The sequence below is a fragment of the Carex rostrata genome, chromosome 8 (assembly GCF_964058835.1).
Source record: "Carex rostrata chromosome 8, lpCarRost1.2, whole genome shotgun sequence".
Taxonomy (NCBI): Eukaryota; Viridiplantae; Streptophyta; class Magnoliopsida; order Poales; family Cyperaceae; genus Carex; species Carex rostrata.
The window spans coordinates 5460560-5604738 of NC_135925.1; the positions used below are offsets into that span (position 1 = coordinate 5460560).

At 34.7% G+C, this 144179-nt stretch overlaps 10 protein-coding genes, 2 long non-coding RNA genes and 1 pseudogene across 23 annotated transcripts; 7 read left to right on the forward strand and 6 right to left on the reverse strand.

The window, feature by feature from the left end:
* Window positions 1-20982: 20982 nt before the first annotated feature.
* LOC144557891 (syntaxin-22-like) lies at window positions 20983-25690 on the forward strand. The gene is made up of 7 exons (XM_078306525.1): window positions 20983-21498; window positions 22089-22182; window positions 22257-22396; window positions 22479-22553; window positions 22652-22809; window positions 22911-23011; window positions 25259-25690. Exons 1-7 carry the CDS (start codon window positions 21299-21301, stop codon window positions 25322-25324), a joined length of 834 nt encoding a protein of 277 aa, XP_078162651.1. The 5' UTR covers window positions 20983-21298; the 3' UTR covers window positions 25325-25690.
* A 4278-nt stretch (window positions 25691-29968) lies between these two features.
* On the forward strand, window positions 29969-30916 carry LOC144558012 (uncharacterized). Its single transcript, XR_013512833.1, has 2 exons — window positions 29969-30413; window positions 30530-30916. It is a non-coding gene; the product is annotated as an uncharacterized LOC144558012 (long non-coding RNA).
* A 2738-nt stretch (window positions 30917-33654) lies between these two features.
* LOC144558011 (benzyl alcohol O-benzoyltransferase-like) lies at window positions 33655-36175 on the reverse strand. Its single transcript, XM_078306705.1, has 2 exons — window positions 35319-36175; window positions 33655-34714 (listed from the first exon to the last, which is right to left on the reverse strand). Exons 1-2 carry the CDS (start codon window positions 35766-35768, stop codon window positions 33770-33772), a joined length of 1395 nt encoding a protein of 464 aa, XP_078162831.1. The 5' UTR covers window positions 35769-36175; the 3' UTR covers window positions 33655-33769.
* Window positions 36176-42415: 6240 nt separating this feature from the next.
* Window positions 42416-44428, reverse strand: LOC144558045 (benzyl alcohol O-benzoyltransferase pseudogene; annotated as a pseudogene). The gene is made up of 2 exons (XR_013512836.1): window positions 43979-44428; window positions 42416-43351 (listed from the first exon to the last, which is right to left on the reverse strand). The product of XR_013512836.1 is annotated as a benzyl alcohol O-benzoyltransferase pseudogene (transcript).
* Window positions 44429-47168: 2740 nt separating this feature from the next.
* On the reverse strand, window positions 47169-49547 carry LOC144558010 (benzyl alcohol O-benzoyltransferase-like). Its single transcript, XM_078306704.1, has 2 exons — window positions 48934-49547; window positions 47169-48369 (listed from the first exon to the last, which is right to left on the reverse strand). The coding sequence occupies exons 1-2, from the start codon at window positions 49381-49383 to the stop codon at window positions 47425-47427; spliced, it is 1395 nt and encodes a 464-aa protein (XP_078162830.1). The 5' UTR covers window positions 49384-49547; the 3' UTR covers window positions 47169-47424.
* Window positions 49548-71521: 21974 nt separating this feature from the next.
* On the forward strand, window positions 71522-77846 carry ROPGEF14 (RHO guanyl-nucleotide exchange factor 14). Of its 3 annotated transcripts, XM_078306981.1 has the most exons (8): window positions 71522-71974; window positions 72529-72603; window positions 73776-74225; window positions 74302-74456; window positions 75178-75252; window positions 75892-76155; window positions 76641-76988; window positions 77379-77846. In XM_078306981.1, the coding sequence occupies exons 2-8, from the start codon at window positions 72537-72539 to the stop codon at window positions 77655-77657; spliced, it is 1638 nt and encodes a 545-aa protein (XP_078163107.1). In that variant the 5' UTR covers window positions 71522-71974; window positions 72529-72536; the 3' UTR covers window positions 77658-77846. The 3 variants fall into 3 exon arrangements, with proteins under 3 accessions (XP_078163107.1, XP_078163108.1, XP_078163109.1); XM_078306982.1 differs by lacking the exons at window positions 71522-71974; window positions 72529-72603 and adding an exon at window positions 73001-73022; XM_078306983.1 differs by lacking the exons at window positions 71522-71974; window positions 72529-72603 and adding an exon at window positions 73328-73346.
* Window positions 77847-86730: 8884 nt separating this feature from the next.
* Window positions 86731-106496, forward strand: LOC144558046 (dual specificity protein kinase YAK1 homolog). Its single transcript, XM_078306753.1, has 25 exons — window positions 86731-87354; window positions 87765-87964; window positions 88589-88742; window positions 89290-89399; window positions 89768-89864; window positions 89951-90033; window positions 90440-90518; window positions 90663-90703; window positions 90955-91077; window positions 91449-91578; window positions 91710-91824; window positions 92758-92840; window positions 93137-93211; window positions 93310-93384; window positions 93601-94448; window positions 95892-96071; window positions 96372-96673; window positions 96754-96820; window positions 100722-101058; window positions 101820-101921; window positions 102105-102191; window positions 102572-102697; window positions 103632-103925; window positions 104102-104167; window positions 106164-106496. The coding sequence occupies exons 1-25, from the start codon at window positions 87148-87150 to the stop codon at window positions 106260-106262; spliced, it is 4080 nt and encodes a 1359-aa protein (XP_078162879.1). The 5' UTR covers window positions 86731-87147; the 3' UTR covers window positions 106263-106496.
* Window positions 106497-107948: 1452 nt separating this feature from the next.
* On the reverse strand, window positions 107949-110708 carry LOC144557904 (Tetratricopeptide repeat (TPR)-like superfamily protein). The gene has a single exon (XM_078306551.1). It carries the CDS (start codon window positions 110670-110672, stop codon window positions 108327-108329), a length of 2346 nt encoding a protein of 781 aa, XP_078162677.1. The 5' UTR covers window positions 110673-110708; the 3' UTR covers window positions 107949-108326.
* A 1130-nt stretch (window positions 110709-111838) lies between these two features.
* On the reverse strand, window positions 111839-116959 carry LOC144557905 (pectin acetylesterase 8-like). Of its 5 annotated transcripts, none has more exons than XM_078306554.1 (13): window positions 116715-116959; window positions 116173-116317; window positions 115784-115866; window positions 115324-115450; window positions 115114-115193; window positions 114944-115030; window positions 114343-114467; window positions 113872-113932; window positions 113655-113708; window positions 113487-113564; window positions 112852-112957; window positions 112607-112752; window positions 111839-112164 (listed from the first exon to the last, which is right to left on the reverse strand). In XM_078306554.1, exons 2-13 carry the CDS (start codon window positions 116303-116305, stop codon window positions 112045-112047), a joined length of 1200 nt encoding a protein of 399 aa, XP_078162680.1. In that variant the 5' UTR covers window positions 116306-116317; window positions 116715-116959; the 3' UTR covers window positions 111839-112044. The 5 variants fall into 5 exon arrangements, with proteins under 5 accessions (XP_078162680.1, XP_078162681.1, XP_078162679.1 ...); XM_078306555.1 differs by having other exon boundaries at window positions 116711-116948; XM_078306553.1 differs by lacking the exon at window positions 114944-115030 and having other exon boundaries at window positions 116709-116852.
* A 6057-nt stretch (window positions 116960-123016) lies between these two features.
* LOC144557755 (uncharacterized) lies at window positions 123017-124418 on the forward strand. Of its 2 annotated transcripts, XR_013512781.1 has the most exons (4): window positions 123017-123163; window positions 123298-123423; window positions 124076-124141; window positions 124282-124418. It is a non-coding gene; the product is annotated as an uncharacterized LOC144557755 (long non-coding RNA). The 2 variants fall into 2 exon arrangements; XR_013512780.1 differs by having other exon boundaries at window positions 123017-123423.
* A 6484-nt stretch (window positions 124419-130902) lies between these two features.
* On the reverse strand, window positions 130903-132305 carry LOC144558663 (Nucleotide/sugar transporter family protein). The gene has a single exon (XM_078307513.1). The coding sequence runs from the start codon at window positions 132195-132197 to the stop codon at window positions 131022-131024; it is 1176 nt and encodes a 391-aa protein (XP_078163639.1). The 5' UTR covers window positions 132198-132305; the 3' UTR covers window positions 130903-131021.
* A 2413-nt stretch (window positions 132306-134718) lies between these two features.
* LOC144558421 (maltose excess protein 1-like, chloroplastic) lies at window positions 134719-138027 on the forward strand. 4 transcript variants are annotated; one of them, XR_013512902.1, is made up of 10 exons: window positions 134719-135024; window positions 135115-135258; window positions 135364-135654; window positions 135732-135821; window positions 135905-136006; window positions 136446-136564; window positions 136733-136795; window positions 136888-136949; window positions 137668-137892; window positions 137953-138027. XR_013512902.1 is itself a non-coding variant. In XM_078307274.1 (9 exons), the coding sequence occupies exons 1-9, from the start codon at window positions 134764-134766 to the stop codon at window positions 137772-137774; spliced, it is 1239 nt and encodes a 412-aa protein (XP_078163400.1). In that variant the 5' UTR covers window positions 134719-134763; the 3' UTR covers window positions 137775-138027. The 4 variants fall into 4 exon arrangements, 2 of the variants coding, with proteins under 2 accessions (XP_078163400.1, XP_078163399.1); XR_013512901.1 differs by lacking the exon at window positions 136888-136949; XM_078307274.1 differs by having other exon boundaries at window positions 137668-138027.
* Window positions 138028-140938: 2911 nt separating this feature from the next.
* Window positions 140939-142246, forward strand: LOC144558047 (aspartic proteinase CDR1-like). The gene has a single exon (XM_078306755.1). It carries the CDS (start codon window positions 140939-140941, stop codon window positions 142244-142246), a length of 1308 nt encoding a protein of 435 aa, XP_078162881.1.
* The last annotated feature ends 1933 nt before the right edge of the window (window positions 142247-144179 follow it).

The window sequence follows — 144179 nt, forward strand, 5'->3', positions numbered from 1 at the left end:
TTGCGTTCAAATAAAAAAATTAAAGCTGCAACTACCTAGTTTATTTTGAGATTTTTAAATGACCAACTGCATTTCTGGTTACAAAGGTGTCAAGCAGCAAGAGTACGACTTCGATTTGTTTGTGATCGGTGCTGGAAGCGGTGGCATTCGTGCTTCAAGGACTTCTGCTGGCTTTGGAGCAAAGGTTTCTGTTTTTCATCTCCCTTCCCTAGTATTTCTGCTCAAGGTGTTAAATCAAACTCTTTTTAATTCTTAGAATTTGATTTTGTTGTGATTCCGAAATAGGTGGCTATTTGTGAGCTTCCTTTCCATCCTATTAGCTCGGAGGTCATCAGCGGAGTTGGTGGGACGTAAGTTCTATTTTCTCTTAACTTGTTGTTGTTCAAAATTGTACCTCATGCTACTTGTTTCACTTACCATAAAACAAAGTGTTTGTATCTATTTTCTCTTAACTTGTTAAGTTCAATTATTATGGTCCAGGGAATGTTTGGTAGTTGTATTGGTTGAGGCTGTGCTGGAATAAGGCCAGACAGCTATTCTCATTCTATAATGGAATCAATTTAATGAGTTGGTCAAATCCCTGCCCAATCTACACTATTTGTTCTGATTTGCTGGATTTATTATTTGTAAATCCTTACAGCACTGGAATGTAATTCTCTTGAGTTACATCAAAATCCTTACAGCACTGGTAATTGTTAAATGTTATACCAGTACCAGTACCACTGGAATCGTCTTTCCAACTCCCCAAGCCCGAATCAGAAAACAAACATTTTACTTATATTTTGTTGATGTATTAAGTATAATTTAACATGTACTGTAGCAAGTTTTGATTTTTGTTTGTTGCTATCTCATAGGAAAATAAGGAAAGAGGCTCAAAGAGAGGTACGGAGAAACTAATTAATTTTTATATCAGGCTAATATTTTTATATTTGTTTCTTTTTCAATTCGCATGAGTGAAACTAATTAATTTTTATCATCTCAACTTTAGATATGGCACCGAGTCGAAAAGGGAAGGGAAAGGCACCGGCAGAAGAGGAAGGAGAGGCTAGTCAGAAAAATGGTCGCGGTCCAAATGCTTATATTGCGCCGGCGGGAGATCCGACTTTGCGACCAGTGCTTCGGATAGGGGGTTACAAGTAATATTCATTTTTTGTTTATTTTGTAATTATGCATTAATTGTAGTGGTTGTAATAATTATTCCTATTTGCAGGACTTTTGATGCAGGGCATCCGGAGAAGACAAAGCAAGTCGCGAAAGTTATTTCGCAGACAGTACGTCAGAATTATCCTGGCCCGTACTACAGATACACGGATTTCCCCAAGGATAATAAGGATGTTATCCAGGAAGAGTTTTTAGTAAGTAAATCTTTCTGAAACAAAACCTCTAATAATTACTTCTTCTTTTTTTGAAGCTAACAAACAATATTAATTCTTAACTATACATTGCAGAAGCACTACCAGTTTCATCCGGATATACCTTTGACAGATGCATGGAGTGTATTTAGAAAGATAGCTGATGTACGGCTTCAGGATATGCTGAATAAATGCAAGGCGACAGCAAAAAAGTCGTACGGAGAGTCAATGCTCGAGTGGAAAGAGCGTGGGGCTGCTCCTCGCCCCTACGACGCCTGGATCCAGCCAGCGTACTGGCCCGGACTCGTCGATCACTGGTGCAGCGACGCTTTTGTGAGTCGGAGCCAGCGGAATGCAGAAAATAGGGCCAATGTTGAAGGTGCAGGGGCTTCGACAGGCTCTGTGAACATGCTTGTTCACAAACAGCGCTTCGTAAGTTGTTTTTCATTAAATTAATATATTTTCATTCTTATTGAATAAAATCGAACTAACCTTGATAATCTTTTTTTAAATGAAATTGTCTTTCAAATTCTTAACAGGAGCAAACACAAGGGCGCGAACCCAGATGGAGCGATGAGCTGTTTCAGCCTACCCATATGAACAAGCAGACGGGGGAATACGTTAGTACTAAGGCTAAAAATGCACAGGTAATAGTACTTTCAAATCGTTGTATAAAATATCATGGTTCATATTGTACGTAACATTATTGTTATATTTTACAAAATTTGCAGCTAAAATATGAGAAAGCTATGAAGGACAAGTATGGAGAGGATAAAGAGAAATGGCCCAGATATGACGGCGATCTCTGGTTCACTACGGGCGTTGATGATCAGAATGCCCACGGCGATAACTATGGTCTCGGTGCTCTAGGTAAAATAAACATTCTTTGAAATTTGAAATTTATTTTTAGTTTTGTCAGATAATTCTAATTGTCTTACTTTTCATGTTTCAGGCACTTCGAGAGGCATGTTTCGCTCTGGTGGGTCTAGCAGTGCTCGGTCGCACTCGTCACAGTCATATTCTTCTATGCCGCCATCGACGCATCTCACAGAAGAAGATGTTGAGAGGATATCTTCCCGGTTACTTGATAAGATGGAGGCTCGCATCGAGGCTCAGGTGGAGGCTCGGTTGGAGGCTCGGTTCAGAGCTTCTTCGGTACGAAATTTGATATTTCAGTATGTTTTTTTAATTGTGAACTCTAAATCCTAAATCATAATTACCTAAAACACTTTCTTAAAACCTCACAGGGAGGTTCGGGTACGCAGCCGGCCTCGATGCCCGCTCAGGATGATGAGGATGATGACGAGGGGCATTACTCAAATGTCGCTGGCGATGGTACTGCTTAGGTCTTTTTATATATTTATATCTTGTTAGATGATACTGTTTATTGTTTATGGTATTGTTTACTGCTTGAGTTATTCGGATATTTATGTTTGATGAGATGATATACAGTTTCTTGATTTTTATGTTATATGCGATGTTTCTGTTGTATGCAATTGTTATGTTGTTTTTGTATCGATTTTTATGTTCATGTTATGATGTATGTTATATGCGATGTTTCTGTTGTATGCGATTGTTACGATGTTTCTGTCGGTACGTGTAGTACCAATTAATTAAATGGTGCAAATATAAATAACAAAAACAAATATCAAAAACCTAAAATAAGGTATCTGCGACCGTTTTTAGTTTCAGCGACCGTTTTCTGTCATCGCAGAAACTTTTTCATGACGTCAGCAAGAAAAACAGCGACGAAAAAAAATGGTCGCAGAAAAATTATCAGCGACCGGCTGACGTCTTTCAGCGACCGTTGACGTCAGCAGAAAAGTAACTGCGACGATGCTTACAGCGACCGGGATTTCAGCGACCGTAATACTATATCAGCGACCGTTTTCCCTATCTGAGACCGGCGACCCAACTTTCTGCGACCGGAATTCCGGTCGCAGAAAGTCCTTTCTGCCGTAGTGATCAGAACATCCAATCTCCACTAAAATTCAAAATCAAGAGGGGACAATGACGCAAAGCGGTCCCGATACGATCTTGCCCGTTAAGCTCACGTAGTCAGTTTAATGGTAGTAGAGAAGAGTTTTACCAATTGACACAAAATGGTCCCGATACTATCTTGCCCGATAAGCTCAAGAACTCGGTTTATTGGTAATAAAAAAAGAACACAGAACTCACACAAACAAACACAATTTCATATATAACTTCACTGCCTTACAACTTTCATATCCCAATCTATTTATAGCCTACACGTTACTTAACCCTTAAGAGAAAATTTAAATGCTAGTTAATTAAAAAAAAAAAACCAAAAACCCAAAATAATTAAATACTAATTTTAGTAAACCAACAAAAGTTTTTATTCTCTTCAGAACCTATGCGTGCATGGTCAAAATAATTTAATTGCTTCATGACTCTTGAAGACCACCCATGCATGCATCCAATTGAATTATGGAGACTCCTAGTTTCAAGATTCTTTCAAGACCGGCCATCCAAATATCCATTCAGTCAACATAATTGTAACTCAACAAAAGTATTAAATTTAATAAAACCCCTTTATGTGGATCAAATTTCAAGTTGCACATAATTTCTTGATCAGCTTGGTTTTGGTCTGACCATCATCTGTATCCGAGTCTGAATCGGAAACCATCTCGGAACACAACCGGAATACCATATCGGGTTGGTAACTTGGGTACCATCTTGGGACCCAGCTCGGATACCATCTCGGAATGGCAACTCGGACTTGTCTTAGAGACGCACTGCGTCAAACTCCTCGGGTAGATGAAAGCTTGACCTCAAGCTTGTATTTTCGCCTCGATTTTGGGTTTTCTTCTTCTTATCTTTATAGACTTCTTTGTAGTTGTACACAAAAACACTTTCGGGTTCAACCCTTGTGACAACAAGTAACACTACTCGGATTCGTATACTGTTGGAAACTTGTATTGTTACTATTTGTGTGGTCTGTGAACAACTCTTCCAACTAACTGAATAGTCACCGTTGAATTTTTGAATATCGTCATAACCTGCAGATTTTTTTTGGAAGAACTTACTCGGGAAGAACATCGAGAAGAATTTTCGGGTACTAGAATAACCCGCTGACTCTGCTATGGAACCCGACTGCAAGAATGGATCATTGTAGTTGGACCTTATGACATCATCGTTGGTCGAACACAAAAGTTTAGATGGCAACAATAGATCAGCTTTGACCTCCAATTTTGTCTCGAAATTCTTTGTCAAAGTGTTTACGTCGTCTTCTTCATCGGGCTCATAACTTTCTTCAACCATGACAAGCCTATCAACAAGCTCTTCCGATTGTTCTAGGCGCTCTTCCATTGGAGTGGTTGTCATTTGGTTTGGGGGTGGGTTGTTGCGATTAAGGGTCGGACTGTTATGTTGTTGGTGGTTTTGATTGGAACTGAGGTTATCAAAAAGCTCATCCGGCTGTTCCGGGCGCTCTTCCATTGGAGTGGTTGCTTTTTTGTCTGTGACCTTCTTGGAACATGTGCTCGGTGGGATGTGGTGCTGGTGTCGAGCATCTTCATCACATGAGACCAATGATTTGCTGCCGTGAAAGGGGTTGATCTCTTCATCTACTCCGTTGAAATTTTCTTCTTTTGAACCATAAGGCAAATGATTGAGGATTTTGGAATAGTTATCTCTCTGTTGGAGGTGAGGAGAAGGAGAAATAATATTAGTGGAGATATTGTATCGGTGTTGAGGAGAAATGTTGTTGTAGCTCAGTGGTGAGGAGAAATGTTGGTGGTTGTTTTGATTGTTGGTGGGAGCAAGGCGTTCAACAAGATTAATGATTAGTTGCATGGTTTTGGCATGGTTTTGGCATGGTTTTGGCATGGTTTTGTTGCATATGATCGAGAATAGCGAGAACGTTAGGATCGGCCATGGTGTTGGCGATAGGTGGGAATAACGTGAGGTTTTGTTGATGGAAGTGGTTGTCGAATTTGGTGGTTGGTGGTGATATAACTTCATGCAAGCATGAAGGTGGTTGTCAAATTTGACGGTTGGTGGTGATACAACTTCACGTAAGCGTAAAGGTGGTTGTCGAACCTCGCTCTGATACCAATTGACGCAAAGCGGTCCCGATACGATCTTGCCCGTTAAGCTCACGTAGTCAGTTTAATGGTAGTAGAGAAGAGTTTTACCAATTGACACAAAATGGTCCCGATACTATCTTGCCTGATAAGCTCAAGAACTCAGTTTATTGGTAATAAAAAAAAAAGACAGAGAACTCACACAAACAAACACAATTTCATATATAACTTCACTGCCTTACAACTTTCATATCCCAATCTATTTATAGCCTACACGTTACTTAACCCTTAAGAGAAAATTTAAATGCTAGTTAATTAAAAAAAAAACCAAAAACCAAAAACCCAAAATAATTAAATACTAATTTTAGTAAACCAACAAAAGTTTTTATTCTCTTCAGAACCTATGCGTGCATGGTCAAAATAATTTAATTGCTTCATGACTCTTGAAGACCACCCATGCATGCATCCAATTGAATTATGGAGACTCCTAGTTTCAAGACTCTTTCAAGACCGGCCATCCAAATATCCATTCAGTCAACATAATTGTAACTCAACAAAAGTATTAAATTTAATAAAACCCCTTTATGTGGATCAAATTTCAAGTTGCACATAATTTCTTGATCAGCTTGGTTTTGGTGTGACCATCATCTGTATCCGAGTCTGAATCGGAAACCATCTCGGAACACAACCGGAATACCATATCGGGTTGGTAACTTGGGTACCATCTTGGGACGCAGCTCGGATACCATCTCGGAATGGCAACTCGGACTTGTCTTCGAGACGCACTGCGTCAGACAACTGCCTCTCTCTGGGACCATGTGGGTCCGCCCCTCGATTAGCGGTTCTAATCTTTTGCCGCACTGGAATTTTTCAGCACAGATCTGATTTACCAAAAAAAATCTAGATTCATACTCGCACACATCTTCAGAAACTGGTACAGAATACTGAGGTGATATAGCTTTAAGTTTTTAATTCTCCGTTGAACTTTCTGGTCGACATCCTCTAGTAAATTGTTATTGGTCTATGTTTGTAGCATGATTTTTCTTTCTCTTCCAGGGGTATATGCGTTATATTGGAACTTGTACGATGAAGAATATTAAAAAAATAGCAGTATATATACATAGTGGAGGGGTCTTTAGAGTGTTCATTTCAGAAAAAGCAAACACCCGTGATTGCTGGATGGGTTTCAGGTCCGGTCCTAAAGATTTTGGGCCCGAAACGGAAGAAAATTTGGAACTCTTTATATATACAAAAATTTTATGAGACCGGCCAATACATTTCAATAAGTACTTCAACACTATATGCTTTCAGTCATTTTTGTATTTTTAAAATTCAAATAGTCGATCCGAACCGTTCAATATGATATCCATATTAAAACGTGCTTGGAGACCAAATTTTACATTTTTTTTGGATCTTTTTTACTTTTTTTAAGGTAGGTAGAAAATCCATTAATTTAGAAGATTATGAGTCATAAAAAAAATTCTACTTACCTTAAAAAATAATAAAAATTTTAAAAAAAAATGTAAAATTAGGTCTCCAAGCACGTTTTAATATGGATATTAGGTTGAATGTTTTGGATCGACTATTTGAACTTTTAAAACACAAAAACTACTTATAAACATATGGTGTTGAAGTACTTATGGAAGCAATTAGGGGTGTTCATCGGTTCGATTCGGTTTCAATTGAACCAAACTAGGCAAACCAAAGTTATAATTTGGTTTTAAAAATAGAACCGAACTGAACCGAACCGAACCGAACTAAAGTTTTATTTCGGTTTCTTCAGTTTCTTCGGTTCAAATCGAAAGATATTAATTTTTTTATTTAAAGCAATTGATTTATAATAAACCGAAGTATATTAAGAAATAAACCAAAGTATTTAAAGCAATTGATTAAGAAATAAACTGCAGGGTGGACTCGAATTTTCGCTAAAAGGGCAAAAAAATATCGAATCGGATTTAAATAGTTAAACGAATTTAAACTCATTAACTAATTAGATACTCGATAAAAAAAACAATGTTTTAACTTATACTTTTAAATACTCTGATTTGTAATTTCTGATTCTCTAACCTATAATTCTAATTACCAATCATAATTTAAAAAATTTAGTTTAATTTTAACTCAAAATTTAAACCGAATTAAAAATTAAACATCCAAAGGGGGAGCAAAAAAGTTTTTAGAGAGGATAAAGTCCATCAGAACATCCCGATTTCCATTAAAATTCAACAAGAGGGGACAGCTGTTCCTCTCTGGGACCATATGGGTCCGCCCCTCGATCAGCGGTTCTAATTTTTTGCTGCACTGGAATTTTTCAGCACACAGATCTGATTTACAAAAAAAGATCTAGATACATACTCGCACACTTCAGAAACTGGTACAGAACGCTACTGAGGTGATCATATAGCTTTAATTAAGTTTTTAATTCTCCATTGAACTTTCTGGTCGACATCATCTAGTAAATTCTTATTGGTCTATGTTTGTAGCATGATTTTTCTTTCTCTTCCAGGGGTATATGCGTTATATTGGAACTTGTACGATGAAGAATATTAAAAAAATAGCAGTATACATAGTGGAGGGGTCTTTAGAGTGTTCGTTTCAGAAAAAGCAAACACCCGTACGTGATTGCTGGATGGGTTTCAAGTGATATAATATAGTGCAACCTAGCCAATGGTGGGAGTTCATTTGTTTTTTTCATATGTGGGCATGGCTTTAATAAGTTTCCAAAACTGGCCAAAAACAGAGGAATTCCTTGAGCAAGTTGTTGTCTGGAATATATCTCCTGGCCGTCCGCTTTTAGGGAGCCCTTATTCTCTGCAACAATTTATCTACAGCATTAACGTGTAATGAATAATTAAATTGGTACACACTTGAAGGAGCTGAAACATAAAATGTATGTGTGAAAAATGGAATCCATTTTTCTATAATTACAAAGTAAAATTCTAACGATAATTTTATAAGCACACATTTAATTGGTAAAACTAGGGTGTGATGTGCTCATCAAGAGAATTTGATGAGCACAACTCCAAAAGTATATCGGATCGGTTTTAAACGACGAATCTAAACCGTTGAAATCCTTGTATTTCATAAGTAATGCATGTACATGTAAAATTTTGAAAGTTTGGAATTCATTGTTACAAGATCAAGTGGTCAAAAAAATAAACTTTTTTGTAAGTTATATTATAAGTTGTTTTACATATTCATTTTTCATCATTTTTTGACTGCTTGACATTGTAGCAAATAGATTCGAAACTTTCAAAATTTTACATGTACATGCATCACTCATGAAGTACACGAACTTCAACGTTTGAATTCACCGTTTGAAGCTGATCCGATATGGTTTTGGAGTTGTGTTCACCAAACTTTCTTAGTGAGCACATCACACCTAGCTTTGCTCCACATTTAATATTTTATAAGAGGATTGGAATATTTCTTTTAAAAATTTAGTAAATCTAATATATATGATTAAAAATTCAAATTATGAAGATAACTTATAAGCACTTTCTAGCTAACTTGATTGTAGATCGATCTATCCATACATACTGCTGTTACTTGCATATTGAATCTCTTCAAGTGTCTCAATGAGAAAGAGAAATCTCTGTGGTAGAAGTGAGTTATAGAAACATACAGGAACTTTGACTTGGAGCGATATTTTACCAACTAACTTATTATTTTAAATTTTAATAATCAATAAAATATAATCTAAAATTATAAAACAATGAATGGAGTGAAATACGTCCTCAAGTCTTCATCAATATATATATATAAAAGTTACAATTGCAAATTGCCACATAAAATAATAAATAACAATAAATTGTCACATAAAATTACAATAGCAATTTTTTTTTATCTTAACCGTTTAAAATCCAACAAATTAAATCACTGTCGTTGGCAGATTAGGACATTTACATGTAGGGGTGTTCATCGGTTCGGTAAGCAAACTAAAGTTATAATTCAGCTTTATATATTTATTTCAGTTTGTTCGGTTTAGACCGAAATATATTAATTTTTTATTTAAAGCAAATGATTTATAATTAACCGAAGTATATTAAGAAATAAACCGAAGTATATAAAACAATTGATTAAGAAATAAACCGGGGCAGTCCAGACCAAATTCATAATATATAAAAGTTCAATCGGTTCGATTATTTCGATTTTGAACATTTTCAAACTGAAGTTATATATAATTTGATTTTAAAAAGCAAACCGAACTGAACAATTAAACCGAAATAACCAAACCATTTGATCCAAACTAATTCAATTCGATTTAAAACCGACTAAACCGGACCCAATGAACACCCCTATCTACATACGTACTTAATATAAGAGGAGAGATGTGTGTAGATGCAAAATTCATTTAGTACAAAGTCAAGCGGTAAAAAAAATAAAGGTTTATGAGTTATCTTAATGCAGTTATTTTTCATCATTTTTTTACCACTTGACTTTCTACTAAATAAATTTGAAATTTTGAAAATTTTGTATGTACACATCATTCGTGGACTAGATCCATTTCATCAATTTGAATTCGTCATTTGAAATTAATTTAATAGATTTTGAAATTATACTCACCAAACTTTCTTAATAAGTATAGTGCACACTAGCTTTACTCTCATTACAATTAAAATTTGCAGCTATAATGTATATGAGGTTTTCTTTTAAGAGTTGTAGTATAACTTAATATATCAAGCACATATTCTTTTAAATGAGAAGAGAGAAATATACTCCATAAGTCATCCATCAAAATATATGAGAAGAGAGAAAACACACTAGAGATTGAGATTAAGAGCAAAGGTAATGTGTATAGTTAAACAAAAATGAAGACTAAATTAATCATCTTTATATACTATAAATTTATAGAATATATATATAATACTTGAGGATGATTCAAATATCTTTATTTTTTAAACATTAGTAACTTAATATTTAAAATATAAATATTAAAAATAAAACCATTAGGTTTGGTCTATATAATTTTTTATATGTAAATATAAAGTTATGACATCTCAATTTTGTTTTAGTTAATATCAAGAATTTACAAATATATATTGAGATGATAAATTATGGACGTTAATTTTTAAATTTATTATTGATTAATATAAAAACTAAACCAAAGTGATAATTTTTTTTATGTGGATATACGTAGAGAAAATAATATAGATCACATTTAATGATTTTATTTTAATATATAATTAAATTTTAAAATATTTATTATAAAAAATAAAAAATAAAGATATGGTGGAAGGCATTAGAACCCTCCTCGTAAAACTTAATAATGCACATTAGAATTGGCGAAGCCCACTTGATTAGTTTAAAAGTACAATTAAGCAAATGGAGAAAAGATCTATTACATAATTTTAATCCATGCCATCACTTGTGAGGGCTGCTAATTAACATCACAATTAACTGATGCATGGTACAATTAATGGTTTCTTCAATTATAATGTGGTTGTTCCTGAATTAATTTTAGGCTATCATTTTAATTAATTTATGAAATGGATTACATTTTCATGGTATCAATAGCTCATCTTGTCGTATGCATGTATAGATAGACTTCTTTAAGTAAAATATGTGGAAGTGCCATGAAGTATTTGTTGCTATAGTTAATGTGCACTATTTTTCTTAATTAATAAATGCTACAATTCCGTGTTTTGGAGGGCCATTACTTCCAACAAGAACATACATTTAATTAAGTAGGACCACCCATTGACTGGCTGATCATGAACTTAATTTCAGTCTTGTTGGAATATTGCTTTTTTCTAGCTAGCTAGGCACATCACATCACTTATTTTTTCTTTTAACTGACTCAGATGATTCCTTCTGTTAAGTAGTCATCAAAGCTCTACAACTATCTTGGTTTTTATGGAGCAGACAGAATATTATTCATCTGCTAATTATAATGCATATCATATGCATTATTTGTGAGCGAGACCAAAAGCTCATCCTCTTATTCCAGATTTGATAATAGGATCCACTTATTGCAGCATCTATTTCCTGTTTTAAGGTAGAGTAGCTAGAAGTGCAGAACAATATCTTGGATTATTATATTATATCTTCAATTAAATAAAAGCATTTTCGAATATTTTTGCATGCCAGTACACTTTTTTTGGTGTCTTACTAAAAAACAAAAAGAAATATCTTAAACTAAATTAGTAGATCAAATTTAATTTCTGTGTGCCATTAGTTTTAGCATTAACATGAAGTAATGCAAATTTTCTAATCTAATGCAGACATTGATTACAGCTCTTGACCGCATAAACCATTCTAGTCCAATGTTCCTTTTTGTTCGTACAAATGATAAGCTTTTCAAATACTTGTTTCCGGGAGCACTAATCTATGTCTCCTTCCAGAAAGCATCTTATATGAAACCTTTTTTTTTTTTTTTTTTTTGCATTCACTCCTAAGATATATATCTCACATCAGTTGGTGGGTTTTGAAGGCAAGACTTATTATTCTATAATTAACCGACCAATATTATATTGTATAAACTAGTGAAGCTAAATAAATTAATATTTAACAAAATTCCTTGAGTAGGTGTTCACCTACTGATCTCTCGTTATTTGATCTATTATTCCGATCAATTTATGTACCAAAATCTGTATTTTAAACCACCAAATCGTGTCTATTACATTGAATATCTATAGAATGTGGTACTGCTACGCTTTTATTCTCATTTTGCAAAAAACAGGCAAAATCAAGGAAGTTGTTGAATTCTGAAGCTCTACACATGGGCCGCATCACATCTGAGGCGGGCCGCATCATACCCTAACGCGACCACTCATCACTCACGCGAGAGACACAGACACGCGGGTCGCGTCAGCCTTTTCCAGAAACAGAACAGAATAGGAAACAGAGGCTCAATGAAGGAAGGTCGGCCAGAATAGCTATAATACGGGATTCCTTGCTACAGATCATTCATTCTACATCATTCTGGAGCTAAGGAACATTTTCTAGGGTTTGGGAAAGACGACTTGGCTTGGAGAAGAAAAAAAGAGGAGGAAAACGTGAGTTTTGCGACGATTCTTTTTCGTTCTTTGAGATTTGCCATGAACTCTCTTATTTTTACTTGTTTTATTTGTTTTTTTATCATGTATGAGTAGTTTATTTAGTTTCTAGGGTTACGATGTACCGGATACTCTGTTTTATATGCATGTTGTTTGAATCTGTGTTGATGTTTGTATTTATTTGTTTGAGTATTATTTTAATTGCTTTGTTGAAATTATTTGAATGATTCTTGGTTTACTGTTAGATGATCTATAGCATCTTTCTGGTACTTTGGCCTTAATGTTTCTTTCAACCAGACTAAGTATCTGAGGTAGGTTTTCAATCTGTGAGGCTAGACCCAATAGTAACTGAGAGGTGAACTAAATTTAAGTAGAATCAACCAGACTAAGCAATTTGGTAACGTGAAAAAGTTCCTTTTAGGCCAGCCATTAGGACATGTAAAAGGGGCCCCCAGAAAAGATTGGGGTCACGAGGACCGCTTAGACTCAATCTTTCCTAGACAGAACCATCTCTTTTACGATGTGGAAATGACAGTTCCTACTAAGGTACTTTATTGCTTCATCACATTCTTCGATGAACTTTATTTTTCCGAAGGTTTTCGAAAAGGCGAAAGATTTACACTAAATTTTTCCATTTCAAAAGCGTTAAAGCAATTTGGTAATGTGACAAAGTTCATTTTCGGCCAGCCATTAGGACGTGTAAAAGGGGCTCCCAGGAAAGATCGGGGTCACAAGGACCGCTTAGACTCAATCTTTCCTAGACAGAACCATCTCTTTTACGGTGTGGAAATGACAGCTCTTACTAAGGTACTTTATTGATTCATCACATTCTTCGATGAACTTTAATGCAATCAAAAGTTTTGAAAACGAAAATATAAAGAAAGCATAAAGAAAGCGTAAATCTAATTTAACTTTCTTAGTCGGTAAAACCGAACCAAGAAAATCTCATTTCTAATCGGTTTTGGACTAGAGCTGCAAATGTAAGAATTTAAACCGATACGCGGTATATGCAGCTTATTTGCATAAGTTATAACTTTTAGAAAATCAATCAGCGGGAGAGCCTTGAGCTCTGATACCACTGTTGGGTTTTTGACGATTCAAACCCATTGATTTAGCTTAAGGTGCGGAAAGAGTAAAACAAAAATTTTTACATCTACCTTAAGCTACGGATTAAATGAATCAAGAAGATCCATTTAATCCTATTTACAGATCTACTCCATAATTGATTTTCTAAAGCTTTAAATCTATTTATCAATTAAATAGATTAATATAACATGTTTATACCTTGTTTCCAAATCACAGTTGGAATGCAGACCGAGCGAGAAGAGCTACACTAGGGAAGGAATCGACTCGGAGTATCACACGTGTGATACCTCTATCGGTTATCCACCAGGACTAACCGGAGAGCAGTTTATTTCTTCTGCCAGAAATACCGTAAACCGCGGAATTCTGCAGAAACACTATTTACCGAAAAAGGGACAGATTAAATATATTTAAGACTCCAAGTTATTCCGTTTCACTTAAAAGCAAAACAAGAAATACCGCAGAGTTTGCAAAAATATATTTTTCTGAATCTCGTAATAAACGAAACCGGGGAAGAGAGAAAAACCGATTAACAAAGTAATCAGATTAACACGTGAATTAGTAAGTTTTCTCTCTACCCTCACCCCTCTATTTATAGTGTTTTGAGGAGGTTCGCAAAAGACCGAAATACCCCTCAAAACAAATCTATTTACCAAAATACCTTGACACCTCATGCTTTAATATGTGAAATGACCAAAATACCCATTCCACACTCTTCTCCATGCTTCTACACCCTAAGGTGTCATGCAAGGTTGCATAGGTGTGAAATGACCATTTTGCCCTTGGCCCATTAAGGCATGAATAGTAAAAGGCTTTGATTTTGGGCTTTGACTTTGGGCTTTTAATTTTAATTAAGGCTTTGATTATTTTTGGGCTTTTAAACCCATAATTCAAATCCATAATTAACAAATTAAAATCCAAATCAAATATATATAATTGTCATATACAATTATATTTCTTTTCGGTTGTTGTTCGGTAACTTTTATACAACGTAACGTGTACGTTTATAAATTAACCGTTGTTTCTGCTTGTCATTCTAAATGGCATTTATAATTTAATTATATTACGTATAATTAATTATAACCATCTTAATATTAATTATAATCTATTTATAATTAATCAGTAAGATTCTCCGAGTAGCTCCTATCTGGCAACACATCATGACCATCCAATTACACAGATGATGCTGTACTGTACAATATCACGATCCAGTAAACTATTTACTTGTGTCTATTCTTCTGTCTCATAGCTATCAGATCAGTTTCAAGGTAGATGTGTGTCATCCTTGCTAACTGAATTTTTTCTTGATCTTGAGTAGATTATCAAATATAATTACTCTTGTAATTATACCGCATGCAGATAATCTAACTCTACCAAGGGGCCCAGTGATGCTATAGCTCGTATAGAGATACGATGGACAAATAGTATTCTTGGCAGACTATCACTTCCTCAGCTAAGCTATACATATGGAAATGCTACCGTTATGACTGCTTTTTACGGACAGCGGTGGATAACAATCACACATACACATTTTCTCAGTGGGAACGATAAATACCTCATACTGTAGAACGTGACACTGAATGAAAACATAAATGACACGAACACAATTCTATTTAATGTCTCATTCGGGGTCTGTCAAATACCATGTTCCTAGAACATGTATCTATGTGATTAAAATGACATCTCGTGTCAAGTGGTTTGTAAAACTTAACCATCTTTTAATCCACATACTAACCTTATAGCGGTAATTAGTGGAGTTTCACTGAACTTTTAAGAGTATATATCATCTATATTGTGGAGTTTCACAATTTCAGTCATGAACTCGAAATGATCCATAAATGCAATAATACTCAAGGCAACAAAATGATATAAACATTCAATTCATGAACAAAGCTTTATGATAATTTATCGTATTATTGACTTCTAGATTATTACAAACTAACACATATAACCAGCCCGTCACTGGATCTGGGCCTTCAAATATGGGGGCAGGTGGCATCGGCTTCGTTCCCAAAGGATAAGAATCGTTAGATGGAATTTTCTCCCAGTTTGGTAGAACCCCCCGCATCCTCTAGCATGGCAATAGCACGGTCTCCATAACCATTATCTCTGCAGAGGCACAAACCTAGTCTCATTTTGCCCTTGCCAATTGCACGGAGACCCTTCGTGAAAAATGCTCGTGTGCCATGTGCCAACTCTCCTATCCCACGCAAATCCTGTACGTATATTCGGAGTATAATAAATGATATATACTGAACCAATTATAAATTTCAGAGTTAGAAATATTTACATTTCGAACAAATGTCTGTTTGCTGGGAATGTATCCAGACTTGGAGTGCTCATCTCTTGTCACCGGAACATTACGATCCATCCCCTCCACGTGCTGGCCAAACAGGTAGACGGATGCCATGCAGTTCTCCTGGTACCATTTTCGATATCTTAGGAGGTCATTTATATCCCACGGACGACCTACTTCGTACACACGCTCTGCATTTACAAGGTTAGTAGAATAAATATGTAAATAAGTACTTTAAAATAAATAAACCACATATGATTTGCGAATATTACTTGTGCAGCTCTTGGTGCTCGAGCATATCCTGGGGAAGCAGTGGCTCTATCTGTTGCCATCTCCCAAACTGTCGCATGCAACGATCGGGATTGTGATGCTCAACAATCCAATAAAAAATAAGAGGACCGCGGTACAAGTAGTACGGCTGATAAATTTAGAGTTGCAATGTTAGGTATAAATTATAATTGTGATGACATGAATAAAAGAAAGAATACGACTTTATTGGATTGTACCTGGTCCGCCCGGGTTCTTCTTGAAAGGTCGTGGTAAACAGATGCATATGGCTGCCAATTCACCATGTTATCCGTCAGTTGCTGAAACTGGTTGCGGGGGATACTTAGACCGGAGGTTCCACCATGGGACGAGTTTTCCCAATTATGTGGGCCTTTCCACATGTCAGCAAATGATGGACATGTATCTTCTGTTTCTGCGTCCCAATTCGGTTGAGATCCTGGTAACGGCCGGTGAATTTCAAATCGGGTCCACAACCAGTGTTGCAGAAGCATGGTGGGACCATGCATGAAGTGGCATGAAGGACTGGATGCGAGGCATAGATTTCTATATAAATAAGCGAGAACAGCTCCGCCCCAGTTGTAATTTCTCGGCTCGTCCAAGTTTTCAATCATGCCGATATCTCACAATCTATTTTGATATTTTGTATGAAACTTCACATTCTTATTCTATGAAGTCAAGAGTGCATGTCGGTAAATTTTCATGATTTTTGAAGGTGTTTTGATATGTTAACCAGAGGTGCAAATTTGGGCTCAGAAGCACTCCTTCAGCAGTTCAGGCAATTTTTGAGAGCCGATATCTCACGATTTGTTTTGATATTTTGTATGAAACTTTACAGTCTTATTCTATGAAATCAATAATGCATGTCGGTAAATTTTCATGATTTTTTAAGGTGGTTTTATATGTTAATCAGAGGTGCAAAGTTGGGCTCAGAAGCACTCTTTCAGCAGTTCGGGCAATATTTGAGAGCCGATATCTCACGATCTGTTTTGAGATTTTGTATGAAACTTCACAGTCTTATTCTATGAAGTCAAGAATACATGTCGGTAAATTTTTATAATTTTTGAAAGTGTTTTGATATGTTAACCAGAGGTGCAAATTTGAACAAAAAATTCCAAAAAAAACATTATTATCCAAACTCCAAACTCAAAAAAAAAAAAAAAAAAAACCCGGCCGCGGAAAATATCCGTGCTCGGAATAAAAAATTAAAAATAAATAAATAAATAATTTTTTCGGGGCGCGGAAAAAATCCGCGATTCGACTATTTTTAAAAATTTAGCTAGAATCTGGTTATTTTTAATAAAATATTTTTTTTGAGGGTATTTTTAAAAAAATTGGCACATAGGTATAAAATCGTATTTTAAAATATTAGTTCATGACGTCAAGTCGAAAATATCGAGAGAAGTGATTGGCGCCGTTTGCAATATTTTTCCAGATCCAACCGAGTTTTCATTTCGATTTTATAGTTATTTGGTTCTACTACTTCAGCTTGGCAGCAATTTTCAAAAGCTATGTTGGATTCATGTTCCTGTAACCGATTATATCATATCCAATACAGACACAAAGTAGGTACGATAAGATCCAATTTGAGTAAAAGTTAGGTGATTTATAAATTAAAGGTGAAGTAATTTAATCATTTAAATTTATAAAGAATTGTTATTTTTATTTTAAATCTGCAATAAATATTATTTTTCCACTAAATCAAATGTTAGTTCTCACATATAACTCAATTTAATATGTACTATCTAATAATTAATATACTTGATTACTTTTCAGAAAAATAATTAATATATTGAGTTTGACTTGAGTGGTATCAGTAGCATCGACATGTTTGTGTTATTTGGAGGTGGAGGCATATATAATAGATGGAATCAATTGATCTCTATTTTTTTTAATTATATATAATTTGATATATAATTTGAAGTAAAATATCATAAATATTATAAACATATTATAATATATTATACAAGCTTCATACAATGAATGCAAACTCTTCAATGTATTGATTTATTTCATGAGTGATATATTTAAAACGAATTCAAACTCTTAAAAGTATTAATTTACTTCACGAGTGATAAATTTATGTACAAAATTTTAAAAATTCAAATTTATTTAGTTAAAATCAACTAATCAAAAAATTATAAAAAAATACATTGAAAATAACTTATAAATCTTTTTTATTTTTACTGCTTGATTTAAAACTGATTAAATTTTAAATTAACACATTGTTTACAAATTACAATAAATTTTTACAATCAGAATTCATCATTTGAAAAGTATATTTAATATGAAGCAAAAAAAAAAGTATATTTAATAGGTTCTTTAGACAATAATATTGCATGTCTTATATTAACGACGTCACGCTAGCCATACTCTTAATATATTCAACTTGGGACTAATTCGGATCATATATATAAGTCTCTGATTCACAGGGGCGGACTCAGTGTAGTTCATGGGGGGCAGCTGCCCTCTCCTGATTTTTGAAAGTAGTGGAAAAAATAGGTTGATTTCGGTTTTGCCCCCCTCTGAAAATTAAGTTGCCCCTCTCTGGAGAAAAAGGGTCAAGTTCTCTCTCTTGATTACTGGTGAGAATAAGCCATGGGATTTTCTCTTTCCTTTGAATTTTGTAGTTTTAAAAATTATCTTCTTTAACCTAATTTTCATATAACAAAGGAGGAAAAAGAATCTTACAAAGAGATTCCACATGTCATTGACCCAATAAAATGCTTCTTGTTTTATTTTAATTTTTGGATATGCTTAGTTTATGGTGAGCCAATGACTTTTTCATATTTTTCATGTGTTGGTCTATGTGTTATGGATGTACCCAAAATGAAAGGGCCACATTAATTGAGGAGTTCAAATTAATTTAAATGGTGGCTCTATGACAGTGGGTCCCACTGGTCGGATTGTCATCTAACACACCCAAATATGCATTAAATCTTGTAAAGTCCATATAAAATCAACCATTTGGAGGTTTTTCGCGTTCTTCATATCGAAATTCTCGATTTAACATGTAGAACGTACATTTGTATGGATTTTATTTTCAATAAATCCAAATCTTATTTTTGTGAATTTATAAAAAAAAAATATTTTAAGGCATTGATTCGACTCGATAAGCTAATGAGCTTGAAGTCGATAAAATGTTTGAATCTGATTCCTGCCCCGTCCCGACAAAAATCGGGTCCACCCCTGCTGATTCGTGCAAGATTCCGTATGCCAGGTTCATTTATACGTTCGCATGCAAGCTCAGGGGACGTCAGCTGATTATATATCGGCGAGGAACAGATGATGGTGCGGTGGTCCAAAATAAATTAAAGCAGACTTTTCACTTCATAAAATTATTTATTTTTCCGATGGTTTACTTTTATACGTGCTCCAATTGAAACAAATAAAGATGACTTTTCACTTCGTGGGATTATTTTTCTTCTGTATTTCAATGTTATCTGTGCTCCAAGACAAACAATGCTGACTTCTCACTTCGTGGAATTAATTATTCTATATATTTTAATTCTATCGGACGTATGTTTTATCTATACTTTTTGAAAAGTAAATATATTGGAGAGGGGTCAAATGTTCATTAATTTAGTGTCTTAATTATATCTTACATTTTTGTTTTTGTTTTCAAAATTCAAATAGAGAATTCAAACTGCTCAAAATGATATTCATATTAAAATGTGATTGGAAATCAAATTTTCTATTTTCTGAAAACAAAATTACGATTTATTTTAAATGAGTACAAAATTATTGTATTTTGAATGGTTCGAATCATCTATTTAGACATGAAAATTTTCATGAAAATGAAAATAAAAATGTGTAGCATAATTAGACACAAAAACAAAGGAACAGTTTGAACCCTCATATATATTTTAATTTTTTTTTTTGCATGCATCGTTTTGAGATGATAATTAGAGTTGCGTTAAGGTGCTTAATGAAGTAAAAAAAAAAGTAATTACTTCGGCTCCACACTTAATTTTTAAAATTTGAACAGTGAATCTGGATCACTCAATTCATTATGTATATCGAAATAATGTAATAGAAATTATTTTTAGAAGTATATCAAAAAATCTGTAAAATAATCTACACAATTGTATGTAGCATATACAAAATCTACACAATGACTTGTAAACAATTCATTGTTCATGTAAACACATTGTTTACAATATAAAGTAAATCCATTTTTACCATACAAATTATTTTTAGAATTATATCAATTCATTATGTATATTGAAATATTGTAATTTTTTGAAGGCATCTTTTCGAAAAATCTAAAAAATTTAAAATAATAAAATATGATATCCTACAATATTTAAATATGTAGATTATATTAAGCGACTCTCATCGACCATTCTAACTTGAAAAAATTATATACTTTTTTTTCTATATACCTACTGAGTTTTAAACTTGAGGGTTTGGAATGTACCATGTCTATATGATATCCGTTCTTAATCTTCTCCATTCAGCCCAACAATTATGTCTCCATCTTTTGAAAAATAAAAAAAATAGACTTCCTAAGTTGGACTTGCGGAGTATAAGATTTAGGCTTAAGAGCCCAAGAGCTGGTAAAATATAAGCCTGGCCTGTTCAATAAAAGGCAGCTCCGTGCGCAGCATGCCATTCAAACATTGACCCGAATCCGTATCACCCCAGGTACCTGAGGTGCAAGTGGTGAATCTGGACTGTCTATTTTACTTGGAAAGAATCTCAAAGCAGATCTCTACAGATTCAACACACTGGATTAAGTTTGATATGGATGAAATTGATCTGGCCCGTTCATTTTTTTCAATTGCACCTCCGGTACCTGAGGGGACACGAACGACTCACATTGACCCCAGCCGTCTCTTATTCTTTCTCTACCTTTCCAAATTCCAACTAGACACCCTTATTAAATAAATTTATTTATTATTTCTCAACTACCATATCCTCGATAAATAATAAAACAAATTTTCCCTAGAGAAAAAAGAAAACTAAAATTAAAAAAAAAAACGAACGAAGAAAGAGAACAAGAAAAGGTAAAACATAGGAATTAATAAACGAAAAGACATCAAGACAACTCGGAAACAGCGGAGTTGCGGACCCCCTCCACCCCCCGGATCACCATCGAAGAGCGAAATTGAGATCGTTGAATCAATCAATCAATTCCTTGTTGGTTTAGCTTGCATTACGCGCATCATCAAATCAAATTCAATCCAATAAAATTCTACTAATCTAGGGTTAGGAGGAAAGGAGGGAATTGAGGAAAAGATGAGCTTCGAGGATTTGGAATCGGGGAGGTTGGTGGCGAGGGGAGGGAGATCGACGTCGTCGTCGAATGGAAAGCAGCAGGATCCGACGAGGGCGCTTGCGTCGGGGGTTTTTCAGATTACGACGCACGTCGGCGCCTTTCAGCGTCTCGTCAACACCCTCGGCACCCCCAAGGACACCCCTGAGCTCCGCGATAAGCTGTTTGTCTCGCTTTCTCTCTCTTTATCTTTCGTTTGCAATTGATAACATTTAGTCGATGAGAATTTGAGAATTTGATATATAATTTGGTTTGTGACCAGGGTTCATATTGTCTCAGTTGACTTTTATGTTTGACCCAATTTTTGGGCTCCCGGAATTTAGATTTCTCAAGCTTTATTGGCGTTTAGAATGAATGATTCTGGAAAATTGGTAGAACATGTATTGTGATATTGACAGTATAATTTTATTTTACCTTTTTGTTAATGTTGTTGTGTACAAAGGGAGCATTATCTGCATTAATTTAGTTGTAAATGGTACTTATAAATTATGGATTGAGGGGGGTTGAGTTCCTTTCAGGGGAATGTGTTTTATAAATGAATTGCTTGAAGTGTTCGGTCTTGTGAATAGTCACTTTTGACATGTAAATTTGTTTTCATTTGGCATGAAGAAAGGATAGACATGTTCTGTGAGTAGCATGCAAATTAGTAAATTTCTACAAATTCATTTATTGTTACCGGCATATACTTAGATCTTATAATTTTCTTGAAGTTATTTTGGTGTGGTTTGCCTTATTAGCTTGTTGTGTTGGCAGGCACAAGACGAGGCTTCAAATTCTTCAGCTAATAAAAAATACAACAGAAAAGCTCAAGTTAGCCAGTGAAGCTGATAAGAACAGTGAAATTAGTGTAAGCACCCCATTTTTATTTTTTATTTTCAATCCTTACATTTAGATTCAAATTTATTTAATTATGCAATGCAGGCAAGTAAGAAGATAGCAGATGCAAAGCTGGCAAAAGATTTCAAAGCAATTATGCAGGAGTTTCAGAAGGCTCAGAATCTTGCTGTTCAGAGAGAAACAGCATATGCTCCATTTGTTCCCCACGCTGTTCTTCCCTCTAGGTTTCATATTAATCTTCTTTGTGTGTGGAACTATTTTAAGTCTGCTGTGCCAAACGGCTAAGTCTCCTTTGTCTTGGTGCAGTTATACAGCAGGTGAGATCAATGTAGGTTCAGACAGGACGCCGGAACAGCGTGCTGCACTTGTAGAATCAAGGAGGTAAATAGAGCTGCATTTTATTGACGCTATATTGCTCGATTATTGTATTATAGTAAAAGGCAGACAAATAGGGAAGTATAATTTAAGATGCTATGCAGGCAGGAGGTTCTGTTGCTTGACAATGAGATAGCATTTAATGAGGCGATAATAGAGGAGAGGGATCAAGGTATTCAGGAGATACAAAACCAAATTGGTGAAGTCAATGAAATCTTCAAGGACCTCGCTGTACTTGTTCATGAACAAGGCGCTGTCATTGGTTTGTGTTCTTTTAATCACTTAATACTTTTACTTTTCTATTTTTGATTTTGTTCACTTTCTTATTCTCCCTTTTGGGGGTAATTGCTCATTCTTTTGCAGATGATATAGACTCCAACATAGAGAATGCAGCAGCAGCAACTACTCAGGCGAAGACTCAGCTTGCCAAGGCCTCCAAAACCCAGAAGTCTAATTCATCTCTGGTAATTCATTTCTCACCACTCCTGAATTTTTCATACTTGTCACTTTATATTGGTGTCACTCCTGAAGTTTTCATTTCTCACCTAGAAGTCTGCCAGTTCGTATGATTCATATGCAACCTTGTGTGTGTTCACTTAATTTTCCAGCTTTTGGCTTATTATATCTACAAAGAATAATTTTGCTTTAAATTGGGTTAACTTGAGGTTTAATTTAGGGAAAATTTCTGCTGTGCCCATATAAACTTTTAAAATAGCCAATTTACCCATCAAAACAACATAATATCCAATATCCCCATACAAACTTTATATTATTTATTTTATTCCCTTTTATCTATTAAATTTATTTAATTATTTTAAATATTATTTGGACAAATACACCCTTCCCTTTCACTGTCTGTCTAAGTTAGTCGGTACTCTTTCTCCAACTAAACACCCCAGCAAAAACAATGGCGCACCCTGTACATCTCCCTGACGTCTCTCCCGCCCTCTCCTCTCACTGAACCTAGATAGTCAAGCCTCTCCCGCTCTTTCCTCTCGTTTTCACTGGCATGCCCTCTCTTGTCTCCCCTTTTCATTTCCAGCACTAGTCGCATGTCTCAGTTTATTCAAAATTTCAGCTGAATACGAAAATCCTTTTATCTTTTTATCCACTACCCAGAAAAATACACAAATTGAGAATAATGTGTATCTAAGTGTCCTTCATCTATAAAAAAAATTGGCAAGTTCAAATTCACAACCAATAAATACTTGCAAAAATCAAAGTGAAAATATAAATGTTATTTATACTGGTACCAACAGAGTTTCTTTTTGTTTTCCATTATTATTTTTTCTGGTATAGTGGTATCAGAAGCTGGTATTAGGTTGCAGTAACATACCCAAACATCGAAAGGTGAAAAGATGCAACATAAAGTAAAAGGGCATAAGAAGGAGATGGTATGACAACTCTTTATGTGAAAACCCTGGTCCTTATGTTCATTAATGCAAAGTTTTTTTAGAAAAAGAGGAAGAGATCAGAAAAAGAAGAAGAGTATTCAGATGTCATTTACAAGCTATGACAGAAAAAAAATCTAGAAGGAAAAGCCTCACTTCATCAATAATATTATATTAACATTGATAAACTTTAAGCATTAAAGCAAGCTCCATTATGAAGTGAATCTGAGATAGATGAGAAATATAAAAAAATAAAAGAAATGCAAGGAAATCCTTGGAGATACTTATTTTATACATCAAAGATACCAAGTCATTTTTTTATAAACTTTGTAAAACCCTTTTTTCTGATAAGATCATAATATTTTTTTTAGGCGTAAAAAATACTTTGTTAATAAAAAGTATCATCAAAAGATCAAAAGAAAAAAGTAAAAAAAACATCCAAAAGATTGAAGGGTTAATCTGAACTTAATGAAGACATTCATTTCATTATCGAACTTAAAAAAATTGAAATGCATAGATCCTACTGCTAATCAGGCTCCTATCACGTTCAAACACATGTCCAGATGGATTAGAATGTGTTGGAGATGCTGGTAGCCGGATACAATACTCTTGTTGGCACGGCTTTGGGACCTAATCTGATACAACGCCCTCTTATGTGTTTCACAGCTTATCAACATGCCAGCCCGTCAAGTTCATGTTGCACTTACATGTTCAACTTGTTTTCTAACTCCTCCCATCCTAATTTAGTTAATTGATCTGGTCTAGGTCCTGCCGAGGTACACCATGGTTTGACCAATTGACAGCATCATGCATGTCAGCGCTGTCAGCATGTCACATCTATTTGACTGGTAAGGTAGCACCTTCAAGGTGTCATGATCCTCATCTAATCTTCAATATGAAGTCTCATCTCTTATTGCTCAATCGACCAGGTCAAACCTCACCTTCTCCCATTTTCAATGACCAGGCGGTGATTAGAGAGCGCCATTAGTTTTTCTCTTGGGATTAAAAGGGATCATCCTCAGGAAAGGGTACCGGAGTCCTTACCTAAGGGTATAGTTGTCAAAATAATATTTAAAATAATTAAATAAAGAGTTAAATAGATGAAAGGGGATAAAAGAAATAATGTAAAGTTTTCATGGGGATATAGGATATTATGTTGTTTTGATGGGGAAATTGGCTATTTTAAAAGTTTACATGGGCACATGAGAAATTTTCCCAATTTAATTTATTGGGGTCAGTTTCCTTTGTGTCAATGAATGTCATGCATACTTGGTTGTATTTAGATCTTAGCTAATTTTTTCAACCCTTTAATGCATGCAGATGTGCTTGCTTTTGGTTATCTTCGGAGTTGTGCTTCTTATCGTTATCATAGTCCTGGCAGCTTAAGTGTTTGATGAAATGCTGTGTATGTCAGGGCTTGGGCCTTGGTTTTTATTTGTACTGATTTGTTTAGTGTGATCTGGCTAAATTGTGGTCTTCTTAGTAGCTTGAGGCATTTGCGAACTGTATTTTGGAGTATCCATAACTGACAGAGCCTATGTATATGCTGTAGTCATTCTGTCTATGAGTGGTTTTGTTTTCTTCTCTGTTTGCTTGGTTTATTTTTCCACTTGGTTAAATCTCATTTTTGTCTTTTGTTTGATGAGTGAGGGGATCTCGGTTCCAAGAATGTAATTATCATCGGACAAATAAATATTTTTTGTTCTATTACTAAATGCAATATTGCTAAGCTGAAGTCCCAACATTTTTGCATGTGTACGAGTGTCGTCTTTAGGTAATGTCCTTTTATTCTCAGCTAGGGGTGCAAACTGATTGGATACGGGTCAGATAGTGATAAAACCATATCTGTATCCGCTTTTTTTTTTTCCAGATACGGATTGGATATTAGACAGATATATTCATTTCTTTCTTCAACAATCCATCAATTTTGGTTCATTTCTTATTCAATTCAATCATGTTGTTAATTTAAAGGGACGTCTCTATTTGAAAGGAAAGGGTATATTTATCTAAAATACAAATTTATTGTATAGAAGGAGATGAATAATGTTTAATTGTTATGGAAATATTGGATATTAAGATATTTTCATGGGAAAATTGGCTATTTTAAAAGTTTCCATGATACACTAGAAATTTTCTCAAAAATTAAAGAGTAAGGCTGTAGTACTATGTATAGCATCAATTTATTTGTACCATAAATTAATAATTTTATTCTTAAAGTTAAATAATCAATCTGAAGCCAATCAACATGATTTTCGCATGAAAATAAACTTACAAACTAAATTTGACATTTTTTTTTTTAAATTCTATATAAATAGAAAGTCACTGCTGTTGAATGTCTAGAATATTTCAATCAAGTAATTTTCTATCTATCTAAAAATGTTTGTAAAAAATATAAAATTTGATCTACTAGTAAATTTTCATGTAGAGATCATGTTAAAGTTGAACAATTCAGAACAACTGTTTGAATTTTGAAAACAAAGATATTGATCTACAGTATATCATAAACAAAACTATGCTATCCACAATATCATAGTCTCACTCAAAATTAAATGTTTGAAGTATAATAAAGACAACTAAATTTATTACAACGCCAAAATATGTATAAAAAATTCGATAGAGAATTGCATAACTAATTCATAAAATAGATTGTGTTGACCCAGCAGACAATGAAGCAACCTATAGAAGCATAATGCGTCATTTTTTTTATATTTTAACAAAAATTGTAAACCCTTGGATTATACAAACTATCAAAGAAGAAGATGGTAGGAAGGACAAAAATACATGTGACGTGGCATAGATAAGTAAATAGAAAATCCAACCCACTTTGTAGACTATGAAACCACAATTAATATTAAAATTGTAGGAATGGAAATATTTAAAATTAATGTGGAAAAACTTGCTAAATAACTAATTTGATTAAGAAAAAAACTTTACCAGTCACATGAATAAGTCTGTCAATGGATATTTATAATCTGATAATTTGATTGTGTTCCGCATGATGGAATGTGTATATGGATCTAAAACATATGAGGATGGTTCAAATGCCTTCATTTTTTTTTTGTCTCTATCATACTTTCATTTCTTAAAATTTTAATAATTTAAAATTTAAAACTTAAAAGTCACAATAAAACCATTGGATGTGATCTATAGCATTTTATCTATGCACGTGAAAAAAGTTATGACATTTCAATTTTATTTTGGTTGTCATCAAGAGCTTGTAAAAAACGTACTAATGTGGATAATTTCTAGACGTTGATTTTTCAACTTATTGATTCACATAAAAATAAAAATGAAATGTCATAAATTTTTATGAGCACATAGAAAAAAATAACATAGGTCACATCTGACGGTCTTATTTTGATTTTTAAGTTTTAAATTTTGAGTTATTAAAGTTTTAAATTTTGAGTTATTAAAGTTTTAAAAAATGGAGACATAGTGGAGACTGCTACAAACAAATCAAACCGAATCAAACTTACTCCAGTCTGAGTTTGGCTTGAATTAATTTCGAACTAAGTTTGATTTGAATTAATTTCAAATTGATTTTTTTACGAACTCAATTTCGAATCTTTTACGAACTTTTTTACAACAAGGAAGAGTGATCATAGTCGCCGAAAGCGAGAAGTAAAAGTCGTCTAGAGTTTTAGAACTGAGAGCAAGAGTTATGACTTATGACTGGACGACCTTATGTTTTAACTTTTAAGTCATCAGTGAACATAAGTCATCAGCATAAAACAACGGATCACGTTACTTTGAATTTCGAAATATAATAGTTCGCGAACCTATTTTGAACGAACCAGGTCTAGTTTGAATTTGGTTTGAATTAATTTTGAACTATTTCGAATCAAATTTTTTACAAACTTTTTCAAATCAAACTCAAATCGAATCACGAACTACAAATTTTTTATGAAGCCCTAGTGGAGACACAAAATGAAAGCATTTGAACCCTCCTTACAAAATATATATATATAGAGGAGGGTTCCACTGCCTCAATTTTTCATGCCTCAACTGAACCTCCAATTTTAAACCGTAGATCAACCATATTCATCAACGGACTGGATTAAAAACTCCTCAACGAAAAAAATCTCTCTAGTTCGCTTCTAGTTTTCTCCATCGCCTCCAGTTTTCTTCTCTTTCTAAGTTCCTCTTTACTCCTGAACATCTTCGCCACCACACTTCGCACTCCTCCGCCACCACCATTCTCTCCCCTCCGCGCCACCTAACCCCCTCTTCGCCACCCCCTCTCTCTCACACACAGCCTCTCCTTGACCCCTCTTGCCCACTCGACGAAACCCTAGATTCCAAGAGGCTCATCATCAAGTCTAATAAAGAAATTTTTCATTTTTGTTTTCATTATTTGCTGAATATTTCCTTGCATGATTAAGTTGCAAAGTTTTTATTTATTTTTCTTGCTTTCTTGCTTCATTTTTTTTTATAAATTTGGCCACGAGATAGTGCAAAATGGTACTGAACAAATTCTGTAATTTTTTCTAATTTGTTGTCTCTTTTCTCCTAGATGGTGAGCTTCATCTTCATGCAATTATCAACCTTCTATTTCTAATGGAATCCAAGGCTTCGAGTTTGGAGACCTTCATGCAATTATTAACCTTCTATTAATATGTGTTTGGAGATCAAATTTTACAATTTTTGAAATTTTTTTACTATTTCTTTAGATTTATTGAAAATCCCTGTTTTCAGCAAATATGGACCATAAAAAAACAGCGATTTTCAATAAATCTAAAGAAATAGTAAAAGAATTTCAAAAAATATAAAATTTGGTCTCCAAACACATATTAATATGGAGAACAAGATGAACGGTTCGGATCGACCGTTAGGATTTTAAAAACTCGAAATCCGAGCCGTTGCATGGAGGGGCTCTATGCTATGCATAGCATGCTAACATATTCCCTCCATGCAACGGCTCGGATTTCGAGTTTTCAAAATCCTAACGGTCGATCCGAACTGTTCATCTTGTTCTCCATATTAATATGTGTTTGGAGACCAAAGTTTACATTTTTTTGAAAGTTTTTTACTATTTCTTTAGATTTATTGAAAATCCTTGTTTTTTTATGGTCCAGATTTGCTGAAAACAGGAATTTTCAATAAATCTAAAGAAATAGTAAAAAAACTCCAAAAAATGTAAAATTTGGTCTCCAAACACATATTAATATGGAGAACAAGATGAACGGTTCAGATCGACCGCTAGAATTTTGAAAACTCGAAATCTGAGCCGTTACATGGAGGGGCTCTATGCTATGCATAGCATAGAGCCCCTCCATGCAACGCCACGGTCGATCCGAACCGGTCATCTTGTTCTCCATATTAATATGTGTTTGGAGACCAAATTTTACATTTTTTGGAATTTGTTTACTATTTCTTTAGATTTATTGAAAATCGCTGTTTTTTTATGGTCCAGATTTGCTGAAAACAGCGATTTTCAATCAATCTAAAGAAATAGTAAAAAAATTCCAAAAAATGTAAAATTTGGTCTCCAAACACATATTAATATGGAGAACAAGATGAACGATTTGGATCGACTGTTAGGATTTTGAAAAGTCAAACTCCAAGGCGTTGCATGGAGGGGCTCTATGCTATGCATAGCATGCTAACATATTCCTATATATGATAGATCATTGGATCCTTGGATTTTAAAATTTTAATATGACTTTAAATAAATTGAAAAGAGTGAGTCTATGGTACTATGCATATCACGGGTTGTTACCGTGCTACGGCTCTATATTAGATTTTTCAAATTCTAACGGTCGATCCGAACCGTTCATTTTGTTCTCCATATTAATATGTGTTTGGAGACCAAATTTTACATTTTTTGAAAAAAAATTTACTATTTTTTTAGATATTTAGAAAATCACTTGATCTGAAAATTCTAGACCATCCAAAAACAGTGATTTTCAATAAATCTAAAAAAATAGTAAAAAAGTTTCAAAAAATGTAAAATTTGGCCTCCAAACACATATTAATATGGAGAACAAGATGAACGGTTCAGATCGACTGTTAAAATTTGAAAACTCTAATATAGAGAGCCGTAACACATTAACAAATCGTAATATGCATAGTACCATAGACTCACTCAATTGAAAATATCTCATCGAAAATTAGAGATATTTTGAGATACACTCACCCAGTCAGACACCCTTCAATCACTTGAGATCAAACTGCCACGTGGCAGCATCGCGGAGTGTGTGAAGAGTGTGACGCAGTAATTAAATATCTGCCTCTCAAACTCTTGCCGACTGGATTGTGCCCTGTCTATCGAACAAAAATTGAAATGGATCGCCGCCGCTTCGGATTCGCTTGGTGCAGGTCGGGAACCGAACCAAATCGATCGGATCTCCGTTTAGCTCGCTGATGGATCCGCCGGATCCCGCCTTGCATCAACTGAATCCGAGCCGGTTTGCGTCACCTTCTACTCTCCCCTTCTACCGCTCTCAAGGTGCTCGATCTAATTCCTCTGAGAAAAGTTACACTTATTTGTGAGTTATTTTCTCATTTAAGCATTAATTGAGTTCTCATATTGACCCAATTAATGACTAACATTAAAGAAATCTGTCTTCATCAAAACTAATTTGATTGTAGTTTTTCATTTCACATCGCTGTGAAGAAAGCAGACTCTGAATTGTCATTCATTAACTACCAAGTAAAAAGTAAGTACCAATTGGTTTAGTTTCTTTGGAAAGATTGCAAAATACTTGAAGTTTTAAATTGGTCATGCTGAATTGTCATTTATCAATGGCGTACTTCTACTCTAAAAGCTTAATAATTATAATGGCAGCTTTTTTGTGATTTAATCTTGATTATGAATTTGTAATTTGTATGATTGTCAAGCTAACGCATTTAGTTATTGAATTGGCTTCCCCAACTACCGTTAGTTTTAGATTTGCTAGCTGAACTAACTGAAATATACTTTCCTTGTCCATTATACTTTGGTACAAGGTTTTTAATGAAAAGAAGTTCTTGTTTGTATATTTTTTCTGTTTTTGTTTTCTTTGGAATTTTATATTCTTAGCCTAACTAAACTAAGGCTCTTATTGATTAATAAGTTTGAACTTAAATACAGCAAATTTAGCATAGTGGTTGCTGGATAACGAAAGAATGCTTGGTAATGTCTTCCATATAAGAGTGGTACGCCACTTGCAAATTGAATACTATAGCTACTGTCAATTGCTACCTACCACATTATTACAAGGAAACAACAAAAATCAATGTGGTCTGTAATTACTGAGAAATTTGGTGGCATTTCATAAAAAAGAGGTTTTGTCAGAGAAGTTGGAATAATGGAATTAGTTGTGTTTTTACACTTCTGGGCCATTAAATGAAAGATGCTTTGTTTGGTAGGATGGTTCCCGATTTAAATTTTTACTTATCTCCTATAGTTTGTGAACTAAAAAATAATGCTGATAATGTCGTGTAACCGTGTTTAACTTTGCTGAATTGGCGAAATCCCCTAACTGGCACGCCCACGGGGCATCAAGCTCGTGTCATGTGTTGTATCGTGTCATGTGGTGCTGTGTTTTGCCAATATCACGTACATACCGTGCAAACACGTGTATTTTTTAACTCACTAAGATCAGCCTCAGTTTCCATTTTCTTGTTTGTTTTTGTATTATCACATATGGCTTTGTTATAACCAGTTAGCACTTAACTGGCCTGGTTAAAAAGATGCAGATGAGCATGATATAAAGAATTAAAAACAAAGAAGAAAATGGTTGGGCTACAAAATCGATCAATTTTACCCCTTCGTTTCGTCTTTCACTTGTGACTCCAAATTATTAATACAGATTTTGCGTGCATTTCTCATGATGAAGCTACGAAATCATACTGGTACACGGTATCAATCCAAGAGGTGAAGATATTTTTCTTTTGATTTTCTTTTCAAGTCACCGAAGTTGGAATGATTTTCATTTCTCAAAGAATTATTGGACAAATATGTGTAAGATCAATTATGTGTGGCGAATCCTAAAACCATCCTATTTGAATTTTTGAATGGGAAAGATTTGTTTGCTGTGTTAAGTGTATACATTATGTGTTTATTAGCAATTTCAGCACAAACGTTTTTAAGATTTGTTTGCTCGTTCAATGTAATTAAATTTGTAACCCAAATTATTTAGGCTAGGAAAATGGATCAGCTGTATTAACTGGAACTTGAAAGATATTTGTGCCAGTACCACATGCAACTTGTTAAGCCAATTTGGATATTGGGAAAAAATTAACTCAAAACTCTAATGTATATTTAATAGTCTTTGAAATTTAGTACAAATCCAAATCACTAGTGCACTTTTGTACGCAGAGAACAATGAGTGTGTTCGGCAGCTTGGCTCAAGAAGTTGGTACTTAACAATTTAATCTCCACTAAGGAGTTGGTGTTCGGCAACAACTTTATGGATTAAGAATGTAACATGGGTGAATAAAATATGTGTTTTATGTATAAAGACCAAATTACCCTCAATGTTTTTTTTTTCATAAAATTATGTTATCTCACACAACCTTTAATTAAGGAAGTTTAAGTACTAATTACATGTACCAGTAAACACTGACACTAAATTTTTGTTTACCACTGGCACTAAATGTTTGTTTATTGGTACTAAACCATTAGATTCGATATAAATCAGCTTGAGACAATTCCCTAAGAGTGCAGATTGGTACCAGCAACTATATTAATTGAAATCTATTAATTATATCAACTAGTTTATTTAAGTTCAAAATCAAATAATGTTCAACAAAACGACAAAAAAATCTAAAATCAAATGGTCATATATGCAAAAAAATTCTCAAATACACAAGAAATTCTCAAATTCCCATTTATCCCAACTTTAGTATCTTATGCCTTCCAGTGGCAGGGTGTCATGCCAGTATACAAAGAGAACAACATCTAGGCCCCTAGAAACCAATTTCTAACTAATTTCTAACTAATAAGAAACCAACAGAAGAACATTTAAAATACATGAAACTCAAAAAGAGCTCCCCTCTATTGTATAAACAAAAATTCCAAAAGGAGGGGAAGCATGGAGGAAAACAACTAGAAAATAAACAACACCAAAAAGCTACAGCAAGCATATTTATTACATAATTGTTGCGATGGGAAATCACATCTTTGGAGCACATAATCAAACATTGGTAGCGATGGATATCCAATGCCAAAAAAAAAAAACAACGAAACTACAAAATATGGACAAACTTTGTTAGGAGGAGGAGATGGATACCGGTCAAATGAGGAAAATGAGGTGTCAATGGAGAGAGCGTCTCGGTGCGAATAAGGTGGAGCTGTCGGATTGGATTTTTTATTGTTAGATTGCCACCAATTTACGCCGGAGAGAGTCGTCTCTTTTCTTTCTCAAGTCTAGGGAGTCGTCCCTCCAAGAGAGGAAGAAGACAATAAAATATTCAAAAAGTATGTGAGGCTCCTTAAGGAGCTGAGCTGTTGAGGGTAAAATTGTGAAAAGAAACACAAATTTGACGTCTAAGGAGGCGCAAAGGAGGGTCAATTTTTAAGGAGGGGAGGGAGCTTCCTTCGACAAATCTGTTGAGGAGACAATTTAAGCTTGTCTAAGGCAGACCTGTTCGGCTAGTTTAAGATCTTAAGGAAGACAAAGGAGGCTAAATCCATCCTACCGAACAGGTACAATGTAATTACAAGTATTGCACATATACAAGTGACTTATCAGAAAGCATTAATTACGCTCTTATAAAAAAGAAATATAGCATGTATACATAGAGCTTAATATCTGCTCTTATGCAAATCATAATTTATAAACACACGACAAGGAACAAAATTTAGAGCTCAGAGTATATCAGAATTGTAGATGTTATGTTCATTCTTTAAAGTGCAGACCTGAGAACAGCAAACTCAGCTTGCTCATCGATGCTCTCCGCTGGCTGTTTGAGGAGAGTGTCAAGCTCTACCATGAACTTTGGCATTGCCGGCCCCGGCAAACAAACTGGTATCACAATTCCATTCTCGCCCTTTGCATTGGTGAAAGGAATATAAAAGCTAGCCACACCAGGAATGGCCCCCACCCCACCTTTAGCTGGTCCACCATAGACGGCCTTTCCCCATCCGAAATTCACATCTCCAAACCCAGCACGAGTAACATCTGACACAAGGTATGCACGCACCACTGTGAAGTGGGGCCGGCCTCGCAACACCATAAGGTCAGCCACTGAACGCATGTAGTCGTGGTTTACCTCTGACTTGGCCTTTCGGACCAAATCCAACGCATAACCCAATGGATTTTTGCACAACTTATCTGCTGTGGAGACGGCCACAGGGAAAGCAAAGGCGTTGCCATAGTATCCGTCGGGGAGATTAAGACCGCTTTTGGTGCCACGAGCATTGACGATGCAAATGATACGCATCTCCTCATCTGGATCAGGGGAAAGGGCAGCCGTGCGGCATTTCCACAGGCAAGCAGTTAGGAGATCAAATGTGGAGATTTTGTTGCGGAGATGATGAGGGGTGTGCTTGCGCAAGGCAGCAATCTCACGGGGGCCAAAGAAAAATGAGCGGTGTGCCATGTCATCAAGGGGCATGAGAGTGCCTTTGGTGTCTTCGACCACATCGTACTCCCTATGCGCGAAGGATGGGCATGGTGGGGATCGTGCTTGAAGAAGCTCTCGTGACCAAACTGGGGGGATGGAAGGGGTTAAATGGCCACGTGCCATCTCGGCAACGGCAGTCATGAATTGGACCAGGCCTTGTGCGTCTGACATGGCATGATGGAGCCGCAAAGCAAATATAAAACCACCACACTGCAACCTCGTTACCTGCACAACATATAATTGAGCAAAGGAGTTAAGCTGATAATTAATCTGATATTTGAGCAGCATAAATTAATTAAATTTTATATATTCTGCAATGAAAAAATAATATTTTATTTGTCAAAAAAGAAGCAATAAGAAAAAAAAAAAAAACGTGACAACGATAGTACTACTGAATGGACTGCATGCATATATGCAATAATAATTTTAAAATTCGGTGAGAGCGAATATTGTTTTCTGTGACTATCAGCTCATGAATAATTGAGCTCAAGGACGTATATCGGTCTAATAAAGGAAATTATAAGGTGCCCTTCAAACATTAACTAACTGTTTGCAAGTTCAGACACCGAACCTACTTGCTGTCCCCCTAATTACCGAATCACATATATGTTTCATCTAATCATATATTATACTTTTTTTTTCCAATTATATATCCAAAATATTTACTATATTTTAAATTTTTTTATTCGACCAGGAAATTGGCCCATTTATTAGCCATTATATGGAAGATTTACACCTTGATGATTTCATCAATCAGAACTTTTAAAAGGACAAAAAAAAAATTAACATGCATAGGTACACATAAAGTGCCCATATATAGATACCATACCTGGATCAAGAGCAAAGGTGAGTTAAGCACTTCACTCGAGCCAGGGACATCAAACAGAAGCTCCTCTAAACATGGAAAAGGTGGTTGCAGCAAATCACCGAACTGCTCGAGAGACACGTCAGCATCAGCCTCGATGAACAGAACACCCTCACCGGTGCACTCAACCACCAGCTTCCTCGATCCGTCTTGGAGTTCCCTTAGACGGCCAGCAAACGGGTAGTACGGGACCAATGCCTTGGCTAAGGCATCCCGGATAACTTTGGCAGGATCCCTGCCTTTCATGGACGGGTTGTAGCGGTAGAACTGGATCACGGGGATGTGGAACCGCAATCCCTCTTGGTCGTCTATGTCGGACAGACGTTTGAACTCGTGCGGTGTCTGCTCAGCAGGACCGACAAGCACTGCATTGCGCCTGTGGACACGGAAGGTCAAGGAACTGTCTGGTGCCATTTGCTGTTAATTACTTTTTATTGACTTAAAACTGGAGAGCTGAGCTTGAGTATATATAAGAGGAAAAATTAATTTGCTTTTGTTGTGTTTCAGGTTTTCAGCCGAGTGTGGGGTGTGTTTCATAAGGCTGTGTGGAAAACGATTTATATAGACCAAGGGACTGGTGGGGCCAGTAGACTTTCACAAATATTATGATTATATAAAAGACTTGGTAGAAAAAAGAAAAAATCTGGGTTGGTTAGAGTAGGGATTTGCTCGGAAGCCTCTCAGAAATTGTAGGACGTGGCTGTTGCAGTCACATAAAATATTGTTCAGTTGTTTCTGTTGTAATATATACTGAGTTGACCCGAGTAATTGGTCTGTTTAGAATGTACATTTATACTAGCGTGGTTGTTGACATGTTACCGTATGAATGCTCTGACTTCGATCAGGACTTCGGGTTCTAACAAAAAGAAGAACGAGCTTCCCTGAGAATAAACGCTTGAAATTTTTCAGAAGATGCACGGTATATATCTGCATTGCCACTAGTACAATTACTTGGGAAATTCCAACTGCTATTAGGATGTATCTACTCCAGGGGTGAAAAGGGAGCGGATTCAGAGCGGATAATGCTAATACTATTTCTGTATCCGTCTTTCAATGAACGGATACGGATACGGATACGGATAGTAAATATATATCAAAAATATTTAAAATCAAATCCGCTTTAAACAGATACGGGTACGGATTCAAATACGGATATGAAACGAATAATTTTTCGGATAATTAATTTATACACTTTAAAATACAAATAAAAATATGATAAATAGTACCTTATTATTGTCTTGAAACAAGAATTAAAACTAATTTAATCGAGACTAAAAGCAGACTACACTATAGTCACGAGCTAAAATCTTGAATGGAGAAGAACAGAGAGTGAAGAAATGCAGGTAAATTAAAAAAAAAAAATAGCTCTATTGTAGCATCATCACCGGCGAAAAAGAGATTAAATAGGAAACCAGATCGTATTATCATTTATCCCACAACCAATACTGAAATGAATAATTATATAACAACTTCTATCCGGAACAGTAAAATCGGAGCCAGTTGGGAGCAATTTCTGAATCCGGATATCCACTCTGTTTACACCTTCATAAAATTATCCGCATCCGCCATTATTTCACCATATGCAAAAAAAAATCCATATCTGTATCCAAAATTATTCGTATCCATTTTATCCGGATTCGAATAATCTTCGGATATGGAGCGAATATGGAGCGGATTATCCATATCTGTTTACACCCCTAATCTTCTCGCCGTACTCGATGTATGTATTCAGTTATTATAATAATTATATTCATTCCCACACTCCTATCTCTCTCTATTCCCACAGCTACAATATAGAAATATTGTTTTATGGTCCCATTAATTATTTAAACACTTCTAAAATTAAAGGGTCACGTTAAATAAGAAAGGTGATAATTATTTAGAGGTTGTACTATGATTCCCACTAATTATTTAAATACTTCTAAAATTACCAGGTCCACATCTAAAATTAGAGGTTGTACTATGATCCCCACAAATTATTTATCCATACAAAAAAATATTAATCATGGTAAACGTATACGAGGTGATTATTCAAGTATTTTTTACATATTGTATGTATAAATATTTGTAAGTATAAGTATAAATACTTTCACGACGATGTATAAATATTTGATATTAATATTTGTAGTATTTATACGATGTATAAATACTTGTAATACTTGATATTAATACTTTCACATATCAGCCAGTGTCATATGTAAAAAATATTTGCAAGTATAGGTATAAATACTTTCACGACGAGATATAAATACTTGTGTGACGACGAGGTCGAGAGTATGTTATCATGGATCTCATTTGAAAAAGAAAATTGCGTAGAAAACGTTCGTGATTTTGTGAATATATCCGCCAATTGTTCTTCACTTCATACAAATGGCATTTCTATTTTCTTTGCTTGAATTTTTTCTCTAATAAAGTGGTAATCCACTTCGATGTGTTTTGTTCTCTTGTGAAACACCGGGTTGGATGCTATGTGTCGTGCCGCTTGATTGTCACAAAACATTTCATTGGTGTTTGAATTTTAATTCTCATATCCGTAAGGATTTGCTTAATCCATGTCAATTCACTCGCGGTTGATGCCATGGCCCGATATTCTGCCTCGACGCTTGATCGTGCCACGACATTTTGTTTCTTGCTTTTCTATGTGACTAAATTTTCACCTACAAATGTGTAAAAACCGGTTGTCGATTTTCATCGAAGTTTCCGGTCAATCTGCATCGGAATAGCCATATAGGTTATTAGGATTATTATTTTTCATCAAAATTCTCTTTCCGGGTGTTCCTTTTAAATATCTTAAAATTCTATTTATTGCTTCTAAATGTGATGTTCTTGGAGCATACATAAATTTGCTAATTTGGCTAACCGAAAAAGAAATATCCGGTCGAGTTACGTTAAGATAGATCAATTTTCCTTCAAGTCTTTAAAATTGATTTATATCTTCTAATGGTTCACCATCCTCAATATTTATTTTTCATTTATTATCTATCCGGGTAGAGGCCAGCTTACAACATATTTTACCGATGTCTTTTAATAAGTCAAATGTGTATTTTCTTTGCAAAATAAATAAGTCTTCTCATGATCATGCTATTTATATTCCTAGAAAATATTTTAGATATCCGAGGTCCTTAATTTCAAATTTTCCCTCAATTGTTTTTTTTTTGAATTTATTGATAATGACTCCCAGTGATTATGATGTCATCACATAAATCCAGATTAAGGTTGTTAATCTACCATCAATTTTGGTGAACAAAGAGTGGTCGACACTATCTATTTTGAAATTACAAGTTAATAAAAATGAGCTTAGTTTGTCATACCATGCCTGTGAAGATTGCTTTAATCCGTAGATTGATTTATTTAGCCTACAAACTAAATTGGAATTTATTTCCAATTTATGACCGGATGGTATTGTTATGTGCACCTCCTCTTTGAGTGTTACTTAAATAAAAGCATTTTTACGTCAATTTGATAAATGTCCCAACTATTATTTACGGTAATAGAGAATAGAATTCTCACGGTATTCATTTCGGTTACCGGTGCAAAAGTTTCATAATAATCTATACCGTAGATTTGAGTGTATCATTTGGGATTTAGGATTTCATGGTAATCTTGCCTTATATCGTTCTATGGTACCGTCACTATTGTACTTGGTTTTGTAAACTCATTTACAACCAACGGATTTTTTATTTTTTGGTAATAAAATAATTATCTAGGTTTCATTTTTTTTTCTAGAGCTTGTAGCTCTTCTTTCATGGCTTTACGTACACCAATTTGGAGTTTGAATAGCCTCTTAAAAGAAAATGGCTTTATGTACACCAATTTGGGGTTTGAATATCCTCTTAAAAGAAATTTGGTTCTACTTCGTTTTGAAGTGATATGATAAGTACGTTATGTTGAGATGAAATATTTTCATATGAGACGTATAAGTTACACAATCCCTAAGTCGTGTTGAGGGTTGATGCATGTGTTCTTGATTACCTTCTTACTAAATTTTCTTCTATCTCATTATCATTGTTATTATGATTTTTTTTCTTATAATTCTTCTATTTGGTTGTTAGTCTCAATTTCGTGATGGTCATTATGTGAGGGCTCTAAATCAAATATTAGAGGTATTTGAGGTCTTACCAAATTATTTTGGTCATTGGTAGAAGATTTTTTTAATTCTTCATTTTCTTTGAAATATGGTTTATCTTCACAAAAAATAACATTCCTAGATATAAAAAAAAAAAAAATGTTGATGGGATCATAACAGTTATAACCCTTTCTATAAGATAAATATCAAAAAAAATATTGTTGATAAAAAAATCCAACTTGTCATTTCCTTTAATTTTAACAAAGTACACACAACCAAAAACTCTCAAATGATTGAAATTCATTTTTTCTTAATAAAGAATTTCTAATGGATTTTTATTTTTTACGACAACGCTAGGTAATCTATTAATTAGGTGTCGCACTAAGTATAGCATCCGACTAATAAATTTTTGGATCATTTGTTTGAAATAATAGTGAATGAACTGGATCAGGCCTTGTGCGTCAGACATGGCATGATTGAGCCGCAAAGCAAGGATAAAACTTCCACACTGCAACCTCGTTACCTGCACAGCATAATTGAGCAAAGGAGTTAGGCTGATAATTAATCTGATATTTGAGCAGCATAAATTAATTAAATTTTATATATTCTGCAATCAAAAGGGCATCGTTTACTTTCAAAAGGAAAAAAAAAAAATTAACATGCATAGGTACACATAAACTGCCCATATATAGATATCATACCTGGATCAAGAGCAAAGGTGAGTTAAGCACTTCACTCGAGCCAGGGACATCAAACAGAAGCTCCTCTAATTAAGCATGGAAACGGCGGTTGCAGCAAATCACCAAATTGCTCGAGGGACACATCAGCATCAGCCTCGATGAACAGAGCACCCTCAGCGGTGCACTCAACCACTAGCTTCTTCGATCCATCTTGGAGTTCCCTAAGACGGCCAGCAAGCGGGTAGTACAGGACCAATGCCTTGGCTAAGTGATATAGTCTCACACACCTTCTGACTCTTTCATCTTCAATGCCTCGAACTCACCTCGGAGTGTTTATAGGTGCATTTGCTTGATTCGATCATCTCCTTTGTATGCCTTCTCGAGGATCTTCCAAGCTTGCTTGGATGTAGTCGCACCTGCTATCTTCTCAAAGCCCGATTCATCAACGGCTTGGAATAGGTTGTAGAGCGCGGTTTTGTCCTTCTTTCGCGACTCTCTCAATGCCTTCAAATCAATGTTATCAGAACCGGATCAGATATTGACCCGATAAACCTTCGGATTAATGGTTTACTAGTCGAACCGTCGGGTCAACCAATTCAATTGCTGGTTTATTTAAATTCTTACATGTATATGAATATATAGTGAGTGAAAACTCGCACATATATATTCAATTATGTAATATAAGATCAAATTTTCTTTTAATTTAACATCTAAATAAAATAATACATGTTGATGTATTAAAAATAACTGAAGGAAAGAATATAACAACTCAAAATTTAAATTTTGATAACTTTCAAGAGGTATTTACTTATTTTATAAAAACAATAAATTATATTCTTAATGAAAAATAGATGACTTTGACAAAAGTTACGAGAAATAGGATGAATGATAAAATAAAATTATTTTATTTTTTGAAAATATAAACAAAAGATATAGTTTTTATATTATACATAATTGATTCGTTCTTAAATTTCCAAAAATTTTGAGGTCTTCTAAGTAAGTATTATAAATATGAGTAATTAGTAAACAACAGCAACCCCTTTTGTGGTTTTCCAATGAAATGAATAAATTTACAGTTACTGCTACACAAAAGTTATTAGCTAGATTGGCTAAAAGGGCCTACGGGCCATGGCTGTAACCAAAAAAAAAAAAAAAGAGAGATTGGCTAAAAGTGTTATGCATGGGGAGAAGAGCATCTTAAAAAATATAAGAAAATATTACTTCAAAAGAAGACAAACCGGAAAAAAGTACAAAGTTCTTAAACTCGGATGGTTTAACTATGGTATTTTTCCTGAGAAACAGTCATTTGAATCAGATTTGACCGGTTTAATTGCATAGACGGTCTTTTAGTGAACCAAATCAGATTGGTAACCGGGTCCGATTTTTTCCAGTTGAACCACCTGGTCCGGCTCGGTCCGGTTTTAATAACACTGCTTCAAATCATTGGCGAGTAATCTGTTGATGTCAGTCTTCTCTTCGTAGCCGCTCTCGACTACTTCCCAAACATCAAGCGACCCGAGCAATGTCTTCATTTGGATGCTCCAATTCTCATAATTGGTCTTTGTGAGGTGAGGAAATGTAACTTGACCAAATGTCGAGCTACCGCTTGCCATGGCTCTCTTTTTCGAACTTTCAGCTCTGATACCACTGTTGAAAAAATTATGAGGTACTATTGTGTTTATATGTTTGGTGGAGTTTGAGAAAGCATGTGAAAAAAAGTCACAAGTTACTCTTGAAAGATTTATTTCTTCTTAATTTGTTAGTTACATCTCAAGTGCATGACATCTCTATTTATACTACTCCTAAGAACATTCTAGACCTATTACACCTCATACAAAATATCTAGATATTCCTACTCCTATCATTATTCATTTTCTAGATATTTCTCATGAACATTCTAGACTTAAATATTTCTCTAACTTTCTAGAATACTCACCTCCTATATATTTTCCTACAATATTCTAGATATTTCACAAAACACTAAATTAAGTTTATTAATTCAATACAAATTTTGTATGTTAATTATTGTATCTTACAATTTCTATTTATATGTTTCAAGGCTTCATAACCGTTAGCAATAAAACAGACAAAAAAATACAAAGTACCAACGGCTCTACTAGAGCCGTTACAATTTCCAACAACTGCTTTTTTTAAACTTTTTTGAGACAGACCTGCTTTTTTTTTTTAACTTAAAAATATAAAAGAAAGAAACAGAAATATAACATGTATACGTAGAGCTTAATATCTGCTCTTAAGCAAATCATAATTTATTAGAGTTCAGAGTATATCAGAATTATAGATGTTATGTTCATTCCTTAAAGTGCAGACCTGAGGACAACTTGCTCATCCATACTCTCCGCTGGCTGTTTGAGGAGAGTGTCAAGCTCTACCATGAACTTTGGCATTGCCGGCTCCGGCAAAGAAACCGGTATCACAATTCCGTTCTCGCCCTTTGCATTGGTGAAAGGAATATAAAAGCTAGCCACACCAGGCATGGCCCCCACCCCACCTTTAGCTGGTCCACCATAGACGGCCCTTCCCCATCCGAAATCCACATCTTGAAACCCAGCACGAGTCACATCTGACACAAGGTATGCATGCACCACTGTGAAGTGGGGCCGGCCTCGCAACACCATAAGGTCAGCCACTGAACGCATGTAGTTGTGGTTTACCTCTGACTTGGCCTTTCGGACCAAATCCAACGCATAACCCAATGGATTTTTGCACAACTTATCTGCTGTGGAGACGGCCACAGGGAAAGCAAAGCCATTGCCATAGTATCCCTCAGGGAGATTAAGGCCGCTTTTGGTGCCGCGAGCATTGACGATGCAAATGATACGCATCTCCTCATCTGGATCAGGAGAAAGGGCAACCGTGCGGCATTTCCACAGGCAAGCAGTTAGGAGATCAAATGTGGAGATTTTGTTGCGGAGATGATGAGGGGTGTGCTTGCGCAAGGCAGCAATCTCACGGGGGCCAAAGAAAAATGAGCGGTGTGCCATGTCATCAAGGGGCATGAGAGTGCCTTTGGTGTCTTCGACCACATCGTACTCCCTATGTGCGAAGGATGGGCATGGTGGGGATCGTGCCTGAAGAAGCTCTCGTGACCAAACTGGGGGGATGGAAGGGGTTAAATGGCCACGAGCCATCTCGGCAACAGCAGTCATGAACTGGACCAGGCCTTGTGCGTCCGATATGGCATGATTGAGCCGCAAAGCAAAGGTAAAACTACCACACTGCAACCTCGTTACCTGCCCAACATAATTGAGCAAAGGAGTTAGGCTGATAATTAATCTGATATTTGAGCTGCATAAATTAATTAAACTTTATATATTCTACAATGAAAAGCGCATCGTTTATTTTCCAATAAAAATAAATAATGAAGCAATAACAAAAACAAAAACCGTGACAACTATAGTACTACTGAATTGAGGTATACGTTAATTTTAATGGACTGCATGCATATATGTACAATAATAATTTTAAAATTCAGTGAGAGCGAATATTGTTTTCTGTGACTATCAGCTCATGAATATTTGAGCTCAAGAACGTATACCGGTCTAATAAAGGAAATTATAAAGTGTCCTTCAAACATTAACTAACAGTTTGCAAGCTTAGACACCGGACCTACCTGCTGTCCCCCTAATTACCGAATCACATATATGTTTCACGTGATGATATATCATACATGTTTTTTTGTAATTATATATGCAAAATGTTAACTACATTTTTTTTTTATTAGACCAGGAAATTGGACCATTTATGAGCCATTATATGGAAGATTTACACCTTCATGATTTCATCAATCAGAACTTTTAAAAGGGAAAAAAAATAACATGCATAGGTACATATTAAGTGCCCATATGTAGATACCATACCTGGATCAAGAGCAAAGGTGAGTTAAGCACTTCACTCGAGCCAGGGACATCAAACAGAAGCTCCTCTAAGCATGGAAACGGCGGTTGCAGCAAATCACCGAATTGCTCGAGGGTCACATCAGCATCAGCCTCGATGAACAGAACACCCTCACCAGTGCACTCAACCACTAGCTTCTTCGATCCGTCTTGGAGTTCCCTTAGACGGCCAGCAAGCGGGTAGTACGGGACCAATGCCTTGGCTAAGGCATCCCGGATAACTTTGGCAGGATCCCTGCCTTTCATGGACGGGTTGTAGCGGTAGAACTGGATATTGGGGATCTGGAACCGCAATCCCTCTTGGTCGTCTATGTCGGACAGACGTTTGAACTCGTGCGGTGTCTGCTCGGCAGGACCGACAAGCACTGCATTGCGCCTGTGGACACGGAAGGTCAAGGAACTGTCTGGTGCCATTTGCTGTTAATTACTTTTTGAATAAATATTTTTATCCCCATCTTTTTTTCCCGATTGTCCCCCAAACTCATTAATCCTCTAACTGATATTTCTAACTTTCGAAGCTGCTCTCTTTAACAGCCTCTTTCCAAAAATAGTGCAAAATAGATATGTCATATTTAGATCGGATAGACTCGATGAATACAGCAATCTCACTTTTCATGGTGAAAAAGCATGGTGTATAATTTCAGTTATTATAATAATTAAGAAAGTAGTAATAATAAGTTGTTAAAAATTAAGAAGACTAACTAATTAAATAAAATTGAGTTATTAACAACAAGAAAAATAGTCATATATTTGTTGAAAATGCATGTATGTTAAAAAAATATAGTTTCTATACAGAACAATATATTCATTAATATCAAAGTAATGATAAATTATGATGCTGTGCCTAAAAAAGATAGCCTAAAATGAGGCGATGTAACTATGATTTATCATTTCAATGCACACTTAGCAGCAACTGCTATATGCTTTCAAAAATAAAAATGATAAATTATTATTGATGTAGGTAACAACCAACAAGCCTGAATTGACTTTAGCACAAATCATGCAATTAAGTTCAGTGTACAATATCAGAGTCGCATCTTTGGTTGGATCTAATAGAAATTAATTAGATGCTAATAAATGTAAGAGGAGGGATTCAATATATATTCATGATCATTAGTGTCAAATGGTGTCAACTAATTTCTAATACATGCTTAAATTAGTAAATGTAAACTGTTATATGTATATTAAACAGTTTAGCCACCTCTTACTCAGCGCCAATTATTCAAGATTTCAAGTACTTTATCTGTTAATTAAGAATAGTTACTTGTCTATTGCAAAAAACTATATAATTGTTCAAAATTATTTATTGAAAAGGCTGTTTAATTTACAGAATTATAAACTCTATATTACTTTTACCGCAGTAACAGATATGGTATCAGGGATCAGAAAATTAACCTGGAGAATAAGCCTATGCATGGTTCCAATAAACAACGCGACTTTATTCTTGGGATGAAAATTAACCTCCAATTTCCATCTAAACACAGTCAGAAAAATGTAACAAATGCAAATTTACACAAAGTTCCATCCTGTCTTTTTCTGTTCTGAATTGCAAATTAAGTCAAACATATCATCTAATTAGCTTTCTTGCCTCTTCAAATCCTTCTGTATCACTCCGCTCTGTTGGTACTTATCTGGCACTAGATCTCTCTCTCATATTCAAGTTGCCTGGAACAACTACATTATATGGCAACACTCAAGTAACAAAATATTCCAAAAAAATTCTAAACCACCAAGTCAGAAAGTAATTGGTGATACATTAAAAATGCTGAGAATCTGCAGATTGGGCAGTGTCTTGATGAAAATACACTATTACGTTCTCATCCAGTGTACCAAAATGTTCTCCAAAAAAAATAAAAAACAATCAGTAACAGTCTCTTTTGACCTTTTAGGGTATATTTGGATGAAACAAGGAATAGAGCAAGAATAGAGCTAATTTCAAGTTTTAAAATAGTAGCTAACTCAACTTTTGATTGAGTTATTAGAATAGTGAGCTAACTCATATGAGACAAATAAAGAATAGTAGATTAGTGCTATTCTTGCTCCATTCAAAAATCGAATAGCTCAATCAAAAGAATAGTGTTATTCTCGAGTTAGTGTTATATTCTTGCTCCATATATCCAAACGCATCCTTAACTGTCATCCATACCTCATTTATTCATTTGCTCTACTTTATTGCTATCATTATTATTATTGAACGGATATCGGTTCATAATAAATCATTCAAATGAAAAAAAAAATAATTCCATTGAAGTGAATGATAACGTTATTAGGGTTGATGCTAAAGCAAGTATATTGATTGTTCGATGGGAACTGATTAAGAACCTTTTTGCTACAATTTTCCACACTTTTTTACTTCTTTTTTATTTATTTTTTTCAGTTCAACATTTGATCAAGTTCTATTTGTTTCGATACCAACTGACTCAAAAGTTCTCTGTTCATGATATATAGTTTATATCTTGGTTAATTTCTCTCTTCATGTAATGTAGAAATTTACTATTTAATTACATGATATTTAATTTCAATGTTCTTTCAAACCGCTATGTCAATCCACATAATTCGTTTTTAAGAGCCTATTAACAACTATATAAGGTGCTTAAGAATGATAATTTTGTCACTCAACAGTCAACGGTTCGAAATTCATTTAAAATATTCTTTACAAATATTTAAATTGAAAGGCTTGATCCTTATCTTTATTTCAAATAATCTTCTTTTTATATAAAAAAAAATAATAATTTTCCTATGACAAAAATTTATTGGACCATTGTATAGAATTTTCATTAGTTTCTTCAAATTGAATAGTTATAGGTTGCAATTCACAAAATCATTAAAAATCTGGTAGAATATCTAATATCCTACAATATCCAATTTTCTTAAATGCTCTTACTTAGCGCTTTGAATAGTGAAAGACTAGCAAACTAGTAGGTGAAGGTTCTGATTGAATTCATATCCCCTAAGTTACCTCATCGTTTGAGTTTGAATTCGGATATATATTAGTACGAACTTTGAAAAAAATCCAGTAAATTACAGGTTTGAACAAAATTGATTTAAATTCGGACCATCATATTTCAACATCAAGTGTAAGGTAATGCAGAGGATCCGGACTCAGATCCGACTGCAGTTGTTAAGCTAATTTGGAAATTGAGAAAAAATTAACTCAAACTCTAGTGTATATTTAATAGTGTTTGAAATTTAGTACAAACTCAAATCCCAAGTGCACTTTTGCTCACAGAGAACAATGTAATTACAAGTATTGCACATGAAACAAAAATAAAAATAAAAAAACAGAAATATAACATGTATACATAGAGATTAATATCTGTTCTTAAGCAAATCAATATTTATAAACACACGACAAGGAACAAAATTTAGAGTTCCGAGTATATCAGAATTGTAGATGTTATGTTCATTCTTTAAAGTGCAGACCTGAGGACAGCAAACTCAGCTTGCTCATCGATGCTCTCCGCTGGCTGTTTGAGGAGAGTGTCAAGCTCTACCATGAACTTTGGCATTGCCGACCCCGGCAAACAAACCGGTATCACAATTCCATTCTCGCCCTTTGCATTGGTGAAAGGAATATAAAAGCTAGCCACACCAGGAATGGCCCCCACCCCACCTTTAGCTGGTCCGCCATAGACGGCCTTTCCCCATCCGAAATCCACATCTCCAAACCCAGCACGAGTCACGTCTGACACAAGGTATGCACGCACCACTGTGAAGTGGGGCCGGCCTCGCAACACCATAAGATCAGCCACCGAACGCATGTAGTCGTGGTTTACCTCTGACTTGGCCTTTCGGACCAAATCCAAGGCATAACCCAATGGATTTTTGCACAACTTATCTGCTGTGGAGACAGCCACAGGAAAAGCAAAGGCGTTGCCATAGTATCCCTCAGGGAGATTAAGGCCACTTTTGGTGCCGCGAGCATTGACGATGCAAATGATACGCATCTCCTCATCTGGATCAGGGGAAAGGGCAGCCGTGCGGCATTTCCACAAGCAAGCGGTTAGGAGATCAAATGTGGAGATTTTGTTGCGGAGATGATGAGGGGTGTGCTTGCGCAAGGCAGCAATCTCACGGGGGCCAAAGAAAAATGAGCGGTGTGCCATGTCATCAAGGGGCATGAGAGTGCCTTTGGTGTCTTCGACCACATCGTACTCCCTATGCGCGAAGGATGGGCATGGTGGGGATCGTGCTTGAAGAAGCTCTCGTGACCAAACTGGGGGGATGGAAGGGGTTAAATGTCCACGTGCCATCTCGGCAACGGCAGTCATGAATTGGACCAGGCCTTGTGCGTCTGACATGGCATGATGGAGCCGCAAAGCAAAGATAAAACCACCACACTGCAACCTCGTTACCTGCACAACATAATTGAGCAAAGGAGTTAGGCTGATAATTAATCTGATATTTGAACAGCATAAATTAATTAAATTTTATATATTCTGCAATTAAAAAAGCATTGTTTATTTTTCAATAAGAAAAAAAAAACGTAACAACTATAGTACTACTGATGAATTGATGTATACAATAATAATTTTAAAATTCAGTGAGAGCGAATATTGTTTTCTGTGACTCTCAGCTCATGAATATTTGAGCTCAAGGACGTATATCGGTCTAATAAAGGAAATTATAAAGTGTCCTTCAAACATTAATTACCGGACCTACCTGCTGTCCCCCTAATTACCGAATCACATATATGTTTCATCTGATCATATATCATACATGTTTTTTTCTAATTATATATGCAAAATGTTAACTAAATTTTAAATGTTTTTATTAGACCAGGAAATTGGCCCATTTATATATTAGCCGTTATATGGAAGATTTACACCTTGATGATTTCATCAATCAGAACTTTTAAAAGGAAAAAAAAAATTAACATGCATAGGTACATATAAAGTGCCCATATATAGATACCATACCTGGATCAAGAGCAAAGGTGAGTTAAGCACTTCACTCGAGCCAGGGACATCAAACAGAAGCTCCTCTAAACATGGAAATGGCGGTTGCAGCAAATCACCGAATTGCTCGAGGGACACATCAGCATCAGCCTCGATGAACAGAACACCCTCACCGGTGCACTCAACCATCAGCTTCCTCGATCCATCTTGGTGTTCCCTTAGACGGCCAGCAAACGGGTAGTACGGGACCAATGCCTTGGCTAAGGCATCCCGGATAACTTTGGCAGGATCCCTGCCTTTCATGGACGGGTTGTAGTGGTAGAACTGGATTACGGGGATGTGGAACCGCAATCCCTCTTGGTCGTCTATGTCGGACAGACGTTTGAACTCGTGCGGTGTCTGCTCGGCAGGACCGACAAGCACTGCATTGCGCCTGTGAACGCGGAAGGTCAAGGAACTGTCTGGTGCCATTTGCTTTAGTGACTTAAAACTGGGGAGCTGAGCTGGAGTATATAAGAGGGAAAATTAATTTGCTTTTGTTGTGTTTCAGGTTTTTAGCCGAGTGTGGGGTGTGTGTTTCACAAGGCTGTGTGAAAAACGATTTATATAGGCCAAGGGACTGGTGGGGCCAGTAGAGTTTCACCAATATTATGATTATATAAAGACTTGGTAGAAGAAAAAAAATCTAGGTTTGTTAGAGTAGGTATTTGCTCGGAAGCCTCTCAGAAATTCGAATTCGTATCCTCTGCATTGACTCAAAAGGTAATATTTTGAGTTAATAAATCTCAACCGTCTTAAGAGTCGTGCGGACTAAAATATTGTAGGATGTGGCGGTTGCAGTCACATAAAATATTATCCAGTTGTTTCTGTTGTAATGTATACTGAATTGTCCCGAGTAATTGGTCTGTTTAATTAGAATATTCATTATACTAGCGTGGTTGTTGGCTTGTCACTGTATGAAAGCTCTGACTTCGGGTTCTAATAAAAAGAAGAACGAACTGAGAATAAGTGCTTGAAATTTTTCAGAAGATGCACGGTATGTGCACTGCCACTAGTACACAATTACTGGGAAATTCCAACTGCTATTAGGATGTATCTACTCGGTGTCTGTATAATTTCAGTTATTATAATATATAATTAAGAAAGTAGTAATAATAAGTTGTTAAAAATTAAGAAGACTGACTAATTAAATAAAATTGGTTTTTCTTTTTTGAAAAAAAGACCTTCAAATTTCACACTTTTGTTATTACAACAAAGAATTTTTTCTATTAGAGTTTCAGGTTTCGAATCCATGACTTTTCACATGGAGATCATGTACCTTTGCAAACTCATAACATCTCACACGAAATCATATGTTTTTGCCACTAAACCAAATGCTAGTTCTCTAAAATTGAGTTATTAACAACAAATAGTCATATATTTGTTGAAAATGCATGTATGTTAACAAAATATATATAGTTTCTATATAGAACAATATATTCATTAATATCAAAGTAATGATAAATTATGATTGATGCAGGTAACAACTAACAAGCCTGAATTGACTTTAGCACAAATCATGCTAGTTCAGTACAATTTCAGAGTCACATCTTTGGTTAGATCCAATAGTAATTAATTAGATGCCAATAAATGTAAGAGGGATTCAATATATATTCATGATCATTAGTGTCAAATGGTGTCAACTAATTTCTAATTAATGCTTAAATTAGTAAATGTAAACTGTTATATGTATATTAAACAGTTTAGCCACCTCTTACTCAGCATTAATTTTTTCAAGATTTCAAGTACTTTATCTGTTAAGAATAGATACTTGTCTATTACAAAAAGTTTTCTGTTCATGATATATAGTTTATGAGATAGTTTATGAGAAAATGTAACGTCTCTCGGGCTACAGTCCCTCGAAAATCCCTGCGTATAAAAACCTTCCTTTATTAGCTTAGTTCCGACGCGCTTTCAACCGCCGGTAACGGAAGAAGTACTTTTTCGGCCACGCACTTTCAACTGCCATAATTTCAAGTACAATATGTATGTTCACATAATTATATTTGTATGTTAACAGGATAATATGTGTATGTTCACAGAATAATATTTGTATGTTAATAGGATAATATGTGTATGTTCACAGGATAATATGTGTATGGTCACAGGATAATATTTGTATGTTCACAGGATAATATATGTATGTTCACAGAAGGTAGTCCCCAGTTTAACTATAGATTGTACTTCAATTGTATTTTGTTCGTTGACTACGCGTTTTTAACAGCTTTCATGCGTTTTCATCTGGGACCACGCGGTTTCATCTGCAGAACATCCATTGAACTTGTTTATAGGATTGTTTTCATAGTATTACTGAATCTAATTAACTTGTTTATAGGATTAGTGTAAAAAGCTCAAGGATTTTCGGAGGACTGAGAGCCAGGAACTGTTAGCTGCTTCCATAGTTTATATCTTGGTTAATTTCTCTCTCCATGTAATTTAGAAATTTACTATTTACATGATATGTTAATTTCAATGTTCTTTCAAACCGCTATGTCAATCCACATAATTCTTTTTTAAGATCCTATTAACAACTAAGGAGCTTAAGAATGATAATTTTATAACTCAACAGTCAACGGTTCGAAATTCAGTTCAAATATTCCTTACAAATATTTAAAATTGAAAGGCTTGATCCTTATCTTTATTTCAAATAATCTTCTTTTTATATAAAAAATAATAATAATTTTCCTATGACAAAAGGTTATTGGTCCATTGTATAAAATTTTCACTAGTTACTTCAAATTGAATAGTGGTAGGTTGCAATTCTCAAAATCATTAAAAATCTGGTAGAATATCTAATATCCTACAGTATCCAATTTTATTAAATTCTCTTATTTAGCGCTTTGAATAGTGAAAGACTTCAGCAAACTAGCAAGTGAAGAATCTAATTGAATTCATATTACCTTAAGATCATCTACATCTTTGATATTATGAGGGTTTTTAATCTGATGTGGTAATTTTTAATTCAGTTTTAGATATGCGGAAAAGTTTTTAATTTAAAAACTATGCAGAAAATTTCTTTAATAAGAAATTGTTTATGAACTCCATGTTGGTCAAATAATTAACACAAATTATTTCTTTTTTTTAAATTTATTACCGACGCACCTTAATAGAAACTCTAAAAATAATTTCAAAAATATGAGAGTTAAAACCTTTAAAGACCTTAATTTCTAAAATGTAGTTAATAGCTATTTAGAAGCTCATTTGAATAAGTTACCTCATTGTTTGAGTTTGAATTTTGGAAATATCCTATACATTACAGATTTGAACAGTATTGATTTAAATTCTGACCGGAAGGTTCCAATTCAAACTTCAACTGTAAGGTAATGCAGAGGATCCGGACTCAGATTCGACTGCAGTTGTTATTATAAAAGTGGAAACAAAAAGACTTCTCGTGTCATTTCGTTTAAACAATAAAGAACAAACAAATTGGTTGGTCAAAGTCTAATTCAAAGTCTTAATTACGTTTATATATAGGTGTAGGTCTATATAGTACTTGCAAAGCAATTCCCATTAATTTTAAGCTCATCAGAGTATCTTCTTCCATTTTTCTTAGGTCCAACTTTCTAGAATAATTGTAATATAGACCCCCTAATCTCTGAATTCGTATCTCTTAAAAAAATTCTAGCTCATATCAAATGGATACTATTTTCCACTTTTCCTGATTTTCCTAATTTATAAAAAAATTGCTATAAAAAATAACCTAAAAGAAGAATTTGTATCCGGATTTTAAATCCGGATCGACCATCTGATCAGTTCAAATCAATCTGATCCAAATATGTAATGCAAAAGCTATCTTTAATATTCGTACCATTTCAGATTGGACGGTCATGATCATTTGCAATAATTCAAAATTACTGCAGAGGATATCAATTTCAAGTTAGAACATATGCAACATTGTCGAAGAAAACTCATATCATGTCCGATCAGAATCCGCACAAACATATTCATTATATCTCGTGCCGAATTCATCCGAATTTTGAACGGATGGTCTGAATATAAACACAAATATTTTGTTACCTCAGAGGATATGGACTGCTATCGAATATGCACACTCGTGATACACATGACTTGTGCATTGCTTTCTCTTATGGGAGACAAATTAAATGGGAGCACTTTAAAAAGTATAAAAGATTACGCTATGAAAAGTGAAGACAGATCTATTTGAAGAGAGCACGAAGATTACATAATGAAAGTAAAGCGAAAAGATTTTTGTTAAATTTATAGAAGACACAATTCAATATTTTTTTATATGAAAATGATTATGTAGATCAAAATTTATATTCTTTAAAAAAATTAGATAGATAAAAAATTACTTTATTTCAAATTTCTAAACTATTCAAAGTAGTAATTTTCATATGAAAATTATGTTAAAGACTGTTTAATATTTATGATAAAAGAATATTAATTCAATATTCGCCATCGCTATGCGTGTTAAACGTGACCTCAATCTATATAATTCAGAAATTATTTTCCAATTCTCTCGAGGATGGAGATGTGAATGTTATTTTCTTATAAAAGTTGTGATGAACAACAAAAGTTCGTACGCAACAAGGGTAAATAAGTTGGTCATTGTTTATTTATTTTTCCCTTCGTTTGAAAGGGGACCACGACTAGTTGCTTGACCTGTTTACCAAGTCAAGTAAACTAATTAGCAATTGCGTCCTCACTTCGGTTGGTTTCAGTCCTTATCTGACAGACAGTGTCATGGATCCCACCTGTCTATTCTACTGTTTTTATCTCATATCTGTTATTTTACTGAATAATACTTAAATATAAAATTATTATTTATATTCATATATATACTTGAGGAGGGATCAAGTTACAACAAGTTACCACAACTATTTTTTGTATTTTTAAAGTCCAAATCATCGATCCAAATTGTTAGATGTGATCTCCACAATAAAATGTGCTTCCAGATCAAATTTTATATTTTTTTTGTTATTTTTTTACTATTTATTAAGATGGGTACAAAATTCAATGGTCTGAATTTGACTAGTTTTTGTACCCATCTTAATAAATAGTAAAAAAATTTCAAAAAATATAAAATTTGGTCTCCAAGCACATTTTATTGTAGATATCACATCTAACGGTTTGGATCGACGATTTAGATTTTAAAAATGTAAAAATGGTTGTAGCAACTTGTAATAACTTTTTGTAACTTGATCCCTCCTCTATATACTTATATAATTTTTATTATCACGATATTTTTTTAGTTAGTAGTTTATAACAAAGTTGATTTATATAATATTTCATATTATTTTATTTTATTAATAATTTACATTTCTTAATAATTTGATCAATAATTGTTTTTAGGGCTGCAAACGAATCGAACCGAATAGAACTTATTCCAGTTTGAGTTTGGTTTGAATTAATTTCAAACTAAGTTTGGTTTGAATTAATTTCGAATCAATTTTTTTATGAACTCAATTTCGAATCTTTTACGAACTTTTTTACGACAAGGAAGACTGATCGTATAGTCGCCGAAAGCAAGAGGTGAAAGTCGTCTAGAGTTTTAGAACTAAGAGCGAGGGTTACGACTTACGAGTTATGATTATGGCTGGACGGCCTTATGTTTTAATTTTTAAGTTATCAGCGAACATAAGTCATCAGTGGAAATCAACGGTTCACGTTACTTTGAATTTCGAACTAGAATAGTTCGCGAATCTATTTCGAACGAACCAAATCCAGTTTGAATTAATTTTGAATTATTTTGAATCAAATTTTTTACGAACTTTTTTGAATCAAACTCAAATCGAATCACGAACTATATTTTTTTGTGCAGCCCTAATTGTTTTTTCCGGGTAGTTATGATATCACGTACATGTACACTGTGTTTAATTATTTTATATCGATTGAGTGAGGCTATGGTGCATGGCAATATTGAATTCAAAGTTCAAATAATCAAACGTACCATAGCCTCCCTCATATCGATTTATTCGATAATTATTCACTGTTCTTCGTTGTCTGATATTCTTAACGAAAAAGATTAATACCTAACAAATTAATAAGGGTAGAATAAGAATATGATCCACACATGACTCCCTCTTTATTCATGATTTTCCCTACCTTGCTTCAGTCAAAGTCTTAGTCCTCTCATTTCCTTTTGAATTCAAATCTCTCCAGCTAGTGCACAAGCTTTCCAGTCTTTCCATTAGCCAGTTTAAATGGATCAATGGTCATGGGCTTTATGACTACGGGAGAATTACAGTTTCATCCGTCTCCCTACGCTATACAATTTATTGAGTATATGGTAATATGTATATCACGATTTAGTCTGTAATATAGTTTAATATTTTTATTTTTTTAATTTTGATGGTCGATCTGAATCGTTTAAATTGATTTTCATATAAATATGTACTTACATACTGAATTTATATTTTTTAGAATTTTCATACTAATTTTTAAGATAGGTAGAAAATCATTGTTGCTGGTTCAGAATTTTCAGATTAAGTGATTTTTTACCTATCTTAAAAAATAGTAAAAAGATTCTAAAAAATATAAAATTTTGTTTGTAAGTACATATTCAAAGGGATCATGTTGAACGGTTTGCATCGACCATTAAAATTTCAAAAACGGAAATATTGATCAGTATTACAGACCAACCCGTGATATGCATAGTACCATATACTCGCTCCAATTCATTTTTATCCCACACTACATGTCACATTAAAAAAAATCCGATCGCTGCGGGAATTAATTATAAATCAATTTTTTCTACTTGAGTGGTGAAGATATTTTTTAAAATTATTTCATGGTAGGAAAAAATGAGTTGAGCATGGTAAAATTATCTGATGTTTTTAAAATTAGAGTAGAAATTTTTTAGGTCTTATTTGTTATTATAGTTAATTTTTTAGGGCTGTTCAATTTTCGTTGACTTTTAAGTAAGTTTATTGGAACTTTTACAATGCTAAAAAAATGTAGAATGGAAGTGAAAATCAAGAAATTCCATAAACTTTAATCAAGAAAACTTAATGTTTAAAGTTAGATGGAAGAATTATTCAAAGCGTAATGATATATTCTGAATTTCTATTTATCTTTAACAAAAAATTAAAATATGTATAGAAAACTCAAATATAAGATCAAAATCAGTATAAAATTCAAACTAAAGTTGTATACCGGGGCAACTATGCAATATATTAATGTAGCTTAGAAGTTTGTGAGGCCCAAAATCTTAGAAAATTTAGATTTAAGATTCTCCAAATTCTTTTTTTTTCACAAAGCACTGCATGAATTTTTACATGCTCCAATTGCAAAGTTCTATAATTTTAAATGCCAAAACCAATTTGAAAATTATAGTGAGGCTTTTAAAGGGAAAGGGTGTTGTAAGTTTAAAAGCAATATTTTTATTTATCAATGCTCTATTACTATCTGCTTAGTGCTAGAATTGTAGAACCCAAAACGGAAATAAAAAATTAATGAAAAATATTTTAAGAGGCCCAATATTTCCCCTGCTTGCCTTCTCGGCCTTCATGTGCGCTTTTATGTTATCATTTCCAGATTGTCTAAGATTGTGACGGGCCGTATCGGATCCATTGTTTTAGTGGATCATTGACATCCATCTGCTTGTTTCTTCATGATTTTGATGGAGTTAAGAGTTTGATGGATTTCTTGACAGATCATTTATTTATCTTTATCAATTGAAACGGGGTTAAAGCAAGCCATAAGTTGAAAGGCTTCATTGACCATGAGCTATTATTAGTTATAGTTTTGTGAAAGGAGAATTTCTAGTGTTTCTATACAAACTTCTAAAATAATATTTTTTTTCATAAAACACTATAATATTGATAATCCTCACAAAAACTTAATATTTTGTCTTCTATCAACTTTTATTAATTTAATATTTTTTATTTTTTTAATAATAAAAGCCGAAGGTCAAGTCACCCAACTATTTAATATTCACAAGTGATTTCTCCATCAACAAAACCTTCAACATTTCACACGGAAAACAATTTAACATTTTATTTAGTTATTTTAAAGATTGAATTGATAAAAATACCTTTTTATAACCCCCATTCCTTTGATTTGAAACGAAACTCTCTCTCCCGTTTTACTTTTACTGTTTACGTGAAAAAACAAAAATTAATTCAGTTCAAAATTTTCACAGCCCATTCATTTTCCCATTTCTTTGAGCCCGCCGAACAGGCCCTCTCTCTATCACAATCCATTTTTTTTTAATTTAGCACTATGACTTTGATTGCATCATCTCACGTCATAATCCAAATTTGATACTGCCCAAATTTTAGTTCAGCGCCGCATGGTAAATCGGACATCTTCAGTTCCCACCTCCAGATGTAAATGTGATCCTAGGATTACTCAATATGGAGATTTTATTCAAAAACCATAAATAAAAAATAATATTTTACCACCAACTAGATTTCTTTAATTTTTACAAAAATCATAAGATCAGAAATGTTAATTTAGTACTTTTTTTTTTTGAAAACTGAAATATCATTTCGATCCGAGCTATTTTCACATATTTCGATTAAAAAAAAAATCTAGAGTAAAACTTGTGAAAACACCTCGGATCTAAATAGCATTTCGATTCTTATGGTTTCTATAAAAACCAAAGCAATCAAGTTGGTTTGATAAAAGATTATTTTTTTATTTATGGTTTTTAAAAAAGGTACCAATATGGATGTGTTGTGTATTTTAGGTATAGAATTATGGGTCAATTTAATACACTTTTCACTTTTAAATTTATAAAACCTTAGTACACAATAATAAGTCAATTGCAAGCATACAACCTATCTTTATAGTAATAAAGGTATCGATCCAAATACAACGGAAAATATCACTTTTTACTAAATTAATTAATTCTAAAATAGTGCAATAAAAGTAAATGTGGGGGTTTGTTTGAAAATTAATTTTGTGGGTTCAATATCCAAAGTGAGAGTTGAATTTAAATCAAACAAAGAAAAGGAGTTTTGTGATTTAATGAGATAAAAGTCTAGAGGCTTTTGGCCTACAATCACTTGATCAAATCAACACTTAATTGGTTTCTAAATTCATGTTTGCAATTATGGGGTTTCTAAACCTTAAATATCAAAAAGGGTCATTTTCGTGAATTAATGACGTGCCTAGATAATTCGGATTTCACGATTAAGTCCTTCACCCTAGCTATCCAGGCCATAAGCACAGGTTAGCCTAGTTTATCCCTAAATATAAATACTTCACGATTAAGTCCTTCATACCAATATTTGGTTCAATTCTAGGGGTCTCAATCAAATATGAGGCTTCACGATTAAGTCCTTCACCTCAATTCAACCTTTGTTTCGTATGATTCTGGACTAAGAAATAGATTTAGTCATTTCTAATCTTAATCCTAAGGTTATTCATGTATACAATTTGATACCATCAATTCTTTGATCCTAGCACTTTAAGTTTGTTAGACCTAAACAGGACGCTAATTAACAAGCACACAAATCATACAAGCACATGAATTATAAAATCAACAAGAACAAACATGCAAGCAAACAATCATCATAAAGAAAAATATCCAACTAAGGTAGATTTTAACACAAGTTTATGTTTTAAGCTTAAGCCCCTAGAGAGGAAATCTAGCCTCTCATGAGTACGCTAACATCCAAGAGAAATACAAGAGTAAACATGATTAAAACTAAGAAAAACAAGAAAGAGCATAGAAAACACCAATCTCTTCGCTCGTTGCCCCTTGTATTCACCTTTGCTTGCTCGAGAAAACCTTCAATCCTTCGCTTCAATTGACTTCAATCACTCTTAAGAAGATAGAAAAGATGTAGAAAGATGTGTAGAATAAAAACTAAGTTAAAAGATGTCTTCCCTTGCTGTCTCCCTGCCAATATATAACTATTTTGTGTCTTGGGAAACAATCCCCCAAAATCTAGAAGAAAATCTGAAGAGATATGGTGAAATTAGACCAAATTGGCATTCGTGCGACCTCTTGTGCGGCCTTCACAAATTCTTTGCGGCCAGTGCAAATTTCATGCGGCCTGCACAGAATGGAGAATCAGCTAAGGATCGGGCAGGATTTTGTGTGGCCCACACAAAATTCCTTAAGGCTGCACAAAGACCCGCACAACTCTCTGTTTTGAAATGAGAAAACTTGATAAATTCTAAATTTTATTTTCGGCTTGAATTTATTTTGTGTGGCCCGTACAGAATTCCTACAGGCCACACAAACACCCACAGAATTGCTCATTTTGCTTGATTTCTGCAATTTAAATAAGGCAAAGGCAGTAACTTGGTTCTTTGGTATATTCTATATTAAACTAAGTTAATATACAATGGATTTGATGCAGTTTTAGAGGTAGAACCCTAACCGAAAGTATATATAATTGAGGCTTATCAGGATGCCCTACAATATGTATAAACGTGATTGCAGAAAAAATAGCATAAACGTTATTGCAGAAAAATAAATATAAAATAGCATCCCTCAAGTCATGCATTCAAGAAGCACCAATAGGGATCAATTAACCTCTATTTTTTTAATATAATTTAGAATAAAATATTATGATACTTTAAAATTATTTCTATTTTTCATAAAAGAAAATTATATGATTGATTATGTATGTTTCATAGGGCGGATCCATAATTTTCGTTAGGGAGGAACAAAAAAATATCGAATCGAGTTTAAACCCATTAACTAATTGGGTACTCGATAAAAAAATAATGATTTGACTTATACTTTTCATTGCTCTGACTTGTAATTTCTTATTCTTTAACTTATAATTCTAATTATCAATCATAATTCAAGAAATTTATTTTGATTTTAACAGTAAATTTAACTCGAATTACAAATCAAATGTCCTGAGGGGGGGGGCAAAACAAATTTTAGGAAATGGAAAAATCGATCGGAATCGATAGATCAGCACTAAAATTCAAAATTCAGGAGGAAGGGGCGGCTGCCCCCCTCCCCCCTTGGATACATGTGGGTCAGCTCCTATTTTATACTCATAGTTTAAAAGTTTGGTTCCACCCGTGTCTTATATTAGAGAATGTAGTGATGTGGAATGATGGGTGTGTATTTTTATTTGGTTTATACTTTATGTTTAATTTGTTGCAAAATAAAAATAGCTATTATTTGTCTTATTAAAATAGTCAAATCTATATTGTTTGTCTTATTAGATAATGTAGTGATGTGGATAATATAACTTTCGTCCGGGATCAAAACTTGCTGCGAATTAGTTTGTATGTGTAGGCTTAGTAGATCAGATAATGAGGTAGAAGTGGCAACAAGAATAATAGAGCAAAGAGAGAGAATGCAAAGAAGGGGCGAAGTTGAGGAGTATCTGTACAGCTATGTGCTCTGTTTTTTTTCTTTCTATTTTTTTATGTAGACAAGTTGTGGCGGGGAGGATTTTTCTTTTTTTAAATAGAATTCATTTTAAATGTTTCAACATAGCAAACCGTTTAAATGTTTCAATAGAACAAGTACAGTTTGCTTGGATTTTAGAAAAATAGCCTCCACCAATTCTAGGGATCGCTAGAGCAAGAAAATCAAAAGCTACACCGATCCTACAGATCGGTGGAGTCAATTTTGTACCCAGAACAGCATACTGCACAGAACACCACAAAAGATCCCATATTTAGCTGCACCGATCCTAGGGATCGGTGGAGCCTTGATTTGCAAATTTTCAAACGACGATGGAGGGAATTTTTGGGGCTACACCAATCCTTAGGAACGGTGGAGGGAATTTTTGGAGCTACACCAATTCACAGAACCGGTGGAGACATTTTTTGAGGATCCACTGATCAACAGAACCGGTGGAACTATTTGGTGTAGTCATCTGTGCAATGTGCTGTGGCCGGGTGGGAAATTGGCTCCACCAATTCCTAGGATCAGTGTAACTTTTGATTTTCTTGCTCCACCAATTCTAGAGATCAGTGGAGGTTATTTTTTTTTAAATTCAAGCAAAGTGTGCTTATTGTGTTGAAACTTTTAAAAAGATTTCTATTTTAAAAAAAAAAATCGGCGGGGAGTTCTGATTTTTACTTCTAAATGGAACTGATTTCAAATATAAAGATTTTTTTATTTAATTTTTGAAACAATTGCCGAGGTAAATAATGAAAGAGTGATTTTTTTCCATAGATTGAAACATGTATAATTCTATTATTCTACTACTTCAAATTTACCATGTACGAACATATGTTCCAAAATAAATAAATAAAAGAAAGAGCCTGATAAAAAAAAACTACCACATTTTCTGACACGCCCCACAATTACAGTTCATTCGTCAATTCACAATTAATTTCTGACGTGCCCCAGCGGTAACTTATCGCACGCAATGCTAGATCCTTTTTGCTGCAGAAATGAACTCCGTCATGGCTAGAGGTGAGTAAATCGCTCAAAACTCGTGAGCCGCTCATAACTCGCGCATTAAAAGCTCATCTAAACTCGCTAATTTATTCGCTCATCTAAACTCGCTCATTTACTTAATGAGCGAGCATGAGCATGACCCAACTCGCTCATTAAGAATTTGCCACACTTAATTCCTGCCACATTTAATCCTATGTAATTTTGTATAACATCAACCTTGCCTCATTAAGATTGATAGATAGTGAGCATAATTTCATATTTAATTATGTGTAATATAATGAGTACAATGTAACATTTAATCATGTGTAATATACTAATATTCATAGTTTCATATTCATTTTTTTTGTAAATTGGCAGAACCAAAACCTCCGCCAAAAGTCCAAAATAAGTAATAGTCATAACAACTCACTCATTTAAATGAATTATGACAATTTGTTGGATTTGATTATGATGACTTTTAACAAATTTTGTTATGCGTGGGCACACTATATAATTTTGTTATGAGTCATAAGTCATAACTCGTGAGCCGCTCATAACTCGCTCATTAAAAGTTCGCTCATTTATCCGCTCATTAATCACTCCTACAGGCTTTGTACCAGAAAAAAAAATTAAAAAAATGAACTCCGTCTCTTGCTGAACCCGATCCGAATTTCTGTGTTGCACAAAAATTGCGGGAGACAACATGAATGTGTAATTGCGTATCCTCTGCATTAACTCAAAAGGGAATTTTTCAGTTAATCAATATCAACCGTCTTATTTTAAATTGAATCAATTTGGCACCTGCCTATAATATAAGAGACCTTTTAATATTAGTGCGGATCAAATTGAACTAAAATGTTGTAACGTTTTATAAAACGTCTATAACGTTTTAAGTTAAAAAACTCATTTTGGAGCTGTTTCTATAAATAGGGATTCTTTCCCAAGCTATCACAGCCGATCCTAATTTTCTAAAAAATAATTTTCTGTGAACTTGAGTTCCTCCATTGTTGATTGAGCTTAAAACTTCAATATCTCTCAAACAACCTCAAACTCACTTCACTAATTTTAAGTTATATTAGGTTAGAGTGAGATTCTGAGTGTTCCTCTTGAGGATCTAAACTTTGAGATTCTATTATCTCATTGAGTTGGCCGTGTGACTTCCCGTTGGTTTGTAAGAGCTCACCAGTTCACAAGTTATAAACATTTCTCGTTGGGTTTATAAAGGCGCCTAAAAGAAGTTGCGACGCCCCGAAGACGTAGGCCTTTGTTTTGCCGAACTTCATTATCACTCCGCATGTCAAATTTCTCTAAACTTATCTATTTACTTTTAATTGCAATTATTTTTCAATTTTAAGTGATTAGTGGTGTATTTAGTATAACAGTATCTTCCTGTGCATTTTTTTTTTCAAATTTAGATTTAAATTACATGATGAACTTGTAAGTTGTAACTCTTTTATTTTTCCTTTTTTTTAAAAGAAGTGGAGGAGATCCACTGATTCTCATTAAAAAAAAACTCGTACAATGTTTTGTAACTAGTACCAACACTCTAGTACCAATTCAAAAGCAAAAAACTAACAACTAGGAATCAACCTCTAGTAATAAAAGACAACATCTTTCAAGTGAAAAATCGTGAGTCCGAAATTCAAATAAATTTTTTTTTATAAACATTTAAATGAAAATTAGTAAGCTTATTACAAAACTGAGTATACGCATAACTTGTAATATTTATAAATGAAGATCAATCATTGACCATAATAACGAATTCAATTTATGCATAGGAAATTACACTGCCTGCCATTACGTATGCGTTTGTTGGTGTTATATGCATTGGAAATTGTTAGGAGTACGAAAATTTATATATTTTAGTATATATATAGTCAAGTAATTATAGGAATGTAAATAAATGAATGTTTGGTTATAACGAGAAATAGTCGTGAGGTATTATATTTTCTCTTTGAAATACTTGATATTATATGAATATTTTTATTAATAAAATTATTATTATAATGACTAACTAGTTTTACAATTGAATAAATGTAATGCATATTCAACATTAAAATACACAAATAATTATCACATACAAAAAAAGTAATTCCTACCCAAATTGAAATCAGCAAATTCCCATGAGTTGGGATACTTCCGAACATGCCTATTGCAGTATTGCCTAATGTTAGAATTCCCGTCCACTCAGACTCCAACTTTGGGGAGAGTATCCTCTGCGCAGTATTTTCTGCGGAGTTGTGTGGAGCTTTTAATCTGGTCCGTTCGTTTTGATCGGACGGACCAGATTAGAGAGAGCCCAAATTTTGAGATCTGATCTGGTTCGTCCTATTAAAACGAACGGATCAGATTAAAAGCTCTGCAGAGGATAGCGCTCCCCAACTTTGAGTTGATCCGTGAATAATCCAGACCGTTCAATTTTTTTGCACAAATTAAGTCCCTACGTTCTGAATAGTCATAAAAAAATGACCCGGTAAAATTTGAAATATCTAAGACGATACTCACTCCTAATATTACATGTTCTTATCCAATTTTTTTTGGAATTAAAAAGTTCCGGTAAATTCCAGTATCTGTTATTTTTGAAAAATTAAATATGTAATCCCTCTGTAAAGAGATAAATTTTAAAATTAACATAATCAATCTATTTCACAGGGCGGAGAAACGCCGCTAATTAAACCATTACTATCTTTCACAGTGTACTCCAAAAACAATGCGTGTAGAGGAAGGGAAAGGAACGAGAAAGAAGGTGATCAGCGCGTCACTCACCCCCGCATAGTATTTCGTACACCATAATTTAGAAGTAGTAAATCTCATCAAAATACACAGCGTCATTATCTCCGCATAGTGTCCGCTTCCTTATGCGTCCTTTTGCTCTCTCTTCAATTTTCCTCTTCTGAAACAGGTGAAGGGGCCCAGATACCTTGCGGTCTAATCGCTCTTCACCTCTTCTCCCTTTTCTTTCCTCCAATGACGGCCTCTTCCCCTCCTCTGAAGCACAGCCTCAAATAACCAATTAATTTTCTATACAAGTCCTTAAGCGCAGATAATCCACTGACACGCCGTCCAAATTAAAATTTCAATTCAGTTTTATTATTTTTTTTATTCAAAAGTTTCATTAAGAAAATTATGCCGCTATCTTTACGTTGGTAACAAATTAACTTATTATGCTTAAAAATTTATTATAAATTAAAATATTGTTTTATCCTCCACTGCATCTCCAATCATTCACTTTTTTGAACTTGGACGAATGTACGTAACCAATAAGCTGGCAGATCTAGTCTCGAGATCATGTCCTTTGTGTTTATTTTCGGGTAAAAAGAAGCATGTTAATGATTGCTCAGAATACTTTTCATTTTGAGTTCATTTTCTTGATGGTTTGTCGTTATGTCAAATATCAATATTAACTTGTAAGAGTAGAACACCCTAGTTCTACTGTTAACTTGTATATTATTAGCAATTGACTTCATATTTTACCAACTTGTAACATTACTGGTATTTTGTTACTTTATTTTAGGATTCATGCTTATAAAAAAATATACAGATATAAAATTAAATCTTTTGAATAATATTAGATGGGCCGAAATACAAACCATGCATTCTGTTGGAAAAAAAAGAGAGTATGAATATGAAAATCCGATTCTTAAAATGCAAGAATTTCAACGTGCATGATTCAAAAGCTCCAGCCCTTTAATAGGAATTTAAAAGTGGTACCGTTTTAAGAATAAGTATTTAAAAGCTGAATTTGAAATACCAGCTAGCAATTCCAATAATAGAAATTTAAAATGCAAATTATTCTTGTTGGGCGTTTCATTATTTCTTGCCAGAAATTAATCTTAGCTTGTCAACTCGATAAGGTAGGGGACTAGGGATTGTGATAATGTTTTAATAGCCATCCACGAGGTCGAGTGTAAGTGTGTTGTATATTTCAATGATTTTATAGACTATCCATGATGTTACGTGTCTTGTAGGTTATATATGAAGAGTAGAACTAGGGTGCTCTTGAGCTCACCAAAGTTTTGGTGAGCTTAACTCTAAAACTTATTAAATAGATTTCAAATGACAAATCCGAACCGTTGAAACCCGCCTATCTTACGTGTGATGCATCTACATGTGAAATTTTTAAACATTCGAATTAATTTAGTATAAAGTCAAGCGGTCAAAAAACGTTCAAAAATGAATGCACTAAAATTAATTTATTAACCTTCTAATTTTGACCGCTTGACTTTATACTAAATTAATTCGAATGTTTAAAAATTTCACATGTAGATGCATCACACGTAAGATAGGCGGGTTTCAACGGTTCGGATTCGTCATTTGAAATCGATTTTATGAGTTTTAGAGTTAAGCTCACCAAAACTTTGGTGAGCTTTAAGAGCACTCTAGTTCTACTCATATATGAATATATGATATTTTGAGGTTTCACATGAGCAAAAAAAAAAAAAGCACGTAAGGGCTGCAAACGAATCGAACTTATTCAGTTTGAATTTGTTTTGAATTAATTTCGAAATAAGTTTGGTTTGAATTAATTTCAAATAGAATTTTTTACGAACTCAATTTTTATTTTTTTACAAACTTTTTTACGATAAGGAAGAGTGATCGTAGTCGCCGAAAGCGAGAGGTGAAAGTCATATAGGGTTTTAGAATTGAGAGCGAGGATTACGACTTACGAGTTATGACTTATGGTTGGACGGCCTTATATTTTAACTTTTAAGTCATCAGCGGAAATCAACGGTTCACGTTACTTTGAGATTCGAACTAGAATTGTTCATGAACCTATTTCGAACGAACTAGGTCCAGTTTGAATTTGGTTTGAATTAATTTTGAACTATTTCGAATAGAATTTTTTACCAACTTTTTCAAATCAAATTACGAAATACGATTTTTTGTGTGCAGCCCTACACGTAATCATCTTGGCAATTTCCATAAATAAAATTTTATTACATTAAATATGTCATAGATAAAAGAGATAGGTAATACTAACAACATAATTATTTGATAATCATGATAATTGATCAACCAATAATATAGAGAAAAAAATATAGATATTGCTTCAATAATTAGAGAGGTAGTGCATTAATTTGGTGCAATTTAAAACCTGACTGGACATATTTGTAGAGCAATCTGAATAAAGAACAATTTAGTCTTATTGGAACTTGCACGGTGAAAATTGAACAAAATTTCATAAGCATCTTGTCTAAATTATAAATAATACATTCGTAATTTTACATTTGCTTTTTTCTTTTTATTTTGATAATTGTTTTATCGGTCGCCGAATAATATACTTGTCAATATAAACCCTTCTTATATAAATTAGATCAAGCAAATAAAAAACAAGGGCATCTGTTTTGCTACATATTAATTAAAAGATTTGAATTTTTTTGAGTTCATATTTAAGTGCATCTTATTGAGAATCAAGTTATACTCTATTTAAAAAATGATAATTAAATTACTTTATACGTCCAAAACTAATTCTAAACTGGTAGTAATTATTAGCGATAGTTTTCTAAGCCACTTAATTTTATTAAAAATATCAAGGTTCTAAATAGCGATTATCGCGTCATAGCAAAAAGGCTAAAAAGGGAGCTATCGCATATAGCGTAGCTATAGCGAAAACTGTCCTACATGGTATTTTTAAAAAAAAAAAATAGATTTTATATTTTTACTAATTATTAATATTATCTAAAGTATTATAAAGCAATAAGTAACACAAAATTGATTAAGAAATTAAAATGTTTATATTGAACCAGTACAAAGTCCAAATTGCTATTCAAAATATCCCTAATAATATCATAAACTATATATTTTTTTTCATTGAAAAAAAACCTAAGCATTATGGCATAAACTATATATTTTATTTTATTCAAAAAACATAAGTATCATGAAATAAACTATCTAATTTTTTCTATTAAAAGCAAAATCAATCTGAATCTTAAAAAAAATTGATCTTTACAATAAATTTTCAGTTTGAGTCTTTAAATAAAAGCCCATGTAGCTTAGCGTGCAGCGCACATAGCGGACTGCTATTACCACTATAGCGATCATAACTGAAATAACACACTTTTATCCTGTACATTAGCGTTTAAGGTCCCAAAATGCTATTACTATCTAGAACACTGAAAAATATCAGCGATAAATTTTATTTCATAATAGACTTTATAAAAAAAACAAAATCCAAAATCCCCGATGCGTATGAATGATATATAATTTAGTACAACAACTGAGATTTTCAAAGCGTTGTATTATTCACTGACGTAAAAAAATATGTATAAATAATAGGAGGGCGGCTCAAATATCACATTACTTCATGCCTTAATCATATTCCAATGTTTTTATTTTTAATTTTAAAATTCAAACAAAAGATCTAAATTGCTCAATATGATATCCAAGTTAAAATGTACTTAGAAATCAAATTTTAAATTTTTTTACTATCTTTTAAAATAGATATAAAATCATTGTTTTTAGACGGTCTACAATTTTCTGAAAAATATTAATTTTATACTTATTTTAAAAAATAGTAAAAAAGTTATCAAAAATATAAAATTTGATCTCTAAGCACATTTTAATGTGAATATCATGTTGAAAACTTTAGATCTTTTATTTGATTTTTAAATAAAGATAAAAATGTTGAGGTACAATTGAGACATAAAGTAATGGGTCATTTAAGCTCTCCTCAATATATACTTGTAATTAACATTTATTGGGATACTTTGGTAAACTTGTTCTAATCAATTTAATTACCAGTTAGTAATTTAGTATATTAGTTTGTTTCTTTGTTTAATAGTTAATTACTAAGAAACTGTCTGTGCTTGTCATGAGTGTCTATTTATTGCAAGTTGGCTTGGCGTACTATTGTCTATTGGATTTGGATTCCAGGAAGCTTGCATTAACAATGGCATTGTCCCACAAGCCATAACAGATCTTCTACACCGCTTTTGCTTGTAGGCGGCTGTCTTTCTTTTAATAATTATCACAGTGACAAACGAATAGTTCAGATTCAATTCGGTGGGATCTAAAATTCGTGATTTGGATATAATTAGGGAATGATTCAGTACAATAAGTAAGCAAAAAAAAATTAGATTTTTTTCTTTGCGCTTTTCTCGCGAATAAGTCGTAATTTGTGTATTATTCGTGAATAAAACATATTATACGTTTCTTTTTGCATTTTATTTGAAATTCGGTTCGAAAACGTCAAAAAAAAGAATAAAGTGCAAATTATTTGTGAATTTATCGCGTATATTGTTAATATGGTGATTATAGTCTTGATTTTAGACATCATTCCCTCCCCTGAATTCATACTACCCAAGGTGACTCAAGTTTTGAGTTTGGACCGGATGGTATAATCTGCTTTAGCACTAATATTAAAGGGATTCTGTGCATTCTATTTCAAGTTAAATTGGTTTAAATTATGATTACTAAGTTCGAATTGAAACTCAAAATTCAATCAGCCTCACAAATAAACAAACAAATCTCAAACCCAGAAAAAGAAAAAAGATTCACACCGTATCTTATTAAAGATTCTTGGGCTGAATAAAACTCTTTGTAAAAATTAAAACAAACTCTTTGTAAATATTAGAACAAACTCTTAACTCTTTTTTCGTCCAGAACAAATTTTTAAACAATTTCAAAACTCAAACTCTAGTACAGCTGTAAGAATAAAAGAATAGATCTAGAAATTCTTCAGAAACTTGTTAAAATATTATATTATTTTAAAACTGTTTCATTTCAAAATTACCCTTTTTCTATCATTGCACAGTAACGCACACCTTTTTATGATGAATCTTTTCTTGTTTAAAACACAGGTTGTAGCATATCGCAGCTTTACAAAGGATCTAACAAAATAATGGAACTGGATCTGAACCCATTTTAGAATAAAAGAAGGACAAGGATTAGTGGGACAAAACACAACGCCCTCATATTTCCTTTTCCAGTGACCTGGTCATGGTTTTTTCCCTTCCCTCCACTCGCTCTAAAACTCAAATTTCTCATCTTTTAAGCAATGCACTGGGGCCGTGGTGATGGGTTTCTATTCTTGTTTGGTTCTCTTGGTGGTCACTAGTCACTGGTCACAGGCATTTGGTTTCTTAGGGGATGAGGCCTAATTTGGTACCGGACCGGTCCTTGCAACGTCAGTTGTCTGCAACAGTGTTTCTTAATTGTGGCGCTCAATTACTTTTTACTGTTCAAGGGCTACTATAGCAATTGAGCTTAGGGGTGTTCATTGGGTCCGGTTTAGTCTGTTTTGAACCAGACCGAATTATTTTGGACTAAACGGTTCAGTTTTTTCGGTTTAATGGTTCGGTTTGCTTTTCAAAACTGAATTATAACTTCGATTCGGTTTAAAAAATTTCAAAACCAAAATAACCGAACCGACCAAACTTTTATATATTATGAATTTGGTTCAAACTGTTCCGGTTTATTATAAATCAATTTCTTTAAATATATATATATATATATTTTTTGGTTTGAAGTTTGAACCAAACTAATTGAAATAAATTTTAGTTCGATTTAGTTCAGTTGTAATGCTAAATCAGTTCGGTTCAGTTCTATTTTTGAACCGAATTATAACTTTAGTCTGCCTAGTTTACCGAACCAAACCGATGAACATCCCTAATTGAGCTTCTGCAATCCTAATCATTTTTATTTATTACACATTGATAGACTGAGATTAGTTATAAGTCTATTCGCCGATCCAATACGGCAGTATTCATATGTCGCCTTCCCTCCAGCTGCATTTCAATATTCCTCTGTTATCTCGGGATTATCAGGAAAAACATCATTGTTCTAGTAATTAATTAATCCACCTCTGTCGTTATCTAACCTAAATATTTATAGTGTTAGTAAACGTTAACGTCAATTAATTCCATTAACATCACAGAATGATCAGTACTAACGAAATCAACGGGACTTAACCTCGGGAAAGGGGGTGGTTCACTGGTTTGTGTCCGTCTCAAACAAAACAAACGAACGAATAGATAGACTGGGTAAATGGAGCTGCCCAATATGATATTCACATAGAGTGCGTATATCACAACTTTTGCGTGACCTTCGTGTCTGGTGCCTATTCGGGGGGGTGATGTAGGGGTCAGTATTATGTTGCTTTGAGATTCGTGGAGAACCTATTTAAACGGTTGAGATTTTCCATAAAGTCACGCAAAGTTTGAGATATCTCAGAGGATACGAATTCAATTATATACCCACCTCTTTCCGCCTGATAAATAACAATTTTTGTACTTACTTTTTCGTTGCTGCCCATGAAATTATAAAAATATGATGTCCCGCATTTTTCCTCTTAAACAGTTATCCGCATTTTATTATATATTAATAATAAACGTCATTATTAAAATAGGCTATATGAGTTTTCTAATAAAAAATAGTCCAAACTGTCAGAGCATCAGCATCTACATCCCTTAAATTGAAATTAGTTTCTAAATAACTACTGCTAATCACTTTTTAAAACTTAAGATCTTTAAAGTTTATAACTTTCAAATCTCTAAAACTAATTTTAGAATTTCTATTAAGCCACGTCAACAACAAATTTAAAAGGAGAAATAATTTGAGTCAATCATTTGATCAGCATAGAGTTTATAAATAATTTATTACTAATAAACTTTACTGTACAGTTTCTAACTAAGAAACTCTCTCACGTTTCCGAAACTAAATTATAAACCATTAGAGATGTAGATGCTCTTAAAATCAACCTTATATATATATTTACATGAATAAACTTAAATAGGCTATTTGCGTAATAATAAAAAATATTTTTAAGCGGCTTAGAGCATCTACATTCCTAAAACTCAAAATGATTTCTAAATAACTGTTAACTATTTTTTAGAAATTATGGTCTTTAAAGTTTCTAACTCTCACATTCCTGAAACTCATTTTAGAGTTTCTATTAAGTCACGTCAGCAACAAATTAAAAAGGAGAAACAATTTGAGCCAATCATTTGGCCAACATAGAGTTTATAAACAGTTTCTTAATAAGAAACTTTCCTGCATAGTTTCTAAATAAAAAATTCTCCCACATCCCTGAAACTGAATTAGAAACTGCCACGTCATATTAGAAACTCTAATAGTTTCAGGGATGTAGATGCTCTTAGGAGATGTTATATTTTAATCTGTTTTCTCAGTGAGAATGCATTATGGTTTCTGACTTTATAGTTAAGAAAAAAAATGATACGACAATATTTTCTAGGTTAAGATTTATATTTTTAATTTCTACGGGGGCGCATTAGAAATTTCTCGAAAAAAACACAAATTGCACATTTGCCCTGCTGCACTGCCAGCACTGGTTGTCTGGTTCAGACTTTGAGTGAACCGGCGCCGTTCTCACCTCTGGTCTCGCTCCCCCATCCCCCATCCCACTTCCTCTCTTCTTTATTTTTTCAACTGCTCCTCTGAACTTTGACTTCCATGGCTACCTAGTTATCTTTCCCTTTTAACCTTTTGGCCTTTTTCTCTTTTACTTCTTTACCTTTTAGGTCAATCTCTTTCTCTCTCTATTATAATATCCAAGTCCAGTACCCGCTTCCTTTCACTGTCACTCTCTCCCTTCCTCTCTCTCTTTGAAAGAGAGGTAGTGCTACACAGCTGCCGGCTCACTTGTTTAAGCTCCTCTGCTTCTTAGTCTTGATGCGCGTGGCACATTGTCTCCCTGGAGTTTTTTCTCTCTCGCAGAAATACAGATCTGCTGGTGCTAGAGATTTCTGAGACGAAAACGGAACCAAAGAGCAAACTTCACTTCAATAAAAGGTAAATTCTTATGCAGTTCTTCGCAACATCTAACACACCTTTAATTTGTAGTCAAAGGCGTTTTTTTTTTTTTTTTTTCAATTTACCTTTTTCTGAAAGGATCCTTAAATTCTTTGTTGTTGTTTTTTTTTTTCTTTTCAAATTTGTGCTTCTTTTCTTTTTGAAAGCATTGCTATATTTTCCATCCAATCTCTTCTACTGTTCCACCATTTCACTTTTATTCTGTGCTTTAAAGTGCTACAAGAACTCCGCTAGTTCAAATTTCAAAAAAGTTCGTGAAAGAAGTATTTCTTTTTCTTTAGATAGGCCTTTTAATAATTTTCTAATGAAAGGTCCCTTTTTGACCCTGGGATATTATATCTACAAAGAATCCAAGCTAATTATAGCAGAAAAAGGTGCTCATTTATTATTGCATATAAAGCCCCACCTCAAGGCCCATAATGAGAAACTAGTTACACAAATTACAAGTAAATCTAAACACGATCTTTCTTTAATTGCAAAATTTTGAAAATCTTTTTATTAAATCATCATTTCTTGATTTTTTTTTTCTTTAGGACCAAATATGAGGACGCTAGTGTGCTGCCGCCGCCGAACTAAAGACTTCAGCGTGGATTTCGAAGAACACGATAGTATGTTCGATCTCCACCCTTCATCTATTATTTTCTAGAAATTACGGTCGTTTATTAGTCTTCTCTATTTAAGAGGGAAACTCTTTGTGGTGCATTTCGAATCAATTCAAAGGCTAAACTATAAAGGCGATAGGCCTTGGTGCTGTGCAGTGCAAGGGCTCCTCACCTCAGTCAGGGGTTTTCTAAGCAATGCTGTTTGGCTCTGTTGTAGAAAACACAAAACAGGCCCAATATTCCAGTGGGTGTTTGCCACGTCAGCTCTGGCACTAGGTGTCACTGTTTGAGTAGTTCTTGTAAAAAGCGAACAATGCTTTTTTGACGCGAATAAAAGACTGGGTTTAATGTGAAAAAGGGTCCCGAAAGAAACTGGATTTGCCAAGGACGATAGGTACACAGCGTCTGTGCGCATTCAATGACTGGTATTTTCATTTAATGCGGAGCTTTTAAAGGATCTGAAAGGAGTTTGTCACTGTGTCACTGTCATAAAAGAAAGAAATTTAGATGAAAGAAATTTAGATGGGCCTCTGTCAGAAACAACAGGATATGACTATGGGTTTTTCTTCAAAAAAGGAAAATAAAATAATGGGATGCAATAAATGCAGATAATGGTTTCGTAACAAACATGAAACCCGGGCAAAATTTATGGGGGGACATCAAATGAATTTTATTTAAGGCATAGAGGTGGTGACGATTTATAAGATTTATTGCCTTCTTTAGTTTCTCCACCAAACCAGTTTTGGCTTGTACAGTTTGACCTTTTCCTTTTGTATGAGATTTGATTTGCTCTAGTTAATACATTATTTAAACATAGTTCTAACTTCTAAAGTTGGGTAGAAAACTAGAAATCATTCATAGGCACTGTAGGCGTTTCCAATATGACACCGACAAAATTAGAGAGAATATTTTAGTGTGAAGTTTTTTATCAGGAGATCCAAGTCCACTTGTTACATAGCGCTGCACATGCATGGTTGATTTTAGTTGGTTGTGCTTGTAGCATCACCCCTCTAAAGTTGACTTCATTTTGTATAATTTTCATTGTCCAGAGATCATAATTAAATGCTTGTTGGTATTAACCTTGTAGTAAAATACATCATCCAAACTAGTCATTTCTTTGGAAATTTCAATTACCTTATCTACAATGAATAATGTCGCCATCTGTACATTATAAGCAGAAGTGATGACATATGACGGCCTGGAGAGCTGCATCCTTAACAACTGCACGTATGAAGAGGATAGCGGAGCCAGCGGGACGACCACGACCGGTGCTGACGGCTGCGTTACCACTGACTTTTCTGTCGATGAAGAGGTATCCAGCTGTTCCTCGAGCAAAGACACCTGTACCACCTCTTCCTTTTCTCAGGGTGTCCTGACAGGTATTGGCTTGCTTCAAGAGGAGGCTGGATCTTCGCCCCTTAGCAAAAGCCCGGATGGTAATCTCAAATGTATCCAAAAACTGTGTCTAAAAGGGAAGGCACCTGTGTTTACTTACACAATGACTCCTGCTGATGTTGAGGCCATGAAAGAGAAGTTTGCCAATTTATTGCTCGGTGAAGATGTCACTGGTGGGGCCCGCGGTTTTGCCACTGCCCTTGCCTTGTCTCATGCCATTACAAACCTCTCTGGTATGTTTCTTATATATCATTCATTTTTTCAGATCTCTGTGTTCATCTGCCCAAGTTAATTCCTTTTCGTGTGCAGCCACTATATTTGGGGAAATGTGGAAACTAGAACCACTGTGTGATGAGAAAAAGGTGAGGTGGAAAATGGAAATGGACTGGTTGCTCTCTCCCACAAATTATATGGTCGAGCTTGTACCTGCTCAGCAAAGCGGGGCTAATGGCCGCATCCTAGAGGTATGGCTTAGAAAGCTGTATTTAACATTTTAAAATACCAAAGAGTTTTTTTGAGAAAAAGATGGAGGTCTACCCTTCCAAATTCCAATATCCATAAAGGATTCTCCATCCGGGTTCATGCCAACTCCCACAGAAAGAGCATTGCCCTTTGCCACTAGACCAAAGGCTGGTTCTAAAAAATAGCAAAAGTAAACCCCCCCTCCCCCCCCTGCCCACACACACACACACATTTGGTCAACTTTTATACCTTTTTTTTTTTTCTGAAACGAACTAGTGCAGTTCTCGTAATTTGTCGAAAGTAAATTTTCTGAAACGAACTAGTACAGTTATCATAACTTGTCAAAAGGAATCCAAACAAAACTTGTATGTTATAAGAAAATCAGACAGCCAATTTTCATATCAAGAATCGAGTGAGTAAAATTATTCCTCACTGTCATCTTAGAGAAAGTAATTCAATTTGTGTTCTTTTGCATTTTAACCAATCCCTTGCATTTATATATCACAAGCTAAATTTTATGACCCACAATCCTTTTTAGCTAATTGATATAGACTTTTTAGTTTGTTTGCATGTAATGCAAGAGCAATTATAATACTATGTTCTTAGCTTTGATATTGTAAGTTTGTCTTGCAATATTACAAAACAGAAAGGTATATTGCAAAAGTCTGTGGCATAGATTACTTGGGTGGTCACTGATGTTATTTAACCATATTTCTTTTACAGATCATGACCCCAAAAGCTCGCTCTGATGTGCATGTGAATATCCCCGCCCTTCAGAAGCTGGACTCCATACTAGTTGTATGTTCCCTTTTCATTCCAAACTGTAATTTCACTATATCCTTTTTGTTTTGTGTAAGGAATGTTCTTTCATTTTGTTTTGTGTCTATCAAGTAAGCCGGCAATGGTTTCCCAATGTTGATATGACCGTTTAGCAAACTTAGTTAAAGAATTGGTTTTTTTTATATGACTATGTTTTGGAATGTATGTGACATTCATAGCACCACAAAATCTTGCTAAGGTTCATGCTGGAAAGGCACCAACTAAGTGCTGTATGGTGCCAGTTCTACTTGGCATTTTTTTTACCTCCTGTCGGAAATACCCAAATGAGCGTCAACTACAGGTGTAAATGAGTTTTTGGCTGTCCAATAATACTACAGCATTAATTAACCCTAATTATAACTTAAATTTTGATTTAATTTAATCTCACCTGCTGCATATCCACAGCAATTGCCCCTCAAATCTGCAACTAACAACATGATTAATGAAATAAGGGCTAGACCCTTTTTCTTTGTCAAAAAAAAAAAAAAAACTAACAAAATCAACTCAAGAATGGTAGTTGTAAAACTATAATGGTATTTGCTGTTATTGGAAGCATTTTCACAGATCAAAAGGATGGGTTAGTTATAATCTTTCTTCTTTGTTACTTTTGGCTTGTAGGAAGTGTTAGATTCAATGATTGAAACAGAGTTTTGGTACGAAGAATGTGGGAACAAGTCTGGACAAGATGGACAGAGGCAGAGCAAAAGGTGGTGGCTTCCGTCACCGAGAGTGCCAGAAATGGGGTTATCAGAATTCGAGAGGAAAAAGGTAGTATTCCAAGCAAAGGTGGTGCACCAAGTCCTCAAGGCTGCGAAATCAATCAATGAACAAGTGCTTCTCCAAATGCCTCTCCCTCCTACTGTCACTGATGCCCTTCCTAAGGCAAACCTTTTCTGAACTCTTACCTTTTTATTATAGTTTGTGATGTATCCCAGTCACTGTATCCAAAAATTTAATCTTCATCTATTATTAACAGAGGCGGAACTAGAAAATTGAGATAGAGGGGGCTAGATGAATATGCATCATAAAATTTTATTTTTATGAGGAGCTATTAGTATTAAACTATTAATTTTTATAAAATTTCAAAATTTTAAAGGACAAAAATGAAAATTTTCAATTGATAGGGGTGGCTTAGCCCCCATTCAATTACACTATGTTCCACCACTGTCTCTTAAAACAACTTTCAGAAATATGCAGTTTTTGAAGACATTTGCAAAAGCATTATTTTAGATAAACAAAATCCAAGTATTTTAATACCACTTTGATTATAGGCAAGTATTATGAAGATATAACCGTAATATTCACAGATTTATCTTGAGAAGATATGTGTTTCATTTTTCTAAAGTTGTTCCATTGGAATTGTGCAGTCTGGTAAGGCTAGTTTGGGCGAAGCTATGTACCAGGTCATAACTGCAGAAATGATTTCTATTGAGGATATCTTTCTCTCCTTCAATTTCAAGAATGAGCATAGCGTGCTTGACACTGTGAACAAACTGGAGAGTACTGTGCTTGCTTGGAAGCAGAGGATATCAGAAGAATCAAACAAGAGATCACCCAAACGGTACCAATGGTACTTCACAAAGGAGAGCCCATCTGAAGCTGAAAAATGTGCATTGTATATAGAGAGAGTAGAGGCACTTTTGCATCTTCTCAAGTCCCGGTTTCCCAACCTACCCCAGACCTTTATGGATGTCATCAGGGTGCAGTATAATACTGTAAGACGTGCTTTATGCAAATATGCATTCTGTTCTTTCTTTCTTCTTCTTACTTACAAAATAATAAGCCAATTATGCTTTCCGTATCATCATAATACAAAGAGATTTTGCTGCATTGTCATATATTATTAAGAAAATGTGAACCGAAGATATTGCACCAGTATTTGTTAATTGGTACAGGTACCAAATGGTTCATGCCCTTATTGATTCTGGTTGCAAGTATGCCATAAATTTTACATATACCAATTGTAAATCTCAAATTAATACTTTAATGGAAGGAAAATTTACAATAAATCCCTTTGGAATTTTAATTCCTTTTTGAGTAATAAATGTTTTCTTTTTTGTTTTTACAAAAAGGAGACTGATCTTGTTTTTTTTAATACATGACAGGACATTGGGCACGCGATAGTGGAGGCGTACTCAAGGGTCATTGTTGGAGTGGCCTTCAGCATTTTGTCGAGGATAGCTGAGATTCTAATGGAAGATGACGTGAAGAAACCCACAACTCCAATTTCAAAACTCAAGTTCGACTTCTCATCAGCTGTGTATCTTGCAGGAATAACAGAGACGCCGCCAGGCCACATCCGCCGGTCCTTGATTGATCAGATGAACATGGTTGATGGCCGCCGCACTAACCGAAAGAAGCGAGTCAAGCAGTTGCTCTGGTAGTGCATGTAATTACTGCCTTACAAATGCAGAAGAATAGGCGATTTTGCAAGCTGAATTCTGGTACCATTTTGTATAGGAAGAGAGATCATATGAAGGAGGTCTCTGTAGAAAAGAGGAAAAGGAAATGGAGCAGCTATTGTTCTTGTAATGTGCTACCTTATTAATATTAATTATACTTTTGGTTTAGCTTAATTCTGGGCATTTTGCTAATGGCAATTTCTGTTATATGCAATTGAGATCTAGTATTCAATGCTTAGGTATATGTCATTAGGGTATTGATTGCCCCTCTTTTGTTCTCTAGCAGAAGAAATGTGTATCTGTCATGTTCTCGTACCTTTTCTGCACCCTTTGACTAAAACAACTGATCATTTAAAACTGTTGCACTTGCCCATGTTATTTAATTTACTTGTGAACAAGAATATTAAAATCAGTCAATTAGCCAAACTGTACACACGCAAGTAACGAACTGGCTGCTTTTATGGGTCTCTTAGAAGGAAATATAAATGCATCCGCCAGAGAAAATTTCAAAACAATGACGTACCGAACACCGCAACATGGAAGAGACACGACTGCTCTAATGAGGTAACTTGGTCAAAAAGAGGAAATTACCCTTTTCGTTCCGACATTAGTTCCTGTCTTCTTAATCCCCTTCTTGTTGATTTGCTCCTTTTGAAATTTTCCCCGTTCTAATAATTTTTTTTTTTCTCTTGATACGACTTCCTAGCAATAGTCGTTATCGTACTATTTTTTTCCAGTTGCTAACAACAAGACAGCAGGTCGTATGTAATTGGGAATTGTCAGTGAGAGCGACATATCTGTTGATGGAATCCACTCTATAATTGGCAGAAATGCCAGGGAAATTTTCCATTCATGAATTATTATTTTGCTTGTAATTTGATTACAGAAAAAGAATTAATGCCGTCGAAAGGTAATTGTTGTGTTGGATTAGTACCAAAGGAAATTATTGTAGGAGGGATCCACTTAATTTTTTTTTTTTTTTCAGTAACATATCATGACAAATATGTTTAGCTGAATTTCCTGCACTTTTCTTTGTTTTAGGCAAATGTTTAAATAACGTTTATCGTGTTGTAGCGGACTGCTTAAAAAAATAGCGCTATGGTTAAAATAGCGCACTATAGTGCCAATAGCGCCATAGCTTTTATGGTCCGAAAATGCTATAGCGGCGCTATAGCGCTGCTATTTAGAACCTTGGTTTTAGGTATTTCGTGCTTTCGCTTATTTTATTATTTCTCTGTTTTTTTTTTTGGGTTTTTGTATAAGTTTCAATGGATTGAAAGTCGGTTGTCTTTCTCACAGTAATACCAGGTCTTATTTCAAAATCGGACTGTATTTCTACCCAATCAATAATATACATATAAAACTACAATAAGAACTACACCTTTATTTTTTCATAAAATAATATTTTAAATTGATTTTTTTTATTGACGACTAATTGTAGTTAATTCTGTTCATTGATATTTTTGCCTCCAAAACTAAAATTAAAGATTTTATAATTTTTGGTGAACAAGTACTTTATATGACGTAGTACAATTGTTCGAGTTTGGTTTCTGAAATTCAAATTCAAATTATTAATACATCAAGATATGCTGTTATACATGTATTAAAAAAAAAAGGGGTAATGAGTCGGTTCTTTATCACCATTATTTTCCGTTAATGGTCTTAAGTAAACAATTATTACTTTCAGTAGAAAAAAATAAGAGAACGGAGTAGGTCCAATGAGCTCCATACTGTCCGATTTGCATTAAAATATGTGTGCAAATAAATTGAAGCAAAGATGCACGGATTTTAAAGTAGCGCGAACACATCTTAATGCAGATTGGACAGTGTTTGAGCCCATCGAACCAAAGTAAATTCGATGAGCATTAGACCTCTGAATTCAAAAAAATAATTACAAAGTCTCAAACTTCACAAAAACAAACATTAAACAAAACCTACTTCTGTAAGACCAAAATCAACAGTAAGTGCAATTACAAAGCAAGAAAATATATCTCCTCATCCTTTGCAGGGATCACCACATTGTTAAGCAAAATCACATCTTACAGCTCAATCTCCTCTTTATCTATATTGTTTTAGTGCCACTTAAAACCAAAAACGTGGCCACATGAACCATTTCTATATTTTATTAGTTGCTGTTACAACGAAAGCTATTGCGATATTTAATTATATGGGAAAGGAACACCTTGGAAATCAAATTAATTTGATAATATATCGGGAGAAATGATAAAATAGCTATTAAAATGAAAATATAATTACGAATATATTTTATATACTTTAATATGATATCGTATTAAGTTCGGTACGTAATTAGAAAATATTTTGATCACTAATTAAGAGTTTATTAAATTAAATTGTTAGTTTTTATTTTTAAATTGCTCAATAAATAATCACTCAATATCCAATTAAGGTAAAGCCGCAACGAGCACTGTATCTTAATTTTTTTTTTTTTATAGTATCGAATAAAAGTTAATTATTTTGAAGAGTAAGACTGCTAATATTCATATTACAATTAAACCGGCATGTACTATGAACTCCCAATTATATTTGTTCGCACAAAAGTGTATCACAAAGTTTAAGTACAGCAAGCTGTACCTTTTAAATCTTGAGTTAACTTCCGATTAAGATTGCAAGTGCACAATCCTATCGTATAGTTTAGTCAGGTATCGATCCACATGACGATTCAAATCTAAACTGGATTCTACTTAAATTAATTAAGTATTAGAAGTTGAAAAATGTTGATTTAATTTGTTTAATTTTCTAAGTTCAATAGCAATAATTAAAATGACATAAAGTAAAATTTTGGTTTTAATAAGTTATAAAAGGCGTTTTCAGGATTTCTGATTTCATTTTCAATTCTGCCTCTCAGCACCTGACGCGGGGTGCATGGCCTCGAGTTAGTAGAGCATGCCACTCGTTTCTGTATTGATGGTTGTGTGTAGGGTTCTATTGACCGTACCCGATGTTCCTAAACCTCAACTCTCGTTTATTGACTTTAATAAACACGATACATGAATTACAATTTCTGTCCTCTTAGGTTTCTAAACCTCAACTTTCGTTTATTGGTATTCCACCTAAGTTACTTGTTTGGTTTACTAAAGATATCCATTATCTCTCGATATATGGAAAGTTTCACCTCTCGGCTAATAATTAGTTTTACCTCTCGGATTACAAACCTACCTTATGTTACTAAGTCTGGTTAAGAGAAATATTAAGGCCAAATTACAAGAAAGATACTGCAGACATCTAACAGTAGACAACAAGAATCATTCAATCAATTTCAACAAAGCAATTAAATTAATACTCAAACAAGCAAACACAAACATTAACACAGATTCAAGTAACATGCATATAAAATAGAATATCCAACTACATCATAACCCTAGAAACTAAATAAACTACTCAGACATGATCAAAAAACAAATAAAACAAGTAAATATAAGAGAGTTCATGGAAAATCTCAAAGAACGAAGAAGAATCATCGCAAAACTCACGTTTTCCTCCTCTTCTCTTCTTCTCCAAGCCAAGCCGTCTTTCCCAAACCCTAGAAATGTTCCTTAGCTCCAGAATGAGCCCTCAGGTGCAAGAAATCCCGCTTATAAGAGCATCTTCAATCCAGCAATTGAAATTAATTGCTAAATAACAATTATAAAATTTTTAGAAACTAAGCAATCCACTCCTACATTAGTACAATCAACCAAACAATTGAGAATTAAACACTTGACCAATAAGAATTAAACATTTGGCCAACTCATCTTTAGAAAAGAATTTATTATTAAACAATTTTTGCCAACAATTACTAAATAAGCAATAGTCATACAACCCAGCAATTACAAAAATAATTGACACATCAGCATAAGCAATCTATAAGCAATCACTGTTGGAGAGGCTCTAAGCTTTTCTGGCCGACCTTCCTTCAATTAGTCTTATTTCCAAATTCTGGATATGTTTCCTGAAATGTTTGACGCGGCCCGTGTGGAATGTGACACGGCACATGTGCCTATGTCTTTTGCTCAGATTGTAGATCTTCTTGCAAGCTTTCCGAAAAGTGGTCATACACTCAAAACAGATTTACGAGTCAAAAGTTATGACTGTTTTAAGTTCAGGTCCTGAAATTTCAGCATCGTATACAGGTCGCGTCAGTGGTCACGTCAGGGTGTGATGCGGCCCACCTCGGATGTGACGCAGCCTGCGTGAAGAACTTCATATTCCACAATCTTCCCTGATTTTGCCTGTTTTCTGCAAAATAAGAATAAAAACGCAGCAGTATCACATTTTATAGATATTCAATGAAATAAACACGATTCGACAATTTTAGGCACAAGTTTTGGTACAAAGTTTGGTCAGAATATAAATAAAATAGTGAGACATCGATATTTTCAGTGATTTTCTATCCATCTAAAACAAATAGTTAAAAAATTCTAAATAGCATAAAATTTGGTTGTCGGCTACATATTACATGAAGATTATGTTTAATAATTCAGATCGATTGTTTGAACTTTGTAAATAAAGATAAATCCATAAAGTGAGACGATCCTCACTTAATATATTACATGAAGATTATGTTTAATAATTCGCATTGACTGTTTAAACTTTACGAATAGAGATAAATCCATAAAATGAGACCATCCATAGTATACATATTACCATAACCTCACTTGATTTGAATTATTTTAGTGTGTGTGAATGGACTAAGTTGCTTGATTTAATGCTATTCTTAAAGTTTAAGTAACAAATCTGAACTGCTTAATATGATTTACATTTTATAATATCGTTGAAGATTATTTTTTTTTTTAATTCAGGATGGACTACCGCGCTTTATGAAGTATGTATTTTTTTCGTGCTTTACATTTTCATCTATGTTTTCTGATTTCAAATAATCAATCTCAACCGCTCTACATGAACCGCACAGGAAGCATTTAAGTATATTTCATTTAAAGGACTTGGCATTTGTCTTTAGCACTGTGTACACGGGATTTGCCTGATCCGCATGGCAGCGCTTGTCTTGTATTTGTCTAACTCTGATGCGATTATTATAATTTTCCATGATGCGCGTGTCTATCACATTTATTAATTGTTAAAGTCGTATAAATTTCGAAAGGTGTACCTTTTACTTTCTAATTTAGTGACAATCGGAACAAATTTTGTAAGCAAAAAGTAGACGCAGCTCCCAAAAAAAATGGATGATCCTCGAGTTTCAATTTATTTTTATGGATACGATTGGATGAAGTAAAGGATAGAGTTAATTTTAAGTTTGAAAATAGTAGTTAATTTAATTTTTGATTATGTTAGTTAAATAGTAAAATAACTTATATAAGACAGATAAAGAATAGTAGGTTAGTATTATTTTTGTTCAATTTAAACATCAAAATAGTTCAAATGAATAGTTTTATTTTTGAGTTAGTGTTATTCTTGTTCCATTTAAACACACTCATAGTTAGTTTTTTCGTGCATAAATACAATTTTTTCAACATTTCAAACAAAACCCCAGAAATATAAACCAGATGCGGTATCTAATAATTTTGACTGTCGTTGAAGTTCTATTTTTTATAAACTATAATGAAATAAAAAAAGATTTTTACCAAACCAACAAGAATACTTTTTTTTTTGACAAGAATCATAAGAACCGATATGTCATTTCGGTCCCAAATTTTTTTTTCCAAACATGCAGCCACAAAAAAGTCCTAAACTGAAGGTTCCTGACCAATACATGAATTGTTTTGGGCCGAAACTGGGGGTTCCTGGCCGAAACTAAGCCGAAACAGAGGTGCAGAGAAGGAAAAAAAACACACACACACACATGGGACCTAAATGCCAATTTGGTCCCAGCTGAAAAAACGGTGGATCTCAGTCCATGGTATTACACCAACGGCTACACCATTTTTCATGAAAAAAATATGAAATTACTAGGAACCGAAATGTCATTTCGGTCCCAAAAAAAATTTCGGAGCCGAAATGGTATTTCGGTTCTTATGGTTTTTGTAAAAAAAAAAAATAATAATAATGTTGGTTTGGTAATTTTTTTTTTAATTATGATTTATTAAAAAAATTCGATATCCGTTGTCTTTTCTCTCACATCCTCTTTCAATGAGTAAGTTAATAGGAGTTCAGAGAATGAGAAATTTTCTATCAAAAAAATCCTTTTGAGTCCTCTGTGTTCTTTATAAAAATTTATTTTCATGTCCGTCTCATAATTAATAAGGATTGAATAAAAGCTTGAATTTATATTTTTCTTTAGTAGTGCACAGTCAACAATTAACTTTGTTCATTTGGAAAGAAAATTATACATAGTTGAAAATTGGTGAGTTGATAATTGAATTTAAAGTTTCTAGACCGGTTGGACCTATTAATTGTATGTTTGAATAAGAAGTATAATAACTAAAATAGAGAATTTTAACTTTTTAGAATATCCTAATCTAACTTTTTGTCGGAATAGAGAATAGTCAACTGTTTTAGCTAACTAAATATAGAATAACAAATTGAGAATAGCACTAATTCCGACTTTTTCGCTATTCTCACTTCAACCAAACAGTAGGTGAACTGGTATCTTAATTATGGTGGAAAAAAAAATATAGTTATTTACATCATTTGCTTCACTATTTGCTCAATATAAATAAGATGTTGGTACCAACCGTTTGTAGTTCGTATAGAGGTGATTTAGTTATTACACACAACAATCTATAATTTATTAATAATAAAATTTTAAAAGTGTTGCCGAACACATACTTTTTAGTTAGGATTAAATTCTTAATCCAACAAAGCTAAAATTAATTTTGTATAAAATCAAGTGGTAAAAAATAGTTTAATAAATAAATGCATTAAAATTATTTTATAAATCTTCTAATTTTGACCGCTTGACTCTATACAAAATGAATTTAAAAATAAAATTTTTTTGTATACAAACACATCACTCATAAAATAGATGGGTTTCAACGATTCAGATTCGTCATTTGAGGTCAATCTGATAGATTTTAGAATTGAATTCACAAAGAGGTTTAATGAACTTAGAAACACTTTAGCTCTACTCGAGAATTCCTCGTAGATATTAAACAATTGGGTGGTTGACCTCCAAATTTTATTAAAAAAAATATGTCTTAATTTTTAAAGTCTCCGTAATGTCTATATTTTTAAGTATTAGGATTTATTGGCTGCTACTAATTTTGACAATCTCAACGCATATTTATTCAAATTATGTCAAAAAGTTAATAAAATAAAAACAATTCATAGACATGCTGATTTTCTTGTAAATTGGTCCTTTATAAATTCTAATGCAATTTAATATAATTTGAGGCTCCATCAATCAAACACCGTTAAACCGTAAGTCTCATGTCATTTTATGAAATGTAAAAGTTACATTAAAATTCATCTATGCATATGATACGTATAATGTATGTATTACATTTCACTCGTCAGATTTGAAATTATAAAATACTTTGTCAAGATTGACAGACTAATTCGTTGTTAATGGATCCTCACTCTATTTTTAAAACTAAAAGAAAAAAAATGTTACATGTAATCTTTATTATTTTTTCTACGTTAAAAAATTATGATATTTTACTTTACTTTAATTGATATAAAAATCTTGTAAAAATATACTGATGTGGATAATTTTTAGAGTTGAATATCTTAAGTTATTAATTTACATCAAAACAAGCTGAAAGTTCGTGATATTTATGTCCATATAGAGTGAGTAATTTGTGATTTTATTATGTGATTTGAGTTTTTGAATTTTTATTATCAGGAATTTAAAACTGCATAATATTACTTTTCTGAATCATATGTTTTTCTCATCTGAACTCTAATAGGAGACTTTTCAAGCTTTCAAAGTATTTGTATTTTCTATATTTGACCATTTTTAATTTGACTATTTTTTTGCACTTGCAACAGATTTCATAAAAGTAGACTGTGAAGACTATTTTGTATTCTTTCTAATTTGGGTAATAGATTTTGAAGTTTTTGATTACGAAAGCACCTCTATCCCTCTATCCTGTAATTGTAAAAAAAAAAAATATTTTTTTTTGCAACGCCAACAATTTAAGTAATTCTTTTTCAATAAATTAGCAATTGTTAGTATTTACAATTTTCTTATAATTGAAATTGAGATGCTATGAGAAATCCCTAGACTTAGCGATTCTTTCAACAACTTAATTTTATAATTTTTAAAGTTAATTGACGATTTCACACTATTATATTAGAAAGAAGATCAGAAGAAATTCTGTTATTGAAAATTCTAGGAAATCAGGGTCCATGGACCGATTGACGTGAACGTCCGCACTTTAAATATGTTAGCGTGATATTTTGATATCTAAATATGATCCACGTGGATTTAGATAATTAATCTGAACTTTTACTTGCCTAAATTAAAGAAGGGCGATGAATCGGAAAATTTCTATTTTGCGGTCCATGAGGAAATAATTATGTAGCCGAATTTTCAGACTGGTAAAAGAAACGGCAGAAACGACACCGGATCCACGTGGAAACACTAACCTGGCACCATCCCACCGACACGTGTCCGTGCGCTGCTCATCCACGTGCCATCCAAGTCATCTCACATTAGCCGTCCGATCGAGATCCACGGTATAACCATCCTCGATAAAAACAATTGGTAAGTTACTGATTTGTGTCGGCTCAATTATATTACATCGATCCTGATCAAACGGTCAGAAACTTCGACGCGGATATGAGGATCTCTTTCTCAGACTTTAAACATAGCATCAACAAGCAAATTATCGGGAAGGAGAAGATAAATGAACCCGGTTCACCAAGTCGGATGCCAGCGAGATAAGTGGTTCCCACACACTTTTTTGTAGAGTTTACACGCGTCGACCCATGTCCACTTAAATCTAAATTATCATCGTTTGAGTAATGAAGGGGAGATAGATAAAACTCTTTGCTACAGTCAACTCGAGTTTGTGCACGCCCCCAAAGACACGCAATATCAGACTACTCACCCTGTAAGTCGGGCCCCACTTTCTACCCTAAAGGCTAAAGTGTCGTCTTACCTCAAATGGTTGCCTTTCAAGTATAAAAGTACCGTAAAAATTGCAAGGGAGCTAGTTAACAGGTTAATTTGACGATTATACAAAAGATAATATTGTATCTTTTTGTAAAGAGAGAGAAAGAGGGAGGCCGGAAGGGAGAAGCTAGGAGAGAAAAAAATTTGGTTGATTGATCTCCGATTGTCTCAGCCTCCTCGAACCCTTCTCGATTGAACGAAAAGCCATCGACTAAACGGTGGTAAAACCCTAATTAGAGACGGTAAATCGCGCCTGTCGCGGATTGGGGTCGATCGGTTTTCTCGCGAGCTCGACCTCTAGCTTGCGATTTCAGGCATTGACCGGTTTGCCTCTGTCGGGCGAGAAAATCAGTAGAACCCTCGACAGATTATCCGGATGGGATTGGATACTTCTGGGAGGAAAACGCGCAAGTGTTGAGCCGAGGCGACGATCGGATTGTGATTGAGGTTGAAACGGAGATGGAGGATTGCGGAAACGGTGCGACTAGAAATAATTCCAGCTCAAGTTCTAGCTCCAGTTCGAATTTGGGTCTGGATATGAGCATGGCGTGGAGGCCGAGTTTGGACACGGCTTTTGGTGTTTACGGGTCGCAGCAGCCAACTGTTAATGTATCAGGCGGGTCATCACTCAGGTCCCGCAGCCTTGGGAATCTTGAGAGGAAATCTGTATGTTTTCAATTCCTCCTTTATTTATTTCTTCAGCTGATTATTCTATGGGATTAGCTGCAAAATTATAGCTGTTTTTCTTGGTATTGGTGAGCAAGTTGACCATCATAATAGGAAGGGCTGGGAGCCTTGGTGGGGAGCGATTGAATGGCAATGCACTGTCCACATTCTTGTTTGTTAACTCAGTTACAATGAAATAATTTTTTGGGAACAAATGTGGTAACTTGAGATGGAAGCCACGAGGAATTTATCCTTATCTCTTAAAATAAATTAACTTCAAATTGAAAGAAAAAACAATTTGAAAATTGAATACAACAAAAGACAGATGGTAGAATCGTTCAGTTCAGAATTGATAAATGCTTGAATTATATGCTCCTATTTCACCTTTCTCCTGTTGTACATGTGTCCAGGTGGTATTGAGCTTGACTAAAGATATTGTTGGGACATACACTAGATGCAATCCTGACTTCAGATACTCTGAGGCACTTAACCCAAAGCGTTACCTGACAACTCCATCGGCAGCTCTTCTGAACAATGGGCATGACAATGCCAATTCAGATCTTGTCTTATATGTCAATCTTGAGTTGGTCAATGTGAAGCAGAACCGAAGGTTTACAATTGGCTCAAAATATTTGCTTTTATAATCCCATTTCATGAAAATGTTGAATTGTGTTCTTAGAATTCTTCTTTCATTCTGTTTGAGTCAGGAATTACCATGATGCATGCACCAACTTATTCAGGTTCCTACCAGCAGGTGCATAATAGAACAATGATACCTGACCTGGCTGGCATTGTGCCATGCCAACAACCGGTTAATTTTTTATGCTTTACCTAAGCACAAACTATGCCATATAACAACAAAAAGGTAAAATAATAAAAAAATAATAGAAAATCCAAGACTAAACTAGCACACATGTGGTACTGCTTCGTATGTCATGTAACCATATTGATATTGGGTTGGCTTGTATTGTATTACAATCTGAGATTTGGTTGACCAACCCAAACCTGGTTATTTCCAAAGCTACATTTGGTTACCTCCGCATAAGTTGATGTTCAAGCATCAAGACTCAAAAGTGCACTTGGAGATAATCTCAACTAAACAGATAAAAAGTAAATAGGAAGTATAAATTTGGACTTTCAAATCGTAATTGTCCTCTGTAGTGATAAGTCAGCTAAGAAGCATCTTCCTTAACCGAAACATCAAAAATTAATGCTAAATATTTCTTACAATCAGGTATGTAGTGAAGGAAATGCTTGGTCAAGGTACATTCGGGCAAGTTGCCAAGTGCTGGGATGCAGAAACAAACACCTTTGTTGCTGTTAAGGTTATAAAAAACCAGCCGGCTTACACCCAACAAGCCGTGGTTGAGGTCTCTATACTTGACACGGTATAATACTCTTTTACCTTATGGTAGCACTTTGCATAATCGACAATCATGCAGCCTATAGTACTTGCAGGAACATTATTAGGTTTTATGTCGTATTGTTTTCTGCCAGGAGTTCAATGCTTAAGCCTGAATTAAAGCACAGGAAGCAAGGAAAACTAAAAATAAACGAATACCAAAGAGAATGAAACCTATACTAGGTGTAGCAGTTATCTTATAGATATTTGCGACTGTGATTTTTTCTTCTGGCTCTTGTTCAGAAGAAAATACATTGCGAGAAGTCTTATGAAAATTAATTGGTTACATTGTATCTAGGTTTTTTGTTCTCAAGTTTATGCTGGTATGTTGAACCAAGACAGAGAAAGGTGTGAGGAAGACTATCCATGATATTGTTATTTTGTTGTCTTGACCCTGGCTTGAAACTTTAAATTTAACCAGACATGATGAGAAACTTTCTTTAGGAAGAAACAATCACCCACGCCAAATTCTACCTTAAAAAATTGAAGATTGACTCCCAAGTCATTTTCATTTGTGTTGTGATGATTTGCAGTTGAATAGGAAGTATGATCCCGAAGATAAGAATCACATTGTGCGCATACTTGATTATTTTATGCACCACCAGCATCTCTGCATTGCCTTTGAGATGCTCGGCAATAATTTGTAAGTGTCCACTTTTACATTTGCCCCTTCTCTCTCTCTTCCCCCTCCACACATGCACATTCAGGAGTCTAGCAAAGTGTTTATGATTTTTAGGCCAGTATGACTTGTACTGACCATAATTGTAACCCTGGAATGAGTATTGATCTTTCTTAGGTACTGGCAACTGTAATTTTGAAAGCTCGAGCTCAGAATTATGTGGAAGTAACTATTGCTGAAACAAATATGGTCCTAATAAAGGAAATAGTTGTTTAAAACATGAATGATAGATGGTCCTCTTTCATATTACCAACTTGTGAAACATGAACATTGCTTATCACGATGCCTGGCCAGCTCTTTGCTGAGTTTGTCATGATGCTTTTTAATCACAGGTACGAAATGATGCTTTTATATTACAGGTATGAGGTGATCAAAGGGAACCGTTACAAAGGGCTCCCTTTGAGCTACGTCCAAAGATTCTCAAAGCAGGTAAGGAATATAATATGTGGAGTTATTTCTGGTGTCAATTTGATTTGATGTTCTCTTATGATGGCATGTCATTTTTTGTTTTGTAGATATTGCATGCTTTGATTGTGATGAAAGATGCTGGGATCATTCATTGTGATCTTAAGCCCGAAAACATACTCCTGTGTCCGAGGTATCTATTCATATGATTAACAAGGGTTTTAAGCCTTGCAAACTTATAGTTTCCATTTTGTCCGGTAATTTAATTGCGGTATATCAGACCAAGCGAAACCTGGTTGTAGACAGGTAAAATACCAATTTTGCAATTGTGCGATTAAAATCTTGCTTGATCTGATTCATTGCATGCAATAAGCTTTATCGACTTAGGTTATATCATTTCTTATGCCTCAGTAAAGCATCAGTTTTTCTGAATTTACCTTCCATTCTACCATTAGATATAACAAGAGGTAATTAAAGAAAACTAGTAAACAAAGTCAGGCAGTAGGTGTTCTGTTCCATCGTACTGGTTTATGCCATAATCTACAAGATGACTGAAACGGTAGCAAGTCCAAGATTGTAATAATTATGGATTTCTGCAGAGCGAAGCCAGCTGAAATAAAAGTAATTGATTTTGGCTCAGCTTGTGAGGAGGGGAGGACAGTTTATTCATATATTCAGGTATACATTCTGATTGATTTTGGCTCAGCTTTATTATGCATCCCTTTTGATGCTGTACATAAAAGATTCTGTCATTTTAGTTTCTTTTTGAAGAAAATTTCTGCATGTCTTATCTTATTTACCTGGTTTTATTTCTTATTCCAGAGCCGCTATTACAGGTCCCCTGAAGTTCTTCTCGGCTACCCGTATCCTTATATTACAACTTGTCATGTTATCATTTGTTTAGATTTTTGCTTGAATTTTCTGCATAGTTTGTCAGTTTAATGACATGTGATTTTGATACAACCAAGGCGGTTTAAATTATGCTTTGTCAGAGAAACTCACCTACAACGCCAGCTTGTATGGTACAATACCATACAGGTAGAATACGGAAGCTCTGTAATCCTTGTAGACTAATCTCTTACCTACTTTGTTGTAGTACTTAACCTTCCCTCAGATATACTACGTCCATCGATATGTGGTCCTTCGGGTGTATTGTGGCCGAGCTATTCTTAGGATTACCTTTATTTCCAGGAGCCTCTGAATATGATCTCCTTAAGCGAATGATGGAAATTCTCGGGTATGTATTGCATTATTATTTTATCGTCATTATTCATTTAGGAATAGAAGAAGTTGCAAGAAGAAGGGAAGAGTTGCTTTGAATGGATCCTTCTGATACTTCAGTTAGTTAAACAGTTATCTGGAATAAGCTGATTTAAGGCCAAGCACTCTATATATATGGTGTTCATCCTGTGCAAGATTGTTCTCCTTTATGATCATTTGTCTATGATGGTTCTGCTGAATAACAGCAACTGCTTTTAAGACGGTTTAATTTGCACATGTGAATTTGATTTGGCAAAGGCACTTGTGGGCCACCATGTTACTGCAACCATTCATACTTCCAACAAGAAACTAAGAATTTATTTTGCATGTGGTTTATTACATATGCAGTGGACAGCCACCAGACAATCTTCTGAGGGATGCAAAAAATACAACCAAGTTCTTCAAGCAAGTGGGCAGAATTTATTCTAACTCTGTCTCTAGTGCCTACCGAGTCTTAAGTGAGGAGGAGTATGAAGCAGTGAGTCCTCACACCCAACTCCCTTCCCCCACCAAGTCTTTCTCTCAAACACATGCTTGCAATTGCACAAAAAAGCTTACTCTGTTTTTCTTTCTTTGTTTATACATTTTTCTGTGCTTCCATTTATGCAGCGAGAATCCATGAAGCCGCAAATTGGAAAACGATACTTCAAGTTTATAACACTTGAAGACATAATTTCTCACTACCCATACAGGAACAACATGCCGGAAGATGAAATCTTGAAAGGTGGGTTTAAGAATGTTGCTCTTCTAGTGCTCTCAAGTAATTCCAATATTTGGGAACCGCTTTGTCCAATATTCTGTCTAGTGTTTCAATCCCTTCTGTTTTAGATCAATGTTGGTACTTCTATTGGTGCATACCAAAATTTAGGGTATAGACTGGTCAGTTTGTTAGGTGTCACCTACGTTTTGGTGCATACCAAAGTAGGATTTCTTGGCAGCTGCTGCCAAGCCCTTTAAAAAAAGAGAGCAGTAGTTGTACTTGTACATATTTTTTTAGATGGTCAGATTCTGCAGATTCCATGGACCCTGGGCTCAATTATCATCTTTTTTTATTTTGTAAAAAAGATTCTTACAAATAAACAGATCTACAATGAACCAAAGACCTAAAATTATATAGAAACATCATTAACAGTAGATTGTAGTAAGTGCATAACTTTCTCCAACTGACAAGTAAAAAAGACTTTTAAAAGGAAGGAAAGTGGGCACAGATAAATTGCGAAGGCTCTTTTGCTTGGTCAGGTTTCACATGACTAATAACACAAATCCATAACCATAATGTACTTTCCGGGCTATGAAAATCCAACCTATCGCTCACCAAATAAAGTTTGAACATGTGGTTTTTCAGCTCATGTAGGCCAGTTTACTTTTACATTCTACGTCAGTGAACCACCTGGACTAAACTGAAATATTTTGGCTAGGTGCTGCTTTTACTATTTTTTTTTCCCATTTCCACATGGCTAATAGCATTGTATTTCATGTCTCGAATCAATTTAGAAAGGCTCCCCTGTACTGAAACTACATACTTTACCAAACCAATTGCCTTCCGTAGCAAATGTTTGTGCTGTGTTATGCTGAGACAAAGCAGGGACCTGCATGGCAGGTTTGCTAAGTTGAAAGTTACAAATTTTATGTCTATTTGTACTTGACACTTGTGCAGAGAGTTTGGTACGCAAGGCGCTTATAGATTTTCTTAGAGGACTCGTGGAATTTGATCCTGTTAAGCGGTGGTCCCCGTTGCAGGTACACACACTCTTTCTCTCACTCTGTGCATGTTTGTGTGTGGTTGCGCTTTTGTTTTTTTCATACTTATTTCATGGATGCCTCAGACAATTTGCACAGTTTTTCTTGTCCTTTTTTGGTCATCAGCAAATTTGCATGGTTAAGTTTTATTTAAGGCTGAATAGGAGTAACTTGACATTCAAATTATCAATTGAAGGGTTATACTTGGGTATTTTTGGGTAAACTGTACAACCTGATTTAGTAAAATGTTACAAAGTAAATGACTTCTGATTTAATACTTCTGCTGCATCTTTCAGGCTTTTTATCACCCATTTGTTACTGGTGAGGAATTCACAGAACCATACAGACCTCCTCCTGAGACTCCTCGAATTGTGAGTTCCATCTTGCAGCGTTAAAGAAAAACCTAGTGTCAAGTTGAATTTGTAAGAGTGATGGAATTTTAAATAGATAAACGTTTCTGCATTTGTAGCCGGTCTTTCAAGCTGTTATGGTTGATCACAATCCAGGGGTTGGTCATTGGGTAGCTGCCGGCTTATCTCCTCAGGTTTCTCCGACATCTCTTTCCTTTTGTTTTCCTTAGACATCACACGTATTCTAAAAATCATGAATCCTGCTACAAATACCAGTGTGAAACATTTCTCATGTTTTTCATGCTTTCTGAGTCCAGGGATTTTTATTTTATTATTGTGCTAAGCCCCAATACATTTATAAAGAACCTATAGCAGTACCTTTAATAATGGTCTGCTATGAACCTTTGTAGGTTGGAAGCAGGAACAGGCACACACCCTACAACAGCCCCCATTTTCCAAGAATACCCTTGTCATATGGTAGCAGCTACGGCAGTGTGGGAAGTCATGGAAGCTACAATGATGGCAATGGTGTGGGCACTAGCTATGGTAGCTATGGTGAACACAACACCAGTAATCCTTCTTATTACTCCCCTCTGGGCCCTGGTGGATTCAATTTACATGGACAAGTCGGAGGCGTCTTTCTGGGCTCTAGCCCTGATATCAGACGCCGCCCCCAGCTTCCTCATAATAATCCAAATGGTGGATTGGGCGTGAGCCCTAGCAATTTGGGTCCTATGTCCCTTGGTGCCAGCCCGTCTCAGTTCACACCTCCCAACTCCCACTCTCACATTCAGATCATACCCGGTGCTTCCCCAGGAAGATATGGCCCTACTTCTCCTGTCAGAGGAGGGGCCCACGGCTCATCTTCCTTGAGTAAGCAAGCTGCAGTGGGGCAGTACAACAGAAGGAGGTGGCCTCATTTGCCTTCTTCCATGCCCCACTATGACCATGGCCAAGGGCATTACGGGGATGGTCCCAGCACGAGTCATCACCACCACCATGATGTTTCGAGTAGAGGGGTTGGTTATTCTCACAGTATGCTTTCACATTCCAGTCCTTTTAGCAATTGGAGGCAACAGCAGCAACAACAACAGGTGGGTAGTGGTTTGACTGGTGGTGCCTCAACTAGCACTAGTCGCGAGGTTTCTGTATCAAACTCATTTGGGCAAGACTCAATCTCTGGACATTCTGATGTTCCTGTTGATGTTTTTGAGTCCACTTCAATACCTGACCCTGCAGATTGGGATCCCAATTACAGGTTGGAACCTCTTCTTTTCTCAACAAACTTCATCCATGAGCTTGGATTTTCAAAATATTTCAAAGAGTGCATTGCCAATTGGAATTTTACTTCTATATATACCAACGTGAAGATATTTTTTTAAAAAGTCTGGTTTGTTGCCAGATCTGTTACAAGGCCGCATGCTAAAATGTTTTTTGTAGTCTTTTGGAATATTCTGTATTTTAATAGCTGCATATTGGATCCCCGAATGATGGGGAGCTAAGTGCAAATTTAGCCCACCTAGTCAATCCTTAATTGATCTTACTGGTTCTATTAAAGCTTCAATTTAAATAGCTTAAGACTCAATTGAGCTGTTACCTCTCAAGGTAGCTCACCTTGTCTTTAGTTCACCCATCTGTAAGTAATATACAAGTGATTAAAGTGACAAGAAAGCAGTAAATGTAATAAACATGGTCAAGTCAGATTTGTACCACATTAACAGGTACATGCTAGTGCATGTGGTAGCATCTTGGCAAAAGAGTACTGAAATTTTAAATTGTCGATGTCTTCATATGAGTGGGATTAGGTCAGGCAGGCAGTATTTTAATTTAAACATTAAACGGGTCTAGCTGGCCTGGCCTGTTACAGGACAACAGTTTTTCTTCTGTTGCCAACCCCTTTACTATCGGGTGGTTCTTAGATGGTTGGCTCAGGTATTAGTCGGATGGGGTCATCTGGTGGCACTAGGGCTGTCAAAAAAGCTCGTGGCTCGCCTCTAGCTCGCTCGCTAACAGCTCGCTCAGTAGTGGACCGAGCTGTTAACGAGCCAGCTCGGCTCAGGCTCGGGCCAAAATAAACGAGCTGAGCCAGGGGTCAGCTCGGACCGGGCCAGCTCGGCTCGTTAAGCTACAGTGAATTTAGGGTTTAGTCCGGTATAATTTTAAGTCCAGTCTCATTTTTAAAGGTGCAATTATACAAAATTGATGTATTTTCGGTTTGGGAAGAAATGATATAGCTTTAGTTGCTTGAAGATGTGCATGTTGGACAATTTCTTAAATTTTTTGAATGAGATTTCTTATTTTTTTTATTTTTGAATTTGTATAATAGCAGCCCAATAAAGCCCAGCGAGCCAGCTCGGGCTGGCTTGTCACAAGCTGAGCCAGGGGTTTTGGCTCGGGTGACCTAGGTCCAGCTCGCTCGGTCCAGGCTCGGGCCAAAATAAACGAGACGAGCTAAGGCCCAGCTCGGCCCGAGCCAGCTCGTTTACAGCCCTAGGTGGCACTCTTATACTGAAAAAACAGACTCTTCCACATGGCCCTTTTACCCCTAACCAACCTAGGTTGTCGTGGGTCACAAATTTATTAAGCCAACACAAGTACCCATGGGTTATTTAATGGGTCAGATCGGGTCATGTTCTGACACCCCAGTTCAGATTATTACAATTGTTGATTAAATGTACAATTCAATGTTATCCGTATATAGTGAGGAGTCGCTTCTGCAAGAGGACAACTCTGACATGAGGTCTCTGCCATTTTCATTCAACAATAGCTTGCACCTAGGCAGTAGGACAGATGCTACTACTACAGTAAGTGGGCATGCCCAATTTGGTCCTGTGCAAGGCCAGCCTCCTACGAGCTCAAACTATATATCCTTAAATCAGAGGTATGTGTGAACTAGAATAAAGAAAATAAAATTTCAGGAGTATTAAGGAGTTGTCCAAGATTAGAGTGTTTAGTTTTTACTGTAGCTGCTGCTAGGTTAACTTTTGAGTGCAAGCAAAAGATGCTTTTGGCAAGCATGTTATCTGATACTTTGTGTTACTGAATTTAACTTAATATATTAACCATTTGTCTTAGTAAGTGTATCTGGCTGGTGCACATAGGATGCAGACAGCATTAGTTGATTTACATTATATGTCTGTCTTTTTGTTTATTTGCTTTACCTTTTACATGGTGTTAACAGAATACAGAGGCCACCTGAAGCATCATCTTCAGTCAGTGCGGGAATCAGTGGTACAAGTAGCAGTAGTGGTGGTTATTTTAACCAGATATACAACAACAGGCAATACAGGCAATCGGGTCAGCAGCCTAGTCAGAGGGGGTTGAATTATCAGTTTACTACTGCTGCAACTAGTACGAGTTCGAATTATATGCAAGGTAGTGAGAGAATTCACCAGAATGGGCATATGCCAATGCAATGGACACCTAGGTACACCATCGACCAATCCCACCCCTCAAATTCTCTGCTAGGCAATGACATCTGGGGTAATAATTTTGGTTTCTTTATCCCCCCCTTTCCCGATTTGTTTTGATGCATTTAGCTAAATTAATCATTTTAAATGTAGGTCAGAGAGGTGGGCATTCCTTGGGAACAGCTTTACCACCTAGAAATGAATATGGGCAACAGATATTGTGAAGGTAGACTGCTGGAAGTTCATATTTATTGCAGGGGTGATCACTTAGAAATTTATGCTTGCAATTTCCAAGTGCTTGGATTTTATTAGGGCATGCAGGACTTACAAGGCCAAATGCTCTCAATTTGGGTCTTGCTAAGATAATTTAGCTCAACAAAAATGAATTGTCATTCTTTGTGCAATTTGTTGACCCCTTGAAAACCTCACTTTATTTAGGGGGTCATGTCTGGCTCTTTGCAAATTGTTGTAACCTAAGTAAGTTGAATTCTTTCTGTTTGGGTCTTGTTAAGATAATCCAGCTCAACAAAATAGAAAAGCTTATTGTGGTGATTCTGGCATTCATTGTGCAATTGGTCGATAAAAAGAACCTCACTAAATTTGAGAAATGACTATAGAAAAAAAAAATAATATGTGTGTGATTGGCTCGTGGAAAGTGTTGTAATGAACTGAATGAGATTCAGCAAAGTTACTATGGTTGTTATGGATTGTAAGTGCTATAATATTGTTTATTTGTTGCCGAAGTTAAATGTTATATACTTTTAATAGGTTTTCCCTGAGCATGTCGTGGATTTTAAAATGTTGTGAAATTTCTGAATCCCTTTTAAGTTCACAAGATTATGTTTCTACAAGACGTGTTAAATTATGTTAATAGATTCCATTGTCTTGGTCAAGAAAAAGTGAAATAAAAAACGTCTATAGTATATTTAAGCAGATATTTTCCTCTTTAGGAGGGCATAATTTAATCTGATAAACTGAGAGGGAGAAAGCCTGGGGCATAATTTATTAAGGGGAATTTTAACATAATACATAGGATAATTTACGTTCTAAACTTCTAATCCAGGGAAAACGCAATATTTATTCAAGGAATTTTGAAATAACAAAGATGGAGATTGAGCAAACGAACGAGGGAAAGGCAAGGTTATAGTAATTGGCATATCATAATTTGTTTTTTAACACAATATTATAGGAATTTTATTAATAGACAACTTTACCCCTCAATAGATCTCTGTTTCATCAATTAAAAAAAACAAAAATATCGTTCGAAGAGTGTGAGAGTCTAAAACTCTCGTTTGAATTTTGTACAATATTTTTTTTATGGTCGGTGGTTATTATCAACAACAAATATATTGAATTATTGATAAAAAAAAAGTTTATTTACAATTTTTCTTTTTGTACAATATTGATGTACATTGTATATCTGCTTGCACGAACTTTAATGCGGCAAAAATATAAATTATGTGTGAATTCAAATGTATATATGATTCATTCTTTTCGTCGTATTAAATTTTTTAAATAAAGCTAATACGTATTTTAACTAAGAATTGTCGCCAAAAATAGCCAACGTTTTTTACATAGTGCGAGCAATTATTATCACTGTCAAAGCTCAAGTACATATTTTACATGTTTTATTTATTTTATTTTTCTCTCGAAAAGCACAGGCCTGTCAACCTCGATTCTACATTTCAACTAAAAGTAACACGAAATTTTTCTAAAGCTGTTTCAAAAAATTTATATCAAGGCAACTAATCTCATTATCTCAAACCCCTTGCACCCCCTTGAATGTGATTCGATCTATAAACAGATTAAAATTATATTCATAGTGAATGATTAACATTTTTAACAAGTGAATACATAACTGCGACTACATTTTATCTTATATATTAAATAAGCGAAAAGTTTTGTGGCTAAGTGTTAATTCCGGACGGTCTTCCAATTAATTTTCAATTTATCTCCAAAAAAAAAAAATATTCATTTTACCAACTCTTTTTTTTTCTTGACCATTCTTGTCTATTTTTTGGACGATTTAAGATGAACTTTGCGAATCTAAAAATACGAATGCATTCTACTTAATTTCTCTTTCAAATGAGATTCATAATGAAATATTTTTTAGTTATATTTGTGTCATTCTTTTTTTTGGAAATATGCTACGATAAAAGCTTCATATTCTATGTATAATGACTGCACTTTGATAAGTTGCGTATAAGATTTAAAGACTTGATACAAGTACTTTAAAGGATTTAAAGGCTCGAGAAATAATTCATAATAACTTTCACCATATATATTTTTGTGTATAACACAATTGATTCTTTAAATTTTTTATGTTAACGGAAAGTTTTTATGCTCAATTCTCTCTCCTTGAGGCATGCCAATAATTGTGAATAGACGTTTTAATTTCTGATTTGTTTAACAAAGTAAGCTTTATAGAACCTTTCCGTTGAGATTTGAGAAAGTGGTTGCGAAAGAGAGTTGAGAAAGAAGTTGCAATGGTTTGAAAGAGAGGAATAGCCTAACGGAAAGTCTAACGGAGAAATTATCATATGAAAGTTATTTCAATTTTACCCTTTACAATATTAACGTTTGTGATTAATTTGGACAAATTTTTTTATTATTGACATACTCGCTCAATATTTATTTATAAGAGATAATAAAGAGATCTCTAGTCGCGCTATTAAATCCGCTACCTATTATAGAGATAATACTGTCTTTACAACTAAATCAAAAGATTTATTCTCAATTTTATAGAAATTTAATTGTATATAATTTATATTTCGTAAGGAAATAATCCGTTTTTATTGTCTGACAAGTTGGAGACAAAAATTTTTAGGAAATCAAATCAGTTTCTCGTTGAAATTTTTATTAATAACATAATAAAAAAAATACCCTCGTTTTGAGGGAATTCTATCAATATTCAGGCCGCACAAACAATCTGTGACCTCATTTAATGGAAACCGCACAGTTAATTCGTGGACTTAGACTAAAGTCTGCAAATTCAATTTGCACCTCCAATTTTTTTTTTTACTTGAAAAACACATGGGATTCAAATTTGAGTCTTTTCATGCTAAAAAAATTTGGTTGTCGGAGATATCTCAAAGTTTGAGCTTTTGAATTTTATTATAAATGTTTATGTGAACCAAAAAAAAAATTTTGTTGGGCCGCGAATATGTAGATTCTAGTTTGGATCTGTGGATCGGCTATGCGGACTTCACTAATTGAGTTCGAGAATTAGCTCTTTATCTGGATAATTTTGGAATTTTGATCAAACGAAAGTGTTTTCGTTTTTGTTTTGTTTTTGAATACGGTAATAATAAAAATTTCGGAGTTTCTCGTTTATTATGAATAGAAAGATTTATCTTTTATGTAGCCCGGCTCAATGTTAGCAGTCCATTATTAGGGGAAGCGTATCCTCTGCGGAGCCAATTGCTGCGGAGTTTTTAATCTGATCCGTTCGTTTCGGATCGGGCAGATCAGATCAGATCTTGCCCGAATTGAAATATATATATATATATATATATATATATATATATATATTCTCAAAATTTACGAGATCTGGTTCGTCCGATCCGGAAACTAACGTACCAGATTACTCCGCACAGCTCGGCAGCGATTGGCTCAGGATACGCTTCTGTTATTAGGTCCGTTTGCTCAGCCCCCATTGTCTACGCTCCGGCACTTGTGCTCGTGCGCAGCGGCCAGCGGGGGTCTCTTCTCTCGCATTCATCGCCTACTTAGAAGCTAAAAGCTCCTTCCCGTATTCGTTCTCTGCGTAACTCGTATATTAGGTGAGTCTCTTGTGATTCAAGCATTTGTTTTGTCCAATAATCGGATCACGTGCTGCTGATAGATTTCCCAAACCATGGTAGCAACAACGGGCTATTGCTTGTGGTAAAATATCCTGATTTTTAAGCTAACCCCTCGCTCCGTCTTGGGAAGTTGTGGTGGAAGAATCTCAAAACCAAAGTTTAGTTTGTTCAGGTTTGATGCTTATTTTGTTAGTTAACTGCATAGTTGAGTATACAAAGGCTATCTGAGAGCCAAATCAGTCCTTATGACAGAGTTATGATTTAATTTACTTGTACTGTTTTTTTGGGGTACAAGAATACTTGGCCCATCTAATTTCACTATCACCGTTTGCTATGTAGAAATAGCACAGATATGTCGAAAAATGGATTTAGTCACCCAAAAGGCATGGGTGAATCAAAATCAAGCCCAAACTTATACGTGGCGAATTGTGGGCCCGCAGTGGGTCTGACACATGATGTCATCAAATTAGCTTTTCAGAGTTTTGGAGAGGTTATTGGAGTTCATTCTGCTGATGAATCTGGCGTGCGTGTTATTGTGTGCTTTGCTGAAATCACTGCTGCACAAGCAGCATTTCAGGCTTTGAATGAGAAACCCTGCCCCAACCTCGCTGGCCGGGTCTTACATATAAGATATTCCGTGTCTAGGCCACAAAAGGTACCTTCATATTTAACCCTCCCATTCTGCCCGATTCTCGTCACAGATCTTAGTTTATTAATGTTAACTGAAATGTTGCTCTTGAAACTCAACCTGATCAAGAAGTTTTTTTTTCATTCTAGAAAAATATTTTGCAGTTTTGTTTATAACTCTGCCTCATGTGTTGTGATTTGGTTTTTTGGTTCCATTACCTGCAAAATATTGGGATGGAACTTATTAATAAGACTGGCTTGATGGGATTAGAATTTAGTATGTCTTGCACTGATCCAATGACAAAATCCTAGTCTAAGTAAAAAAAGCCAAAACCTCAAGCTGGTTGAGAAGGAAAATTTTGGTAATATACTAGATTGAATATTTTCAAGAGGCAAGGTCATGTTTGGTTGTGGAGTAATGAAGATTAAATTGCTTACTCCATCTTACTCATATTTTATACCTCGTTTGGTAGTTTAAGTCATGGCTTAAGTTAATCCACATTGAGGAGTAAGATGTTGGGAAATGAATGCCTAGGCAGAGGGTTCTACAGGTCCGGATTAACCCCTATTTTACTCCTCGTTTGGCGGCTTAAGTGTGGAGTAAGAGGTTTACTCCACCTCTGACTCCACAACCAAACATGACCAGAGCCAAGTTCCTGTCTAGTATGGTGAGGAGTTATGTTTTTCTTGTATAGTTGTATTGTTACATTGCAAAAATCCATTTTTTTTTGTTTCTAAATTCAGATGACTTATTCTATCTTTCTTTATCTTGAAATTGTAATAATTTAGGTTAAGAGCAGTGATTCTATTGTGGTATCTCAGTCTGCAAAAGAGCTCGCCATCCCCGGAATACACATGGTGCATGAATTCATTAGTTTGGAAGAAGAGAAGGTTAGAGGGCATTTACTTGTTTCATAAATTATTTGGGGCATCTTTTTCTCCTTCTCTACAACTTTAGCAAATCCACCTATTATTCATCTTATCTGTGGCCGAATTGCCTACAAAAGCCTCCTCTTTTTTTTTTTTTGACCATCTCTTTCATATTCGTTATAATATTTTATACTTAATTGGCAGGATCTTCTTAAGGCCGTGGACGGAAGGCCATGGAAAAGTCTATCAAAAAGAAGGGTTCAGCATTATGGGTATGAATTTTTGTATGAAGTAAGTTTGTATCTGTTATTAGTAGCATTCATATATTCATGCAGTTGATGTAATTCATGGAATTTAGTATTAGTTAAAGTTATGCTCCAATTAATTGCCTGAATGCAAGACTCACTTGAGTTAACCCAATTCTGGGCTCAATTAATCCTCTATTCCTGCAATTGCAGCACTTTTCAACTGATTACGAGCAAATCATATAAATTAAATAAAAAACAAATAAGTTTCGAATTTCTCAAACTACAGAACTTGCACGGTAGTGCAAGGGCTCAGAGTTTTGAGACACAAATTCTGAAATGATAAACTATGCCTGAAATGCTACCACTATGCCTGAAATGCTACCACAATATGTTATTAATCCTTGTCTTTTTGTGTGATTGTAGACTAGGAATGTTGATTCAAAGCAGTTCTTAGGTGAACTTCCATCCTTTGTCTCTAACATACTCCATAAAATTCAGTCCTTCCCTGGACTCGATGATATTAGTAGCAAACTCATGGATCAGTTGACAGTAAGTATGAGATCCTCTTTCATATAGGTTCTATACTTGTAATTGAAATCAGGCACTCAATATAGAGGGGGAATCACTTGGACAATGCTTTATTTCGACAATCTTGACAATCTTCAAATATAAAGTTTAAAATTAACATCTAATATTATGGTCATGACATATCATGCCTATCAAAATGATGAGATTTGATGTTTGTTTCACTGTACAACAAGTGACTTGAAATTTCAACAACTTAGAATTAATGGTTCTTGATGCATCATCAAACAATACTTAAATTACATGAAATTTGATTGTTAGGCTATCTATATGTCCAATAACATATATATAGATTTACTATTCAATTTTCAGTTTTATTTGAATTATTTAGAAAATCTCTTGTCAAGTGATCCCTCCTCAATATACATCTTATTGTTGTTTTTCAGAAGAGCACAAATTGTGACCGTAAGTTGAAATTATCTCTTTTGTTGGCCTTAACAACTAAAACCAGCCACTTATTATATATCTTGTTTTTATGTCCAATAACAGCAGAAATTCTGAATCATTTGCAATAGACCCAGCTGGCGGTGTTAGTTGTAGCTTTTTAAAAGCATTCTCTAAATTCTAAGAAATTTATTTTGCAGGTAGGTAGTGAAGAGGTTTTAAAATTGTTAAAATTTTATACAGATTGGATAGTTGTATGCATTAAGCTAATTAATGTGCTATATTGAACATCTTTACTTTTGTACCTTTATGTAGGTTAATGAGTATCCCTGCGGGGTAGGGTTATATGCATGTAGCTTTTTAAAAGCATTCTCTAAATTCTATGAAATTTATTTTGCAGGCATGTAGCAAAGAGATTTTAAAATTGTTAAAATTTTGTACAGCTTGGATAGTTAAACGCATGAAGCTATTTTATGCACTATATTAAACATCTTTACTTTTGTACCTTTTGTAGGTTAACGAATATCCCTGTGGGGTAGGGTTATCCCCTCATATAGATACCCACTCGGCTTTTGATGATTTGATATTTAGCCTCTCCTTGGCCGGTCCATGTATAATGGAGTTCCGAAAATATAATGAAGGCAACTGGAATCCTCCATCTAGCACTGTTATTGATGGAGAAGAATTGACGAAATGTGCCGAGCCATCTAATGTTACAAGGAAGGCAGTTTTTCTTCCTCCACGGTCTATGCTTTTAATGTCTGGAGAAGGTCGTTATGCATGGCATCACTATATACCTCATCACAAGGTGCTTGCTTGGTTATAATACATATTATACCTTGATATTTCATTAGAATGAACGCTGAAACCTGTGCGGTCCCCCAAGAATAAATAGATGAGAAGAAAATAATAATAGATGAATTAAGTAGGCATGGCAAAGAGTTCTAGTTTTGAGTGTAAATAATTAATTCTGTTTGTTTACAGGTTGATATGGTTGGAGATCATGCTGTAAGAAGAGATTCTAGGAGGGTTTCTTTTACTTTTAGAAAGGTTTGTAAATCACCGTTGATTCTTATGTTGGTAGAGGTGGCACAAACTGACTGTACCCAAACCTGATCCGATCTGAGATTTTTTGTTAAAAAATCAAATTGACTAAAACCCGATCTGGCCCAAAAACTGAGACGACCCAAAGCTGGATGCCTGAAACCTGACCTGACCTGTAACTCGAGAAAACCCAAAAGATGGATGAACCATAACTCGACTTGACACTCGAATGGCCTGAAACTCGAGACTCGGCATGGCCTGTGCCCAAATTACTCGAAACTTGAATAATTATTAGAACCCGAGGCAACCTGAACTTTACCTGACCATAACCTAGGCCAGTTGTGATCTGAAATTACCCAAACATAAAAAAAAAAAATGGTTTTTTAACCCGACTTTGGATCCGAAAATGATCCAAAGCTGAACAACTCGGGACCGGACCCAAAACTCAAGAATAATCTGAAAAAGAACGACCCTGCGAGGGCCTTAGCTTGTTCATTGGGTAATTTTATGAAATACCCTTCCTTCAAAAATTATTAACAAAATGCCCTTGTGGGTCCCAAGTTTCTCCTGTCCCTCTCCTTCCTCACTCCCAGTTACTCCCTTCTCTCAACCCTTTCTTCAAGTTCACCTCAATTTTTTTCAATATCGAAATGCTCAAGTTTTCAAATTCTTTCCTTGTTATTGACCCTTTAGTATCTCTCGAACCTGAAAACTTAATGAAAAAGGATACTTCATTGTTTTTGCTTAAATCACTCTTCAAGCTCTCACGAGCCTCACTGAGGCGAACATAAGCACTTATGTTTTCAGACACATCAATATTATATTTCTTTTCTAATCTTAAATGCAAAATGCTTATACAACACTTTATTGAATTCCCTTCCTCCTAGCGACCTGGCATTACCCTTCTTATTAAATGAGCAGTTAGTTCAGATTCACGTGCAAGAAATAAAAATAGTGTTTCAACCATCTACGAGTAAGCTGGGGATTGATTTGAACAATTGAAGTTGCCATGAGATATATGATGTGGGTTGTTTCCTCCAGATATTGATTTTGGCTTCTCGAGGACCAATGTCAAAACCCACATCTCTCAAATCAAGTGTCTTTTGGATAGAGAATTCTCTGATCCAGAATAGCAGCTGGAGCTTGATTCCTTTTAGAATAATTGAAGGTCCCAATGGATGTCCCTTAGTCCATGACAGATGTAAGGTAGAAGGCAGAGCATTCACCCCCAGTTGAGATCCTAGGTATATGCTGATTTCCACTCCAGAATTTAGAGCAAGAGGAAATATTCTCACGATCGTCCTCCTTGTATTGGGATTCCAATCTACTTCACGGATTAACAAAAGATGGACGTGCTTCAAGTTGCGAAAATTGCTAGTTTGTCCAGGTCATTCTGCCTCCTCGATGAAAGAACAGCTATGGTAGTGGCACATCAAAAGAGATATTTTATTGGGAGCTCTGTGTATTGTGCCATTTGTTGATATTGGCCATGCCAGCATGTGAGGGGAGTCCCTTTGAAATGTCTGTGAATATTTTGTACAAGGGTAATGCCAGGTCATTCGGAGGAAGGGAATTCAATAAAGTTTTGATTAAGCATTTTGTATCTAAGATTAGAAGTAATATAATATTGATGCGTCTGAAAATAACAGTGCTTGTGTTTGCCTCAGTGAGGCTTGTGAGAGTTTGAAGAATGATCTAAGTAAAAACAATAATCCTTTTGCATTGAGAAGTTTTCAGATTCCAGAGATGCTAAAGGGTGAATAACGAGAACAATTTGAAAGCCTGAGCATTTTGATATTGAAAAAATTGAGGTAAAGTTGAAGAAGGCATTGAGGGAAGGGAGTAACAGGGAGTGAGGAGGGAGGAGAAATTGGGACCCACAAGGACATTTTGTTAATAATTAAAAAGGAAGGGTAATTTCATTGATGTTTTTTCAAATTGCCCCTTGTGTTCATCAATGCAGTCATCTTATGTTAACTTTGTGTGCAAATGGATGAAACAGGTGCGGATAGGCCCATGCCAGTGCATTTACCAGCAATTTTGTGATTCTCAGCTCGGATCAGAGAATGATGCAATGAGAATGTCTGCTGATACCAGTTAATTGATACTTCCGTCTATTTGATATCCACTTGCTGACTATCACATCTCTGGAATTTTGTAGTGTGGTTACAGCAATTAGAAGATCCCGAGTTCTTCTCTATGCAGTTTGTGTTTGCTGTTGTTTGCTCAAACCTTTTTATTGTTGGGTGAGAATTCATTGGTAATAAATTAATTTGACAATTTTGACGACTAAAAATAATTTATAATTTTAAAATTCAGAAAGTGAAATGTGATCTATATCTTTTACACATTATATATATGAAAAATTATGAAATTCAATGGAAGATCCACCGTTCATCAAATTAGATAAAAGATTTAATGGTCCATATTTAATGACATTTAATGAAATATCAAATAATATTAAAATTGTATGAAACTTAATATGAAATTAATTTATAAAAAAAATTAAAACGAATCAATATATAAAAAAAATTAAGATGTCTATAACTAATTTTTATTTATAATTTTTTATATAATTTAAAAATCAACGTTTAAGATTGTCAAGACAACTTGTCCCACAATTTGTTTGGGTAAGAAATTCCGATGCATGCTTCATGGTCGAAATAAGGCCTCGCCGGTAGAGAGGAGGGAAGAAAATGGGATCAGGAGTGAAGCTGAAGTTAAGGAGGAAGGTCGCAACAGTTTTGAAATGGGCCTTAATGGTATTTAGTAAATATGAATGGGCTGGAGAAAAAAAAACACTTCAATAGAATTAAGGGTTAAAAAGAGAGAAGCCCAGAATGAGAGCGGCGTCATAGAGTTCTACTTGCAGCCATATGTTAATTCTATTTTCATCAAGTCCAAAAAAAAAAAAAAAATTCTATTTTCACTCATTTAATATGTACTAATTAGAGAGACTTTTAAGAACTATGCCGAGAAAGAGGAGGGTTCAAATGCCTTTATTTTTTGTGCCTTCATCATACTTCTATTTTTTAAAACTTTAATAACTCAAAATTTAAAACTTAAAAGTCAAAATAAAACCGTTAGATGTGATCTATGTTATTTTCTCTATGTGCTCAAAACAAATTATCACATTTCAATTTTGTTTTTATGTGAATCAATAAGTTGAAAAATCAACGTCTAAAAATTATCCACATTAGTACGTTTTTCACAAGCTCTTGATGACAACTAAAATAAAATTGAAATGTCATAATTTTTTACGAGCACATAAAGAAAATAATGTAGATTATATCCAACGGTTTTATTTTGACTTTTAAGTTTTAAATTTTGAGTTATTAAAGTTTAACAAAATAGAGGCACAGTGAAGACAAAAAATGAAGGCATTTGAATCCTCATGCAGAAAATAATGTCAAGCTTGTTATTTCCTCTTCACAGTTTGCGTTGCTCTTCTTTTTTTCCTTTCTGTTCTTTTGCATTCTCTCTTATTTTCCAGTTAACAAAATTATATCCAAATAAAAAAAATATCCATAAACTCACGGGATCATCAAATGAATTCACTGGAATATTTTTAAGTCAGACCAGACTTTCAACCATAGTTTCCCTCGTCGATGGATTTTACACGGTTGGCAAGTTTCTGAATATTGCATTTTATCACCTCTAATTTCTAAATATTGCAAGAAATATATAAATCCAAATATCAGCTGTACTTTTTCTTTATTTTGTGCTCCATATAATGAATAATTGTTAGATTATCATTGGCTCGCATGACTTAGCAAGTATTATTATCTTCTATTTCACTTGAACGATACAAAAAAAAAAAGAGAGCCGGAAATTCATGAGTCTTTTCCAACAATGTTTTTTTTACATTACAAATTTACGATGGTACAATTGATTTGTTATGTTATTTAACATGGTACCATTTTAAAGATGCCGGTATTATGTCTATCGACCGATTTATTTGTCAAATCGTAAATGAGAATCGTTACCAAAAACCTCGACAACACGGTTAACTCAGTTGGCTGTACATTGCTATGTTTCTGTTTGTTTGAGAATTCCACTAATTTTACCTGACTAGACTTCAACTAGTTGCTCCGAGTAGGGACCAAAGAGCAGAAACCCCGCCAACTAGCTGTGCCGGTTAGGAACCAAAGAGCTGAACCAAATATTAAAGCAATACAAATTTCTCATTTGAAATTCGGCATCCTCCAATCCATCTGGTGCCAAGCTCCTTGCTCATTCTTCTCTCTCTCATCTCCCTTCTCACACTCTCCACACCATCCCAGATGCCATCTAATGCATACAAATTCGAAAGCATGACATGATGGCCAGTGCTCCCACCATAATCCCTATCAATTTGAAGTATCTTTTCCGCGACCAATTTACCGAGCTGTAGCTTCCCATGTAACCTGCATGCAGCTAGCAATGAGCCCCATATGCCCACGTAATCCCCATCTCTACCCAGGCTATTTACAAGCTCATAGGCTTCATCCACCCTCCCATGTCTCCCTAACATGTCTATTACACAACAATGGTGCTCTGGTGTAGGTGATATACCAAAAGTATCCATTGAGTTGTATACATAAAGTCCCTCATCAATTAATCCAGAATGTTGGCATGCCGAAATCACAGTTAGAAATGTAACAGAATCAGGGCTTGTACTTGATTGCTTTTGCATTGAGTGAAACAGTTTCAAGACTTTGGGAGCAAGTCTATGCTGTCTAAACACAGACAACATTGTGTTGTACGTCACAGTGCTTTTATCAGGCAATTTCTCAAATACCTTCTCTGCATTTGCAATGTCTCCACTCTTTGAGTACATGTCAATCAGAGAAGTGCCCAAAATTAATTTCTTATCCAGACCATTGCGCATGGCAAATGCATGAATCTGTTTTCCTCTATCAACATCACAGACGGAGAGTATAGCCGCGAGAGTAACAGCATTTGGATTCTGGCCTTGTTGAAGCATCTCATGGAATACTGAAGTGGCATGCTCAGTCAGGCCGGCCCGAGTGTATGCGGTGATCATGGCATTCCAAGTGACCTGATCTCTGCCACTAGACAGACATGTATCAAAGTATCGTCTTGCAATCTCGATAGACCCAGATTTAGCATACATGTCAATTATGTAGCTCTCCATTCCTTCCCACTGGATCCCATGCCTTATAAGATATCCATGGGTCTCTTTTCCTATTCTTAAACTACCAACATTTGAGGCGGCAGATAGCAAAGCAGTGAGTGTCACCGAATCGGCAGTCAATCCCTCTTTCTTCATCTCATAGGTTAGCAACAACCCATCATAGTCCAAATTATTCTGTACCATTGCCGTTATCATGGTGTTCCAAGATATCAAATCTTTCTTTGGCATTCTATTGAAGACCTCAAATGCGGTTTGGACACAGCCGCACCTAGAATACATGACAACTAATGCATTGTATAAAATTACAGGCAACTCGGAGAACTTTTCCTTCAGCAACAACGCATGAACTTGTTGTCCCAGTTGAAGATCTTGCAATTGTGAGACCGCCATTAGTGTAGAAGGAAAGGTCCATCTGTCAGCATTGATGCCATCTACACCCAGCAAGCTAATAAACAAATCGACTGCCTCAACATAGAATCCATTTTGTTCATACCCAGCTATCATTGTATTCCACACCTCAGTGTTTTTCTTTTTGCTTTGATCAAAAGCACGCCTAGCCGATTCCAAGTTCCCAATTCCAGCGAACATACCAATAGCAGAACTCACAACAAACAGGTCATTAGTATACTTCTCACCATGCTTGACTAGTAACCCATACAGTACATCAGCAAACCTCCTAAAGTACTCCTCCAAAGAAACCCCAGCTGGAAACACGTTGACAAAGCTAATGGCACTTGGCGTAATTCCTGACGCCCTCATCCTATTAAACATAACAAAGGCCTCATAGGGCCGGTGATTCTTAACATACCAAGCAATAATCGTGTTCCATGAAACAACATTTCTTACCGGCATTCTATCAAACACCTTGCGCGTGGTATCAATAGTGGAAAGATTTTGAGTATCAAATGTGCAGGCATACATATTAAGAAGTGAGTTGTTAACTGCGTGGTCACGCATAAGGTCAAAACGATAACGTCTTAGGTGGCAGTGGATGGAGCGGCCAAGCGAGAGATGACCAGACAGAGCACAAGCCTTGAGTGCGGACGAAAAAGTGTATGCATCAGGAAAGGGAGGGGTGGGGGGTGGATGGTGCATCATGAGGGAGAAGAAGAGGAAGGCATCGTGGGGGAGGGAATTGCAGACGTATCCAATGAGTAGGGCATTCCAGAGCAGGGTCGGGGCAGGGGAGGGAAGGGAATCGAAGAGACGCCGCGCCTCGTCAACATTGCCTCGTCGGCACAGCCGGGTCAGACGTGCACGGAGGCGTCGAGTGACTTTGGGCTTTGCATAATCTAGTTTTGGAGAAGAGGGTTTTGTGTTTGAGAGGGTGGTTGGAAGAGGGGGCAAGAGAGGAGATGAGACGAGGGATGACATGTTTCAGTTGTCTCATCTCACTCGTTCTCAATATCTGATATCATATCTGTGGAAGAAACGCCTTAATTATAATAAGCTCATTAAAAATTAAAAATAAAAATAGAAGGAAGGGCTAAACTAGGGGTGCAAACGGATTGGATAATATCCATCCGTATCCGGATCCGTATCTAAAAATTTGATACAGATATCCGAATATCTAATACGGATACGGATACAGATATGCATGGTTTTGAATTTTAATTATCTGTATCTGAATAGTAGATATATACCATATAGTTTAATGTATATTATGAAAATATTTATGGATATATCTACGGATATCTGATATTCGATTCGTATTCGTACTTATCCGTCTAATATCGATCGTATCCGCATCCAAAAAATAAAAACGAATACAGATATGGTTTCACCACTATCCAACTCGTATCTGATCCGTTTGCACCCCTAGGCTAAACAGTATTACTTTTTACCTAAACAAAAGTTTTTTTCATATCTAATCATATCTCATATTATATATCTTCGTTTTTAAAGTCAAAATTGTGGATTGAACTGTTGAACATGATATCCATACTAAAATATACTTGAAAATGAAATTATATAATTTTTGCAAACTTTTTATTCTTTTTTAAGATAGGTACAAAATCAATGTTTCTGGACCGTTCAAAAACAGTGATTTCTATCTATCTAAAAAAATAGGAAAAAATTTCCTAACATTATAAAATTTTATCTCTAAGTATATTTTAGTTTGAATATCATATTAAGCGGTTTGGATCAACTCATTCGACTTTGAAAATGAAGATATAAAATATAAAACATTTTAGTATGGATATCATATTAAGTAGTTCGGATCAACACATTAAACTTTGAAAATGAAGATATAAAATATGAAGTATGATGAGGTATGAATACATGAGATATTGGAACCCTCCTCTTACTAAAATAATGAATTTAATGATCAAAGGTATGAATGATGGTAAGTTGATCATCTACTTGAAAACATTATGCACTTTAAGTTTTGTATACATTAATTGCAATGACAAATAATTAATAATATCATTGGTGATTGAATCAAAGTTACCTTGTTAATTACTTAAAATATTTCATTTCCAAGATCTTTATAATTACTCAAAAGAGAAATTTACTCACTACATATGCAGCATAAAACAAAACAAAGCAGACCTTTACAAACTTTCGAGTACTGCTGCTAAATTACATTTTACAAAAGGTCCAAAATAAACATACCCCCTTTAGTACCCTTGATACGGATTAATCGTATAATCCGTATATTTACGTAAATTAAATCAATCATTAAAGTTTATGTCCATCAAAATCAAGGATTGTTGCTTCGAGGAAAAGATTTGCTATTTGCTAGCTAGCCTTGCAGGGAGTCCTCTACAAGGTCTTTGCATGTTGGGTTGCAAGGGTAAGTGCAATCTATCAGTCGAACTACTTTTCTGTCATAAAACCAATCTCCAACTGCTTTACCAATTGTCTGAATACATAAAAGAGAAACAATGTTGAGATAAACAAGTTGTGCTTCTGCTCAGATTCTCGATTTTTTAAAATTCAAATAGCCAATCTAAAATGCTTGAAACCAATAGTGTTTCTCCTATCTAAAATGCTTGAAACCATAGTGTTTCTCCTCATATTCAAAATGTAATGAAATTCTTTACAGGTGCACTCAAATTATTTCTCATTAGATGAACAGTATGTTGCAAACATCACAAATAAGCAACACAAATTGTTTTCAAGTTGTAAATGAAGCAATTGAGATTAAGATTTATGGCACTCAAAAAGAAGAAAGTGCAGGTAGCAACAGAGTAACAGGTTGGAACAAGTTGCAGACAAATACCAAATCAGAAAGCCTGGTTTGTCAATACCATGCCAATATATCTTAGTGAAATAGTTAATTTAAATAAGTCAAAGAATAGTACCGTCTTCTGAATGGAAGGCGAACCATCAGAAATCCATGTAAGTTGAGACCCAGATTGACAGTGTGCATAGCATGAATCTATAAACATGCCAGTAGATGACGTGTTTCCCATCCTGGGAATTGCATTTAAGAACTCCGTCCTATAATCTGCTTCAAAATTAAGAACTTTATGTTGTTTGCAAGCATATGATCTACTGACCAATTCATACTATAATTGTGCTAATTAATGATGTCAAAGAGGTTAACCTTGCACAGTAACAAGTTGGGTTGAAGTACACTTCTTTATATTTAGCTTGCATTCACTCCATGCCTTTTTTGGATCAGCAGTGTTAGGTGCTAAGATATTTTTCATCTGCTTCAAGCAATGATATAATGAATGAAAATGAGTTCTATGTATAAAATGGGAGAGATAGATGCAGAAGGCTCATTGTAGCTACAGGCACAGAATGAGTTGCTATTTAATTCTTAGGGAATTAATAATATTCCAATAAGAGTCCCATGTTTTTTGTGCACTTCTATATTGCCGTTCCTCTTGTTCATTTTAAACAGCAAATTATAATTTTTTTTCAGGTAATATAATATATTGTCGTTCCTCTTGTACATTTTAAAAACCAAAATACCATTAATTAGCATTGCGATTTCAGGCTGAAAATGCATCTATTGTACATAATTCTCATACTAATTTTGTAAGATATTGGACAAATTTAATCAAACAATCGAATTTTCTTAGAAAGAAATGATTAAAATTTGAATTGTAAGCTGTTCCCATGTAATTGTTTCTGATATCTGGGTCCTTAAAACCAATTTTCTGTTATTCCGATCCTTATCAAGCTATACTAAAAAAATATAAAAATAATAATCAGATTGGGATGAGTAATAACCTGCCATGAGTCATAAGCTGCATTGAGTATAAAAAGAGGAGTGCGCATTTGGGGCACTACATACTGTGGGAAGAAGCACTGCAATATTTATTTTAACTTTAGCAATATTGTAAAATAATAATTCTGATATGCAAATATACTATAGATTGGAGAAAAAAAATATCAGACCAAACCAGATGGTAGCCTAGATGTGCAGGAAGATGGTAAATTTTTAGCTGATCCCTATAAAATATGCAGATGAAGTTGTTACTTTGATGATAAATAAAACAAAGCTACAACTAGTAACAAGGAAACCTTTATGAACCAATCAAATCCTAGGTTATTTGATTAGTGAATCAATAAATGATAGTTTCTTTGAGGAAAACATGATAGGTAACAGACATACATGGGTGGTAACAACTTGTTGGTAGAAAGATCTGATGGATTGTCCTCCAGAAACATCCTTGCTGTCATTAGTACAATAAACACATAATCACATGAAAAACCAATATAAAACTGTATTTTGGAATCTTCATGCTTTGGTCATGATCAACTGCTGAAGTTTCAGAGAACATACAAACTTCAAAGGTTTCAGAGAACTAAGGCCAAGACTCGAAAGTACAAAAAAAAAAGAAAAAAGACAGGACGCTAAATGGGTAAAGTCTGGAGGTACATGACTGTACATGTTTTAATCTTGATCAAAATGTAGACCTGAAATCTTCAATTTTGGGACAATTATACAATAAAAATGTTTATTTGTTATGGAGTTGTACTTGTGGTCATGCATCTTTCGCCTTTTTTAACTGGTTTACCATCATCTATGGATCAACGGAGTTTCAAGTAAAAATTATAGTGAGGAAACATATTGCAAGCTTACGCATCAATGAAATAACCAGCATCAGAGAAGCATTTGACTTTTGCAGTTGCTGGTAGGAGAGATTGAAATCTGTCGCAGTGCAATATTGAAGCCAATCCACCGGCTGAACAACCAGAAAGTAGAGCCTGCATTTAAGCACAACTTTTCATAGCCAAAATTTTTAAATGCTTCCTGATTTAGCTTCCATTTTTAAAACTGATTCTTAATTTTGTTGACCATAAAAGATTGTCTCATTTACTTATGGTCTCAAAAAGTTTGCCATCCAATATAAAAACTTCTACAACACAAATAAAATTCATTTGTCGGCCACCATATCAGAAGTATTTTCAGTTACCAAGTGATTTTGAATTTAAGTCATTACGCTAATCAACACCTAAATTAAAACCCAAAACAGGAAAGAAATAAGTTTTAAACAAAAAATTTTAATTTTTGGGAAAGTCTCGGGACCAAATATAAAAAAAATGTTTGCACAAAACCTGGGTGGCAGAGTATTCATGTCAGGTAAATTATAGCAAGCATATCAAATTCTCAACAGTATAGGTAGTAGTTCATTGCGTTTACAACAGAACTTCTAAAATCATGCAGGAATATTATATCATACATTTTGTGCCTTGTTCATTCCCTTTGCCAATAGGTCTTCTATGACAGCAAGCCAGATCCTGTTTCCTCGGTAGAAAAGATTTGTTTTCTGATCATAAAAAATACTATAAGATTAGGAGTTAAAATTTAAGTTGCACAACTTTTACACATTATAGGGAAAGACAGGGTTACCGGGTCCACAGTGTCGACATCCCCAGTAAATGATGAGCCATCACAGTATCTAACCTTTATCCTGTTCCAGTTGTAGAAATCTACACGAGAAATTACTTGGTATCACTAAATTAAAATCAAAATACTGGAAGTTGATAATTTCATAATTGAGTTGATTTGCTAAATAAATGTGCCAAGATACAAAGTAGAGACCAACAAGACAGGCCATACCGGGATTGGAGCTCTGTACGTTGCCTAATATACCAGAGAAAGAAAGAGGTTGCATGTGCTTGGATGATCCCCTGTACGTATCTTGTCTATCTAAGCAATCCTGTGCATTCCTGCACCACCCTCCTCCCTGCCAAAATCAGCTCTTGCCAATTAAAGATCTTGTAGGAAAATAAATGCAGATATTGCTTACTTTAAAAGTTTGTATTTTATCTTTGAATATGAGAGTGCCGTTTCCTTAGGCTAAAACGGCTTACAATAAGCACGATTCCTGACAAGAATCATTTTTTGTTCTTTAGAATTAAGAAAGTCTCTTTTAATTAGCAAAATCTAACTATGTCTAAACTTTTCTACTCCCTCAAACAAGTTGCCACTGCTAATTATAGCACTAATATGTAATATTGCTATAAGATCATGAAGTTACAATAAAGGACACACATAAAATGAAATTAATAAAATTTACCTCCATGTGAACTACCCAATTGTTGACCCCAGAACCGAAACCAGGAGAGAAATGATATGCGGGTGCGCTGCCATCCAAACAAACTGTATATTGAACGAGACTTGTGTTCAGAACTAATGTAAATAAAAAAAAATTATCACAAGTTATAAATTATCTGCCATACTCTACAAAAACAGAAAAATAAGAAACATGAAAACAAGTTTTTTAATATAACTTGATTAAAAGGCAATTAAACCCGATTAAAAAGGGTTTTGAACTCCTGGCATTCTACAAAGACACCTGTCGTTAGAGGACAATCAAACAGCAATTAAACTGATTAAAACCATTAAATAAAAACCCCGTCGTTAAACGCTGCTAAAAGTTTCTTTTTACATGAAAATAATTTATACCTGCTCCTTTGGCCACTGCACTTGATAAAATAGTCATCGGCACGTCTGCTCCATCAACCCTCACTTGTCCCAGAAATCCCAGCACACAAACAATAGAACAGATTCTCCATTCCAACTTCCTTTTAGTATACATTCTAGGTTGAACCTACAATTAACATTTAAATATTCAACTCTCTCATTATCAACTTCTAAAAGATATGAAGGTTTTACTTCACAAACATTAAACAAAAATACAAAGAAAAAGTTAGATTTCTTGGATGATTTTTATTTAATTTCTAGCTGGTATATATAAAGGACAGTACTGAATGAAAATCCTCACTGAGGTAGATGTCAAGCACTTAATAGTTGCCATACCATGCAGTACCACCATTTTAGAGCTATAACAGAAATTAACGGACATTTCTAAAAACAGTAACCAGCTGGGTATTAATTTCAGCACAAGTCACAGTCGATTTCACTTAAAATGAATGAAAAAAAAAAAGATTTGGGTAAAGAGCATTGCTTCAAGCCCAGATCAGATTAAAGAAACAACAAACACTTACGCTAGTATATATCTCTCGTCAAATTAGACCTCCAGACACCTGAGATCTTTGTATGGATTTATAACCAATGTACGAATTTTTCCTCTTTTATAAAGCGCGAAATGATGCTGGATGAGTTTTAAGTAGTACTGACTGAGGATGCTTACTTGGGCAGAACCGCAGAAGCTCTCTAGAAATGTCCCATTCCTCTTCTATAAGAAAGGTATATTTAACTTAAAGAGAGAGAGAGAGAGCACCGTCAGAATGACTATAGCCTATAGGTAGCTTTAGAATAAAGCTCCGATAGAATTTCAATTTTTTTTTTTTTTTTTTACTTTTTTACACGTTTCATTAAAAATTTGGACATTTGCTAACTATACCGAGTTTCCTGTGGTATAACAAGAAGTACTAAGAGTGAGGCTAAAGCCAATCTGTTGATCTGAACCATGCATCAGATTATTTTTTACTATTTTTTAGATCGTTAAAAAATAACTACTTTCCGATTAGGGGCGGACGTAGAATTTTTACCAGGGCGGAGCAATAATCGGATGCAAATAGCTTATCGGGTTCAAACCTAATAGTTTATCGGATACAATTCAACATAACAAAAAAAAATACCAATCAATATAATAAAAATCATAAATTACTTGAAAAAAAATCAACAATTCAACATTTATAAGGCATTTGAAATCAACATTTTGGTTCAACTTGGCAACCTCTGCCTTTGAATTCAGAAAAAAAAAAAAACATTTTGCTTCAACTAATTTTCGATATTTGGGATCAGCGCTTATTTGGGCTCCGCTAATTTGTTTCGCTCAGAGTTTATATGGGCTCCGTTCCGTCTATTAGAATTTCAGAATGAGCTACAGGGGAGCAATTTGAATTCCAGGGAGGGGCAGAGGTCCGAAAAACAGATTTTTAGCACTATTTTTGAAAATCCAGCGGGAGGCAGCTGACCCCCTGTGCTACAGTGGATCCGCCCCTGTTTCCGATAATCCATGCACATTTTTATATGGAGATTATGTTTAATTTATCTGGTTCAGCCACATAGGATCCGAGATCTTATTAGCACCAACCAGGCAACCGAGTTGCGTGGGGGCAGTAAATGTGAATCAGTGCACGGATCTGGGGACCATTGGTTATGGATGTCATAATTCATAAATCCAGAAATCCAGTTAGCACAACTTTTAATATGAATGTCGGATAAATCTGATATTCCATGGAATATAGTTTATCTCTATTGTTATATTATGCACGTAGTTGTTTTGATTCGCTAACGGCTGAAATTAAAATATGAACTTTCAAATTGAATATTAACCCTTCAATTACATAATTTATCTTCTTTTGATTAAATGCATTTATTTTATTTATAGAAGTCTAAATTTAATTAAAAACAAACTCACCACAGAAATTGCTACATGGTTTGTCACTATTAAAATTGAATAAATCCCTAGCGATTCGTTTCTTTATTTCTCTTTACAATTATCTTCAATTCTTGCAATTGAATTATTTCCTTATTTATCTGTTTCCTCCATAGTTTCGACAATAAAAATGAAAACTATCATATCTTTCCAGATTTTGTTAAGGCTACTATATATTTGTGAATAGATGAATAACATATCTTGTGCAGATGAAAACAATCATATATTTTCGATCTGAATATATATGTAGAGAAAATACTTATTTGAATTATTTAATTATATCTTTCTCAATTTTATTTATTTACATATTATTTATCCTCTAAATTGTTTAATAACTTGGTCTCCAAGCACATATTAATATGGAGAACAAGATGAACAGTTTGGATCGGTCATTTGGATTTTGAATTTTAGATTTATGGTCCAATGCACAAACCCCTCCATGCATTGCAATGCACCATAGCCATCTCTCTCTATATATATATTCAACTATAATTATGTTTTAAAATTTTATTTGATTCATAAATTTTAAATTTTAAATATTTTTTTATGTGAGTAGGTTAATTGTCTCATTATTTTTTTGTGCACAATCATATCTCGCATTATTATCTCCTTTTTAAGTTCAAACAAATTCAAGCCATTCAACAAAATCTTCATATTAAAATATATTTGGAGGCTAAATTTTATAATTTTTAGAACTTTTACTGATTTTCTAAATTGGTACAAAATAATTGTTTTTGAATTATTTGGAATATTTTGAAAAAGAATAATTTTATATCTATATAAAAATATAAAAAATCAGAAAAATATAAAATTTTATGTCTAGACACATTTTAATATGAAGATCATGTTAAGTAGTTTAGACTGACTATTTAGACTTTGACTAACGTTTAATTCGTTTGTCTGACGTTTTCAAACATAACATCGAATAAAACGAAAAAAAAACTATTATACAATTTATTCGCGAATAAAACACAAATCACAAATTATTCGTGAATAAAACGTGAAAAAAATGCAATTTTTTTTTTGGGGGGTTTTTTATTGCTTCCTTGTGATACCGAATTATTTCTTAATTATACCTAAATTATTTTCGAATCACGAAATTTTAACTCGGCCAAACCGAATTCAAACCATTCATTTGTCGTTCATTACTGTACGCCTCAGGTAGCTGAGAGAGGCGAATCCTATTAGTCTATTACATATTTACATACCGTGTTCTTATAAGTTGGTTATATGAGATCCAGACTTGTGAGGCGTGTGTAATTTGGACTTTCTCTGACGAGTCACGAGAAACACAGTCTTTATTCCGCAGATCCAGTGTCTGCCATGGTTCATCTTTTCAGAAAACCTTTAAAAAAAGAAACCAGTAGATTTTTCAGAAAACAATTGAAAAATGAGGGACCTGAATGAGGAAATCTACCGTAAAAAAGAAATCTAGACAGTCTGATTTAAATCCGACAGTTCAGATCCGATTGTACAAGGTGTTACGCTGGTCAATCGGACAAGGTGAGGTTTGCTGGATGATCTGACCACAATTCATTGACTCCTGCTGCCCACTGCTGTAAAAAACGGTCTTAACGGCCGATTAGACTGTCGTTAAATCGTTAATCATTAACGGTGATCAAATCATTAATCATTAACGATGATCAAATCGTTAATCATTAACGGTGATCAAATCATTACAAATACACTTAATGAATGTATGTTTGCAGATGAAAACAATTAACCAACCGTTTTTTCCGATTAATCAACCGTTTTACCGTTTAATCGTCTGTTTATTCATGTTTATTCCCGTTTATTTTAACTTATTTCAATGAATATTTATTTTTACAATAATTTTTTTTTCTGTAACAATGTGTGATAATAAGTTTTATAAATTATGTATTGTGGTTTTATTTGTGTTTGGACATACATCCAATATTTTTTATATGTATTTTTTCTTCTTACTTTGAAATTGATTATTTCTTCTATTATCTATATACCATATATTTATTTTTAATTACTGATATAATTTTTTCAATTAGTACGACATGTTCATTTATGAAACTAAGTTGTTATCATAAACTAAATTTAGTGATTTTATGTTGGAATGTTTTATTTCTTTCAAATAATATGTTATTAGTATTTGAAAAAGCTTAATTCTTGAATTTATTTTTTCATTAAACAAATGTATTACTTACATATGCAAAGTACTTATGTGTTAAGAAAAAAATAAGCGTAGTGTCATGTTATAATAATAAAACTAAATTAAATTAAGTTTATTTGATAAGTTTAATGAGTTAAATAAATTATGATATATATATATATATATATATATATATATATATATATATATAAATTTAATAAAAACGTTAAATTGTCCACATAATTTCTATTAATCGGCCGCATATCAATAAAGGTAACGCATGGATAACAGCGATAAATCATACAATAAAGGTTGGGACCAAAACGTTCCTATGGCATATGGGGACTTTTTTTTCAAATAAAAATAAATAAACTTATTTAAACAAAATAAGCATCCAAATATCTATTAGGCTGGATTTTCAAAAATAAGCTCCACCATAGCACAACTACGGTGTTGGATGCTACTGTGGAGCTTATTTTCGAAAATTTAGAGTGCTTGATGCTTGTTTTGTTTAAATCGATTTGTTATTTTCTATTTTAGAAAAAAATCACCTATGAGAGGGGTGAAAACGGAGTGGATACAGAGCGGATAATGCTGATATTATATTCGCATCCGTCGGATAATGAGTAGATACGGATAGTAAATGTATATCAAAATTCAAAATCAAATCTGCCTTAAACTGATACGGATACGGAACCGATAGTCCACGGATACGGATGCAAATACGGATATAAAACAAATAATAGTCGGATAATTAAGATATATAAACTTCTAAGATACAAATATTAATTAAAAAATTAAATATAAATATTAATGAACTTATAAGAGATGAGAGATAATCTATTCATATAATATATACTAGCATCGTACCCGTGCGTTGCAACGGAAACAAATTATTTCATTATAAAATATTATAAAATGAAGAAGATCAAGCGTTTCATTATTTCATTATTTGTGTGACCTTTTTGAAAATCAACCGTTCAAATACGTGCTGCACAAATCTCAAAGCAATAATAATACTGATACGATACGATACGGCAATTTTCAAAAATGAAGGATATGATACGGCTATTAATATATATATATATATAAAATTTTATATATGATATTTATATAATTACAATTTAAATCAAATTTGTAGAGAAAAATAGTTAAATACTATATTTATCTACAAGATAACACATGTGAACTATAGTGTAGTGGTAAGAATTTTGGCACCAACAGAGGGAATCTCGCTTTCAGGAGAAAAAAGGGTGCGCGGTGCACAGGCGCCGTGCGTTGTTCAGATGCGCGGTCCACGGGTGCGGCGCGCGATCTACGGGCGCTGGGATCATATACGGCGCAACCAGTGCATGCTTAAGTGTTGAAGCGCATAATTTGAAAAATTTGTCTATGTGCGATCTGGAAATTCAACGGCTGAGCATCCTCAAAAAAAAAATCAGTAAATCAAGACCCTTGCAGGATCTAGACATTAAGCTCCTTAATAAGGAGGAGAGATATAAAATAAAGGAATTGTAACAAAAATTGTTGTAGTTTAGTGGTTTGAATCTTGGTCCAAAGGCCTTGGGAGTGGTTTGAAGCTTGATCCAAAGGCCTTGAGATGGGAGTACATGAGTTCAAATCCCACCTATAGCAAATATTAATTTATATTTTATATGGGATCCAACCAAACTATTGGGTTTCAGATAGTTCGGATATCCGCTCCATTTAGGACTCTGAATCCGGATCTTCTATGGATATCCGATAATTATCCAAATCCGGATTCGGATTATACGCGGATACGGAGCGGATATCCATCGGATAATCCGGCTCCGTTTTCACCCCTACCTATGAGTTCTCAATGTTTGATAATTTGATTAGTTTAGATCTTTTATTCTGCTCTTAAAAATTTTAAGACTTTATTTCTTGTCAATTAAAGTTGTTCGTAGAATCAATATTTAATCATGTGACAAAGACATATTTTTTTGTGTGAAAAGTTGCATGTTAAAAGTTTGAATATTTTTTTTGTAAATATTAAATAATTGAGTGACTTACTTTTCAACTTTTAATTACAAATATAATAATTATAAAACAGATGGCTTTTTATATTAAAAAAAAGTAACAAGAATAAAAGATGTCACTTGTTACTAGTTAGGTCTTGGTCTTAGTCTTGGTCTTGGATAAGAGAGAAATTTGTGTCTGATGGGTTTATCTACTGTCTCACATACTGTAAAGTATGTTCATGTTAAATTAATACAAATCTTAAAGCGAAAGCAAAAGCGTATAGATATTGAAATAGTACGGATGGATCTTAAAATTGATCGAACGATAGAAAAATTCATCAAACTTAAATTTGAATGCGATGATCATCAGATACAATTTGTTTTCCTTGATAAATGAATGAGTTGATGCTAAAGAGAGAGTCCGTTAGAGTGTCTAATAGAATTGTGTTGGAATTTTGGGGCCTAATAATACTAGTAATGTTCGCATAAATATTGAACATTTTAAAGAACAAAATTAATTAGTTAGTTTGTATATATGATCCACTGCGTGTTGATATATAAAAAAAATTATATATATATATATATATATATATATATATATATATATATAGGAATTGGCTAGCATACTATCGGTAGCTAACTCAATTTTTTGCTACGGTATTTCCTACCGCATGATGGCTTTAATTTTCGTGCACAGGATTGAGCGCCGATTCAAACTAAACAGAGACGGAAATTTGTAAAATGCTCTCCGTTAAGACCAATCGTCCAAACCGTACCATTCCTCTCCCCCGAGCCGTCGGCCCGTCGACCTCGCTAGGGTTTTTCCTACCCTCCTCCCTGTCGCCCCGCGCTAATTTTCTCCTATCAACCCTATGCGCTAAGTTCTCCTACAGACCTTGTGCGATTCATTTCTCCCATGATCCCTGTCTAGAACCTCTTTCTCTTGTATCTCCCTCTCCAAGTCGCCATTAATTTTTTAGTTTCATTTTTGTAACTTTCTTGTTTTTATGTGTAATTTCTGACCTAAATAACTTTTAATTCTTGTTTCTATGATTAATTCTCGTGTCTCCCTCCCCAAGATAGCCTGGATGGTGGGTTGGAATAACTGAGAAGCTGTGAACAGCCTGGTTTTTTTGTGGTGGCCGGTACAGTTTCTAGGCAGTTAAACTTACTGGTACAAAGGGGTCTCTGGCTATTGGTATCTGGTATTTTCTCTTCTCTCAGGTGTATGACATGTTTCTCTCATGCCGACCGGCTACTGGTATACAATTGTGAGCGAAACTAGTACACATCTTTGACCAATTGGTACATATCTTTGTGCAACTCCATTCAGCAATATCTCAAGTAGGCTTTATCAAAGCTACACTTGAAAATTTTAGGACACTCTTAGTACGGCTTCATACAAGAATCAAACTCTACCTATCTTGTAGTTAAGTATCAATGTCATATTTTTGTGCTTATGCTTGGAGATATAATAATCAGCTTGTTGCAATGGAATCTACGATATTAATTGTGCTGATGTGAAATTTGTAATCTATGATGTTCATAATCCTCCTCAAATAGGTTGAAATTTATAATCATTATGGCAATGATGCTGTTAACATGGATACATTTTAAGAATTTAGAGTAAGCTTAGTTTTATATTTTACTCAATTCAGATTAATTTTCTTGTATTAAACTTTGCAAAATGATGCATAAGCTCGAATAGATGATATTGCTCAGTTTTCTCATTCTTATATTTTGTATTAAACTAGGTAACATGAGTAGTTCACAAGGGTATATTTGTAAAATACAATAATTTGTATTTGAATTACTGATTAATGTTACCTTTGATTTATGTATTGAATGATCTTGTAGGTATCATGCTCATCAGTATACAAGTAGTACCCATGTGACCTAACTGATATGTCTAGAGAGACTAAGGTAATTCTCTTCTTTTCCTAAAGTCTTTCATAAGTTACTGAAATTAATCTCATTTCTAATTTTCTGTGCTGATATTTTCATGGTTTATAACTTCATTTTTAATTGGCCGCTGTACTAAGACAACAAATGCCTTTTACCAGGTCGGTGGATGAAAGTTCTATTATTTGAAATATGAAGCTGTGTTGTTGGAGATGGCACTCGAAGAATGTTGTTGTATGCTTGTAAGAAAATGTACTAAATTGGTGTGACTGGATTTTTCTAATTTTTTTGCTGGTGCAGTTCAATATATGTTGAATTAATAGTGGCGCAGTTTATAATTTTATGTTGTTATACATATTCTTTTTCTAGAGCTTCATTTATTTTGTTATTTGAACCATCGTCAGTGGCAATGCTATCTGTAACATTCTTTTGTTACAGGAGATGAAAAATGATACCATATTATCTTCATGTTATTTGCAATTTTCCAGTCAAGTGAATGTGAAGTGAATGTAAACTGTTCAATTTTTCAGTTTTGGCATGCCTTTTTGTGACAATGCTATGTTTTCTGTAGCGTTCATTAATTTCTTAATCATACCATATAGTATGTGAAAATTGCTACAATCCCTTTTAAGGCCACTAGTTCTCCCATTATATCATTTCTTGTTTTTATTATTATTTCCTAAATGAATAGTGGCATCATGGCATGCCTTTTTGTATGTAATTTGTTTGATGAATATGAAAGAGAATTTGTTTCAGTCCAGGATTTCAATAATTACAAGCAAGATGAAACCATGCGCACATAGAAACAACATTCTTTAAAATACCATGTTCAGCTCCTATTATTATTCATCATTAACAAGAAACTCCGACATAAAAAAATAAACTAATAGCAGCATTGAGAAAATTCATATAACAACAAACATTTAGCATTCAGTTACTACATTGGAGTATAATGTTGCACAGAAAATTAAACAAAAAGGTTACCCCCCAAAAAAAAGCAACACTGCTATGCAATATATACAAGTATGCAAAAAGACCTGATAGTTTTACAAGATGAATCGTAGCAGAATTTAAACATACATGACCTTCTTACCAGAATTGAATTTGTACAAAAGAATGATACCGTAAGTGAAATTTTACAAAAAAAAAAAAAAAAATCAGAGAAAAATGCTTCAACTATTATCATCTTCATCTCATCCACTACAATAGCCTTGTTTCCCTGCAATATTTTTAATTGAGATCATAAACAACACAGCTTTGCTAGACAAAGCATCAAGAATTAACAATATATAAATTGCAAAATAAAATAATACAATAAACTATATCAAAATATCTAAACAGAGGTTGAGATTACCTCGATAATGCCAGATTGAAGATAGAAGAACTTCACAATTTATAAATTCATCAATTAATCTAAGTGCACTTCTATTAGACCAACTGTACAATGAAATTAGGACTGCTACGGACAAGTTCAAAAATTCTGAACAAATAAAGGAAGAGATCCACAAATGAGAATAAAGGAGTGCACCTTACCTGTATTGACAAGTTCTCACACGCCGGCTTGGATCGAAGGAGGGGTAGTGATGCACCGAACAACTCCTGATCAGAGAGAGAGAGAAGGCGCGACATGGAGAACTGAGAGAGCAAAGTGGTGGCAATGCGCCGGAAAGATGATCGATGGGGCTCTGAGAGAGGGAGCGCGATGGGGTTTTAAGAGCGGGAGCCGATAGAGAGAGAAAGAGGCACGCAGCTGAGGTGAGTGGGAGAAACAAGAGGCACAGAGCAAAACCCTAGTGGGTACTTAGAATGGGGGAACACGGGGAGGAGAAATTAGATTAACGGAGGGGTTTTAGAAGCGTTTCTTTTCGTCTCCGTTAAATTCATCTGATCCAGCGCTTCATCATGTGTGCGAAAGTTAAGGCCCATCCAATGGTAGAAAATACCGTAGCATATATGAAACTTAGCTACCCGTAGCATGCTAGCCAATTTCTATATATATATATATATATATATATAATTTTGACTTTAATTTACTATGTGACATGTACTAATATCAATAAAAAAAATTTCTTTTCAGTTTTTCCATCTTTTAATGACTATTGAAATGAGAGTATAGCCGCCAAACTCCAACCTCCCACTTCCTCCATCTCTCTGTTCAACTCCACCACTTCTTATAGTCTTTATTCTTGACACAACATCTCCCCTTTCTTGGTTCTACTTTCTTAAGTAGAGAGGAGAATGAGAGAGAGGGAAGGAACTGCCACACCTCAACCTCCCACTGGAAAGTGAAATAAGATAATTTTGGCGATCTAGTGTTTGATATAGCTGCCACACCTCAACCTCCCACTTCCTCCCTCTCTTCATTCAACCCACCACTTCTTATAGTCTTTATTCTTGACACATCTCCCTCCCTCTCTCGATTCTACTTTCTTGAGCAGAGAGAAAAATGCGATAAAGGGGAGGAATCAGAGCCGAGCGGAGCCGAGAGTGCAGTATCATCGGAGCTCGGAGCGTACAGTTCATATCTCCATAAGAACGCGACAGTCAGTAGATTTGATCGTCGTCGGAGCACGGCGGTGGTCGAAGAAGCGGATTCGGTTGTGGAGCGAGATAGCGTTAGGGTGACCATCTCGATTGGAGCACTGGTGAGCAGATTCGGTTGTGACCATCTCGATTGGAGCATTCGGTTGTGAGCAGATTCAGTCATTGTCGGAGCACAGCGACGGTCGAAGAAGCGGATCCAGTCGTGGATCGAGATAGCAATTAAAGTATAACGGTGATCAAAATCTCGATTGGAGTGCGACGGTAAATAGATCCGGTTGCCGTTGGAGTGTGGCAGCGATCGAATAAGTAGATCCGATCATGGAACGAAATGAGGATCACAATACTAGATTAAGTTTTATGAGAATAAAATAGTAAATTTAGAAATTACAGTCATTTGACTCATTGTAAATATTTTTTTTATCAATGAAATTATTAATTGATATTTAAAGCCACTAATCTTAAAAAAAATTAAGAGGTAAAGACTATCGTGTGCTATTCATCAGTGTTTTAATATTCGGTTCTTATTCGGTATTCGGAAAGCGACCGAATACCGAATATACATTATGCGGCCGAATATTCGGATTTTTATTCGGATTTATATATTCGGATTTTCAAATGAAAATTCATAGACATTAACTCTAATAAACATAGATAAACATTACAAATAAATATAAATAAAATATAACATAAGTTAGAACAAGTTAACAACCCACGGTACAAATTACAAAACTACAAATAAGCATAAATAAAACATAAGTTCAAACTTAAATAAAAGAAATTATAACTTATTCGGTTCTTATTCGGTTCTTATTCAGATTCTTATTCTCTATTCGGTTCATATTTGGTTCATATTCGGTTCATATACGGTTCATATTCGGTTCTTGTTCGGATTCTTATTCTCTATTCGGAAATATTCGGCCGAATAGATAATATGCGGAAAAATATATTCGGCCGAATATTGGACCGAATACTCATTTCCTATTCGGTTTCCAACCGAATACGAATATTCGGCCGAATAGACCGAATATTAAAACAATGCTTTCAGTTATTGTCTTTGTAAATGACCGTTCCCCATTCCACCGTGCAAAACAAATAATTAATCTATCGATTTGGGTTCTAATCCTGCATAGAACTAGAAATTTTTTAAGAAGACTATCGACTCAGATCAGCAACAAGTTACATTTCAAATAAATATTATTTTTCTAAATAATCAGAGGATGTCCTAATTAATTCTCGGTTATAAATGTAAAAAAAAAAAAAAAATTTGTAACCTAACATTTGATAAAAAAAAATTATTTACCGAGAGTCGCAATGCAGATCAAAGGCAATTAACTCTTCGTCCCAACTACCAGTGCCCAAAATTGTTGATAGAATAGCCTCAAGTTATGTCGAGATTTTATTTTCTTTCTTTGTTTTTTTTTTTGTTTTTTTTTTGTTTTTGTTTTGCTCTCGCCTATGTGACCATAATAAAGATTGATTCTCTTTCAAGTTTCAACAAATATGCAGAAAAATTTTATACTATTTGTGAAAAAATTGAAATTGTTTTTATGTCAAATATGAGCTAACGCCAGGGTGTAATTTGTTGTTCTTTTGAATTTCTATATATATTTATAGGCTTGAGAAATTGTATACATTGAAAGTCAACCATTAAAAGAGATGGCTTTACTTTCTTTATATTGGTTGTTTATCTTTATTTATTATTAATATTATAATTTTTTATTATTTGATTTAGAATTGCATAAATGGACATATTAGCGGACAGAGAAAAATCATGCAAGACAAGTCTAAGTTATGTTAAGATTATTTTTCTTGCGCGTTGGACTGCATAGAGGTTGATATAGTATTTTTTAATAACGAAGGAAAATAAGTTTTTTAATAAGTAATGTCTGATAAAATATTCTGTATCAATCAAGAGCCTATAGAAGTATTAGTGTTTAATTGATTGTTTTACCTTAAAAAATGACACACTAAAAAAAATATCATTAATTAATGGTTGTAATTAACATGATTATTTATGTAGAAGAATAAGGTCCATTAAAGATCACATATTCTAGTAAATAGATCACCAAAAATAGTTAATCTATCAAATAAACGACATTTTTTTTCGAATAAAAAGCTAGTCATTTAATCAAAGATGAGGATCACTTGATAATTATTTATCTTAATTTTGTTGTTGTTGATAAAAGTGGGTAACCCCACATGTTTCATATTGAAACAAAGATAATTATTACAATAATTAATGGAATAGCAATTCCATTGCACAAAAAGCATAAAAGCGAAGTTCTTACATGTACATCAAAAGCATATAACAGCTAGATAACAACTATATAAAAGACACATAACAACAAGCTAATCAATACATAACAGAGAACTACGAATCATTGGATCGAGCAAGCAAAGCAAGAAGCCCTAGTAAAGCTAGCATATGATGAAGTACTAGAAGAATAGAAAGAAGAAGAGACAGGGGAGGCAGGATCTGAATCAGAGGCCATCATACTAGCATCCATAACAACTAGTTCAGCTCTGTTCCTTAGGTAAGCTGATAGATCCGGCTCCTCTGACCCAAGTCCTGGAGTATCCTCTGAAAGGTATCCCTCTTCTCGGGTATCAGAATCTAACAGTATTATCAAGGTTAGTTTAAAAAAAGTATAATCTTGTTAAATTTTGCACCAATAAGAAGTAAGTGAAATAATAATTTCTATACTAGTAAGTGAAGGAATAGAGAAATTAGTAAAACATAACTTATTTCTTGCTAACCAAATGATTCAAATGGTAGCTGCCCTAATTATACAAATTAGGAGTATACATGTATCTAAATACCGAAGATCCTCTAAAACTATACAATTATATTGGAAACCACTACGTTGAGTGATCCATGACCAAATAGTAGTGAGAAAGGGACATATCACAAAGAGATGATCAATTGTTTCAAAAGAACCATAGAAGGAATAAGTCAACTCACCTTGCCAACTTCGTTTAGCTAAATTAGATTCAGGGAGAATACCATCATTCTTAAGTAACCATAAAAAGATTTTGATTTTGAAGGGTATTTTAGACTTTCAAATTGTTGTAAATTGGGTTTTTGAAAAAAACCCCCAAATTCTAACCACAAGTAAAGGGAATGAACAGTAAAGATGCCCGAGGAGGTCCATCTCCAAATGATATGATCAGGAGTATCAGGTAATCTATGAAAATTAATAGAAGGTTGCATATTATTCCATTCAAAAAGTAAGATACCAGTTAATTGCCTAGTAAACCGTAAAGATAAAGAAGAGTTAGAGAAAGAATCAGAAACAATTATAAATAGGATTAGCTACAATTTTAAAGAGATTAGGATAAAGACAATATAGAACACATTCTCCATGCCATCTGTCAAACCAAAAGGTTGTATCATGTCCATCATTAACATGTCTATTGAAACCTAATTCAAAAATAGCTAAGGATATCAATCCAAATGTGAGATCATCAAGAAGTATCTAAACCTAAGCTATCATACTTATCAATGAGTAAGGATCTAACATTACACGTATGTTTTATACAATATATACATTATATTTATAAAAAAAGAAGATACAATTTAATATAAAATTCAAAGTATATAAAAAACTTAAAAATTCAGCGACTGTGGGCCTAAAGTTCTTAGAGCCTATAAGCCCAATCACAAATTTTACAAGTGGGTTTAAGAAGTTGATTTGATTCCAAACACCAATCTTGGTCCCTACACAGTACACAGTAACAGCTCATACCCTCACAGCTATTGTCTATCAACTCCAATTTAGGCCCATACACAAACAGCTCAAACTTCCGTCTTTTCCTCTTGTCAAAAAATGTTTTTGAATTAGCTGTAGAACATTAGAACTGGCCGGTTATAAGTTTATAATTTATTGTCACTCTCACCGTTGAATCTTTAATCTTCCTCAAGTCCTAGTTAGTGTGAATTCATGTCACCTAAGGTAGCTCAAATTTTGAGTTTAGATCTGGACCGTTCGATCTATTTTGGTGTGTATATTAAAAGGATCCCGTGCATTCGATTCTGATCGTACGGTCAGAATAACTCAAATTTGATAATCCGGACTCGAGTTAATGTTGGGAATAAGAACTTGATCATCAATTTGTCATGATGAAATACTGTATAATAAGGCCGTGCATCCAATTTATATTCAAAAGCGAGATGCACAGTTGAATCTTTCTTCAATAAACTAGAGAAGCATCTAAGGTCAAAATGAGAAATTAAAAAATAGAACTTAAAAATCTTAAATTCCCGTGATAGCATGCATCATAAGAGGCCAAATCATAAACACATTGAGAAATACAAACAAAAGCATTCACTATTACTACAAAATCTAGTAAATTACAATCATGCCTTTGCATCCACATCTTTCTTTGGGCTTGCTGTAGCCTGGGAGTAAAGAAATGTTCCCAGTATTGCAATTGCTGATCCTAGTGCATTCAGTGGTGATACAGGATTTCTGAACACAATTATTGATGCGACTATCACCACAACTCGCTTCATGGTATTCCCAACCGAGAAGGTTAATGGGCTAATGTCATCAAGTGCCTGGTATGACGACTGATTGTAGAGATGATAAAACAAACCTGATATGAGCACCCACAAATAGAATTTATTTGGTGAGGGCGCAATAGTGAGCGCATGGCGGAAACCGGCAGCCCATTTTGACCCCTCCACAAAAATAGCTACTGGGAACAGGTACAGAAGAGACAGTATTGAGATGCATCCGTATAAATTCAGGCCGTCTATTTCAGAGAAATCAGATAGACTCTGCTTAGAATATATGTTGCGCAGGACAAAGCCCAGGTTGCTGATTAATGCGCCAGAAAGACCGGCTGTATCAAATGTTGGCTCAGTAAGTACTGCCAAAGAACAACCAGCAACTATCGGCACAATTGAGAGCCAGACCTGTACAGGATAGAACTTGCGCAATATTACAGCTGAGAGCACCACTGAAAAAACAGGCTCAGCCGCCTTGATGACATGTGTGAACGACACCGCAACACGAGAGAAAGACACACAGGCAGAGATGTGTCCAACAGTGTGGAACAATGCAGGGCCGAGAAGTGCTGCTATGAATCGACCTGAGAGGCGGGGCATAGGCTGCAACCGAAGGGACCACAGAGACAGCATCCAGAGAGAGCCAGCAAGGAGCTGGAATGAGGCAAGGAGCCATGGATAAGGGAATACATTCAGTACCTTCTTGTTGTATATGTTGAATATTACGTTTTGTGCATACCAGAAAACAAACACCAGAGCTAGCTTGATCGTCTTGTTGGGGGTTTTACTTTTATCGGAATCAGAGTCGGGGTTTGCGGAAGAACTAGATGAAGCAGCGGGTTGGAGGGTGATGGTGTTTCGGTAGTTGCGGGGGAGCAGTGGGGTGGGGATGTAGGGATAGTTGAGAGATGGCAGGGGATGTGTAGTAGAAAGCGGGGTTTGGATATGGATATGCCTCAGGATCTGGGGCTTTTGAGAGAAGAATAGAGAGGGAAAGGGTGGCTGTTGCTTGAGAGATAACATGATTTTGGTAGGAAGACCGGAAAAGAGGCACACTCAACGCTGAAATGCGCAGTGCAGACTTGAGAATTGAGACTGAGGAGAGGGGGAGATGGAAGCAATCAATGAATGGACGGGGATAGTGCAGCCAGTTGATAGGATGTAATTTCTTACAAGTGAATAGTCAATGTATATTGTACATGTTAATTATACAATGAACTAAAATGACTTGCGTCGTTTTTCTATCTGATATTAGGGCTGTCAAAAAAGCTCGTGGCTCGCCTCTAGCTCGCTCGCTAACAGCTAGCTCGGTAGTGGACCGAGCTGTTAACGAGCCAGCTCGGCTCAGGTTCGGCCAAAATAAACGAGCTGAACCAGGGGTCAGCTCGGCTCGTTAAGCTACAGTGAATTTAGGATTTAGTCCCGTATAATTTCAAGTCCAGTCTCATTTTTAAAGGCGCAATTATGCAAAATTGATGTATTTTCGGTTTGGGAAGAAATGATATGACTTTAGTTGCTTGAAGATACGCCTGCTGGACAATTTCTTAAATTTTTTGAATGAAATTTCTTATTTTTTATATTTTTGAATTTGTATAATAATAGCCCAATAAAGCCCAACGAGCCAGCTCGCGAGCTAGCTCGGGCTAGCTTGTCACAAGCTAAGCCAGGAGTTTTGGCTCGGGTGACCTAGGTCCAGCTCGTTCGGTCCAGGCTCGAGCCAAAATAAATGAGCTGAGCTAAGACCCAGCTCGTTTACAGCCCTATCTGATATTATGCAATTTAACTATTTAAGGTGTGGTGATTCATTAAATCCATTTCATATTGACCAATGTTGATTTATAAAAGTTAAATTTTCAATAAGATTTGCACAAAAGGTAATATTTTGTCATATGAGCGAATACGTGTGTTATGTATATCACATGCATAACATTTTCATTTATATTTAGAATTTACTTAATTCGATGGACGGCTCTGATTCATTCTAAGAAATTAGGCACTAAAATATAAAAAAACGAAGCATTCTAATTAGAATATTAATTTTATTGTGGATTGAGCACAAACGTTACATTTACATATATATTACCTGGACTCATTGTTATAAACATAAATTTATTTTTTCAATATTTGACTCCATACAAATTAATTTAAGTCACAACTTAAACTACCTAGTTTGACCAGGTTTGATGTAAAATACGAAAAGTAATAGAATAAACAATTAGTTCTTATTAACTTTATTCACACTCAAACATAACCATACTTTCTAACAGTTACAAATGAACTTTTTAATTCTTTTCATACGGATACATAATTTAACATAATTTTCTTGCACTTCTCCAACTCCGAATACCGAGAACAAGACAATACTTATGGATTGTTATATGAGTGAGTCTATGGTACTATGCATATTACGATTTGTTACCGTGCTACGGCTCTATATTTGAGTTTTTAAATCCTAACGGTCGATCCGAACCGTTCATCTTGTTCTCCATATTAATATGTGTTTGGAGACCAAATTTTACATTTTTTGAAATTTTTTTTACTATTTTTTTAGATTTATTGCAAATCACTGTTTTTGGATGGTGCAGAATTTTCAGATCAAGTGATTTTCTAAATATCTAAAAAAATAGTAAATTTTTTTCAAAAAATGTGAAATTTGGTCTCCAAACACATATTAATATGGAGAACAAGATGAACGGTTTGGATCGACCGTTAGGATTTGAAAACACGAATATAGATCCGTAGCACGGTAACAACCCGTGATATGCATAGTACCATAGACTCACTCTTGTTATATTGCAAGAACCTTTCTTTCATTACAAGTCCCATTGGAAAGGATTTTCAATTGTTTACCATTCAAAGTTGTGAGATCCAAATTTTGCTGCTCCGAATTGTGAGACCATTTGGTAGGTCCAAATGTCCAATGCCACCATACCGCAGTAAACACCGGCCGGCAGAAAGTCCTCCAATCCAATGGCTTTCATATTTGTCTGGGCTCTAGCGAACGAGTGCGTATCCTCTGAGATATCTCATATTTTGCGTGACAACGTGTCCGGTTTCTATTCGGGGATAGTGCTGGGGGCCAGTATTATTTGAGGTTTGAGATTCGTGCAGAATGTATTTGAACGGTTGAAATTCTCCAAAAAGTCACGCAAAATATGAGATACCTCAGAGGATGCGAATTCCTAGCGAACTCGGAACCAGCAGCTGGAGATGTTTATCTATGCATCGTTCCAAATTTGGCGATTCAACCTCTCCCATACTGTAGAGGATGGACCTCACTTTATGGCTTGAGATTAAATCTCATGCTTTATGATTCGTGCCAAGTTAAAAAGAACGGTCCAGAACCATTAACTGTAAAAGATTCTTTTCTGCAATGTTGGAGAGGATTCCAAATTTGGTCCGGAATCCAGAGCCGCAGATCCTCACGGGTCACAACTGTCAAGAAAGCCCAAGATCGAACGGTTAAAATCCTCAGTCTCTCTTACCCGTCACGTCATACGCGCGTTCTCTATTTTGGAACCTTCTCCACCTCCTCACCTCTCTCTCTCTCTCTCTTTCTCTGTCACACACACACACACACACCCAGCACATGACCCTTCACCTCCAAATGGCGCTTGTCGCCTCGTCGGCACCATCTCCAATCAAAATCCGGAAGCTCCACTCACCGCCACCTACTCACCTTTGTTTTTCTCGTTCTCTTCTCTCCTCCCCTCCTCTCCCTGCTCTAAAACCTCGTCTATTCTCCTCTTCTTCGAAGTTCTCCCGCTTGCCTTCTCCTCTTCTCCTCCGCCACCGCCGCGTTCAACCTCTTTTCGCCTCTGAATCGATCTCTCCCGTCTCCACAGCTGAGGTACTTCATTGCAAAATTGATAGGATAAATTTATCTAATAGTTTGTCGTGATCACATTATATTAACACAATATGTAATTGGCATGCGAAGTTCAAAGAATGGGATTCATTGACTGCAAAGCTGGCCGGTGCAGCTAATGTACCATTTCTTCTCCTTCAGCTGCCTCAGATTGTACTCAATGCACGAAACCTTCTAGCAGGCAACAAGGCTGCTCTTTTTGCTGTCCCATGGCTTGTCAGTATTTTTTAAGTACCTTCAATTTTCGCTACCTTCTTTCTATACTATTTCTTCTGTTAAAATTTTCCACATTATTTGATCTTTGAATTAAAAAAATGACAGGGGATGCTTACAGGATTGTTAGGAAACCTGTCTCTTCTCTCATACTTTGCAAAGAAGAAAGAGACAGAGGCAGTTCTGGTTCAGACACTAGGAGTGCTGTCCACATATGTAGTAATTGCACAGCTTGCAATAGCAGAGTCCATGCCACTGCCCCAATTTGCTGCCACATCGGCAGTTGTTTGCATAGGCTTAGTGCTTAATTTTCTCAATTATTTTGGTTGGTTGAATGAGCGGGTGTGGTTGCTTTGGGAGGATTTCACTACTGTTGGAGGTCTATCTGTTCTTCCTCAGGTAACTTCTATTATATGCCTGAAAGATTAATAGTTGAGGAATGGTTTTTTCATGCTTGTTATTGGGTTTTCTTGTAGGTGATGTGGTCAACATTTGTCCCATTCATACCGAATAGCATCTTGCCGGGGATAATTTCTTGTGCTATAGCCGTCTTGGCAGTTATTGCAGTATGTTTCTACTTTCATGCTTGGCTCAGTTCATCTATTTCTTTAATTATGTTAAACCATACTGAATTGTACCATTTATGCAGGCAAGGTTGGGAAAGCTCTCTCCAGAGGGGGCCCACTTTGTTGGTTCCCTGTCTGGCTGGACAGCAACACTTCTCTTCATGTGGATGCCAGTTGCACAAATGGTATGCATATTATGGAGTTCACAATGAGTTAATTTAGTAACCGTCACAATGCCACATTTTAGGCCCAACTTGTACTGTTCCTTGTTGGTATCGTGCAAGTACTATGGTAATTTCTAACAATCTGGCTGTCGGCTTCCACCAGTAGTCTGTTGCATGCTTGTCGCTGTAGCAACTATATGGCACCAACGGGACTACAAGCCTACCTGCTGTCCGTAACAGTGTTGCCTAGTGCCAGCCCTGACTGGTACACTACAATCCAGCTTAGTCTTAACTATCATATGATTTTCTTTAGAACCTTTTCAAATTCCACAAAGAGAAGGATAAAGATAATCAAAATAATCAAAGAAGGTTTTTTTTTTTCTAATGCGAGTTAGTTTGATCTCGTACACTATGCACTGTTAATAGTTTTTTTTAATGCATATTGTTTGTTATGGTGAAGTGGACGAATTATCTTAACCCAAGCAACATAAAAGGCTTGTCAGCTTTGACAATGCTTCTTGCTATGCTCGGAAATGGTTTCATGCTTCCCCGTGCTTTGTTTATTCGAGACCTCATGTGGTAATTAAACTCTCTTCTTACTTCGCTGTATAATTTAAGTACTGTTCTCTCTCTCTCTAACCTCGACACAGGCTGCCAATCTCTCTCTCTCTCTCTCTCTCTCGCTCGATCCCCCTCCCTCCCTCCCTCCCTCCCTCCGGGTTATGAATTAATCTATTGCTATTTCAGGTTTACTGGTTCAGCTTGGGCGACGATTCTACAGGGTTGGGGTAATCTGGCCTGCATGTACTGGTAAATATTAACTTTAAAATTATCTCAATACATAATGATTACTGAAAAGTGATGGTTATTGTTAAAAGCCTTTTTTTTGTCCCCGATTTCAGCTTTCAGAGTATTAGCAAGGAATTTTTCTTTGCAACAACATTCGGGTTGCTTCTTTGGATAGGTTCGCTTCTTTTTATTTTTTCCTTGTAATTGGAATATAGGACTATTGATTGGGAATCTCTAGTTGATTGAAATCAAGGTCGGTATATAAGATCTAGGTCCTGCACTGATTATGCTCAAATGTCAAGATGCACAAATACCATAAGAGGTAATATATAGTACTAGCGGGGGCAATTGGTCAGATCAGGTTGTGTTTGGGTCTCGAGGCATAGTTGGATTGTTTTCTTGTTGAGGTCATTTCAGCTTCAAGTTTTCTTTGGTCTCAGGTTATTCTGAGCTGATTGTTCTTGGGTTCAGGGCATTACGGATCTAGGGTTTGTCGTGTTAAGATTGTGGGTTCAAGTTGAACAAGGTGGAGTTTAGTGTTGAACGAATTGGATCAAAGGTCAGGGTCGGTTCAGTTTCTGGTCTGGTTGGGTTCAGATCACCTCACGCTGCTTCTCTTTGAGTTGATTTTGGTTGGTCTGGGTTTCTGGAGGGTTGAATTCTGAGAGAAGTTGGGTTGGGTTGGTAGTTTTTCCCAGTCAGACCAGATTTTGTTTCCTTGAATAGTACTCAAGAGGTTTTGTAATTGTTTGGTTAGGTTAACTTCAGTTTTTTGGATCTGTCTGTGTTGTTTGTAAAGCAGGCTTGGTTGAGGCCTTGAAATATTACAACATGCTGAAACTGCAGCTATTTTCTGACTAAAAAACTTATCTATCGTCTCATTGTTTGACCAGGATTAATGCTTTGGAGAGATACAATTGCGCATGGAAAAAGTTCAGCTCTTGTTTCATTGAAGGAACTATTTTTCGGTGTTTCCTCGAGGGAAAAAAGCATTCATTGATCCAGGGCAACTTAGAATCAACACGAATATCATCTAGGATGCTTTTCCATCAACCAATTTTTGATTAGTACTTCTAAATTCCTTCTGTTTCTTGCTGCTTTTTGAGAGGACCTCTGACTAAAGAGTATAGACTAGAATAAATACCCTGAATGGCTTCTGAAACCTGTAGCTCTCTGGTTAAAGAGGTGTTGTTAATAGGGTTGGACATTGGGCTTGTAATTTTATATTATAGTATATATTTTTTTTTCTGTGATCCTCAACTGAACATACGCTAGTTACTGTAGGTGGACCTAGGGTAAATGGCAACCAGAGCACTTACTATATGTGCTTTGAAGGAAGTGAAATAATGAGAGTCCTGGAGAGAAAGCACTTCTAAACTTTGCTTCAATAATTTAAAATATTTTGAAGGTGAATTTAAGTTATTAAAGGATAATGGGGTAAATTCTTCGAGAAATTTGTCTAGCCTCATATCCCAAATATTAAATGTAAAAATTTAATGTCCCTTCAGTCTCTTCCTTCCTCGAGACACAGGAGCACGACCTGGAGACACTAACACCCTGTTTGGATGGAGAGGAGAGGAAGGAAGGGAGGTGAAGAATAGATGGGAATGGAATGGAATAGAATAGAAAGGAGATCAATATATTTAACTTCTTTGTGTTTGGATGACTAATGAAAGAAGATAAATTTAACTTTTTTTTTGTCTTATTTTTTTTTGATTGATTAAAAGTTAGAATGTTAAATGAGAAATTTGATAATTGTTGTAAGATTGTGACAAAAAATTTGTATGAGAATTATATACATAAGATATAGAATAGAACATTTGTGTTATTATTTCTAAAAGAATTTACAACAAATTTTTTTTTCATCTGTTACACCTCAAATTGAGAGAAAAATCTTTCACATAATTTTGTCAACCAAAAACAACTCAACACAAAGTTTTTTTTTTCTTTCCACTTCTTTCCTCTACTCTCCATTCAATCAAGGTGTAAGAAGAATTCGGATCACTCCCCATAATGTACCTCAAAATGAATGTATTAAAATTAACTTAGAAACTCACACATTTGACCGCTTGACTTGATACCAAATAAATTCGAAAACTTATAAATTTTACATGTAAACGCACAACTAATGAAATAGATCGGTTTGAACGGTTTGGCTTCACCATTTGAACTCAATTTAATAGATTTTGAAGTTAGTGTTATATAGACTTGACACTGATATTATATTAGCCACTCTTTTATATATGGTGACCTACAATTACAAAAAACAAGAATGCACTAAGCATATATTACAAGTTCTACAAGAACAAGACTATCGACTTAACTAAAAGGAACAAAATAAGCCATCTCAATTTTTTTTTTCATAATCAAATAACAAAATATATTTTGTTTAAAATTTCCTTTAATTTAATTTCAAAGAAATTAAAGAAAATTAATTTTAATTTCTACTATAATTGGTAAATGTGGGTTAATATATAATTGCTAATTTTATGGGAGAACATGCTAACAGGAAACACATATAACTAAGGGTGTAAACATATACTAATAATCTGCTCCGTATTCGCTCTGTATCCGGAGATTATCTGAATCTGGATTAAACGGATACTGATAATTGCGGATACTAATACAAATATTTTTTTTTTGCATATGGTGAAATAATAGCGGATACGGATACGGATAATTTCATGAAAGTGAATATCCGTATCCGCAATTATTCAGATTCAAAATTGCTCCCAACCGGCTTCGACTTTACTGCTCCGGATAGATGTTGTTATATAATTATCTCATATTCATTTCAGTCTTGGTTGTGGGATAAATGATAATACGATATGGTTTCCAATTTAATCTCTTTTTCGCTGGCAATGGTGCTATAATAGCGCTATTTTATTTTCTTAATTTTTACCTTCATTTCTTTACTCTTCATTCTTTTCTTTTTTAGTCTCTATTAAATTGATTTTAGTCATTGTTTCAAGACAACAACAAGACACTCTTTTGTATTTTAAAGTGTATAACTCAATTATCCGACAAGTATTGGTTTCATATCTGTATTCGTAGATTATTCGCTCTGTATCCGTTTAAGGTAGATATTTTATTTTAAATTTTGATATCCGTTTACTATCTGTATTTGTATCCGCTTATTGAAAGGTGGATACGGATATGGTATTAGCATTATATGCTCCGAATCTGCTCAGTTTACACCCCTACATATAAGTATAACTATATAAGTTTGAATTTTTCTTTTATATGCTAAGGAAATGCGGACAAGTTTGATTTTTTTTTCCTTGTGGTTTTTTATTATAAAAGATTCACTAAAAGCTTACTAATTAAAGACGGAAAATAAATTGAATTAGCGAAAATATATGAGAGGTAAAGTTGTCTGTTAGTTAAAAAAAAATTTAGTGCGAATACCAGCACCCTGATTTAAGAGTCGGTTAATAATTTTGAACATTTTAAGGCAAAGATAGAAAAAGGTAATCTCCTTTTTTTTTTTAAAAAAAAAAGATAATTTATTTTTATGTAACTTTAAAAAAAATTATTCTAATGTTTTTGGTCAAAAATGAAGAAAATTTCCTTTTTAGTCCCCTACCAATTCTTCAATCGCCCGCCATCCAAAGAAACAGAACATGCATATTCTAAAAGTTCGTATCCTCTGCATTAACTCAAAAAGGGAATCTTCTGAGTTAATGCATGTGGACCGTCCAATCAGCTTAAAGAGTCGTGCGAATTAAATTTGCACTAATATTAAAGACTCCATATGTTTCAGGCGGAGATCGGATGGACTCCGTTTATAATCACACGGACGATATGTATTAACTCAAAAGATGCTCTTTTGAGTTAATGCAGACGATGCGGACTCATATTCTAAGAGCCATATATGATTAATTATTCGGACATTTTTCTCCAAGCTAATGCATCTCCTAGCATATCACAAAATCAAAGAAAAGATCCACCATTTATGAGAAAGATACGCGCCTCAGCAATCAGCATTCTTTTTTGCATAGTATTAATTAATCAGATATAAGGTAAAAAAAGAATAACCAATACATTCATGCATGTGTAGTTGTCAACCTCCATCCCTTGAAACAACGTCTTTATATAATCTGCATATATATACAAGTATGATATAGAGCACATCTCACCAATCCATCATATATTCTGGTAACAATGGCTTCTAGTTTTATTCCTCTCCTTCTCACTATTGTTATGATCCTTGCTCTTTCTAGAGCTTCATTACAAAACCGTGTCGGTTTCTCAGTTGATCTCGTCCATCGGGACTCCATCAAATCCCCCCTGCACAACCCTTCCCTTACTTCTGATGACAAGATTCACGCTGCTATTCGTCGTTCCAGATCACGTGCCAATTATTTGCAACATGCAATTGCCTCAGGACAAAATGTAACACCATCCTCCTATGACTCGAATGTTACCGCAATCCCGTTTGAGTATTTGATGACAATTCAAGTAGGCACCCCTTCTAGAAGCATTGTTGCTGTAGCCGATACTGGTAGTGACCTGATCTGGACCAACTGCAAGCCATGCCAGAAGTGTTACAAACAAAATGCACCTCTGTTCGATCCAAGGTCTTCCTCAACATATCTTAATTTAAGTTGCAACAGCAATTTTTGTTCTGATTTTCCAAGTGATTGTGAAAATAAACAGTGCCACTACTCTGCTCAGTATGGTGACGGATCAACATCCTCTGGCACACTTGCCCAGGAAACCTTCATCTTCGATACATCGGATGGGAGAACAGTGGGCATCCGTAACATAGCGTTTGGATGCGCACACCAATCTCAAGGATTATTCCAACCAAACATGGCCGGTATAGTTGGGCTCGGTGGCGGGTCCATCTCTCTGGTAAGCCAATTGGGTTCTTCAGTTGGCAAAAAGTTCTCATATTGTTTGGTGCCATATACCGCAACAAAAGTGCCAAGCAAGCTGAGCTTTGGATTCAATGCATTGTTCTCTGACCCAAATGCACAATCAACAGATCTCATCTCTGGTTTAAGTGATACATACTATACAATTAATTTATCCAAGATCACGATCGGTGGCCTGGGCATAGAAGCGAGTTTTAAGGAAATCATCATCGATTCTGGTACCACACTGACTTTGCTCTATTCCAAGACAGTGGATCAAATTGTGGCACAGCTAGAAGAAGTAATCCCGTTGCCGAAGGTCAATGACCAAGATCTCCAACTTTGCTACAATGTAAGTGATGTTCAAGGAAGGAACGTTGTTTTTCCAGACATTACCTACACATTTGGCACAGCTACAGTCACCATCGGTTCGAGAAACTCTTTCGTCACGCTCAATGGAAAGGTTTGCCTTGCTATGTCTGGTAGCGAACCGAGTGACGATGGTTCTGTAGTTCAGATAGTGGGAAACATCGCGCAACAAGATTTTCATGTCGGGTATGATCTGAGCAAGAGTAAGATTTACTTTGCCCCCAGCGACTGCACTAAGCTGTGAAGATGGCATTAATTAGTAGCACCTGTTGAAATAATTCCTCCAAAGGACATGTTTTTATACATACTAGTTCTATATATTATTATGTACAATAAGCATATCAAGTTATGTGAAATACATGATCATGATGAATTATTGTAGAAATATTATTTTTCAAATAATATAGAGGCCAATCGATTAAGAATATTTGTGCAAATTAATTCTTCTCTGGAGGTAGCTAGTCTAGTGTATAATACAAATGAAAATTAAATGGTGTTGCCTCAATGGAGCATTTGTCCGTACTAACAAAAGAGGTTATCGTAACTACAGACTATTCCCCTGCGGAGATCTTTTTTTTTCTTTTCTTTTTGAGACCTCAATTGGTATTTATTCATTATTCTGATTTTTAGCTTGATGGCTCTTAAAAAATTTCCTTCTGTCAACTTAAATGTTCATAAAAATTAAGAAAAAAAAGGAAAAATAAAGTAGTCTGCATGTGGTGCTATTGTATCCGATTATCTGGTCTCGATCTGGTACCAAACCGAATCTAAACTGAATAAGATATGGTTTAAAAAATATCACAAGAGAACATGAGATCAAAAAGTAATCAAGAAAATATTCAAAGAGCATTAATTTACACTTGAAATAAGTATTAAGATGCATATTGAGCATGTATTTGACAATTAAAACATGATTGACCGTATCAAAAAATAATCATTTCCATCTAATTTGAATAATAATAATATTAATATTATTAGAGGAGTATTATTACTATTATGCATAAAGATCATTAAAACTACAATAATAGTAAAAAATTATTCATCAGAACTTCAAATGTTTCAATTTCAACTATTATAATTTTGAAATTTTTATGTAATAGTTAACACATGCGGAAAACACATCAAACGATATTATACTTGACTACTTGTCATGCGTTGGAGGCTTCAATATCAATATGTAATAAAGCAAATAGTGCATAAATTTATACAACAATAAAGCATAATATCAATTAAGAATCACATAACATTATAGTATTGAGTCCGGCTAGTATAATATCGGTGTCATATGACACTAACTTCAAAATCAATTAAATAGACTTCAAACAACAAATTCAAACCGTTCAAACCGATTTACTTTATGAGTGATGCGTTTACATACAATTTTTTTTTATATTTTCGAGTTATTTTCATATCAAATCAAGCGGTAAAAATGTTACAAAATGAATGTATTAAAAGTAACTTAAAAACTCACACATTTGACTGCTTGACTTGACACTAAATAAATTCAAAAAATTATAAATTTTGATGTAAACACACAACTAATGAAGTAGATCGGTTTGGATTCATCGTTTGAAGTCGATTCGATAGGTTTTAGAGTTGGTGTTATATAAGCTGAAATAATGCTGATGTTATATTAGCCATACTCTGCAGTATTTTTGTCTTTATAAACGAGTTTGGCTAATATAACATCAGTGTCATTTTAGCCCAAGGTTCTAAATAGCGTTTATAGCGGCATAGCGGGGAGACCAAAAAAAAAAGCTTTAGCGCTATAGCTGCAAAAAAGCTTTAGCGGATTGCGCAGCTATAGCGGAAGCTATCACAAATAGCGTTTTCTTATTTCAAAAATTATATTTTATATTTCTACTAATAGTAAACATGTCTCATCGAGAAAAAAAAAACACCAAATTGATTAAAAAGTTATAATATTCATATTGAAGTTCAATTTCTCACGGACAAGGTCCCTAGGCATTGTTTTAATTTTTCATTTTTGGAAAACCCAACAATAATGCATGATACAAAATTTAATTGATATAGCGGTATAGCCCGCACATGTTCCATTATATTGATATAGTTTGATAAAGTAAAAAAAAGCCCATCTGGATATTAACGCCCATTAAAATTACAAAATCATAAGCCCGTGTAGCATAGCGGACCGCTATTGCCGCTACACGCTACAC

What these genes read in the sequence shown, in the direction of transcription:
- LOC144557891 (XM_078306525.1), top strand. Translation starts at nt 21,299, where the DNA reads ATGAGCTTCGAGGATTTGGAATCGGGGAGGTTGGTGGCGAGGGGAGGG. An exon ending in ATAAGAACAGTGAAATTAGT is followed by an intron (nt 22,183 to 22,256) that starts GTAAGCACCCCA and finishes TATGCAATGCAG; the next exon opens with GCAAGTAAGAAGATAGCAGA. An exon ending in GCACTTGTAGAATCAAGGAG is followed by an intron (nt 22,554 to 22,651) that starts GTAAATAGAGCT and finishes GATGCTATGCAG; the next exon opens with GCAGGAGGTTCTGTTGCTTG.
- LOC144558011 (XM_078306705.1), bottom strand. Translation starts at nt 35,768, where the DNA reads ATGGCACCAGACAGTTCCTTGACCTTCCGTGTCCACAGGCGCAATGCA. An exon ending in CACCTTTGCTCTTGATCCAG is followed by an intron (nt 34,715 to 35,318) that starts GTATGGTATCTA and finishes TATGTTGTGCAG; the next exon opens with GTAACGAGGTTGCAGTGTGG.
- LOC144558010 (XM_078306704.1), bottom strand. Translation starts at nt 49,383, where the DNA reads ATGGCACCAGACAGTTCCTTGACCTTCCGCGTTCACAGGCGCAATGCA. An exon ending in CACCTTTGCTCTTGATCCAG is followed by an intron (nt 48,370 to 48,933) that starts GTATGGTATCTA and finishes TATGTTGTGCAG; the next exon opens with GTAACGAGGTTGCAGTGTGG.
- ROPGEF14 (XM_078306981.1), top strand. Translation starts at nt 72,537, where the DNA reads ATGAGGACGCTAGTGTGCTGCCGCCGCCGAACTAAAGACTTCAGCGTG. An exon ending in TCACTGATGCCCTTCCTAAG is followed by an intron (nt 76,156 to 76,640) that starts GCAAACCTTTTC and finishes GGAATTGTGCAG; the next exon opens with TCTGGTAAGGCTAGTTTGGG. An exon ending in TCAGGGTGCAGTATAATACT is followed by an intron (nt 76,989 to 77,378) that starts GTAAGACGTGCT and finishes AATACATGACAG; the next exon opens with GACATTGGGCACGCGATAGT.
- LOC144558046 (XM_078306753.1), top strand. Translation starts at nt 87,148, where the DNA reads ATGGAGGATTGCGGAAACGGTGCGACTAGAAATAATTCCAGCTCAAGT. An exon ending in CTGCCGGCTTATCTCCTCAG is followed by an intron (nt 93,385 to 93,600) that starts GTTTCTCCGACA and finishes GAACCTTTGTAG; the next exon opens with GTTGGAAGCAGGAACAGGCA. An exon ending in TTTCTTTTACTTTTAGAAAG is followed by an intron (nt 104,168 to 106,163) that starts GTTTGTAAATCA and finishes TGGATGAAACAG; the next exon opens with GTGCGGATAGGCCCATGCCA.
- LOC144557904 (XM_078306551.1), bottom strand. Translation starts at nt 110,672, where the DNA reads ATGTCATCCCTCGTCTCATCTCCTCTCTTGCCCCCTCTTCCAACCACC.
- LOC144557905 (XM_078306554.1), bottom strand. Translation starts at nt 116,305, where the DNA reads ATGTATACTAAAAGGAAGTTGGAATGGAGAATCTGTTCTATTGTTTGT. An exon ending in TGCAGTGGCCAAAGGAGCAG is followed by an intron (nt 115,867 to 116,172) that starts GTATAAATTATT and finishes TTCAATATACAG; the next exon opens with TTTGTTTGGATGGCAGCGCA. An exon ending in CCAACTTGTTACTGTGCAAG is followed by an intron (nt 112,753 to 112,851) that starts GTTAACCTCTTT and finishes ATTTTGAAGCAG; the next exon opens with ATTATAGGACGGAGTTCTTA.
- LOC144558663 (XM_078307513.1), bottom strand. Translation starts at nt 132,197, where the DNA reads ATGTTATCTCTCAAGCAACAGCCACCCTTTCCCTCTCTATTCTTCTCT.
- LOC144558421 (XM_078307273.1), top strand. Translation starts at nt 134,764, where the DNA reads ATGACCCTTCACCTCCAAATGGCGCTTGTCGCCTCGTCGGCACCATCT. An exon ending in CTCCCGTCTCCACAGCTGAG is followed by an intron (nt 135,025 to 135,114) that starts GTACTTCATTGC and finishes TGGCATGCGAAG; the next exon opens with TTCAAAGAATGGGATTCATT. An exon ending in GGATGCCAGTTGCACAAATG is followed by an intron (nt 136,007 to 136,445) that starts GTATGCATATTA and finishes GTTATGGTGAAG; the next exon opens with TGGACGAATTATCTTAACCC.
- LOC144558047 (XM_078306755.1), top strand. Translation starts at nt 140,939, where the DNA reads ATGGCTTCTAGTTTTATTCCTCTCCTTCTCACTATTGTTATGATCCTT.